Below are 143,716 nucleotides of genomic sequence, written 5' to 3'. Positions count from 1 at the left end.
GATAAAAGAGCCAAAACCGGTTTGGCTCAGTGGTAGAGCGTTGGTCTGCGGACTGAAGGGTCCCAGGTTCGATTCTGGTCAGGGGCATGTACTTTGGTTGCGGGCACATCCCCGGTGGGGGGTGTGCAGGAGGCAGCTGGTCGATGTTTCTCTCTCATCGACATTTCTAGCTCTCTATCTCTCTCTTTTTCTCTCTGTAAAAAATCAATAAAATATATTTTTAAAAAGAAATGGATAAAAGACTTAAATGTAAGTCACGGAACCAGAAAATCCTAGAAGAAAACAGAGAGTAAAATCTCAGACATCTCGTATATCAATGTTTTTGGTGATATGTCTCCGAGGGCAAGAAAAACACAGAAAAAAAAAAATAAACAAATGGGATGACATCAAAATAAAAAGCTTCTGTACAGCAAAAGAAACCAGCATCAAAATGCAAAGGGAATTACTATATGGGAGAACATTTGACAGTGATGCATGATGGGTTAATTTCCAAAATACAAACAATCCAATTAAAAAAAGGGCAAAGGACTGAAATAGATATTTCTCCAAAGACGTCATACAGATGGCCAATAGACATACGAAGAAATGTTCAACATCTCTAATCATCAGAGAGATGCAAATTAAAGCCATAATGAGATAGCACTTCACACCTGCCAGAATGGCTGCCCTCAGTAAATCAACTAACAGGTGCTGGCGAAGTGCTGGTGGGGGAAAAAGGAACCCTCATACACTGCTGGTGGGGATGCAGACTGGTGCAGCCTCTGTGGGAAACATCGTAGAGTTACTTTAAAAAAAAAAAAAAAAAAGAAAGAAAATGGCACTGTCTTTTGACTCAGCAACCCCACTTCCAGAGATATATCCTAAGAAACCCAAAACACCAATTCAAAAGAACACATGTGCCCCTATGTTCATAGCAGCATTATTGCAATAGCTAAGATCTGGAAATAACCCAAGTGGCCATCAGTAGATGAGTGGATAAAAAAAGCTGTGGTACATTTATACAACGAAATACTATGCAGTGATGAAAATGAAGAATCTCTTACCTTTTGTGATAGCATGGATGGACCTGGAAACTATTAGGCTAAGTAAAATAAGCCAGTCAGAGGGGAAAAAATACCGTATGATTTCACTTATATGTGGAATCTAATGAACAAAAACTGAGGAACAAAATAGAGACAGGTATGGATACATGTTAATAGACTGTCAGCTGTCAGAGAAAAGGGAAAAGAAGGACTAGAGATTGAGGGGGCAGGGGCAGACTAGATGGGATCAATGTGGGGGGAGGGACATCTGTTATACTGTACTTAGAACAATGAATTATTTTTTTTAAAGTGAAGGGATTAATCAAAGGATATATATGCATAACCCATGGACACAGACAACAGTGTGGTGATGACCAGAGGGAATGGAGGGGGTGAGGGCTGGTTGTAGGTGGGTGAAGGGGGATGGGGAATGGGGTCATCTGTGATAATGTCAACAATAAAAATAAAGTGATAAAAAAGTGATGATTCAGTGGTGTTTGGTACATTCATGATGTTGTGTAACCATCACCAAACTTATTATTTCCAGAACTTTTTGTCACCCCATTAATGGTACCTGATACCTATTGGCAGTCACTCCCCAGTCACCCTCCTGATCCCAGGGTTCCTTCAAACCTGTTTTCTGTCCCGATAGAGTTGCCTATTCTGAACATCCTAGAAACAGAATAATACATGTCTGTATTATTGGTGTCTTCTGTGATGGGCTTCTTCCCCTTAAAATGTCTTCAAGGTTCATCCATGGTACAGTATGTCGGACCTTCCTTTTCATGGCTGAGTGATATTCCCTTGTATAAATGGACCCCATGTTCATCCCTCATTGGTTGATGGACCCGGGGTTCTTTTCGCCTCTGGGCCTCTGTGATACTCCCACTATGAGAATTCATGCAGTAGGTAGAGCTTTTTTGTTTTGTTTTGTTTTATTTTGTTTGTTTTTTTAATCCTCACTTGAGGATCTTTTTCCATTGATTTTTAGAGAGAGTGGGAGAGGGAGTATCAGAGAGTGAGAGAAACATGAATGTGAGAGAGACACATCGATTGGTTATCTCCCCCATGCAACCTGACCATGGCCGGAAGATACATGCCCTTGACTGGAATTGAACCCAGAACCCTTCAGTCCACAGTCTGACGATCTATCCATTGAGCCAAACTGGGCAAGGTGAGCATTTGTGTTCAGAAACTCTTCAGGCAGCCCCATCCTCCTGGTGGGGAGGTGACACGAATGGCCCACAGGTATGCAGCTGTCAGTGCTGGAATAAGAATCCCACTCCAGAGCCTGTGCCTTGAGCCACCACCCTACCATCCTCTGGACTTGCCACATGCCACCAAAAAGGAGAGTTGCTCAGCCCCCTGACACACTGTGGAAGCTTTAATCCTTAGTGCTCCCTGGAGGCCAGGACTTCGCCTGAATTCTGACCACTGCAATCCAATTGCCCCCACCTCAGCTTTTCTAACCCTAGAGAGAGACCTGCCAGCTGAAGGGAAGTCACACAGCCGCTGGGCCTTCCTGTGGACTCAGGGGGGGCCCTCGGTCTCCAGGAAGGCTTGACCAGAAAGTTATGACCTCCACCTGCTCAGAATAAAAAAGGCAAGTTTTAGAAGAACCTAGGGTAAAACTCAAGAATGTACAATTAGAATGACCCAAGTTTGGGGCCCGGCACAGAGAAATGTGCTTGCTGTCGGAAAGGTGACCATTTTAGCGGGGCCTGTCCAAGATGCCCGGCTAGCCCTGCCCCTCTGGGCCCCTGGCAGGCAGCCAACCCGCCAATGGATGGAAAAGCGATAGCCAGGCCGTAGGGTGTGAAGATGTCTCTCTGCATTTACCTCCTGATCCCAGCGTCTTCCTGTGGCTGAATTTCCTGAGACCGTACCTCAGTAGCAAAGGGCAGTTGTGCTAGCCAGCTCGGGGTCCTTGCTTCTTTGAGGAGGGGGTATTGAGGTGTAACTATACAGAAGCTTCCAGAAACACAGCTATTTTTAAGACTGGCTGTTGTGAGCCTTCCTAAGAAGCTCGAGATTGCTTTTAATAGCTCAGAAAGGAATTAACAGTCTTGAAGAGGAAGGAAAACACTCAGAACAGGCCTTGCAGGTGTGAACCCCGTGGGCACGGTCTCCTTGGGTGATGTGCAAACAAACCACCACCGCAAGGAAGTTCCTCCTAGGCCAGACACCTTGAGTGGGGACACCTGTGACTACTGCTCCTTTTCCTCCCTGAGCCCCTTCTCAGGCCGAACCCTGTGCTGAGCATTTCTCACCCCTTAGTATCTGCCTTCAGAATGGCCAAGGCCCTAACGAAACCATGGCCAATGGGACAGCCCACACGGAGCCCTTTTCCGAGCCTGACAGCACCAATTATCTGTGCCACACGATTTACTGCAAAATTGCTGTGCCACTTGGGCACCTAATTGTTCTGTGTGGCTCCCCTCCCCCACCCAACCTAGACTAAGGGTACCCACTCTCCCAGAGGTAAGAACTGTATCCACCATGCCGCACCCGTTCCCGTTCTCCAGGCCCGCACCACGGAGCCGCCGCAGGTGAGGAAGCTTTTCATGAAGTCAGGGGGAACAAACTTGGGGTTTGCAAACCAGCGCGGGAAGTCAGGGGCAGCAGGTAGAGGGCTGTTTCCTTGTTCAGTGAAGGGCAGCGGAAGGGCAGAGAGAAAAAACCCGCATATGACCAGACAGGCGACCTCAGAAAGGACAGGGCTCCCCTTTCCTCTCTCCCCCTCCCCCCAGCTCCAGCCAGGTGATCCAGGCTGTCCCTCCCACTCTGGGGTCATGTAAAAAGATGTAACTGCATAAAAACTGGAAGCTGGGTCAATTTTTAGAAAGAACAGCGAAATCGGTTCACGCTCTGGCTCTGGCTCTAAGATCATGAAGACGTGAGCCTCTATGTCTTCACGCCCTTGGAGGGCCTCTGTCTGAGCACAAAGCCTCCAGCTCGCGCATCTGGGCTTCATGTGACTGGACCATGACCAGGGTAAAGGAAGAAAGCAGAGAATGAGATGCTGTTCAGAAGCCCTGGAGGGGAGGACTGAGCAGCACTGCTGGCCTGGAGCGGAGCGAAGGGGAATCCTGACAGGAAGCCCAGAGACCCCAGGGCAGCTGCCCTTACTCAGCTGTGTGTTGTCCTTCCCAGGCCGGCACGGACTCGGTCCTGGGACAGCACGGCCCTGCAAGACAGGCCTTCGTGCCTGTGGCCTCTGCTGCTTCCACACACCTTCCACTTCAAGCCCCAGATTTCTTCATTCCCCTTCCTGCCCAGCGCAGGCCCCTACCGCTTTCCCCAATTCCCATAGGCAGCTCCTTGCCTTGATGCCCCAAGATGCTCCCTCAGTAACCCTAACATGTCCAGGGAGCACTGATCTCGGGTACTTGGCTATCCATGTGGCAGGTTCCGTGCGCTCCCCAGAATTTGGCTAGCTTCGTGTTTTGGCACAATTTTACAAGTTAAATGTGTATTTTGGCATATTTGGAAGGTTTGGGGTGTGTGGTTTGTGTTTTGTTGTGATCATTGCCTCAAAGCAGCTTGACCTGTTAGGGGCAGGGAAGCGGTTCTGGTTCTGTTGAGTCTTCCCTGGGACAGGGTGCTGTATCAGTAACAGTGCAATTCATTGATCATTCAGCATCTACCTGCACACGATGCTTGTGCTGCACACAAGAAACGCAAATAAAGACTTATGGAGGCATTTATTTCTAAATGCCGGTCACTTTTCCATGTGTGACCCTGGTGTATGGCTTCCGCATGTCCCCACGAATGCAATTGCATCAGCCAGGTTAGACCGCTGTTGGCCCCTGTAATCTCACCGTGGTTGCTTGTCTCTGACGACAAACACCTGTGGGCAGCTACCTTGTGACAAAGACACACTTTAGGCGGCGGGCCAGTCTCCTCGCCGCAGTGGAAGAACGAACGCAGAATCAGGGTCCCGCTACCACGGTGGCCGGCGTGCGTGAATCACGTCTTGTTCCTTAAGCCACTGAGAATCATCTCTGCCAGAAAGAGACCCTGATTGGTGGGGACTGACGAGCAGATGTGCCACCAAGAAGAATAGAGGGAAAACAATTCGTTGGCTTCACTGAAAACTCGTCAAACACAAATAAAAAGCAGGGAGGCACACAGACGCCTGGAGACTGCGGAGGAAGGGGAGGCTAATTACGGCTTCTGAGTGAAGCGTGGCCCAGCGTGGGAACAGGAGACTCAGGCTTGTCATTCCCGTTGTCACAGAGAACACTGTGATCTTCAGCAAGGACGCTCTGGGTCCTGTGTTTCCGCTTTCCTTAGAAGGCAGCATGTATCGTTGGCAGGCAAAAATATTTTGTAAAGGAATTTGATAACATTAGGAGAGGCAGAGTCTACTGGTATGAACACGTGCAAAAAACGGACTAGCATCATATTAGCAAAAATAACAGACACGCTGTTTGCTGTAAAACTGCCTTCAGAACAGACTGACGTGAAGATGCCGCCAATGAAACCGTTCTTGTCTCTTCCTGACACATGAAGCCCACCTCTCAGGTGGATGGATGGATGAATTTGGGTAGTTGCACGTTCCTTTTCCAGGGCCGTGTGTTTTTAACTTGCACCAACACATCCCTGAATATCAAGTGCATGTGCAGGGATATTCTCTCACCGGGCATCGCAGGGATCTCCGTCTGCTCTGAGTGCCGCCTGTGGGCTTCTGAACAGCATCTCGTTCTCTGCTTTCTTCTTTTAGCCTGGTCGTGGTCCAGTCACATGAAGCCGAGATGTGCTAGCTGGAGGCTTCAGGCTCAGAGCTCCTCCCAGTGCGTGAAAATATAGAGCAGTGTTTCCCAAACTTCTCTCATGATGAGAATCACCTGGTGGAGTTGTTAAACTACAGATTCCTGAATCCCACCTAAGAAGTGCTAAACTAGAATTTTGGGGAACTTATAGGTAAAATTGTCTTAGAGCACTAGTTAAGTATACAGTTTTACCTGTATGTTCCCAAAAATTCTAGTTTAGCACTTCTTAGGTGGGATTCAGGAATCTGTGGTTTAACAACTCCACCAGGTGATTCTCATCATGAGAGAAGTTTGGGAAACACTGATATAGACGCTCGAGTCTTCATGATCTTAGGCTCATGAAATGATCTCAGGCAAAGCAAGTTCCTCCCTAAATCCTTGGAGTCACCATGACTGGCAATGTTCTCAACAGCATCCACTGTTCTGGGGATAAAGTGATGTCCTCCCAGTGGCAGAAAAGCATCCAAGGACCCTTAGGGTGTCCCTGCAGACAGCTCAGCATGTGCTCTGATTGGCCACAGGCTGAATTCAGAGAGGATGGAGACCCTCTGAACACTGCCCACCGCCACAACCTATGAGCATACCGGCTTCCTGGGGATGGTCATAGGCCCTGTCATCAAGCTGCCCTCATGCCCTTGGTCAGCCCCCGGTCCCAGCTGGAACCCCCAACTCAGAAACGTATGGAGTTAAAACAGATGAAGGAGGTGAGTGCGAGCCATCAACGCCCACACCTGTGCTGACCACCTGTGTTTCCAACAGGTCCCTGTGAACCAGGTGTCAGCTCCGATTTCCGGGGCTGCTTCACTGCTGACTTCTGCACTGAGGGGCCTGGTTGGGAGGAACCACGGGAATCCTGTTCTCTGAGCCCACTCCCTGGTCCCAGAAGCACAGAGGGCCAGGTGAGGGGGCTCCAGGCAGCTCAGGTTTGGATGGGTGAGGAAGCACAAGTCCACCTTCCACAGTGGGGCCTCTCTGCAGACCCCAGACTGATAGCACCAACTGTTCAGGGACAGGGAGGGAGCTCAGCAAGACCTGCAGGTACTCTCAGCCTGGGCCCAGGGGCACCTGATTAAATGCAAGCAGGGCAAACATGCCCCCTGGCCTTCCCCAGGTGTCTAACAGGATATGCATTGGGGGTTGTTAGATAAGACAGCAGACTTGACAGATGTACAGGGTCCTTTAGGGTAAGTGCAAATGAAGGACCCAGGCTAGTTGCTAGTGTGACAGTCCAAAGCCAGGTTGCTGCCCCATTGCCCCCTCCACGTGGTCACCAGGACAGAACAACATGTGCCCTACCACCTTCTGTGGAAGGCGAGTCCTGCGTGGGGGTCGCCAGGAGAGCTGTGTGTTCTCCACATGTGACAGAAGGTGACTGAAGGTCCAGCTGAGTACTCAATCGGACTGCACTGAAGTCATCTCCTCCAGCACAGCTATTGAGTTTGGCAACAAGAAAGTCAGTTATTTGATCTTGTGTTTGCCAAAAAATGTTTCAACTTGTGAGACCTGCTCTGCAGTCCACATTTATTTATTTATTTCTGTCCTGTGTTTAACCAGAGGTGGGCAATGTCCCTCCCAAGGGCCGTATCACTTGGTCTGGCCCTGCCAAGGCAACCATAGGCAGGACTCACAATTCAATAAATCTAGGAGCCTTTTTCATAGCTAAAATAAGTTGATAATTTCGTATGGCCCGAGAATGACATTATAAATATCCAAATGGCCTTGGCAGAAAAAAGGTTCCCCACCCCTGGTTTAAACCCTTCCTTCCAGAGGACCAGGCGACATAGGATGTGAAGAAGAGCCAAGTGGTGGAATCGGTAAAAGAAGAGCAGATAGCCCTGTCCAATTTTGGCTCAATGAATAGAGTGTCTGCCTGTGGACTGAAAGGTCCCAGGTTCAATTCCAGTCAAGGCATGTATCTTGGTTGGGGGCACATCCCCAGTAGGGGGTATGCAGGAGGCAACTGATTGATGTTTCTATATCATTGATGTTTCTAACTCTCTATCCTTCTTCTCTGTAAAAACCAATAAAATATATGGGGGGAAAAAGAAGAGCAGACACTCACAGGCAGGGGAGCAGAAAAGCAGTCCATGGAAAGCTGGGAGGCGGGGCACACCAACAATCCAATTCCTAAAGCATATCAGTTGGGCATGAAGTTTCTGGAAAGGAAATCCCAGCCCTAAATCTAATAGCCTTAGATCCAGCCCTTCCCCTTCTCACCTCTTTAAAATAAAAACAAACAAACAAATAAACAAACAACGCTGGCACTGATACAGACAGAAACCAACTCATGCTGGTTATTTATGGCTTTTAAACCCAGGAAGCAAAATACAGGACTATTTCGAGCCTCTGTTTGGTGTACCTGTGAAAGCAATCCTGGGGTGAACAGCCATTCTGGTAGCTGAGATTCATTTATCAACGTCACAAACACAAAACCAAAGAGGGAATCTTGAATTCATTAATACACCCCCCCCCCCTTCCCCACAATCCTATAAATAATGCGGTAGTTTCACATCGCTTCTGCTGAAACACACGCTCCTGGAAGCTTCCGGAATTTCACCCTGGCACTGCACCTCGTGTCCCTGGAGCACTTTCAAGTCCATCAAACCCCCGTTACCTGTTTGCATAATGCCTTCCCTGAGCTGTCCCGCAGCAACACACACACACACACACACACACACACACACACACACACACACCCCACACACACAGCTTTCACTCCGAGTAACGGGACTACAGGAGTGTTTGCACCGCCCTTGAGTGCCTCTGAGGGCTGGTCCCCTCGGCGGACCTCTCCCAATCCTTCTCAAAACCTTAAGTTTTTTTTGGTAGAACCCTCTTTTTTCTCCTCAGAAACTATTTTTCAGGTTTTTTAAACTTATGCACTGTTTGGAACAAGAGGCAATCTTATGTTGACACATCTCCCATTTCTTTGATGGAACAACTGAGGGGATATCAGAATCTAAGCTGGGATTAAAATTTCAAAACGTGAGTCATCAATACTTGGCCCTTCCAGTGCCTAGATTTCCCTGTGGAAACTGCAAACCCGAGGCCGTTGTCTCTGATCCTCAGCTGAAGGAACTGTCGACCCCCCATCCTCGGTGCCAGGAAAAGTTTGGCCTATCTAGACAACAACGACTACGACAGGACAAGAGAACTGAAGCATCCGTGGTGCGTCCCACATTCTTACCTAAATGTCACAGCAGCTGCTGTCTCAACTGGAGATCAATGTCATCTGAGGACACCTGTTCCCAGGAAAAGGCAGGAAGGATTTAAACCAGGGGTGGGGAGCCATTTAAAAAAGAATGAAATTTCCTAGTAGATAGTAAAATAAATAAATAAAAAAATAAAAAAAAATAAAAAAAATAAAAAAATAGGGTTAGATGATTTTTCCCCCCTGAAAACAAGTGAAACCAGATTATGTGACTAAAATTATTTTAATGTATCTTGGGCAAAATGTAATCTATCATTACAGCAAACTAGACTAGCATAAGTGCTTTTCTGGAACACTTTCTGGAACAAAAGGGTATGATGGCAGGATCAGACACCTTTTGACTTCAGTGCTATCCCACAAAAGTCATTTTTGCAAAACTGTGGAGGGCTGCTTTCTTTTCCCGAGAGGCCCCTTGAATTGCGGGGTGTGCAAATTCAGGTCTTTTGATGCTATCGGGGCATGATCCTCAGGGAGGGCCACTCCGCAATTTCTGGTTGTGACCAGAGGTGTGGCCGTGGGAGTGTCCACAGCAGCTCCCTGAGAGGTTCTCCCCAAAAGCAAGGCTTCCCGACTCCCTCCCAGCGCACAGAGCTCAATCCAGTTTTGGTGGGCCCAGCCTGAGACAAGTGAGGAGGGGAGTGCATTTACCGTATTTTCCGGCGTATAAGACGACTTTTGAAACAAACAAACAAAAAAAGCCTGCTCAGATTGGCCAGAGTCAGAGAGGCGGTCTATAAAAAAAAGAACTGGTGTTGCCTCAGAAGTGGGGGGTAGTCTTATACAGCGAATATAGGCCTAAACCTATGTTTTAACTGTAAAATTAGGGGGGTCGTCTTATACGCCGGAAAATACGGTATCTCAAACAACAGTATATATCTGCTTATTTCCCCTTATTTGACCTCCACAGCCTTTCTATGTTGCAGGCAAAGGTATCAGGGATTCCTTTTATGTTAAGACACAGGGTGCTGAGCCCAAAGTGGCAGTGCACCCTGTGCTGGCTGGTAGGCACACTGCCCATCCTGCAGCCGACTCATACTCAGGTCCGGTGACTCTGGCTCTGCACTGTGTCCCCCCAAATTCATATACTGAACCCTAGCCCCAGTGAGACAGAATTGGGAGGTGACCGGGTCCTGAGGGTGGGGCCTATATGCTGGGACTAGTGTCCTTGGGAGGAGAGGGGGAGTCAGAGCTGCCTTTCTCTCCAGCAGATGAAGACAGAAGGCGGCCATCTGTGAACCAGAAAATGGGCTCTCGGCAGACCCCAAATCCACCAGCACCCTGAGCATGGACTTCCAGCCTCTAGCACGCTGCCCAGTCTGTGGTGTCCTAGAGTGGCAGCTGGGGTGACTGAGACAACCCCCTTCTAATGCACTGAGCCAGAGATGAGGATTGGAAACAGAGCAGAGCCCTCCATGTGGGCAGGGAAGTTTTCACTGCAGCACCACAGAAACGTGTATGATCGGCCTCAAGATCCACTGGCCTTGCCCCTCTTTCCACAGATCAAGGCTCTAGAAACAGGAAACGAATTACCAGTGCCTTACAGAAGGTTCCTTCATGCTAATTCTGTCAGGAGCCGCCTTCACACCATCCCCTGCCTCCTCTGTGACCTGGTTTACCCTGGAGGCCGAGGTAGGCGGAGGCCTCTGTCCAGCCCACAGCTTTGCCCTCAATGGGAAATGGGCCCGGGGCCAAGTGGACCTACCAGGAACAAGCTGGAAGGTCTGTCACCACAAGCCCCTCTTTTTTTTCTTTTCTTTTTTTCTCATGATCTCATTAATCTAAAATATGTATTACAAAATGTTTATAATCTATTTTCCCAATATATCCTAAAGCCAAAACATAACATCAACAAACAAAAACTTTAGTGCTGTGTAGACCTTAAATCTGTCTTCAATTTTCCCCTCTACTGACCTGCCACCAGAACAAAAATGCTGTGTTGTTTCTGAACACCAGCAGGATCCTGGATTGCCTTCCGGAGGATAGGCTGCGACAAGCCCCAGGTGCAGAGGCAGCGCAGGAATACACAGGCAAGCCCGCAGCCACGCCTGCCCTGCACACGTCCCAGGGCGTGGGCAGCCCGATGCTCCCCAGCTGAGGAAGTGCCACCTCTGAAGGGAACAGTCTGGAAGGTGGTTTATTAGGATTCAGATGTCTCTATCTCATGCCTGCTACCTCTTTTCCCAGTTGCTGCAAAGGACAGGGGTGTGCAGGCCAGTATCACCCAACTCCCTCGGGTCTCTCCATCCCAGAAAGAAGAATGCCTCATGTATGTGTCAATTCTACACTTACATATTTTATACCCACACTTGTTTTTTTTATCTACATTATACTCTAATTTATACTATGCTTGCATAAGAGTATATAGTTTCTACTAGTATACTTTCAATATTCCAAATTCCACTGCAATGCTTGGAGCCCAGATGCTGCTGGGACCTGACCGCATTCAGAAACCTCATCTTGGCCTCTTGTTCCTGCCACGTGGCTCTTATCCTGCTGTTCAGCCCACAAGCCCTCCAGCAGCTGCACTCAGTGGACCTGGTGAGGCTCTTAGAAGTCTGTGCCCTTTTTAAAGCTCCTCTTCCACTGAGACCCCAAACACAGGGAAGGTGTGTGCCTTGGACCCATCTGCAGGGCTCGGTTACCATCCTCCTCAAAAAATGTCATTAAAGCCCTTCTACAGTAGTTCCGGGAGAAAGTGAAGGCCATATTCCATGTAATCACATATATGCTCACGCAGAGTTGCCTCTCCCCATGGATCACGCGTCAGAACAGGGGAATCAGCCATTGTGCATTCCCTTCTGCTCATGACCCAAGTGACGAATTCCCCATGTTACAGGGCCCTACCGGTGGCCCAGTCACAGAGCTCTGACCCCAGTGGTTATTCCGGGTTCAATTGTGTCCCCAGAGTCCTTACCCCCAGGACCTGTGAATGGACTACATTTGGAAATGTGATTTTACAGGGAGTAGGTAAAGATGAAGTCTTCAGGTGGACCCTAAACCAATATGACTGGGTCCTTATAAAAAGGGAAAATTTTGACAGAGAGAGAGAGAGAGAGAGAGAGAGAGAGAGAGAGAGAGAGAGAGAGAGAAGAGAGCTTTGGGATATGGAGGCAGGGATCAGGGTGATGCATCTACAAGCCCAGGAATACCACACACTGCCAGCAACCACCAGCACCCAGGAGCCAGCCTGGAGCAGTCTCCTCGCAGCCTCAGAAGGAATCAGCCCTGCTCACACCTGACCTCTGGCTTCCAGCCTCCAGAGCCAGGAGAGAATAGATTGCAGTCGTTTAAGCCACCTGGCCTGGGTGCTTTGTCACAGCAGCCAGAGACAGATACAGAAGTAGAAATCAGCGTTTCAGCTCTCTCTGCCCTCGGGGTGCCTAGGGATTGCCGGGCCTAAGGAGGGACTATGTTGGCCACCTCCAGGTCGCGCTACCAGGACCACATCCAGGGACAGCCGCAGGAGACATGACTAATAAATAGCACAGGCAGGGACCGGAAAATGAGAGAGAAAAGTCCCCTCCTGGAGCCGGTGGAGGGGGAGGAGTCAGAGAAGGACGCAGGTCCCTTCAACCCCAGATACAGTCTCCCTCTCCAAGTGATTTGCTGGCCCCTTTCCCTGCTGTGAACTTGGCCTCAGAGCAAGCTGGCCCCCTTGACTCTCATGGAGGTGAGTTTGAGCCACACTCACTTGACCTGCACACATAATTCCCAGCCAACTGCTGACTGGCAGGCCTCCCCTGAACAGTCCCTGACCAGAGTCCCCTCAGCTCCTCCGGAGGGCCTGAGAAGAGTGTCCTCCCGCCTTCCTCTGTCATTTAGAAACTGTCCATGGCACACACAAACCCCTTCCTGTCCTCTCTAAGAAGCAAGGCCAAGGAATGTGAGTGCATATAGGTCTTTAGCCTGTTCAGAAATCCATTCACACCCAGAGCTGAACAACAGATTTTTCTTCCTGGCATTTTCATATAGAGGTACATTCCTGCAGGCAGAGAAATGAGTGCAGGCAGCCCTCTGGACAGCTTCCAGCTGCCTGCCGGGGTGGCTCTGGCACAAATTAGAACTATATCCCAGCGCTTTCTTCTAGTTTTTATGAACACAGCTTCGTTTATATAAACATCAACATGCCATTTAAAAAGTCTCCATCTCACAGGTATAAATCCCTCTGAGTTCTGCAGGGCCCAAGCCCAGGCACACATGTGCACAGTGTTCCTGTGTAAAACACGAGTCCCTCACTCAGCTGAGCATTTTCAGGGGTCTGGAGCAAATTTTAAAGTAGGAACCATTTGAAACCATAAGCCTGCCTGCGCCAAGCCAGCCAACATCTGGAACAGTGGAAGATGATCCGGCAGCATTGCGAAACCTAAAATATGAGACTTGTTAACTTTTTCCTGTGTTAGAACTATTTTTAAATCATGGAACCTATCTGATAACACATTGAGAAAAACTTTAGTAGCCAGAAGAGCTGGAAAGAAAAATACTTCAATCATGTTAAGGTTTCTTTTTGCCCGAGTTGCACTGTTTCCAATTTTAAAGCATCATTACTTTTGCACAAATGGATTTTGCTTTGGAAGCATTCTCACACACGTTTGCCTTTTTGTAGGTACTAATATCAGGTTGAGCCAAAGAAAAACAACAAGCCATAAGTCAGTGTATTAATGAGCAAAGTACTAGTAATCTAATCGCACAGCATTCATTGTCATTGCTCATCTCCCTCAGGTGTCGTCCCACAATGGGATGGGCAAGATTTCACAGCATTCTGGCAGCTCTACCCATCTGAGCACCACATGGCACACATGAAATAGCCATCGCCAAGATTGTTCTAATAGCTACACAAGAAAGCAAACCTCAACCAAAGCTGTGACATCCTCTCCCTTCTCCTCCCCAAAGATGCATTTCACCAGCCAAGGCACTGCTGGAAAGTGGGTGGGGATATGCAAATATACGAGCAAACTCACCTCCCGATTGGCTGAACCACCTCCAGTAGCTGAAACCTGAGTTGCCAGGCCATAAATATCCTCAAGTCAAATTCAAGCAGAAAAACATCTCAGAAATGTTGTCTGCACACAGCAATTTTCCTCAAGAACAGGAATCCCCTAGAAACCATGGGAAGACAGAGGGGCAGACCAAAGCGACTGTGAACACACTTTAATTAAACGAGTAAATAAGTCTTTATCACAAAAATATTAAATGTTTGTATTCTGCAAACACATGAATCAGCAAATTGTTTTTCAAGCCTTCAAGGTTAGAGAAATTGACCTATGGTTCTAGCTAAAACATCTCTTTTGTTTCCTAATGTTGCAAATGCTTTGGAAAATTTAGAAGGCAGCATTCCAGCCCTGCAAGACCAATGCCTTCCTGACACCCAACACCCAGGGAGGCAGGAGAAGTCCAGGGGAGGCTGCAGCTCTGAGCAGTGGAAGAACTAAGATCACAGACCCAGTACTTGCTGGGCACCAGAAAAGTGATCTCTTCCATTCCCCACAGAAGCCTGCCAAATAGGTTCAAGGGGGTCCATTTTACAGATGCAGAAATGGACCCAGGGGCTGAGTACTTTGCCCAAGATAAGAGCTAGGAAATGTGGCACCGGTATTCTAACGCACAATCTCTAGCTTCAACAACTATGACAACAGTTTCCTTTAAAATACTAAGTTACTAGTACATAGCAATGACAAGTGGCTTTTTCATTATTTGTGGGGGGAAAAAAACAACTGTCATCATTTTCACCATTGAGAAAGATAAAGGACAATAGACACAAGTACTCATTTTACCCCTCACCCCATGGTGAAGGTCCAGCCTTGAGAGTTGATCCTCACCTGCAGCACCCATACCTGCCGCCCTTCAGTCAGTGCTCATCGTCCCAGGAATCTTGTGTCCCCAGGTGGGGGTCACTTTTTCATTGTGCAGAAGAGGAGACTTAGGTGTAGACAAGTTAAAGGACTCAAGCCAGGCAGGAGGAACCTGAACCCAGGTCACCACACCTGAAATCCCTCAAGCTTTATTTTATTTTTTATGTTTTGTTAATCCTCACACAAGGATCTTTTTTTCCATTGATTTTTAGAGAGAGTGGAAGGTGGAGGGAGGGGAGAGAGTGAAATATCAATGAGAGAGACACACATCTATTGTATGCCTCCAGCATCACCCCAACCGGGGCAAGGGATCAAACCTGCAACCCAGGTACATGCCCTTGCCTGGGAATTGAACCCATGAACCTTTGGTCTGTGGGCAGATACTAACCATTGAGCACACCAGCCAGGACACCCCAGAAGCTTTAGAGAAAATTAAACCACCACGAGGTAACACCCTGTTTTCTCAGTTACATCCATTCTAAATGTCTAACTATAAATTCACATTTTGTAAGGATTTTAAGGAACTATTTCTGGACACAATTCTCTCCTGATGCTTTAGCCCCACAAAAGAATTTTTAGATAATCATTTAATCATGTAAAATGAAAACATTGCCCACCCAGTGTGTCTCAATGGTTGAGCGTTGACCTATGAACAAGGAGGTGGCGGTTCGAATTCTGCTCAGGGCATATGCTCAGGTTTTGGGCTCCCTGAGTGTGTGATGTGCAGGAAGAGGACATCATCGTTGACATCTCTCTCTCTCCCTCTCCCTCTCTGAAATCAATAAAAATATATTAAAATGAAAACATTCATACTATGGTGGGCATACAGTGTGGAGACCTGACCACAAAGTTATAACTCAGGACGAAGGCTGCTCATAGTGGCGCATGTTGCCTGAGGGGTCCTATCATTTCTGTTGTCTACGGGCTCCTCACTTCCACACAACTAACCTTTTCCTACAAAGTACATTGGCTCAGATTAAGATGACTCAGCTGTGTGGCTGACACCAGTGGGTTCAATGTAAGTCAATAAGCATCTGTGTGTCTTCCTGTGCACAGGGCAGCACGAGGCATCCTTGCTCCCAGCTGCACCTACCATGTCCAGGAGCCTTCGGGACTCCGCAGCACCCCTGTCCTGTCTCAGAACAGCACCACCCACATGTCCCCATGGACAGCACCTGAAGCAGACACCTCACGGAACCTAGCTCAGGCGGTGGCAAAAGGCATGCCCAGATGGCAGGTGAAACCTGGAGTTACGACAGGACAAGGGGTACATAGTGTCCAACAGGAGAACCAGCACTCTGGGTGTGGGCAGAACAGGATCCCAGGGCTCAGGGAACGAGGCTGCCAGGCTGCTCTGACTGCCATGACAAATGCCATGGACAGCAGACATTTACTCCTCCCCTTCCAGAGGCGGGAAGTCCAAGATCAAGGTGCCAGCCGACTGGGTTCCCAGTGAAGTGTCATCTGCTACAGACACTGCCTTCCCACTGTGTCCTTACATGGCCTTTTGAGAGGGCTCTAGTATCTTCTCCTCTTATAAGGACACCACCTGACCAGAGCAGCCCCACCCCCAAGTTAGCCATATATGATGGGGACTCAACATAGGAATTTGGGGGACACCACCATTCAGTCCATAGCGAGTGGGAAATGAGCCCCAGACATGGGCTGGCTCCCAGGAACTTGGGCCCAGGAAGGGACTGGAAGGGAAGACAGAGCCTAGAAACAGCCTTTCCCAGAAACATGCCAACCCAGTGGAGAACTGGCCCCAAGTTGGCTGAGACACAGGCCAGCCCCGTAGTCTGCTGGGTACGACACTGTGGCCCATGCTTGGTTCTTCCAGGAACTGGACTCTGGCCAAGCTTACCCCAGACCAACCACACGTGGAACTCACTGATGCCAACCAGGGTTAAAGTCAGCACATGTTTGAGGAACGGAACACTCCCACATGCCAAGCATTGCTCTAGATTCTAGAGTCTAGAAAAAGAGAAGTGAACTACCCAGCCAGCATGGCTCAATGATTGGGCATTGGCCTATGAACCAAGAGGTCACGGTTCAATTCCCGGGCAGGTCACATGCCTGGGTTGCGGGCTCTATTCCCAGTAGGAGGCATACAATAGGCAGTGATCAATGATTTTCTTTCATCATTGATGTTTCTCTCTCTCCTTTTCTCTCTGAAATCAATAAAAAATGTATATTTTAAAAATTTTTAAAGAAGAAAAAAGTGAACTGAAGGAAGAAATCTCTATGGTTTGGAGCTCTCTCTATCCAGATGGAGATGTGCTCATTTCCTACAGGCTGCCTAGAAAGGTGACAAGTCAACTTGCCTCGTCACACAAATGCAGAGACAAGAGCAGACTTCCAGGAAGAATCAGGAGGAGCCCACCTCTTCAGTTTGCTTCAGAAATGCTCCCACATCCCCACAAGGGAGCAGCCTGGGGGCGTTCATTGTGCACAAGGATATGAACCTGGGTGCCATTTTAGCAGCAGAAGGTTGAACCCAATCTGGGTGGCCACTGGAAGAATGGGGAGATAGTTCTGGAGATACCTGGTGCCATGGGATACTTCCAGCAGCTGGGAGCCTCAGATGACCTGTGGACGTTATCAGGGTGGGCAAATATCAAAGGCACAGTCCCGAGTGAGCAAAATGGCAAGCAGAACAAAAGGGGCTGGACCACCACCATTCACCTGTATTCAGAGCACTTGCACACAACATGGTAGTTTAAGATGATGCAGACAAACAGTAACACATTAAACACATTCACGTGGTTGGTAACAGTGGGGTGGGGAGCGGGGATGGGATGAGGATGAATGGGAATAAGGAGACACGGCCCCTCAGTGACAAAGGAGGAGGCAGCGCAGACAACCCAAGGGGGACGCTGTGCCACTAACTGAGGAGGAAAATATGAGCTCAACCCTGCGCATCTGAGGTCAAACACTGTGTGTCTCTCCACTTCAAGGGCTCCTCGTCAATCCACGTGAAGACACTTTCTCGTACAGTTCCCTCACTGTAGACATGCTGAGTGACAAACGAAGAATGGATGTGCCTGCTAAGACACGCTGGGGAGGGCCTGGGTGTAAAACAAGTGATGAGTTTATGACTTGAGACCCTGCATTGTTCTAAGGGGCTTGGACACACGAGGAACAGGATTTGGTTTGCTCTCAGACATCACCCTCGCAGATGTAAGGATTATCTGCCCATTAAAGTAAAAGTTTTGAAAAACATGCTATTTATTGCCAAAACCGGTTTGGCTCAGTGGATAGAGCGTCGGCCTGCGGACTGAAGAGTCCCAGCTTTGATTTCTGTCAAGGGCATGTACCTTGGTTTTGAGCACATCCATGGTAGGGTGTGTGCAGGAGGCAGCTGGTCGATGTTTCTCTCTCATCAGTGTTTCTAGCTCTCTATCCCTCTCCCTTCCTCTCTGTAAAAAAATCAATAAATTATATATTAAAAAAAAAAAGATGCTATTTATCATCTCAGAAGCACTCACCCTGTGATTGTGACGCCTTTGGACAAAGCTTTGGGTTTTTGTCCCCACGGCCTCCGCCACCCTGGGGAGGCTGGGTGCCATGCTGAACTCGCCAGCTGGCTCCATGACACAAGCTGATATACTTTTTTTAAAAATATATATATATTTTATTGATTTTTCTTACAGAGAGGAAGGGAGAGGGATAGAGAGCTAGAAACGTCGATGAGAGAGAAACATCGACCAGCTGCCTCTTGCACACCCCCCACCGGGGATGTGCCCACGACCAATGTACATGCCCTTGACCGGAATCGAACCTGGGACCTTTCAGTCCACAGACCGATGCTCTACTGCTGAGCCAAACCAGTTTTGGCATAAGCTAATATTTTTACCCTTTGTGTACACGTGCTAGGTCATCTCTTCCATAGACGTCGCTTTCCATAAATTGACAATGAATCTGCGGTCTCTCCCTGCCTGATTACCGCCTATTAGTGACGTTTTGGCTCACCAGCTATTGAAATCTCAAGTGTATAATTAATAGGGGGTGTAAAGGTTTAAATCAATTTCTCCCAGCATCTATTAAAAGATGAGATTCATGAGACAACGCATCGCCGGTGTCCCCGGCCAATGAGGGGACTTTGCTCTTGAAAAGTGTCATTGCAGAGAGAGGCCAGAACAGAGAAGCGTCAACAGCATACGGGATTTCTAGAAAGCTGCAGGAAGGCATGTCCTAGCAGCGAAGTGTTGCGTGAATTTCTGGAGGAGGCTGTGGGAGCCGTCCTTGGAAGAGCCTTGCAGACAGGCTGCTGGAGGAAACCATGGAACAAGCCTGAGCAGACGCTGTTTTCTAAGCTCTTCTCTCCCCCGGGGCTGTAGGGCAAGGAGGCTCCGTACATGCACATTGGATGCATGAAAGCGGTGAAAACACACCACGGCGACTCGGTCATTTACATTCCCTCCCTCCGTGTGTGTTTTATAATAACATCAGGCAGGATTCCGGGGAGGTGTGTCTTCCTACGGCTTAGAATTCTGGCCAGTCTCTACAGGGCAAGATTAATTGCGTAGTTATACCAGGCATACTTGAGACTCAAGTGCAGAGAGGATAAAATAGAACTCTGTGTGCCCGATCTCCCGATTTCTGTGGCAGCCTCATAATTATTGCGAGTAAACCTCTTCCTTCCCAGCCTTCCTCCCCGGTCCATTGTTAGGAGAGCAGGCTTTGCTGTTAATGACAGTGTGAAAGCCCCTGGAAAACAAGGCTTCTCTGGAAAAAGGGGGTGAGGGGGCGATAATCAGATTCACACACAAGCCTTAAAAAATAAAGCAGAGCGACTCGACAGACAGCACAACCATCCCTGCCTTCCTCCGAGCTGGCCACCTCTCTACGTCTTTGAATCTTCCTGTGTCTGTCCAATTAATCTCAACAATTAAGGGACCAAACTCAGAGGAGCGCACTTGCTCGTTTATTTTCGTCGAGGAAGAAAGAGCACAGGCGTCAGCTGAGTAAGGGCGGCAGCCCAATCTTTTCCATCCGGGAGGCGCTCCTGAGGCAGGGCTCAGAGTCCCTGCCAGGCCATGTCTGTTCCTTTGGAAGTCTCTATTGTCGAGGCTGTGATAACTAAAGAAAACAGAGGGCACCCCGTGTGAAATGTGCTCTTTTTACCCAGCAGTTAATTTGAGGCAAACCTGACCTTTGGGGTGTATGACTAGGATAAATGGGATGGGAGCCCTTCTTTCCTGCCATAATGGGACAAGCTATTGTGGTCTGGGACAGCAGGCTGGTCACTCATTCAGGGCAGCACCTGGACCCCTGGGGACACGGAGAAAAGGTGCCATACCATTCCAATGGAGTCCCGTGGTCTGCAGGTCCCTCCTTTGACATGGGACTAGATTACAAAGCAAACAGGCCCCAGCATTGCCACACGACCCCATGTACCCAGCTCTCTTCTCCGTGTGTCACAAAAGATGGGGCTCATTAGACAAAGCCAAGGGATGCCAGGTTGTAGAAGGGAAACGGAGCCTGCGGTGGGCGCCTTCCACCCAAATCCTGTAGAAAATGGAGGAAGGACCTCAACTCTGGGGTGTGGCCTTTTATAGAGACACGTGCAGAGCAGACCGTGGAGAGAGTAGACCTGTGATGGATCTCACTTGTGGAGTGAGGCCTTCCCCGGGAACAGTCCCTGGCTTGTTCCACAGTCAGGGGTCCAAAGCTGCCAGCGAAGCATGCTGTGTTGCAGGCTGATGAGCAGTGGGACTCAAGGGGGACGGGTTAAGCCATTGGACAGCAAACTGTCCCCGGTACGGTTCAGATGGCCCAGGCATTCGCAAGGCAGGGAACAGAAAAGCACAGCCCATGCTCTGGGGTGGGTCTCCCAAGTGTATTAGGATTGCTCCCCGAGTCTGATAATTAACGTGGTTTCTTCCAGAGGAAAATGGGCACATTACCCCTTTGTTTCCCATTCAGGTTTCTTTAACTCGGGGATTGTCAAAGCACCGTTAATTTCTCCCTTAAATGATTTTTTATGACTCACATTTAACTATTCAAAAACATCTCCTCAATACTTAAATAGCACGATTCACAGTAACTCCCTACACAGGCAGTTGCGTGTAGACACTTTCTCATATATGAAGTGTGCACACCCCCTCCCCACTAGGTCTTGGGAGATGCAGCACTAAGTTGTTTAGAGTTGGAGTCACTTCAGATAGATCTTGGAAGTCGGGGGAACCTGTGAGGTGGGCCTGATTGTCACCGTCTGACCCAGAGGAAACAGAGAACCCAGGAGAGGAGGTTCGTGACCTAACATACACCGTGGGCTGGCGAGGGAGCCGGTATTTGCAACACCAAGCGGCTCACATGTGGCTGCTTTTCACCATTTACTGAGTGTTCTGCACACCAGGCTGAGAGGTGGTTTGGGGGTGACCTCTTTAAAGAGAATAAGTGAAATAGCAGATGCTCACACATGTGAACTCCCTTGGTCTTTGAGGGGTAGTCAAGGTCCATCCTCCTTGGAGACTCAGGGCGGGTTTCCTGAAAGAATTGGGGAGTTTGTGGGAAATGCACCCCTCTAACTTTCTTACTTCTCTCCTAAAGTTCCTAACCTTACATTCATTTCAGCCCAAAAAAACCGCTCCTGTCCCCTCCCCTGGAGCCCAGACCCACTGGCTGCTGGAATCACTTCAAAGGCTGGCCCACCCACTTCACCACGCAAGGCGCTGCATCTCAAAAGCACATGCCAGTTAGAAGCCTTTCATCCAACTAACTGAGTGCTTACTAATGCACTTTCACAAATTGCTGACAGATGATGCCACTCAATCTATTTGCATAGGTGCCTCTGCATCTCCATGAAATGTCGGCCTAGTTAGAACCCACGCAGACTCACTCATTCGTTCACTCAACAAACATTCGCACAAGTGTCTCTGGGCAGCAGTCCAGGGAGGCAAAGATAAACAATAGGTGCCACGCCCACTCAGAAGACCCGCCCAGTCAAAGAGATGATATCCACTAATAAAATACGTCTGCTCTGATGAATGGAAACACAGAGCAGTCGGCATCTTGAGGAGCTAGCGATAACTCGGGCTTTTCCCTGCCGTGTCACAGGCACTTACACCCATCTGCCTTCTGGAATTCTGCACACAATGAAGCCACACCTCTGAGCCTGACGCTGTGATTTTTGTGAATTTTGGGGGGCCGATTGCCCATCCTTTTGACTTGCTTTGGGGGATTCCTCCAACTCTGGGTGACCGTGGGCCAACAAGGCATCAGGCTGTGTCACTGCACAAAGTTCTGCTGGAGCCCATCTTACTGAGGCCTTCGTGTGCACATCTCACAGGGAGGACATTTGTTCCCCTTCAGCCAAGGGGACAGAGAGCCCAGCAGGTTGGTCATTGCCTGGAGGTGGGGGTGCTTACAACTTGGGACATCCCCCCCAACAAATGCAGGACCAAGATTGTCATGCTCAGACTTCAATTCAAACAAGAGAACATTTCCAAAACAGGGAGGTCACAGTCTGCCCCACAGTCCCACTCCCCTTTCTAGCATCTTCAGGTGCTCCTTCCAGAGATAGAGATCGGAGTTATGCAAAGAGCCCAGGTCAATCTTTTCTGCCACATTTTAGCATGGGGAAGGTGGGGCCAGGTTGATTTGGGCCTGGAAGGCAGGCAGCCCACCCCTCAGAGACCAGACGGAAACGAGCCCTCCTTGTCAACCCTAGGTGAGTAGATTCGTCCTAAAGTGTAAGAGCAACACCATCAGTACAAGTCCGATATTTTCACAGCTGATATTTTCATTTAGGACTTATTTTATGCTCCAGCACAACTCTGGTTTCTTATCTTTTCACATGCACATCCGACTGAGCGCTGGTCTGCTCATTCAGGCTGCATAGTCTATGCGAAGGCAAAGGACTGAATTGGAAATCAGGAAATTGGAGTTCCGGTCCTGGGTGTGTGATTAACCTCTTGGAGGCTCAATTTCCATATCTTAAAAATGATGTTAGATTAATGATCTCTGGGTACTTTTTAGTCCTAAAATGTGATGACATGGAGCATAATTTCTCTATTTAAAATTAGTGCAGACATCAATAATTACCAAGGCTTTGCTCATATGACATCGTGTTAATCACCCACTTATTTCTTTGATGCCATTTTTTTTTTTTTAAAGGAATACAACCACCAACTGACACATTATTTGAGAAAACAAGGAGAGGGCATTTGGACCAGACTTGAATGATGGGCCAGACTTGGACATAGGTAGATAAGGGCAGAGTGGCAGAAGATCCCGATTGTCCAAGGCATGGCCAGTCTTGCCACCAACACTTGGGTCAGCCAAGAGCTGGGCATAGCTGGCAATGAGTCACCTCAAGGAGAAAGGACTCTGGAGAGTGAGATGCTTGCCTCGCTGTCCAAGTGAGCTGTCCCTCTCCAATCCTGAAGCAGAGAGACTCAAGGTGACTCTGGGGCTCAGTGAGCCAGGACCCTGCTCTGGGCACCTGGAAAACATACACATCTTGGGGTGGGATCTCACCTACTTTCAGCAACAGAAGTAACAGGTCTGTGTCCACTTTGTCACTGAGAAAATGGAAGAGGAGGCAGACACAGAAGAGCCCTTCCCTCCCCTGGGTGTCCCTCAGGCTGCCCCTGGCCAGGCCCTGATGACACTGGAGACCCCGACTCCTTCCACTAGGGGGGCAGGCACACCATTATGGCGGACACTGTCACCAGGGCCTTTCCTGACTCATCCTACTGACTGGACCCGGGATCAGCTGAGCATGGTTCCCATCATGACCAGCCATCTTTCACGTCTCCCAGCAAAAGGGCTGCCATATATATTTAAATTAGAAACACTGAGAAAAGTAATGAAATAGTGGAAAGGCAAAATATAAAACTTCATGTTCTACAAAAACCGAAAGGAAATATAGAAAAACAAAACATTAAGGTGTTGGTATGATTGGATGGTCAACAAATTTTATTTATTGAATGATAACAAACTTTATGGAATTAAATATATAACTCATAAAATTAAATACATATATTTATTTGTATATCCACACATATATATGTACATACATGTGCATATATTACACACATAGACATGTACCAAGTTACCCAGCCAAAGATCATGTCACTCATGCAGGTCAGTTATGAGGAACACTAACAGACAGAAGCTACTGAAATCACCAAATGGGAGCCATGGACACAGGGGACAGCTTGACTGGCAATTGTGGAGGGTGCCCTGGTGCAGAGGAAGTGAGTGTGGGCCCCAAACGGATCCACTGCCACTTTAAGGCAGAGAGGGCCATGAGGTGTGGGTTTTATGAGCATGGGACACTTAACTCGGGTGATAGGGTTTTCTGGCACCTGTGTTTTCAAAAAAGTGGGGCATAGACCAAGAATGTTTGCCAGACATCTTGGTGGGTCAGTCTAGAGACCATGGGACTCTCATCTGGGGAGATTCCTGCTCCCCGTGGTGCCCCCAGAGCCTCCAGGGGCTCTAAGTACTCTCTGAAGAGGTCCCAGTCTGCCTGCACCCCTCCCCTTCCTTCACCATGTGCCCTGTCTTGAGTCCCGCCCCCCTCTTTTGACACTTCTTAATAAATGTCCCTTGCCAACAGCATATCTCATGGGAGGTTCCCTGCCTGTTCCAGATACCAGCACCTGGCTGAGCCATGGCCCAGTTCACATGGACTGAGTCTCCCCACGCTCCACCACAACTCCCTGCGTCTCAAGCTTCTGTGCATTCCTTATTCATGCCACACCTTCTTTCCTCTCCAACCACAGACCAAGAGGATGGAATCCTAGGTGTAATGAGGCATTAGACACACAGCCAGAAGATGGACACACCAGTGTCTCTCCACCACTGGATGGACCGATGAATGTGGGACAACCCAACAATGGAACGCTATTGGCAACTAATGGGAATGAAGCCATCTCATGCATGATTCCACTTACTGACGTGTCTAGAACAGCAAATCCATAGAGACAGGAAGTGGATCAGTGGTTGCCAGGGGCTGAGAGGTTGGGAGAATAGGAAGGGATTGCTAATGGATCCCAAGGCAGTTTGGGGGGGTTGGGATATGAAAATGTTTAGGCGGTAGATGGAGGTGGCACCATATTATGAAGACACTAAATGTCACTGCATTGTTCACTTTAAAACAGTTAATTTTACATTATGTGAATTTTACTTTAGTTAAAAAACTAACCTAAGTTGTAGGGCTCAGAGAGATTTAGGAGTTGGAGGATAGGGCTTAAGATTCAAAGGAGATTGTGATTGACTAAGGGATTTAGAACTCAAAATATATTTCCTGTGTCATCAGGTCACCAGTGAGTCCCTCTGGCTTACTTGGAACCCAACCACATCACTCTGAGTTTCAAAGACCTGATTTACAAACAAACTTTGGGATATAATTTTTTCCTTTTAGATCATTGAGGACAGTCTGTAGCTCAGTCAATCCTGGGCTCTTGTTCTGAATCCATCAATAAAAAGACATCATCACAAGAATCTTTGGGGAGTAAAAGTCAATCCAATCCATTATTTTCTCTGTTAGCTCCTCTGGTGATTGATTTGATGGGGGAAAAGTTTGAAGATACAGGTTAAATAGAGGTTTTGGGATTATCTATGCATTTCAATTATCCATGCTTCACCTGGCCCCAATTAGCACTAATAATTGTGTTCACTGAATAGGAGTCATTTCCCATCATATCACTCTTCCTAGAGGCTCATTTATTGTGTCTCTAGTGGAGCCCCCCGAAGACAAAGCTACTCTCTCTAAACAGAGCTCAGAACACCACCTCACAATGTGTCAAATTAATGCTGCCCACTGGGCACGAAGTTAACTGTATTATTAATAGTATGAAATCAATGCTCTTCATAACCAAACATTATGTAGCTAAAAAATGTAACCAGATGTTTCCGAGGTGCACATGACAACCTGAGCATTTATGGCCATAAGGTATTGCAAAGCATTTCTAATCAATGTTGTCAATTGATTTGTTTTTCTCAGTTTCAGTGGTGAGTGTTGCCGTCTTGATTTATCCCTATTCAAGTTAACAGGGCTTTTGAAAGTGCCAGTTAATTGTAGCAGCCTGCCAGTTTCCCTGATGTGTTTATATTTACTAACCTCCATCTACATGCCTTTTAAGGTTTTGGTTTCTTTTTTTAGACACGTTTGTATTTATACGAAGCATGATAAATATCTCCCATGCCAACAGCCCGTCAGACCTCATTTGATCTCTGAGTCCCCACATCCTTTAACCCACACAGAAAGCAGCCCTCTTCCTGCAAGGCTGCTCTGAGCCTGGGTTCCGCCCCTTTCTGCCTCTTGTTTTCCCATCGCCATGGCGATGCAGCCTGTGACAGCACAGCCGCCCAGCCAGGAGAAAGTCCCTGCCAGGTAGAATTACTAACTAAACAAATTGGTCTGGTGACAGGGTGCCAGGAAGTGGTTCCCAAAGTTCTGCAGTTCTCCTTTCCACGCAGTCAGCTTACAGGTAGCAGGGCCAAGAGCACAGGGTCGCTGACAGGGTGGTTCTTTTAAAGACACAACGGATATGTGACTCTTCAGGGACACAGCCTGTGGCTCAGATCAATACCCACCCCTCCATTGCGCTAGGCTGGGGTTGGGGACCTGCGGAGCATTAGTGCTCCTTCTGCAGACACCCTGTCCTGGGACTCCATCAGCTTGGTCTTGGTGAATACTGAACAGCAGAGGGCAGAGTCCCCAGTGAGGACTGGGCGGTGGGGAGAGCCAGGAGCCTGAGGTGGGGGGTTAGAGGAAAGGGGGAAGATGCTCCATGTTTTCCTATGTGGGCTGAAGAGTAATCAGCTTTCAGGAACTCTGAGGCAGCCACTCTCAGGCCAATTTCTTTCAAAAAATAATAAGTTAATTGGTGTACGGTTCTTTCTGTGGTTTCTAAAATCATGAAATGGCCAATGCGACCATCTGAGAAGAGGCTCCTAAGTTTTGCTTTTCTCAATATCACTGTGTCTTTTGTTTGTATTTGTTTCTCGTGATGTATTTGATTTTGGCTAAAGGAACGCTGATTAGTCTCTAAGGGGACATAAAAAAAAATGGAACACATTAATATTTGATAAGGAAATAAATGGACATTTTCATTTAAAGACATCAGTGATTGTTTTTAGATGGGTAATCTACAAAGATTTTCTAAATGCAAAAATTATATAGTGGCATCTCACTATTAATCACTTATTTTGTTACCTGGGTAAAGATAAACTGAGCATAATTGATGAACGATACGGTTAGTTGGGGAATTATAGCTATCTTCCTTGTCCAATTTTTGTGACATGTCTTAGTCACTTTTCCTGCAAAAAGCAATTGAACCCTATGTGAACTGTCACTTCATGTCACATGTGTGCATATTTCTGTGTTCTTATCAACTTTCTAATCCTATTTGATTTAAGGTTGTAAACCCCAGCCCCAAGCTATCACATCAACAAAACCCTGGCTGAAGAGTATCAGGCACCTTTCAATGATGTTTTAAAATAATATTAATTGGCCACTTCCTCTTGACAATTGGTGAGTAGTTTTTGGAATGTATTCTGTGGAATTATAGGTACTAGAGATTTTTTTTTTAACAGCAATTCTTCTCATGCCTGAAAATTGTTTTTGATGCCGTTTCCCATTTATGTTAAAGAACCCAAGTGACTTTAACTTCCCTTAGAAGTTGTTTCTAGGTTACAGCAATCACAGTAAAAAAACAAACAAACAAAAAACACTAATGTCAACTTCATTTTCCTTTTCTGAATGGAACACAGTGAGTTCACTCTTTCCAGCGAGTCTTTCCCTCTCTGTGGGGAGCCTGTGGGTTTGCCCTAATCAAGATGCTGGGCCTAGATGTCAAACCTGGTTATTGTCTGGGGGAAATGGCCTTTTAAAATATTGACTTCCCCCAAACCATGCCAGGGCTTTCAACGGTGCAAAACTGACATGCCTATAAAGAAAGGAGCCCTCAACAGAAATGTCTCTGCAAGGTCTTGATGACCTGTCCTGTCAGTGCAGGTGAGAGACGCAGAAAGGGCCGTTGAACATACTGATAGTTGACAAATCCTCATGGATACAACTTACACACCTGTTTCCTAGCAACTAGGAAAACCCCCGTCTCTATTCTGCTTTCCTGTATAAGATATGTACACAGAAAATGAGAACATAGGATGAAATAGAAAATGGATAGGCCATAAGCGTTACCCATCACAGCCCTTATGAAGGAATTGCTCTTGATGACAGGAATTGCTCTTGATGACAGGAATGAGGATTTCTGGCTTTCAGAGGTGGCCTCTCAGATCAGCATTCACAGAGTGTGCTAGGAATGGTATGCCCTGCTCGCTTTCAAACAAATGACAGACTGAGCGCTCTGACCTCCTGGACAAGCCAGGTCCCCACCTGGGCTGTGCCTGAGGCAGGTGCCACCTGGGCAGGAGCAGGCCTGGGAGTGAAAAGGTGTCCTCCTTCGGTAGGGAAGGCCAAGGCTCTGAACTCTGAGGAAAAAAAGGGGGCCTTCCAAAGGCCACAGGACTTGTACAAACCTCTACTCACTTCCCTCTTCCCCCCACTCCCCAACTCTCGAGTCCGCACACAGACAACTCTGGCTGAACGTTTAAGCAACACAGAGCTGGCTCTGCTCAAACCCTCCCCCACATTTTACTGCTGAAAGTCAATGGTGTACTAAGAAGGTTCACATGTCTGTCTCGGTGTTAATCATTGCATCTCACTCTTGGGGAATGCCACGTTCATGTAAAAACACACTTCCATAAAACCTCCGTCTCCCATGGCCTATGTCTAAGCACCCAGAAAAGAGGATCCCCGAGGCTGATTTATCTGTGGCTTAGATTTTCCGAATGCTATTAACAATATGTTGCTTGGGATTCTTCGAAATCTGTGGTATCTGCTTGAATGGGCATTGTGGTGCAAATGAGAAAAGAAATCCCACAGGAGCCATTTAGTAGCAGCTTGTTCTGACCAAAGTGCCCAGTGTTTTAGCTGTCCTTGTCCTGTTGACTGTATTCTGGGTGCAAGTTCACCGTGTGCTGCTGACACGGGATGCACTGTAGGGGGGCTGGTCCCTTGCAAGCATGACAGGTGTGTGTACACAACGGCATGCCCTTCACAAGGCCTCCGTGGGTGCTCTCGTTTCTGCTTCTGCGACAGAGGTGGCCAGGAACCCCCAGGTATGAAGACCTTGAGAAGCAATCCTGTACATTAAACAAAGAAATGGCTCTAACTAGTTGGCTCAGTGGATAGAGCATTGGCCTGCAGACTGAAGGGCCCCAGGTTTGATTCCGGTCAAGAGCATGTACCTTGATTGCAGGCACATCCCCAGTAGAGGATATGAAGGAGGCAGCTGATCGATGTTTCTCTCTCATCGATGTTTCTAACTCTCTACCCCTCTTCCTTCCCTCTGTAAAAAATCAATAAAATATATTAAAAACAAACAAACAACAAAATGAGTTAAAGAAGCCCAAACCCTGCCAAATGGCAGGAAGGAGGTTGTTTGAAAATGGCAAATAATCTTTTCTCAAGAAAGAAAGGGACGTGAGCAGGAGAAATGTCAGCCATGATACTTGTCATCACAATGAAGATACCTTTTGTAAAACAAATGTCCCCTCCTGTGGCAGAGACAACAGACACACAGCTCTTCCCAGCATCATCGTTTACAATGCCTTTTCCAGCTTCCAGAGTCTGTGCTGGCCTTTTACTGTATAAATTGGAGTACATAAATGGCCTCTCGGTAGGTTGCCCTAAGTGGAACTATTATATAATTGTGACGATCTGCACACAGTTATTAAGTGCTTAAAGAAGGCAGGTAACTCTGATGAGGTTTTCAGGGAAGAGCCTCTGCTCCAGTCTTGCTCAGAACGATCTGAGGATGACCTTTCCCTTCAGGACACGGAAGCCGTGTTCTGCTGCGGGAGGCTGGGCCCTGCCTGGCTGGGTGTCAGATTCTGTACTTTCCAGGCTGAGACATGGGCCTTGCAGCTTTCAAAGTTAATCATTTACTGGCTCTGAAGTCTTGAGGGCATTTCAGTGGAGCTACAAATATGCCATTGCTCTAAGTTATCTTCCTTGTAATTCCCTGTTTTATCCCCCAAAATCTAGTGAGAAATGTCATTCTAATGGGACAGGAGTCTGGTGAGGTGCAGACAGCCTGCACCTCTTATTTGGGGTAAAATCAAAGAGAATGTGTGTTAAATAAGCTGGGTAAAGGGGAAGTTGACTACACTCCTGCTAAATACTTAATTTGTACATTTAAAAGCTGATCATTAATCCTATATTTTAACTCTATAAATGCCAGGAGCTGTTATTTCCTGGAATCTGACAGATCTAGGGATAAACTAGACCAGTGATCGGCAAACTCATTAGTCAACAGATCCAAATGTCAACAGTACAATGATTGAAATTTCTTTTGAGAGCCAAATTTTTTAAACTTAAACTTCTTCTAACGCCACTTCTTCAAAATAGACTTGCCCAGGCCATGGTATTTTGTGGAAGAGCCACACTCAAGGGGCCAAAGAGCCGCATGTGGCTCGCAAGCCATGATTTGCCGACCACTGAACTAGACTGTTTTGCGGCAAAGTTCAGGAATGACCAGGCAGATAATTCCTGTATCTAAACGAGAGATTACTACATCAGGCTTCAAGAACCAAATTGTTACCAGATTAAGCTAAGGGGAAGAATCCTAGAATAGAATACAACTAAGATAGAGTTCTAACCAGGAGAATTAAAATCTAATTGTGAGCATATATATATGAAGACACACACATTTTAAGTGTTGCAATGTGCCTGTAGTTTCGTTGCAACAAAATCAAGACAAGGCTTCAAGTGGCCAAAGGAGCACTGATTTTTCCTCTTCAATGTTTGAGAAAACCCCGGGAACAGAGATCCAGCTAAGACACCTCACACAGAGCTTGCCCAAGGATGTTCAATGACTCTAGCATCAGTCAGTAGGACCAGCACCAGTTTACCTAATTTGGAAAACCAACAAATCAGATAAATTAAAAAGATGCATTTAGGACCAAGGTGCAGTTTCTATCAAGGTGCTTCCTGAGCTCTACGGGCCTGGCCGTGAAGCCCTGAGAGCTGGGGTTTGATAATAAAACCTGAAAGGGTGGGCAGCTTGCCACTCCGGTGCCAACAATGTCCTCCTTATGCTGATTCACTTCAAGTTTCATACAAAAAGCTATTTGAAATGGTTTGCTCATAAATGTGCACACAGCTTTCAGAACAGCCATCTCCTAACACAGGGACAAAAATGTGAAGGAAAAACCAAGGCGAACCAGTGACAAGAAATTAGGTTGTTGATTTTGTGTTCCAGTAGTACATTGGCATCTCTTCCTCAACTCTTAAACCGACGTTTTAAAATGGAGTAGTCTTTGCCCTAGCTGGTTTGGCTCAGCGGATAGAGTGTAGGCCTGTAGACTGAAGGGCCCCGTGTTCGATTCCTGTCAAGGGCACATGCCCTGGTTGCCGGCTTGATCCTCAGTGGGGGGCTTGCAGGAGGCAGCCGATCAGTGATTCTCTTCATTGATGCCTCTATCTTTCTCTCCCTCTCCCTTCCTCTCTGAAACCAATAAAAGTATTTTAAAAAAATAAAGAATAACATGTAGTAGTCTTCAGTAAAGCTGTTTATGCACTGATGATGTGCTAAGTGCACGCTGTCCTCCTGAGAACATGAGAGCAAAATGTAGCCAACCCCCCTCCCACACACATACACACATTTGGTTTTATATTCTCCTAAATTTCATCAGAATTTGGGGATCTTCCCAGGAGAAACTTGAAAGAAAATGTGTCCGTTTGCTGGTGCTTCAGTCACCCCCGTGTGTGGAAGTCGGGGGCATGGCTGTCCATCACACTGGGCCTCAGAGATAGAGCCTGGTGTCCATGGGGCTGTGCTGTTTCCTGGCAGAAGTGGAGCCCATGTCCTTGGCCCGTGGGGGAGGGGCAGCAGGCCTGCGGGTGCTCATTCTTCACTCCCACTCCCAGCAGCTCAGAAACTCCTGGAAACTCCTCTCCACTTCCTGTTCTGCAGCTCAAGGGCTCACGTGGGACCAGCCAAAGAGGAGCTTTGCGATCCATGGGGGAGACCTGGAGTTCTAGTTTAATTCTGTGTCAACATACCATCTTCGGTCTGTTTCTCCTGATCCAGGCACAAGCGTGGGGAAGCAAAGTTCTGGGGTGTTTCTATCTTGCAAGGGATTCCTTTACACTCCTCAATTAGGAAAATGTGTCCATTTCTAAAATCTGAAGTCCAAACCACAATCAAGGACATGTAAATGGAAAAAAAGAGACTCTGAACCGGCTCTCCTGGCTCTGACTTAAAAAAGAGGAAGGCGTTTTCTCAGCCAGGCTGAGCGAGGGCGCCCAGCAGAGGCGGCCAGCACTCCTGCCCGGCCTTTGGAAGGAGAGCCAGCCGGTGGGTGGGATCCTGTAAGAGGATCCTCCTCTCCCTGCCTTGAGCCCAGACTCCCAAAGGCCTGGAAACCCAGCAGAGCTGCCCAGACAATGCAAAGTATCCCCATTCTCTCTCTTTCTTCTCTCTCTCTCCTCCTCCTCTCTCTCTCTCTCTCTCTCTCTCTCTCTCTCTCTCTCTCTCTCTCTCTCTCTCTCTCTCTCTCTCTCTCTGTTAAGACAAGATTTCAGTTTTGAAAGAAACACAAATAGAGCACCGGCTCAATATTTAAAGTCTGCTGTTGCAGGCCAGAGTGCGAAGATTAACAGAAAAGAGTTAGGCAGCATTGTCCAAGCTCCCATGGAAATAGTGAGTGTTGTTTCCAGAGAAAAGGCTGTTACTTTTTAGCGTTTTCAGAAAACCGAATGCGTATCCATCGCCCGAATGCTAGGCACATCTGCTTATCTGGACCTCTTGGGGGCTGCTGTTGTGAGGTTTGTACAACTCACTTCCTGTCCTCCCACTTACACAACAGGATATTTAAATAACAAAGGCAACTCCGGAGAAGCCAGCCAAAAGGGGCTGCTCCTCACTTCACATGTGCCATTCTTCATTCCTTCATCCCCTCTTGATGGGTTCTGAGGCGCGGAAATAATTGGTAGACACAAGGACATTTTAGAGCACGGACAGAAACAGGGACCTGTGTTTATCCTGGGCTGCTGTGTGTTGCAGGGGCTGCTTGTCTCCCAGAGGGAAAGCCACTTAGACCCCACTGCTTGCGGTGTTCGGAGGTCCACTATGAGCTCTGGATCAGCGTCCCAGTCGTTGATCAGCAAACACATGGAGGCACATTTGGGCGGATGGTCGATGCCAGCCCCAGTTCACCATGACACTTACCATATTTAACAACTTTCAGGCCTTCTCATTCACTTCTTAAAATACACAGCGTGGATTTTTAAGCTCGTAGTGATATAATGTAATTCCAAATGTACACCAAATACTTGAGTTAAAGAAAATCTTTTCTAGTAAGTAAACATGCTTTCTGTCTCATGTGGATCATAGTTTCCTGGTTTGGAAATCTGAACTAAAAGGAGATCTTCACTGTGTTACTGCTTCCTTCATAGTAACATTACTGCAGGTGTATTATAAATGATTTCACCACTGCTATTGTCATGCCATAGGTATCCAGGTGGTGCCTATGAAACAAAAGGATTAAGTATTTTTCTGACGATGCCCGAGGTGTCCGTGTGAATGATGTTAGCCCATGCACATACATTATGAGAATCAAAGCGGTGTGCCAAGGCCTATATTCAACTTGAAAACCAAGAACACGTTTACATAAAGAGAACTTAATTCTATAAAGAAGAATTCCAACTTTGAAAACACCAAGGAGTTTCAAGTATCTGCACTCATCACTGGAAAATTCCAAATGTCTTACATCTGTATTTATAGATTTAACAGAATCATTTCAAACAAATTATCACATCTTAACCCATGCAATACAACCCTTCGTTAACTGATGGTTTTTTTTTTTTTAATGTGTGAAATTAAATATGCTTTTGTGATGGAAGAAGTGAGAACTATATGGGGGTAAAAATAAAACACTGATCCCCCATCACACAAGACAACCACGATATACATTTTGTTCCATTTTTAAAAAAAATAAATGCAATATTTTTGTTTTCATAATTATTTTTATACTTAGATATGGTATTTTAAATCTGAATCATAGAATTCTAGAGTGGGAGCTTTTATTTAGTTCTGGCCTCTCATTTCTCAGATGCACTATCTAATGCTCAGAGAAGTTAAGTTACTTGCCAAAGGTCACAGAGCCACTCATGGCAAAGTCAGGGTGAGAAGCTTTTCTTCCCATTTTTCCCCTCCAGATGCCATGCTGTCCCTCTTCACAACTGTGACATTGGCCCTTTCCAAGTGAACAGACACTTTAGGGAGTTGGGCAGACTTGAGAAAAAAATAACTTGTAATATAATTGAATAACTAGGAACAAGCATTGTCTTTCAGGCCATTACATTCCCTTTTGTGCCAACAGACAAAGACCATTGTTCAAGACTGACATTTTTAAAAATAACAGTTTTCCTGAGATATAATTTACATACCATACAACTCCCCTAACGGAACTGTACAATTTAATGGTGCTGAGCATATACACAGTATTGTGCAACCATCACCTCTGCCTTGCACCAAAACATTTTTATCACCCATATCCACAAGCAGTCACTCCCCTTTTCCCCTGTTTTCCTGCCCCTGGCCACCACTCATCTGCTTTGTGTCTCTATAGGTTTTCTGTTCTGGACATGTCATATAAACACAACCGTACAACAGGTGCCCTTTCCATAGCATATTGCTCTCAGAGGCTCATCCATGCTGTCATGTGTACCAGTATTTCACCCCTCTTTAGGGCTGAATGGTTCTCCATTGTGCGCATAGACCATTCATCAGTGGGTGGATGTCTGGGTGTTTCTACTTGGAGGCTCTTATGAATAATGTTGCTATGAATATCCAAGTATAAGTGTGTATGTGGGTGTACGTTTTTACTTCTCCTGGGTGTTTACCTAGGACTGGAGTTTCTTGGTTACATGGTAACTCTGTGTTTAAACCTTTGAGGAGCTGCCTGTTTTCCAAAGTGGCTGCATCATGTGCCATTCCCACCAACAATGTATAAGGATTTCACCACCTCCTTGCCAACACGTGTTATTTTCTGTCTTTTGATTCTAACCATCCTAGTGGCTATGACGTGGCATCTTACTGTGGTTTTGGTTTGCAGTTCCCTAATGGTTAATGATGTTGAATGTCTTTTCATGTATTTATTGGACATTTGCATACCTTCTGTGGATCCTTAATCTTCTAGTTATATCCTTTGCCCATTTTTAAAAGAGGGTTATTTGTTTTTAAATTATTTGTAAGAATTGTAAAAGTTCCTTTGATATACCAGATAGAAGTCCCTTATCAGAGATGACATATGATTTGCAAATACTTTCCCCCATTCTGTGAGTTCTTGTCACTTTCTTGAAAGTGTCCTTTGAAGCACAGAACTTTTTCATTTAGATTGGATCAAATTAATCTGCTTCTTTTGTGCTTTTGGTGTAATGGCCAAGAAGTCTCTGCCTAACCCAAGTTTGTGATGATTTGCTAATTATTTTCTTCTAAGAATTTAATATTTTTGCCCTCACACTTAGGTCTGTAGTGTATATTTGAGTGGATTTTGGGGTATGTTGTGAGTTGATTTGGGGGTATGTTTTGAGGAAGGGGTCCAACTGCATTCTTTGGAATGTGCAGATCCACTTGCCCTACCATCATTTGTTGAAAAGACCCTGTCATTTATAACGTGGCTTTTAGATGATTTTAACAAAGGGTAAAAGGAAGAGAATGTGGGTCAGAAGTAGGAATGGTACCACAGCTGTCACACACTATTACTGTATGAATATAGCTCAGTTTTAAACCCCGGCTTAGAGCCCACTTCTCATTTATTTTTATTCCTAAATGTCTTAACTCCTTTTGCAGAGTGTTATTTTCCATTTACTGCTTTTTAAACACATTTTGTTAGTTTTTGACAAATTTTTCCTTTTGTGATTTCTTTCCTAGTTTTTACTCATGCATTTCAAACACATATATTCCTTCTGCCAATACTCAGTGTAATAAATTCCTCTCCCTCCCACCAAGCACAGCAAGAATCTGACCAGGCTTTTTCTGTCTCCTTTAGTCTTGACATTTAGGGGGGATACCATTCCCAATAGCTATTGTTAAACTTTTATGCCAGCCAGCGTGGCTCAGTGGATGAGCATCAACTTATGAAACAGGAGGTCACGGTTAGATTCCGGTCAGGGCACATGCCCGGGCTGGGGGCTTGACCTCTATTGGGGTTGGGGGTGCAGGAGGCAGCCGATCAATGATTCTCTCTCCTCCATGATGTTTTTATCTCTCTCTCCCTGTCTCTTCCTCTCTGAAATCAATAAAAAACAAAATAAAACAAAATCCAAAAAAAACTTTTACAACCAACACTTATTAAAATGTAACAATATGTTTTCCTGGTTTCTTTCATCACCCATTTCTTCTGTCCCTTTTCTTTTAAAATTTATTCTTCAGTTCCAGTTTCCTTTAGTCTGAGGCACAGAAGAATACCAGGCCCTGAGATTGGTGAAAACATAAGGTTCCAACTCTACATTCTGAGGGGTCTTTCATAAGTGAGGCAGCAGACCTAAAGCAAGATCTATCACCTAGAATTAGGATCAGAGGACAGGAGGGCAGCTGCTGGGACAGGTCCCCATAACTTATGACTGACTCCCAGAGCACTCAGAATGGGCCTTGCAACCCCTGGTCCAGTCCTGCTCCACTCACATGGGCTGGTGCTTCCCACATGTCCACGAATGAGCACCCTGAGCATGAATGGATTTGTATGCTGAGCACCAAGGGCTGAGGGTGGTGTCCCAGAGGACTGGCTGTCATTCCAGCATTGTCTGTCTTTTCCATTTCGTCTGAATCTTTGCATTGGTAAACGTGCCCACAACTCTCTTGCCTTCAAACAAACAGCAAGGGCAGGAAGGCCTCTGCCTTCACCTGAGACCCTCCCAAGTAGGGACTGAAGCTCAGGCTGGTGTCACTGTTTCTCTCAGCTCATCCCCTTTTTCTTTGATGCTTCTCTCCTGAGGTTCCACAGCAGCCTGTTACTGAGTCTGATGGATGTGCAGCGGTACCTGACACCCTTGGCCACTCTGTCTTCTTCAGGTGAACGGTCCCACCTGAAGGGGCAGAGCCCCGTTGGCTTACCTTGGCTGTCTCAGTCTCCATCGGTGCTGCCCTCCCTTTGGCCAAGCCAGTGACATGCAGGACTGTGGTCTGCAGGCTCAGGGTACCTCACCTCCCAGCTGATTTCTCCACCACCATGCCCTTCTCCCACTGAACCAGAGGACTCTTCAAAAACCTCTCTGAGCATGTCCTTTTCTCGCTGAAAACACTACAGTAGCTGCCAGTTGCCTTAACATTTGATGACAGGTAGTGGGAACATCACACTGCCAGAGGCAACTTCTTTTAGTACAAGGGGCTGATGGATCTCAGGAGCTACACCCTTAGATGCACAATTCTTAAAAACACTCTGAATTCAGCCTAAGCCGGTTTGGCTCAGTGGATAGAGCGTCGGCCTGCGGACTGAAGGGTCCCAGGTTCAATTCCGGTCAAGGGCACGTACCTTGGTTGCAGGCACATCCCCAGTGGGGGGTGTGCAGGAGGCAGCTGGTCGATGTATCTCTCTCATCGACGTTTCTAACTCTCTGTCCCTCTCAATTCCTCTCTGTGTAAAATCAATAAAATATATTAAAAAAACAAAAACAAAAAAACACTCTGAATTCAAAATGGCTCCACTTCTCACTGACCACACCAGCCAGGAAACAACTTTGCTCTGGTTTAACATTTTTATTTATTTATTTTCTATTTTATTTTTTTAAATATATATTTTTATTTTATTTTTTTATAGAGAGGAAGACAGAGGGATAGAAAACTAGAAACATCGATGAGAGAGAATCATCGATCAGCTGCCTCTTGCACACCCCCTACTGGGGATGTGCCTGCAACCAAGGTACATGCCCTTGACTGGAATCGAACCTGGGACCTTTCAGTTCGCAGGCCGAAGCTCTATCTACTGAGCCAAACAAAACCGGTTTCAGCTGGTTTAACATTTTTAAATGGAGTTAGTAATTCGGAGCCATTTCACTTTGTGTTGTGAGCAGAACTAAAATACAATAAATGAGACAGTACTTTGAGATGTAGTGTGTGTGATTATTACAATTCCATAGGACAATCCCTCTACTCCTATTTCAGAAAGGATACAATGGTCCTCTGTTCCCATCCCAGCTGGTGTGGGGACACACAGACACAAACAACTGTGCCTTGGTCACTGGGAGAGTTGACATTTCACCACTAATGCACTCATTTTAGTGTGTGTGAGTGTGTGTGTGTGTGTGTGTGTGTGTGTGTGTGTGTGACATGTAACTGATCACCTATCATTGTTCTTGCCTTCACATCCATGGAATTCTTGACGTTATCTTTGACTTAGACAATAGATTCTGCACACACAAAAGAGGGGAGCAGTTTTATGAGTGTACCCTGATCAGCCGAAACTCCCATCCCAGTTTGGAGAGAATTACTTGTTTTTTACATGGTTTCTGTGTTTTCTCAGGGCATTGGATAACCCATTTCCCCAGCCCCCTTACACAGCTGTCCCGTGTTTACTCTGTTTAGTTCATCAAACCCCAGTGGCCTGGATGAGTGGGATGTTTGCACCATTAACTTCCCTGTAATTCTGCAGGGCCAGGGGGAGAAGCGATTCTGCACAAAAAAAAATGAGGAATTGGGGCGGGGGGAACACTCCTCCATGGAAATGATGCTGCCCCAGCCCTTCCAGAGCAGAGCTCACCCTGAAATCCTTCCTGCGCTCTCACTGACCCCGAGAACTGCCCCTCTAACATGTGGGTACATGTGAGCACGCCGTTGCCTTTGGAAATAAGATGATTTTTCTGGGCTTTGAAAACGAAACAGTCCTCCACGTAACGCTTCCCAAGCAGGGCTTTTTAAAATGGGGCTTTTGTATTGTTCCAGGGAAGTGTTTCCTAATATTACAAATATCAGTGGAATATTTCCTGAAGAACATAAGGCCTAGGATGGAAACTTCTTATCAGTTTGCCTAAAAGTCACTTCTCCGCTCCGTGTAGGTTAAGTTCCAAAATAAACAACTGGATAAACAGCAACTGAAATTAAAGAAAAATAACAGAGGTGTGGGGGAGGGGCCGGAAAGTGGGGCATTGTTTGGAGTGTTTCTGCTGAGGGGAAAGGGGCGTGCAGGAAACGGCTTCATTTTAAGGATTCCTTTATGTTGACCAATACCTTTCTTTCCCTAGGAAGCAAGTTATATGAAAAACCACGATACTACAGCTCTTCCCGTGGGCCCTGCTTCCACAGGGAGGCCTGAGTGGCGGCTCTCTGCTCCAAATCTCCTTGCTCTCATTCATCCATGCACTTTGTTTAAACAGAGTTTGGTGCTTAATGGACGATGGTGTTGCATTGCAACTTACAGTGTAGCACATTCTTTCTGTATTTATTTCACAGAACGACTTTCTAACAGCGAAAGGGTTTGAACCATAGGGAATAAAGAAGTAGAAGTGGCCATCCCGAACCTCCCAGGCTGGTGTCTCTAGGTCACCTCAACATCCACACCCCAGAAGTTTCTGCAGACCCGGGCTGTCGGAGGTCCCACCCGTGGCAGGAGGCCACTTAGCTTTGCAGTTTCTCAGGGCAAAACAGGTGCTGACCCAACCCGGACTGCGAGGGTCAGTGACCATAAGAATGGAGCTGAATCACAGTCACCGTTCACATGGGCACTGGGAATGCAGATGGGGTCTTGAATGCAGCTCTGACACCTGTGACTTTGGGGTGTGACCACGAGATGTGATAAGGCTGGACCATACCAATGGCACCCCATGTAAACAAACACATTTCTGCGAATCAATGACAAAAATATGAATGGTTCTAGAAATGCCCTCATTTCAAGAATACCAATACAGATTGGAATAACATTTCTAATGCCTTCAGTTATTTTTAAACAATGTATTAAATTAACACGTCATTTTGTAATTTGATTACATCAGCAATTATACGGTGAGGAAGAACTTGTATATTAGGAAAAGAACTTGCAAGGCCCTGGCTGGGTAGCTCAGTCAGAGTGTCATCCCAGTATGCCAAGGTTGTGGGTTCGATACTGTATTCAGGGCACACACAGAATCTATCAGTGAATGCATAAATAAATGGAACAACAAATTGATGTGTTGTTGTTTTTTTTCACCCTCGCTCAAGTCAATCAATAAAAAATTACTTTGTTTGCCCATACAAAAAATACTATTAAAACGATTTTAAGTAATTTCACCTTTTTATTTTTCTTGTTCATAATAACTGTGATTCCTACTTTGTAGATATGGTAATTGATGTAAATGCTTACTAAATTCTAGGCTGATAGTTTGCATCCAAATCACAGTGAGGAACACTGAATATGTTTGTTTGGTAAAAATATTGTTGGGAGCCGAAACCGGTTTGGCTTAGTGAATAGAGCGTTGGTCTGCGGACTGAAGGGTCCCGGGTTCGATTCCGGTCAAGGGCATGTGCATTAGCTGTGGGCACATCCCCAGTGGGGGGTGTTCAGGAGGTAGCTGATCGATGTCTCTCTCTCATCAATGTTTCTGGCTCTCTATCCCTCTCCCTTCCTCTCTGTAAAAAAAAATCAATAAAATATATTAAAAAAATATTGTTGGGAATATAGTGCATTACATTCCACAGTCTTTACCTCGACCCCCCTCCCTCTTTTTTTTTAATTTATTTTTTTTATTTTAGAAATTTTTTATTTTAGAAATTTCACTTAGATAGCATTATTGGGACATCATGCTTTTATGATGCTTTTATGAAATCTGGTAAAGAATAGTGTTTCCCTCTTTGCTTTGGATGCTAGGGAGCTCAGAGGAAATCCCAGCACCTCTGACAACACAGCACCCCTGGCTGTGCATCAGTGTGCACTTGTCTCAAACTTCTTCCTGACCCCGACTTCTTTTTTTTTTAATTTTTAATTTTATTGATTTTTTTTTACAGAGAGGAAGAGAGAGGGATAGAGAGTTAGAAACATCGATGAAAGAGAAACATCGATCAGCTGCCTCCTGCATACTCCCTATTGGGTATGTGCCCACAACCAAGGTACATGCCCTTGACCAGAATCGAACATGGGATGCTTGAGTCCACAGGCCGATGCTCTATCCACTGAGCCAAACCAGTTAGGGCGCCCCCGACTTCTTTACTTTTTTCTCTTGCTTTTTCTGACTGATTTCTCTCCCTGCTGTGCGGTCCTTTTGTATTTTATATGTTTTTAAAAACCAGTACAAATCCTTTGAGAAAGTAAAAAAGATATTCATAAAGATTCTCTATCCACTGGTTAGCAGGGTTTCCGGCACAAATACGTACCACACACCATGGGGACAGAAAACTGATAGTGCTTTGTGGTAAGTGAGGAATGTGAAAGTCGGAGGATGTGACTTGCCCCGGGAAGACCGACACCACACAGATGATAACTGCGTACAGGAGTTCATGTTCCTGGTCCTGTTATGAGAAATATGCGGACTAGGCTTTTTGTCTTTCTATAAAAGCATCTTCATTCAACTGAGGCCATGGTGTTCAGGGCTGTTGATGTGGTCCAGGGGGTTGCATCTCCAGGGCTGCTGGCTTCACATCCTGCCCCTGGCACATGCCCGCCTTACTTTTATAATTAGCCTTAACGTAGGGCCTCATGTGAAGCAGAATATGTGGAATGAATTAACGAATGAGGCAAATGTATGAAATATTAGAATTTTAAAATTCAGTTAACTTTAAATGGTGACTGCCTATGTGAAATATTTAATTTTTTTTCGTTCTATTGAATGTTTTTGCAATCTAATATTGTTTTCCCACATTTCCTATGTATTGTCACAATTACATACCCCACCCCCACCCCCCAAAAAAAAAGAAAAGAAAAGAAAAAGAAAAAAGGAAACTCATGGACATGGACAAGTTTGTGATTGCAGGTGTGTGTGTGTGTGTGTGTGTGTGTGTGTGTGTGTGTGGAGGGGGATAGTGGTTGGAAGGAGGCATAGAGGGGATATATGGTGATGGAAAAAATCAGATCAAATAAAATCATTTTTTCTAAATAAAAAATTAGCAACAAAAATGGCATTTTTTTCTATTTGCAAAACTCCACATCTGGCTTTAAAAATAAAAAGCAAAACAAAAGCACACACAAGCGCACCTTTTAGGGGTTCGGCAGCTCAAACTGTTTGTCTTTCTCAAAAATCCCATCATGGCCCACCGGAAATGGAATTTTTGAAAGAGACAACTAGTTTGACATCTCTTTATAAACCCCTTTATCCGTTCTACAACTGAAGGCCTGCCCATAGCACAGCAGCGGGGTCCCAGGGACGCACACCTGTGCTGGTTCTGTCCCCAGGAAGATAAATTCTCGAAACCACAGCTTTTTTTCCAGAGCCAGAAGTGTGGGGTCACCTGAGCGCCCAGCCACACGAATTAACTCATCTTATGAGGTTCATACATCCAATTCTCCATGCCTTTTTATTTATTCCAATTTTAATTTTTCTGATTTTAATATGTTTTTTCCAATGTTGGGGGAAACAGTTTGGTTAAAAGTCATAAATAAGCTATAAAAATACTGGCCAGAGAGTACTTAATTAAAACCCAGCTGCTGGTCTGCTCCCTGCCAATCTGCTGCCCTGGTCTCCTTTTGGGAAGATGGGCCTTCTTCATTTTCTTCTGAAACTTATTTATATGGAGGCAGGGACAAGCAAAGACAGCTGGGTAATAAGATCATCCTAGGTAACAGAAGAAAAATTTTTGAGGTTGTTTTTGTTGAGATTACAGTCACTTCCTTAATTTATTTGGCAAAGCTATTGCCTCCATTATCTATCACCTCGAGGCCAAATCGAACCTCACTAGCGCTACAGCAGGGATGAACTTAGAAAACATGCTGAGGGAAATGAGCCGACACAACAGGACAAATACTGTCTGATCCCATTTATACATGGTCCCTGGAGCAAATTCATAACGACAGAGGTAGAGGGTGGTGGCTGGGGCTGGGAGAAAGGGCATGCCTTCAGTTCTACAAGATGGAAAGACTTTGGAGATGGTGGTGATGATGGTTGCACAACACTGAATATACTTAACATTATGGAACTATATGCTTAAAATTATAAAAATAGCCAATTTTATGTGATGAATATTTTACCACAATAAAAATGTCACCAAAAAAGTTCCTACTCTCTCTTATCAAGAAAACATCCTGATTCCTTAATTATGACAAGCACTTCCTCATATCCTGACCATGTCTTTCCCTGCTGTTCTGATTCTAACACCATAGAAACTTCTAAACGCCAAATTCTACTTCCAATGGTACTAAGTGATATTCAAGTAGAACCCCACCAAAAGGTCTTTGAGTGTCCCCCCCTGCCCCTGCCCTCAGTTTCATTACTAGTGTGTCCTGCCCACCCACAGGGAAGGAGGTATTGCTGGTTCCCTAATTTTAATTTCTGTTCTCTTAGAGAAGTTAGCATCATCTGCACAGGTCACCAATTGGTTATGCATGGTGAAACAGAATGAGATTTGGGGGCAGAAAAAGTCAATGGTTTTGCTTTTGTGAGAACATGGGATGTTAATAGGTCACAACTCAATGATTAAGTAATTAGCTACTGTAGGATTATAGGAAAAGGTAGTAAACAGACCCCCCCTTCCCTCCTGGGGAAAGCTTTCAAATGCAGTTCCTTGTTGAATGTGTTTCTCCTTAAATGAATTCTGCTCTATAGCCTCGTTCCTTTATTCTTCTGACCAGAATGAACACATCTGTGGAATTCGCTGTGAGCTACTCTGCAGCCAGCTGTTGCTAAGTCTTTTATTCCGGTTGAAATTAAGAACAGATTCAAGGACCCTCTTCTACCTACTGTGCAGGCCTGATGGAGTTACCTAAAACTGCAAAGGTTGAGACGACGTGGACTGCTCATATAGTTTCTACAACACTTTTGCCTCACTTGGGAATCTGCACTTACTCTGTGTTATCTTTGCTATTCACCAAAAATAGATGCAGAGCCATCAGTGAAAGAAAATTTGTGTTGCCATAATGATAGTACTGCGGGTCACTGTGGAGGTGTCCTCTGAGCAGAAAGCAAGGACAATTGTTAACAATGCTGGTTTCTGGGCAAGTTGTTCAGTTTTCGTCCACGAGGAAAAATGAGTAAGGCATTCTGTGTCACTCTCGTGGGTACATTCGCACACAATCTCGAAGAGATGCTTTGCTGATTATTAAACTGTTCAAAAATTCAGGTACAGCTGCCTATTAAAGCATCTTCAGACTCGGACACCGTGGAGAGAAGAAATCTTCATGAAAGTGTTTCAAGCAACATGGAGGTCCTCACCATGACCAAACAAGCCTAAAGTTCAGCCAATATAACCTTAAATTATCCTACGTGAGAGTTGACACGTCAGACATGGGAGAACCTGGGTGCAGATCCCATTGGACTCAAGTGACTAGAGCTAAGTGTGTGCGCGTGTTTATAAGAAAACGACTAGAGTACTCACCACACTCAACAGAATGAAAATTTAGGAAACAGAGCTGAGAGAGTTTCCTGAACTGAGATTAAGAACATCCTATTGGTGAAATTCAGATTCAAGCAGTTTTGAAACCGTTTTGTGGAGGACTAATTGAAATATAACCAGGACTTTGTCTCCTGTCTTCTCAGGGGATTTTTGTATGTTGCACTGTGTACTGTGTCCCTTCTTCTCCATCATCTCAATACAGCGCATTCTCTGAGTGTCCAAATTGTGTGAAAAGGAAGGATTTTAGGGAAGGGCACTGGGGTAATATTTTTAAAACCATTCGTGATGAAATAGCCAGTGTCCATGTCATAGTGACATGGTTACTCACGGCAAACAATGGCAAGGCAGTCAGCAGCTCCTACAAAACTCTTTACCTAGAAAAACTGGTTGACCATATAAACCAAATTTGTCCCTAACCCACTCTGAAATCTATAAATTTAAGTTAGTTCAGGGAGCTAAAGATTATTCCTAGACTTATCATACTATCATTCTCTTTTCTCAGATATAATTTAGAAAATCCTCATATTTATATAGAGATAGAATTAACATTAAATATTTACTAATAAGTAGTGCACTTGCATTTTTGAGCATGCATATTTAATAAATATGTTTTACTTTGTCTTGGAGTTCATACTATAGTTCAGAAAGTTTCACTTCCAGCTTTCAGAAAGAACAGGCCTTTATTTTTTTGTGGGGAGGATTCTTCTTGTTTGCTTTTTACTGTAGCTATTCTTGAAATGAACCTCTTAAAAATCTTTCTTATCTAAATGGCCAGGCATCACACTACTGCCTAAGTTATACAGACAGGCCACTGAACACTGTTTCACTAAAAGGCCATTTTCCTTAGCTCGAACAAGCAAAGTCCCAAATGCTGAACAAAGAATTCATTAGACAATAACAAGGGAATATGTGTTTTCTTCTACATCTGTTTCATGAACCAGAATTATTATAAAATTATAAATTTATACTAGTAAACAGGCAAATATTTATTCAACCATTAATCCATTAATATTGCTGACTTTTCTCCACCCAAATATTGTGATTTACCTAAAGATTTCAAAATAGGAGAACCTCTGGGAGATTTAAGGAATTTGTCATTTGTCTAGAAAGTGTCCTTAATCCTGAGTGGCCACTTTAAACATCTGAAGATATTAAACAGTTGAAATTTTGGCAAGGTTAAACATGCTACAGGAATATTTTGGGAACCCTTTTACCTATTTTGTTTTTGTATCAATTTTCCCCTGGAACATGCTCCGAATGGTGCATTGACAAGTGAACAATGACCAGTGACTTTGTGTACAAATAACGTTCAGCACATTTTGCTTGTCATGAAAGGTGCTCTCTCCTCAATAACAAAACCGGGCTGGCCCTGCAGCTGCCATTTTCCAGAATGTAACTCTTGCCCATCTCTCATATTACCGTCTCAGATTCTGTATGCATCTTAGAGAACTGTGGAAGGAAAGAAATTTTTTAAAAGCACAATATTACTGTAGAAGAGTCATAGCCCTGAGAGAAATCACATGTGGGTGATTCAAAGCCTGGAGAAAAGAGGCAAGTCACAGAAATCTCCATTTTATATGGAGGAGTTTGGAAGTTGCTCACACTTTTGTTGATCTAACTTATCCATGTTCAACACATGAAAGTTACTCATGCAATTCTATAGTTTTCAATAGACCCAAGTATGCAGATGAATGTAGATTTTTACCATAAACTCAAATCCACTTGAAAATACTAAAAAAGCTATTAATATGTCAAGTATTCCAATTTTAATTTCTGTGGTTGATAGTATAAGATAATATATCTATGTGTATATATGCCATTGATATCCTTGTCATTAGTTAAATTAGAGGATACTTTTGTATATTTGTGCTGTGGATTGTGGTGAATTGTGGGCACTTGAATACATTACTGTGAATCAGACTTAAATCTGATTGTTCAAGAATACATCCACTGGAGGGAAGGGCGGTGAAAGGAATGCATCTACAGAGGTGGTCACGCTGGAATCAGCAACAATTGTCCAAGGCCCTCACTTACCAAGCCAGCTCTCCAGCGCAGTGCAGATCACGGATCACCAAGAGAGCTTACGAATTAGGCTTCTGGATCCTTCTCTTGAAGGTTCTCCTCCCTCTCGTCCCCTCCTTCCATTGAAACACACACATCCCAAGCATGCACGCGCGCTCACACAGTACACACGCAGAATGGCCCCTGTGTCTGAGCCTGGCGCTGCAGGAACAAGCTCCTCCCTGTGAGCTGTCTGTAGTAGTTTCTGTTGTAAATGCCCTAAGTTGGAGAGGCCCTGAGCTGCAGCTGCAGTGAGTGTTAGCGCACTTTAGGCACCTAGAAATGTCACCGCGGAAGGCAACACATGGGCTGCAGCGCGGCTGGTGGAGCAGGGCGAAGTCAGTGTCTTGGACGCAATCCATCTCCACTGCGGAGTTATCACGAGGGGAGAACAATATGGCCAGGAGCGGTGGGAGAGGACGGTTCCCCCTTCCCAGGCTATAGCTCCAGGCTGCACCACCACGGAGGCGGGGGGAACTCCCCTCACTCCCTCCCCAACCCCCCCCCCCCCAACCAATAATGCTTTTTTGGGGAGTCAAATTGGGATTTTTGTTCCCAGACTCAACTTATTGCAATTAAGTACCGGCCCAGGGAGAGTAGTTGGTGTGAAGAGACGAAGTTTGAAAACCAGAAAAATTAGAGAACTTTTCAAGGATAAACAAACAAACAAAACACACAGTCGTTTGAAAATTGCCTTACAGCAGAATCCGCGTTCTGAAGTCTTTCCAGAGTGACCTTTGATCTTGGTTCAGGACTTAATGCATTGATACTCCACGTCTGAATGCCCCCAAAAGCATTTGCCAGGAAGTTGAGTAAACGTTACCCACCCCACCCCCGCCCCCCCGCCCCAGGCTGTTTGTAATGCACGTGCACCGAGATCTCCGGAAGGAGCCCCACGGATCGCTCTGGCCTCGCGGCTCAGTGTTCAGGTACCCACGCCCGCTGAGATGCATCCCGGACACGTCTGCACGTATGGATGCGTGCGTGTGTGCGGGTCTGTGTGTGCGCGCAAACAGCTTCTCCTAACTGGAGCTGCGGCAGCGGAGTCCTTGGAAGGAGGGGGCGACGACAAGCCGCTGGAATCGTGATTCAGGACTATTAGGGAAAGAATGAGCCGCTTCTGAGTCATCGCGAGCCTCCAGACTTTCCCCGCAGTGTGGCAGAACTTTGTGCTGATGAGACAATAGTGAAGCGTGTGCGTTTCCTACAGGGCAGACCATTCCGGGGCTGGGGGAAGCCTGGGGCCTGCGCCCGGCCGCGGTGGCCCGGCCTCCTCCCCGCGCCGCGCAGCTCCCCGAACCCCGCCGAGTTCGGAGTCCCCGCCGGGCGGGCGCGCCCGGGGCGCGAACGGGCGGCGCGGGGAGGGGGACGGGCGCGTGGCGGGCTCCGCGCGCCCTCGCGTGTCCCCCGCGCCCGGGCGCAGCTGGCGCGGTCGGTCTAGTGCAGCGCTCGGCTCCGCGCCTCGGGCGCTCGGCTTCACCTTCAGAGGCGCGGGGCGTGCGCGTCCTCCTCCCCGGGCCGCCGCCTCCCCGCCAAGGTAGGGACCGCGGTGGGGGCGCCGCGGGCCCACGGGGGCGGAAGGCGCTGGGCCCGGGGCCTGGACGCTCCGGGGACCTCTGGGTGCGCCGCTGGTGGGGGGCGCCGGGGAGGGGCTCCCGGGAGCTGGGAGGGCGGCTAGGCTTTTTCTGCCGGTAGTTGCTGGGCTCCGCAATTCCAGGAGAGGGAAGATGCAACTTCGGGCGGCGAGGCGAGCGCCGGGAGGTGGCTTTTACCGCAGTGGAGGGGCGGGGTGGGGGCCGGGGTGGGAGCGCGGAAGAGGCTCTGGCTTTGTACACTTCGTCAAAGGCGACGCGGGAGGAGGGGAGCTCGGATGCGCCCTCCATCCATTAGGAGACAAAGAGCAAATTGCCTTACTTTAAAGTAAAAACGCTCTGGTTAATGAAGGTGAGTGATGGGGTTGCGGGGCCCCGAGGAGCCGCTTCAATTATTAAGGGTTTGGCTGATGGGATCGATGCGGTGGGTACCGAGCGCTGCTGCCTCAGGGAAGTGTTAGCGCGAGGGCGGGGGGGGGGGGTTGTTTGCCCTCTCCCCTGCCCTGTTTGCCTGCCCATTAGCAGGGAGCGTAGAAGTGACCCTAACATTAAAGAAGTGAGAGCCTGAAAGGGAAGTTAGGGCAGGGGCAGGGGTGGGGGCGGGGGCGAGGGTTCCCGCAATGCCTTGGACAGGGGTGGGAAGAGGGGTCCGGATGGCTATGACTTCTCCGAGAGGCACCCAGCCAGGCTGGAGTAGGGGCTGTGATGGTGGTGGTGATGGTGGTGGTGGTGGTGAGAGGGGGGTGAAGGGGGGGAGTTACTGATATATACACCCGAGTATATCCAAGAAAAGAAGAATGCTGTGGATGTGTGTGTGTTGGGAGGGGAGGGTGGGGGGGGGGAGAGGGAGGGAGAGGGTTGGAAAAGCGCTTAGTCTGCCATTTCCAGAGAGAACTAGCATGCTGAATAGCTACGATCAGTGTGTTTTTAGATTAAACTGTCTCGTTAAGTTTTAAAGAAACTTCGTATGGGTAAGTTCGCCAACAGCCAGAGCATTGGTTATTTAAAACAGGAGGTAGGTTGGTGCGGTGACAGTCTGCCCCAGTAGGCTGGGAAGGCAGTGGACCCGGCGGTTAGGAACCAGAGAGACCCAGCCTTTTAACCAGCAAATGTGGGTCTGTAAGTCAGCCCCATTTATTATCAGCCTTAATAAGCTCCCTGCAGCAGGCGGGGAGCTTCTGGGCTGTGTTTGTGTGTTCCTCATTCCGCTGGGCTTGTTGGTAAAGAATTACTCGGTCTCCGGGTGTGCAAAGATTAACTTGCTGAGGCCCCTTTTAAAATATATTCATTCTGCGCCTTATTTAATCCAGATGCACAAAAAGCCATTTGCTGCTTCATTGTTGGTTTACATTTTTTTGAAAAGGCGACTGGTATAACCTGTGGAATTTGAAATGCAAATAAAAGCCTGTGGGAGTTGAGGCAGAACAAATCGGCGTTTATAAAGTGAAAAAGATTTAATGTCTTTGAAATCATTGCGGGGCGGGGGCGGGGGGGGGGAGCAACCGGGAGAGGGGGAGTCATTTTTCAGGGAGTGAATTGTGACGTCAGGTCTTTTTGGAAAAGATATTTTTAAGGTCTGAAACCCGGGTATGTAAAGTGCTTACAGGAAAAACAGATTACAAGATTAACATCTGTTAACATGATCATTTATCTCCAGCCAAAAATAGGTCAGTTCTTAAGGAAACGCGATTGCTGGCGCATGCTTAAATAAAATTAAAAGAATAAATTCTTGATTTAGGACCGGTGTTTTTTATAATCTGACCTATGAAAAAAAAATTTTTTTTATTTCGAGATCAGTGAAAGGTCAAAGTTCCTTTTGAATGTTGAGTACAGCTCTTCACTCTGCGTCCACCCCTCCCAGCGCCCCCCCCCTTCTCCTTACCCTGAGCTCTCTCTTCGCCCCCCCACCCGAGATTGCTAATTCCCTTTTCACCCATTGTGGAAGTACAAAATATACTTAAGTGGATATTGTCTGATGCCCCCCTCGTTAAAGAAGGAAAACTCTCCCCACAGATAGCTAACTTTCAGAGCTCTGCTGTTCTTTTACCATTAAATGAAATGGTGAGGAGGGGGGGGGGGGGGAACAGTGGGAGGAAACAGCCTTGCAAAGTTTCCCTGCCCCCTGACTGAGAATGACGGCTCTGTTGGCCAATCCGTAGCAGCTTTCTCCATCCCGGAGGTAATTTGGGGTGTGAGTGTGTGTGTGTGTGTGTGTGTGTGTGTGTGCGCGCGCGCGCACGCGCCCATGTGTTAAGTCCCACTAGACCCGCGCACCCGCAGGCTCCCGATTTGCACAGCTGTGTGCTGTAGACGTGGGCACACTTTGATTCTAGTCTGTGCAGCCTGATGGGCACACTGCAGTTCAAATGAAGACCCTGCCTCCTCTGGGTGTCCTTCTCTAAAGAATGGACCTAAGAGGCGCTTTCGGATTCCAGTCCAAACCTGGAGAAGGGGGAAGAAAAGAGGAGTGATGTGATTATGCTTCTCAACAACTGGGGGATCGGCTCCTTTCGTCTCGTTCCCACGCGGCAGGCGCGCCCCAGCGCTCTTGGGGTTCGGGTGAGGGAGCCCACTCTCCGGGCTCAAAGTGCCCAGAGAACGAAAATGGTTCAAACTGCTGCTAACTCCGCACTAAAATGAAGGCAGCATGTACCTTTCGACTTCAATTTATTTTTTTTTAAGGAAAGTGGATACTTAATCCTTGCCACAGAAGGTGACCTGCTCCTGGTCAGTGGAAGTTCTGTGGCTCGCCGAGTTGAGTGCGGAGCCCGGGCGGAGAGCGTCACGGGCCGCCCGGCCCCCCACCCCCCCCGCCTCCGTGCGGGCATGATCTGGCACCAGCTTCCCTGGGAACGTGGGGAGTGGTGTGTGTGGAAGCGAGTGGACCAGAGCTGGCCTTGCAGCATCTGTCCCTGTTGGAGTTGCCAGGCTGCCTCCCGCATGGTGATGATGCGGTGCAGGGGTTAAGAACCCACGTGTGCCCCCTCCCTGCCCAGAGATCCCCTGCTGGGAGACACCTGGGAGACGCCCGTGCCCCAGCGGCCCGGCCGGACCGAGGTCACCCCGAGGGCCTTCGGGCGACCCCAGACGACCTTTGTCCTCCCCCCTGCAAGAACCTAACTCGGCGAAGAGGCCGTGTCCTGCCCAGCGCCTCCAACTCGGGCCATTTCCTCCCCCCAAGGCGGAGCTGGATCCATTCTGCCTCCCGCCCTCCCAGGGAGATCGCCGGTTGAGGAATGGGCAGCGGGGGGGAGGTGTCGTTGGATTAAATCATTCCTATTTCTGAATCTCGAGCATTTTGGCGCTGGGTCTGGGGCGCCGCTGGGGGGGCTGGGGGCGGGGCGGGGGCGGCGGGGGGGGGATCTACCTGCCCGCCCCGGGGGCGGGGGCGGCGGCGGCTTGTTGCCGGGCTTCCTGGGGGCGGGCCGTGGGCGGGGCGGCGGGGATGGAGGTGGGGGAGGGCCCGGCCCGCGCCCCCGCCCCCCGGCGCCCGCCCCCCGCCCCCCGCCCCCGTCATGCGGAGCGGACGTCACACGCCTGCACTGTAACCCAAGAAGTGAAAGAGACGGGGACCCACGGCCCAACTTCGCACCGTAACAAAGGCGGGGGTCCGTGCGGGTCGGAGGGGGACCAGCTGGGGAGGGAGAGGGCCGGGGGGCGGGGGGAGGGGCCGGGGTAAGGGAGTGGGACGGCTGGGGAGTGGGGGCCTGTAGGGACGGGGTGGAGGGGTCTTCGCGGGTCTGGGGAGTCGAGGCCAGACCTGGATCGGGATTCGTTGCGGGAGTGGAGGGGTGTGGGGGGGACGGGGCGGGGGTCTGCGCCCAGCCCGGGGGTCTGCGCGCTGCAGGGACCGCGCTCCGGGGCCCAGGCGCCAGGGAGACCAGGTAATTGGTTTCTATTTTAAACTTCACTTTGTTCTGGCGGAGGTGGGGCGGTGGGAAAGGCGTGGCCCTCAGGACGATTACATAAGTGTTCACACACCTGATGTGGTCCGGGGCCGGGGACCCCGCGCAGGTTTGGGTGGGAGGTGCTGGGGGCGCACCGGCCCGGGCACCCGGCGGGCGCGGGGCCGTGGCGCGTGGGTGTGTGTCCTGCGGGGCGCCCTGACCCAGCCGGGCGCGGGGAGCGGGGTGCACGGGGCCGCCTGGGGAGCCCAGATGTGCCGGTGGGCGTGGGCCGAGCCTGCCAGCGGGGTCCCCCGCGTAACAAAGGGCAGGGCTTCGGAACCTCGGGCCGCGCAACTGTGCTGACCTCACAGCAAGTCACAAAAGGAACTTTAGACAGTGATCTGAATTAAACATTAGTTTCCCACCCCCGTGAACCTGCCATGAAGTCTCCGTCCTGATTAAAGATGATTTAAAAATGGATGTATCTCCACGCCGTGGCTGCGGAATAAATACCCTTAAAGAACTGACCCACGTCGTCGGCGCAGGGCTGGCTTTTTTTTTTTTCCCCCCTCCAAGCCGCCCCACGAATACGATGGGGGTATTTTGGTTGAGGAATGTAAGTGCTACTTTCAGGAAGGAGGCATGTAGGCTATTCAATAGGCTACTTTCTCCTGCCACGTAAAAAGCAGCTCCTTGTATCATTTGTCTGTTCCTCCTTCCTTTTCTCTGGCATTCTTTGTGGCATCGCAATCACTTGTTATTTATATTTACATAGACCAGCCAGAATTAAACATGCCACATGCCACATGCTACTGCTGCGTGTGTGAATGGAGAGTCCCCCCCCCCCCCCTCTTGGTAAAATTGGAGAGAGTTGAGCGGAGGAGCTGGGGGTGGTGCCTGGGTCTGAGAGTTGGATTACAGGGAGGACATCTTTGGTTTCACAAGAGAGACGGCCATGCCATCTTGAATGGGCCCTGGGAGAAACTGAGCTCCGAGCAAGGCTCAAGTCTTTTGGTAATGGAATTAGAATGTGGATGTGCTGAGATACACGCAGCACGCCTCCTATTTTTTCTTAAGTTCGTTTCTAGGACTTTGTTTTCTTAAACTTGCTCATTTGCATATGCTGAAACATTCAGGGCACTTTAACATTCTAAACAAATAATCCCCTGGGTGTGTGATAGCGTTGAGCAGGAGGGGCCTGGGAATGCCTTCCCGAAGTGAAACCAAACAGCTAAATGCATATTTGGTAGGAACAGGATTCAGCAGTCCAGAGGCAGGCGTTTTGCTTATTTTTGTTTCTGAGTCATCTTCCCAAAAGACTTACTGTACTGAAACGTACTGGCTCAAGAACTTTAACTCTGGAATGTGTCACTGATGATCTGGGAATACTTTTTGCGACAGGAGTTAATCCCTCCTATTTGTAAACAACTTTTAAAGTTGCCTGACTAATTCAGAGATTAATCAGTCTGAAGGCCCGCGTTTCTAACTTTACAAGATGTTATCCCAGAAACCAGCCTGCAGTGAATAGAATAAGAGATGGTGGTGGAAAGAGGTCACTGTTGAAAGCATGTTGTCTCCACTTCTACAAATTCAATTTCTCCTCTATTTACCTTAAGTCTTGATATTAAGATGAACCGAACAAGGAAAGGAGGCTTCTTAAAAAAGAGTGCCTCCAAATGAGGTCCACTTTAACAGATGGTTTTCGGCCTTACCAAATAGGGGAAAATGATAATGTGACCTGCAAATTTAAGTAGGGCTTAGTCATGGATTGTTCTTGAAAAACCAGTACTCCGTTTACTGGGTTGCTGTGGATTTTTATTTATTTGATTTCAGGATATATATATATATATATATATATATATATATATATTGCTCTTATTTATGTTTTATCAGAAGGAGTCTTTTTAAAATTGGGAGGGAGGGGCTGTAAGTCTGACTGGAGGTTGTGTTTAGAGTTTCAGCGGCATTATACCTTAATGCCATGGAAATAGGAAACTGAAATATAAGCTGATTACGTTCAGCAGGAAGGAGCTTGTCCAAACCAGTGCGCTTTCCTGATATAATATGCTTGTTTCAAATGCTCGGGACAGTACTCTGTTTTGGTTTTTATTCTATTTTCATTGGAGAAAAGGGCGTGTGTTAATTATATAATTAAAATGGCATTTTGCTTATAGTGCAATTAGATTTCTGGGTGAATAAGGCCTCTCTATTGCCTTATGGGAAGGAAACAAACAACTTTTTCATTGGCATCTGAGGGCCAGTTCAGCTGGAGACATCTACACTAGGTGATAGGCATAGATTTAAGCAGAAGTCATAGAACTAATGGGAAAAAGCAGAAGAATGTTACATTTGATGAGATATTTGCATTATAAATACTTAAATGTAGAAGTAGCATTCCTTCTTCAAAGGCAGACATCTTTACTGCTGTAAATGTGTAGACATTTACAGCAGTAAATGTGGATAGAGCCAATCTGACACAATCAGTTAGTCCTTTCCAAAATGCATCTCTTGGCTGTCCTGACCCCTCCTCCTCAAAAGTCCTGGAGAACGTGGGAGAGTCCGATGAGCCCCCCTCTTAGTGAATGCAGTCCAGACAATACCTTTGGGCCCTTAGGCACCCTATGAGGCTTGGTGTGTGCTGGCCTGACCCCAAAGCGTGTTCCTCTTTCAGTGTGGGCTCATACTGCCCAGCTAGCACCCAGCACTGAGAGTTGCCTGGCCTGGCTTACCACGTGGCACCTTTGATGGCTTCCAGAATTATTAATATCTAAATGCGGATAATTAATTGCACGACTAATTGTCTTTAGCTCCCAGACCCTTACTCTGGTGGAAACTGCATGTCATGTGGGTTTGCATTTTTCAAGTGAATTGCATTGTTGGGATGTGGGTGTGTTCTGAAGCCTGACCAGGAGCTGGTTGGAAGATGTGCCCATGTGTCATGGAGACAGATGACAGGATGCAGCTTCTAGGAGGCAGATGTAAGTGTGGACGACTGATTTGAACCCAAAAGCTTTGTGCACTTCACCAAACAGTTTGGGGAGCAGCAGTTATTTGACTTCTTTCTGTGTTGGGCTTGGTGCTAACTGGGGAGCATGAACTAACCCAAATGACTGTGGTCCTCTTCTTCCTCCTCCCTCCTCCCCTCCCTGGTGCTTTCACCCCCCACAACCTTTCTATCCAATGGCTAGCAGCGAGTGTGTTGGCAGCAGCCTGTTAAGGACTGAATGTGTCTTGGGAGTGACAGCATTTTCCAGAAACAGGCCTTGACCTCGGTCTTTTTTGGCCTCAGGAACAAGTGAGTTTGGGGTACAGGAGGTAGACAGTTCTCTTTGATGGAGTGGTGACCTCTGCCCTGAGTAAGGTGAGATCACACCCCCTCCCCACTCACCAGAAATGGGGGTAGTGACTTATAAGGGGGAGTATTCTTTATCACTGACTCTAGCTATGAATTATCTTACAGTTTTCAGGAATATTGACAAATTGTCACAAACCATTTTAAGGAAGGAGTCACATCAAATGTTTATGAAAAACTTATTAAAATTAACCTCATGGGAAGACTGAAGAAAAACCTTATGAATTTGAAATCTCATCTACTTCTTTAAAAAGCATCTTTACTTAGAATTAATTTTCTTCAGCAGAGGACCGTTTTAGGGGCATGACTTGGCTGTAGGAAGGGTACATATAAGGGCGCTGCGAATGCACGGCTTGTGTTTGAGATCCAAGAGCGGCTCAGGTCTGTCAAGTGTGTCTGAGTGGGGAAAGGAGCAGTTGTAACTGTCCGTTTGTGTAGTCTTTGTCCCTTGAATCTGGCTACACGTGATTTGAGCAGCTGAAGCTTTTCTTTCCGAAGCTCGACTGGCTGTCATATTTATGTGCAGAATGAGATGTTTTCTAGTGGCCTGCATTCGAGTGGTAAGGAAGTGTGATTCTATGGCTCTGGACTTTCCTTAAAAGTCTTTTTTTTTTTTTTTCTTTTTTAAATCCGGCATTTAGGCTTCACTTCCAATGGCAGTGAAAATGACAAAGCAGTAATAATTAGAAATGCAGCTGTTTTCAGCATGCAAACATATGAATATCTGTAATGAGCAGAACATTACACAGAAGAATAGAAAAATAGTTTAAAAAGCAGCTATGTCAGATATAGATACATTTTGCTGGTTACTTAAATATGTGTTCATTCTAGTTGATTTTTCCCCCTGAAGTGTGTGTGTGTGTGTGTGTGTGTGTGTGTGTATGGTCATTGTGTGTGTGTATGGTCAGCAATGTAATCGCTAAGTTCTCAAAACCACTTTAAGAAAAAGATATTATACAGAGTAGGGCAAAGGTAGGCTTACAGTTGTGAGTACACAAAGCACAGTTTATTCTTGGATTATTATGTGTTATTGTTTTCCCTACAAACAATTGTAAACCTACTTTTGCCCCACCCTGTACATGACGGTGAAGCTTAGATAGTTCCTTGCCGGAGTGGTGAGAATAGGGTGAGATATTAGTAGTATGTTTTCAAGGCAGAATGAATCTGGTGTTTTATTCCTTCAGAAGCAGGTAGACTTGTCTCTCACCGTGTGGCACCCCAGGGAATTGCTGATGTCAGCTCAGCCCTGGGATACAGCTGTCCTCCTATTTTCTTGCTCATTTAGGGGATAGTGAGTGCAGGCGACATGTGGTATTGGCTTTCAGCGCCCCGTGAAAGGGAGACTTAGAAATGTAGGTTCTATGTTAAAACACTGTAGTTTTTCCTTAATGGCTAAGAATTAGTAAAAAAAAAAAAATTTGCATTATTTGGTAACCCCTCGACAAACCCTTTCCTCTTCACTCTTCCCTGTCAAAGGAAAGGGTGTTTGTTCAGGAATTTTTTTCCTTTGTTTCAGAAAAGGGCAACATGTGTCTGTCTCTGCCATATGGCACTATTTAACCTACGTGGCTCGGGCTGACTCGGCACTGCGCTTGCCTTGATTTATTTCAGCGTTCGAGAATGTTCTTTGAAATGTACAGCGCCGGGTGCACCGAAAGTTGTGCGAGAGGCTGTCCCTGGCTGTAGCAGTTTGTTTAGCTGATATTCAAAGGTAGTGAGCTGGTGTTACTGTTATTGTTCCTGAATTGATTTTCGTAGGAAGTAGTTGAACATGAAATGATGACTGAGTTAATTCAGGAAAGCACGGAGCCCACTGTGAGTTAAAATTTCTGCTGATTGCAGGTAGGCTGAGACTGGGTTGGTAAGAAGGGACCTTCACTAACTACTTCCTTCCTGAGTACTCCAATGATTTTAACCTAGAGCTAGAAAATATGTGTTTTTGTTTTTCCCCCCCTTAAAGACTTGGCTATTTTTGAATGGATGGATGAATCGGTGAGCAGATTCCATTTCATAGTTTTTAATCTTTTGTTTTTCAATTATAGGTAAGGTGATCAGACGCCCCACTTTTGGCAGGTCAGTCCCGATTTTTAACAATTTGTCCCACGTTAAAAATCGGGACTGTCCCGCCATAAGCGGGACATCTGGTCACCATAATTATAGGTGACATACGATATTATATTAATTTCAGGTGTACAACCCAGCGATCGGACATTACATAACTTACTTTAGTGATCATCCTGATATGTCTCGTGCCCATCTGACACCACATCATTTGTTTCCATATCACCGACTCTATTCCCTGTGCGGTACTCTCCATCCCGTGACTATTCCGTAACTGCGATCCTGTTTCATAGTTGGAACTTTTGTGGTGCTCTTCTGGAACTGTCTAGAGCAGCAGTCACCAGCCGGTGGTCCTTGGACCACTGGTGGTCCGTGAGGTCTGAAAAGGTGGCGACCGCTGATCTAGATGAGGCGGATCTATAATGTGTCCAAGTAGGGATTTGTTTTGTTCACACGTGCCATATTCATTTGCATTTTTGGATCGTATTTAATTCACCAGGGGGGCTTCTTCAGCCCTGTCCTGGGAACCAGTGACTACAGAGCGTTGTAGAACATTCCGCCTTCGTTTTTAACATCCTGCAGGGCTGTGGCCTTGCTACCCATGCCAACCCATACTAAGCTATAGGAACCCATGATAACGCATGTCAACACATGCTGACAATGCTAACACATGCTTACGTGTCTCCAGGCATCTCTCTTGTTCGCTTGGATGGTGCCATTTGAAGGAAAAAAAGTAAACATATTTGCACTCCTCCCTGTGTGTGCCCACAGCGGGGCCTCCGTGCACAGGAAGGTGGGCTTGGGTGGCACAGAGAACTGCTGCCTCGGGCAGAAGCACTGCTGCACTGCTTTTGTTGATGCATAATTTATATTGACATTATCCGTGACACGGAGGGAACACTTTTGTGCCATTTGAGAAAATATCACCATTGACATTGGTAATTATATCCCCGCAGATTTAGATTCATCGCACCAAAGCTTTCTGTGTCCTTAGTGTGACCATTAGCATAATGGTGATAATTTGTCCCTTTGTATCGCCAAGCAGCTTTAGATTCCCATGATTGTGGTTAAGTACAGCGTGGCCCAGGTGCTCACATGGCTTTCTTGTTCCAAAAACGGCTTTTTACTTTTCAAAGTAAGGGGCGAGGAAGATGATCTCATTCGTGAAGCCAGCTTAGAGACTATGACCCTTAGTAAGCGAATCTCAAATGTGAAAATACTTGCCGTAGCCGAGTAAACTTGGGGACAATTCTGTGGAGTCCTGGGATTTGTGGTAGGATTGAAATTGTCCCCAGTAAATTACCCTGGTGACAGAAAAGCAGAATCTATTGATGGCTTTATGGGAAGATTGGCTTATCAGTGATTTTCTAGGTTGATGAAAGATTATGACTTGCTTAGAATTTGAACTTTAGAAGGGAAGGTTAATTTTCCTAGCTACCCATTTTTTTCAATATCTGTAGGAATTGGTTAAAAAGGGAATTTATTGCGGTAAGAATTTGAAATTTTATGTGCCTGTGGGAGATGGTTTACAGCCCGTGAAGGCACAGGTGCCAGCATGCATTTCAGGCTGTCCCTATGGCACGTCTACCAACTGTCCCGGGAAGTTGTCAAACATTTAGGAAAACGCATTAGATCCTTTGGGCCCCACAGGCACCCTTTGGATGGTTCCAGGGTGGTGGCTTACACTTCCACTTGTACAAACCAGAGTACATGTGGCCCAGAGTATGGATTTCATATTGGTTAGGTAGGAGTATTAAATAGATTCTGTGGAACCAACAACTATGGATTTCATATTAGCAGTATTATATCGATTCTATGGAGCGACTGGGAAGGAAAACATCGATTTTCATGATTATTTACTTTTCTTTATGAATTTAAGTTATTTCGATTTGGGTTTATTTTATTTTATTTTTTAAATAGGTTTTTATTGATTTCAGAGATGAAGGGAGAGGGAGAGAGAGATAGAAACATCAATGATGAGAGAGAATCATTGATCTGCTGCCTCCTGCACGCCCCCTACTGGGGATCCAGCCTGGAACCCTAGTGTGTGCCCTTGAGGAATGGAACCTGGGACCCTTCAGTCTACAGGTTGATGCTCTGTCCACTAAGTTAGGGCGATTTGGGTTTGTTTTAGAAGGTTGATATTGAGTTCTATATAGCCTATATAATAAAAGCCTAGGTGGCGTCATGCCCTTGGGCAACCCCCTCGTGCAATGTTGCCACAATGTGGCCGCCACAAAATGCCTGCCCTCACGCCACAAGATGGCCACCACAATATATCCGGAAGGGGAGGGCAGTTGTGGGTGATCAGGCATGAAAGGGGAGGGCAGATGGGGGGGACCAGGCTGGCAGGGAAGGGCAATTGGGGGCGAGATCAGGTTGGCAGGGGAGGGCAGTTGGGGGGTGATCAGGCCGGCAGGGGGGTGACCAGGCTGGCAGGGGTGACCAGGCTGGCAGGCAGAAGGGGTTAGGGGCAGGCAGGCAGGTGAGCAGTTAGGAGTCAGCAGTCCCAGATTGTGGGAGGGATGTCTGTCTGCTTGTTTAGGCTGGATCCCTGTGGGACATTCCCCAGGGGTCCCCGATTGGAGAGGGTGCAGGCCAGGCTGAGGGACACCCTCCCACCCCGTGCATGAGTTTCGGTACCAGATCTCTAGTATGTTATAATGGGCAGGAAACTGAGAGTTTGTTTTTGGGTGAATCCTGATATTTTACAAATACTGAAATAAAGGATTTAGTGACTCAGTGATGGACAGGGCTCCAAGCCAACTTACTTGATTCCCCCAAAGTTTATACCTGCCTGATTGCACAAAGTCTGGTGGGGTAACACTCCACATTCAAGACCAGGTTGTTGCCCTGGCTGGGTAATTCCATTGGTTAGAACATCGTCCTGATACGCCAAGATTGTGTGTTCAGTCCCCAGTTAGGGCACATATAAGAATCAACCAATTAATGCATAAATAAGCAAAACAACAAATTGATGTCTCTCTCTCTCTCTCTCTCTCTCTCTCTCTCTCTCTCTCTCTCTCTCTCTTTCCTTCCCTCCCTCTAAAATCAACAAATTAAAAAAAACAATGAGCTTGTTAAGAGCTGGTCATTTTGTAGTATGCAGTGATCAGGCATTTAGAAAGGAGACTTTGTACTGTCCCCATATCTATTTCACTTCTAATGCTTAGCTAGAGCTCCAGAGAGAAGAAATGTTGACTAAAAACATAAAGTTTTGCATCTCTCAATGAGGATATCATGTCCATATGAAAACTGGACGTATGGTCCCATCCAAAGGAGACTGCAAGGACAGACCAGGTCACCAAAGACCCCAAAGTTGTTTGCGCGGCTCTCTAGCTCAGGAGGGGGCCAGGACACAAGTTTTCTTGGGAAACGCTGCACTGGCTGATCGGCATCTGGCCTGCTCCTGGTTGCTGGATGGACTCTGGCAGACCAACCAGCCTGTAGATGGGTCCCTGTCCCCTCAGCTGGCTCCTGGGACATGGAGCGGGGGCAGTGAGGTTTTCTTCATCCAGTCAGAGGCCCATAGAAAACCCGTTTCCTTTTGCATTCTCCGTGTGAGCAAACATGGCTGACAATCTAGGTTTTCTCCAAAGAGGAAAAACTAGTAAGCTGAGACCCAAATTTTGAATGCTTTCCCCTTTTGAAGAAGCTAATACTGAGAATGTTTTCATTATTTATCTGAAATTACATCTAAGGTAGTTTGCTACCTTTCCAGAAATTTCTCAAAATCTTGGGTGACCAAGTGTAAGCTAAGAATTGCCCAGATTGGTGATCAGCGTAAGACCAGCCTTCATCCTGTGTGAGAATGATGTGTGTGAGGGATTTTGCAGGCTCACTTGAGTTCTGGGAATTGAAATCTTGCTATTTGCATGTGGGTTGCAGCAGTTGGCGTCTGTGTACCCATCTCATTCCATAAAGGATGAGGTGCACTAGAGGTTACACGTTAAATCAATAGTGAAACAAAAATGAAAACCAAGAAGAAAATGGACTAAGAGGTCACAACGAGAGGAAAATAGGACGTATCCAGATCATAATGTCCCCATTCAGGGGGTGTACTTGAACCAAAAGTTGGAATCTGAATTTCTGGCAATTAAAGCAAGAGTGAAACATGACCATTTATATGCTGCACCGATGAGAAGGGTAAAACTCACCAATGATCCCAAGGAAAAAAAAGCCTTTAAAAGCTTGTAACCATAAGGAAACTTTTTTACGTTGATTTTAAACTGGATGATTCTATACATATTTTTACATAGACAATGCCTTCAACAGTATTCTCCAGTCCCATGACACAGCGGCCTCCCTTGGATACAAAAAACCAATGGCAAACGAGCAAAATGCGAGATGTGGAGAGCTAGTTTTTGACTCTCCATGACAGTATGACCGGATTTATTGAGCATGACAGTTTCCCGTTATGTTACAGGTTTAACTTTTATTACTGATGACTTCCTATAGGACTCAACCTTGGCGAATGCCTCAATAGTCAGTCCCACATAACTCTGTCCACAAACACTGGTCAGATGCCTGCCTGTCTTTATGTTCCCTGATCTTGGGCATCATTCCAATTAAGAGGGCAGGGAGTCACATTAGTCCCTCTCCCCCATGGGGACACTGGGAGCCCACACAGTTCAGCAACCTGGTCACAGTGCCAGCGCTGGGTTGCCTGAGTGGACCGTTCTTGGGGCAATCGCCTTGAATTTGTGGTCTTCCTCACGCTTGTTCAAATGTGTCGAGTTATTTGTGTCTCGGTCTGAGCCACCCGGCGTTGTATCACATGATGGAAGACCAGCGTCCCTCTCTCGCCCCTTCCTCGCTAGGAGGCTGGGATCACTGCTAAATCACCCTGGAGGAGCTGGGAGTTGGTGTGTAGTGTCCTCTGAGCTGGGACCCAATCAGTATATGGCCATGTCTGCTCTGAAGACAAGCCAAAGTTTTGAGTAATACACCAAGAAAGAGAGATGTTGCCGAAACCGGTTTGGTTCACTCGGCCTGCGGGCTGAGGGGTTCCAGGTTCAATTCTGGTCAAGGGCATGTACCTTGGTTGCTGGTGCATCCCCAGTGGGGGGTGTGCAAGAGGCAGCTGATAGATATTTCTCTCTCATCGATGTTTCTAACTCTCTATTCCTCTCTCTTCCTCTCTGTAAAAAAAAAAAAAAATCAATAAAATATATTAAAAAAAGAAAAAAAGAGAGATGTTGGACTGGGGGGGGGGGGGAGGGGAGGAGGCGGAGGTGCATGGAGGGGAAGTCAGAGTTTGAAGCAGGGAACCATTTAGCCTTCCAGCCCATTAGAGGGACTTGGCCCTACCCCTGTTCCCTGACCCCTCTGCCTCTCTCTCCTGTTCTCCTGGTCGCTAGGATCCTGAATCTGGGGTCTGTATTTCTAAAACTCCTGGGCTGGGGTCGCAGACTTTTCCTGTAAGGGGCCTGAGAGTATTTTGGGCCTTGTGTGCCCTCGTCTCTGTGGGCACCACCTAGCTGAGGCTTATAGCTCAGGAGGAGCAGCCAGACCCAATGGCAGCAACTAGATGCACTGCATTTATGGACTCAAACTTGAATTTCCTATTATTTCACGTGCCCCAAAATATTGTTCTTTCGATTTGTTCCAACCACTTAAGAATGTGAAAACCATTTGTAGCTGACAAGCTTTACAAGGACAGGTGTCGGGCAGGGTTTGGCCCACAGCTGCAGTTTGCTGACCCGCTGGGACCGTGCTGCCCCATGGAAATGCGACGCACCTGTCATGGGAGATCTTCTTTGGTGACCACGTGAAAAAAGTTGAAGAAATGGGTAGAAGGGATGCTAATATGTTTTATTTAACCCAATAGATCCCAAACTTTACTTGCACACGTAGATGACATGCCAGTTATTACCAATATGTTTTTTTGTTATTTTCCGTACTAAGTCTGTGAAATCTGGTGTGTATTTCACGGCCCGCCCCCATTTGGACTTGGCGCCGTTGGCCCCACAGAGGTTGGTGCAGCTGTGTGTGTGTGTGTGTGTGTGGGGGGGGGGGGGGGGGGTTGGGATGACGGGCCCAGTTTGGGAAGCCCCCTCCATAGCTCGCTGCCAGGTGCCAGTGTGGAGGGAGAAATCTCCATTCCACAAGTTCAGCTTTTTAAAAACAAGGACATTGAGGGAAGAAATGTTACCTTGGAGGTATCTCAGTGGAATTCTAGCAGTTAGAGGGAAAAAGGTTCCTTTTACCACTCTGGCGTCTGTGCCAGGAGCCCGTGGTGGCAGTGTGGGCGGTGGGCAGGAGGCTGGGGCCCACTCTCAGCGCATCTGCCGCTGGGAGTCCCGAGTAGGTTGACTGGGTAGGTTGACCAGGTAGGCTGACGAGGGTGCTCTTGGATAAAAGACCCATCCTGTCTAGGATTTTCTCCTACTTCCCTGAGGCCAGACCCACCTTCAAAATGGCACCCGTTCACTGAGCTTAACTCTGGCCCTGGGGGAGGTAGAGAGGAACTGAGTGAGATGGAGCCCAGCCTGCAGTCATGGTGCTTCTGGGCATGACCTGGAGCCCGTGCCCTGCACCCCTTCCTGTGGAAATGGGCCTGGCCTTCCCTGAGGGCCAGTGATGGGGGCAAGAGGTGCTCTGGGGGAAAGGAAAACGAGCCCTTCGCAACTAAATAGATACAGACAGAGGCCCTTACCCTGAGAGTTCCAGAAAACAGAAAGTTGGATGGTTTGAGTTTATTCTGTCTCATTCAGCGATCATTTTACATCCAGAATCAAAACTGTGTAGCAATTTGGTTATTTTTAATTTTTGCAAGATAAAAAAAAACATTATGTTTGTTTTAGAAGAGATGAGGATTGGGATCTAATTGAATGAGGTAGATGCTATTTATAGTTTGGTTCACCTCACGGTGTCAGAAGCAAAGTGATAGAACGTAGGCGCTGTGCAGTGGGCTTGGGTGTGAGGTACCCGCGCCGGGAGAGCCAGGCAGACCTGACTTCTTGTTTTGTACTTGGTGGTTGTGGTGGCGGAATAGCCACCAAGTACTCTTCCTGCTACGTAACTGAGGACTTAAGTGAGGTGATGGAGGCTGGGGCCCACCCTCCCACAGTCATGGAGGAATATGCCGCTCGGTTTCTCCATTCAGGTCCCGGAGGTCTGAGATGTGGGGGTCGGAGTTCGCTTCCAACTCTGAGTGACAGCCCAGGAAGGGCTGTGGTTGGGGTTTTTACTTAGGAGGGCAGCGTGGAAGGCAAAACTGCCCCTCCTCAGAAAGGATCTGGGACAGATGTGTTTCATCAGGCCTTTCTAAGTAGGTCGTTTAAATATAATAACAGGAATAATAACAAAAATGAAGATCCTCTCCTCCACCAATGGGTAACAATAATGGCTCAGAAAAGCTGTTTCTCAGGAGGGAGGGAAGTTAGTAACTTTGTCAAAGCAAACATACCTCCTTTAAGAGGATGCTGCTGCTGCTTCCTTTTTTAAAAAAAATATATATTTTATTGATTTTTCACAGAGAGGAAGGGAGAAGGATAGAGAGAAACATCAATGAGGGAGATACATTGACCAGCTGCCTCCTGCACACTCCCCACCAGGGATGTGCCCACAACCAATGTACATGCCCTTGACCAGAATCGAACCTGGGACCCCTCAGTCTGCAGGCCGACCGAGCCAAACCGGTTCCAGCAAGGATGCTTCTTTTTAAAAAAGTATTTTTTTTATTGATTTCACAGATGAAGGGAGAGGGAGAGAGATAGAAGCATCAATGATGAGAGAAAATCATTGATTGGCTGCCTCCTGCATGCCCCCCTCCTGGGGATTGAGTCCGCAACCTGGGCATGTGCCCTGCAGGGAATTGAAGGGTGATCTCACGGTTCTTAGGTCTGCTCAACTACTGAGCCACATCAGGTGGGCAAGAGAATGCTTATTTTAAGGAGATGAGGGCTGGTGCATTGTAATGAGTTTTCATTCACATCCACAGTATTTTTGTGTGTATGATTTCTGTACTGTTCCTGGGCTGCTAGGTATTAATAGCGAGATACACAGAGGAACGTAATGGGTTCTGCGTAACAATGGACTATTTTGTGGGTGCAGGGAGTGTGTTTAGGGTGGTCTGGAAGCCAGGTGGAAGGGAAAAGATCCATGAGTGTAAAATTGTAAGAGAATCACATTGTGTTGGTATATTTAATATGTGCCTCCAGGTAGGCTCAAAACGGTGCCCTGGTTTTTAGGAGACAGAGCTAAGCTAGTCTTTGTCCTCATGTGGCTCAAGGCTGCTGGTGTGTTTGGTGGTTCGGTTTTGTCCCATTTTCAAGGTGAGACACAGTTAAGCTGCTTCCTCATCCGGGGGCTGATCCCGTTCTTTGTGGCAACGCCGTGGCTCACCTATGCTTCCTGCCTGTAAATCTAGACGTTCAGCCCAACATGTTTATTATTGCGATTGAGGGTCAAGTTCAAGTTCCATTTCTTACCCTGAAATGCCCCTTCTGATAGTGGGACTGGTGTTGGAACAGACCAGAATTCTTGTTTACTGTCTTGCCCGTGGAATGGCCGTATCAATGTTCACAGGAAACTTAAAATAAAAGATTTTTATTTTTTAATAAGATCGACCAGCGTTCAGGTGTAATAGCAAAGTCCAAATCGACATTGTTCAGCGCTGATAAAGAGTGCTGCTTATCCTTGAATGTTTCAGAGGCTCAGCAAACAGTGCTTTGGACGTGTGCTACCCAGGCAAATGGATTTTTATGTTTGAAGGAGAAATGCGAACCTTTGGTGTAGGGATCGCAGTTAGTGTGTGACCTAAAATTCTTGGGAGAGTTTTGCAAATCCTACTTGCCTCACCCAGTTAGATTTCATAAGTGGGCCTTTATCTTGAACATGATTTAAGCCTTCATAGCCAGTCACCCCCTATTGGCCATCCATGGGAGTGGGGGAGGGGAACGTAGGTGGTTTCCACCCTGTCATGTGAAATTTATAGGTGTTCAGTTGCCTGAGGTTCTTGCTTGTCAGATGGCACTTGGGTATCAAAGTAAATTAAAGTGTCCTGGTGAGAACAACATTTTTTTTTTTTTTTTTTTTTTTTTTACACAGACCTGGACTGGTTTTGGAGGTTCCTGGAAAAGACACACGAAACTGCAGGCTTACATTGAGTCACCCCTGGTCAGAATTTATTTCTTTCATATTCGTTGGAAAGTCACTTTGCTTACTTTATTTTAAGATGTCCAAAGTCCATGCTAATGATGTGGACAGTGTCCTGGTTTTAAATGAAAAGGAAACTTAGAGCTGAAACAAGCCAACTCCTTCCCCCACCCCTGCGATGACTACTTTGGTTTTTTTCTGTGGAACTCTTTTGGCTGGCAGGGAGTTGAGCCAGATGTCATTATTCCAGGGAATTACGGGAAGCTGTATAATGAAATTATTGAATCAGAATTAAACGTTGGCAACAGGTATCCAATGTCTCCCATTGTCTGTTTCTCTTTGGCAGGGGGTGAAGACAGGTACGAGTATTACCTTGTAAGGCATATACACAGGTTCTCAAAAGTAAGTTCTGTGGAAGTGCACAAACGGTCTAAGATACCACACTTCCCCTTTAGGATCACAAAGGGGACTCGGGGAGGGTGGGCGGCACAGTAAGTGACACATCGCTTCATTCCCACCCACGTTTGTCTGAGTAATGTAGTGATAGCCAGATACTTCAGGGAGTTCTGCCTGAATTGAACGCTTTCTTTTCATATAATTATACAGAAGGCATAGTTCATGGACTACAGAGTCTTCATCATCTTTGCCATAAAGTTATTTACAGTCTAAAGAGGAAATTGCATTTTGAAATCAAAGAACTTGTTCGACATTTCACAACATGGATGTAGTTTTGTTTTATGCAAGCTGCTATGTATTGAGTGCCTGCTATATGCTAATCGCCATATTAGGCATTTAAATACATTAACTTAATGACTACTAAGATTTTCAATATATATAAAATTTAAAAAATAAAAATGTATATGCACTTTAAAAAATGAAAGGCTCATGTGTCGTGCCATTACAAATTACTCTCTTTTTTAAAAAGACGATTTTATTGTTTTGAGAGAGAAACATCAGTGGTGAGAGGGAATCATCAATTGGCATGTCATCTACTCGGGATTGAGCGCACAACCCAGGTATGTGTCCTGATGGGGAATAGAACGGGTGACCTCTTGGTTCATGGGTTGATGCTCAGCCACTGAGCCATACTGACCAACCACAACTTATTCTCTTTAAGGGATGTGTAGAGGGCACTTGCTTGCACACAGCCTCGATGCAGCCCAGTTCTAATGCATCAGGAAAATTTTGGCTGTGAGCAGCCAGTAGGGGAGTGGGCCAGCACCCTGGAGCTGACATCTACCGGAGGAAGCTGCCCTGTATTTATTCTGCGCCATTGGGGGTTGGGGGACATTTGTCTTGTTTGCAGTTGTGCTTGTGTGCAGAAGACGTAGTTCATGGACTATTATAAAATATTGTGCTCTCGTGGGAATATCTCTTCAGGAGAAGTTGAATTTTTGGAATTGAGGGGCACTTTAATTGGTAATTCTTGCCAAATTTCCCAACTAAGATAACAAAATGACATTTTACAAACCAGCAACAAACAGTCCATGTGAGTGATGGCCTTTTTTTGTGTGTGTGTCACCACTTGGTGTTATTAGTCTCTTATGACTTAGCCAGCGTGAGAGGAAACTCTCTCACTGTATTTAAAAATCTTTTAAATGGTGTCCATCATTTCTTACGTTTCCTGACCATTTTATTTTTCTTGTGAGTCACCTGCTCATTTATTTGCTCAACTTTTCCACTCAGTTTTTCTTAATTTGTTGCTTTTTAAAAACATTTGGTTTATTAGGATAATTGCCTTGTGCAATTATGTTTGTTGCCTTTTGTTTATCATTTTGTATCTTATGTCACGTGTAAATTCATTGTGCTCCAGAAATATTCAGACTGCCTATATCTGACCTGTTTCTCACAAAGTGTCTAAATTTCAGTGATCTTTGTGCATTTGAGTGGGTGGATGCATGTATAATAGTTCTCTCCATTTTTCATGTGGTTTTTGGTCTGCTTTTTCTGTCAGTTCCTGAGTAAATTTGGGACATTTATATTTTATCAGAAAATCAGTCATTTCTTTCATCCATATTATCCAATTTCTTAACCTAAAGTTTTGAAAAACATTCTTTTAATTTTCCTTCTGTAGATGGTCAGTAAATCTAATTTCCCCCATCTATGCCTTTTTTCATTAGGTCAGCTATTTATCTCATTGAGTTATCAAAGAACCAGTTACTGATTTTATTAATATGTTTTATTTTTTTTTTTTTCTGATGACCTTTTCAAGAGGCTATCATTGTGGTGGTTGCCCAGTTTGGGGGTTTGATACTTACCTGTGACATAAACCTTCCTTTAAAAAAAAAAAAAAAATATATATATATATATATATATATATATATATATATAGTTTATTGATTTTTTATAGAGAGGAAGGGAGAGGGATAGAGAGTTAGAAACATTGATAAGAGAGAAACATTGATCAGCTGCCTCCTGCAGGTCCACTACTGGGGATGTGCCCACAACCAAGGTAACATGCCTTCAACCCTTTAGTCTGCAGGCCGATGCTCTATGAGCCAAACTGGTTAGGGCTTATCCTTCCTTTTTAATTTGAGTCTTCTCCTATACTTTTGCCTTTTTAGTTTCTCAGGTTTGAGGGAGGTGTTTCGCTTCTCCCAAACCATTTATTTTCTGCTGATCTTTCTATGTGGTTATTGGCTTGCTTGTTTTATGGATTTTATTCTGTATTATTGGACATAAAGGTTTAAAATAATTAACCTTATTAGTGATTTCTCCTTTTTACCCTTAATAATTACATTATGTGATTTTAGTACCTTTTAAAAACAATGCATTAAACTTCTAATGGTATTTTTACATTCACTATTGCTTTTATTTATATTTTCCTGCTTTATTTTGTCTGCAGGTCCAGCTTTTCTGAGTTTCTTAGTTTTAGGTATCTTTTGTAGAAAACAGATAGTTGGATTTAGTTTTTACCCTATCATAGAATGTCTTTTAATAAATAAATATCTTATCTTATAAAAGAGTGATATGCAAATTAATCATCAGCTATACCTACAAGCCATGCCCACCAGCCACACCCACCAGCCAATCAGAGCAAGTATGCAAGATGGCTATGGCCACAGAGAACAGGAGGGAGGCTTGGGTTTCCCTGGCAATGGAGGAAGCCAAGCTTTCTACACACCCTGGCGGGCCCAGGCCTCCACTCAAGGGTACAAAATTTTAATTATAGAAGATACATAAATTCCAACAGAAATGGCTGCCACCTTGGAGCCAGCAGGAGGGTTGGCTCTGCTCCAGGCTACAAAGTTTCAATTGTAGAAGATAAATAAATCCCAGATACCAGGGCCTCTGCTTGGGTTGCTGGAGGGCATGGCTGGCTTGCAAACAACCACTGGCCCCTAGCCCAGGCGGCCCCCATGCCCTAAAGGAACCCCTCCTCTCCTTATCTGGGACGCACTTCAGGGCAAACTAGCTGGCCCCCACCCATGCACCAGGCCTCTATCTTATCTAATAAAAGAGTAATATGCAGATTGATCATCACTCCAAAACACAAGATGGCTGCCCCCATGTGGTCAAAGATCCTGCCCCCATGTGGACACAAGATGACTGCCACAAGATGACCAGCAGCGGAGGGCAGTTGGGAGGGACCAGGCTTGCAAGGGAGGTCAGATGGGGGTGATCAACCCTGCGGGGGAGGGAAATTAGGGATAACCAGGCCAGCAGAGGAGAGAAGTTGGGGGCAAACAGGCTGGCAGGGGAGAAATTGGACATCAATCAGACTGGCATGGAAGTGGTTAGGGGGTGATCAGGCTGACAGGCAGAAGCAGTTAGGGGCAATCAGGAAGGCAGGCAGGCAAGCAGTTGGGAGCCAGCAGTCCTGGATTGTGAGAGGGGTCCCAGATTGAAGAGGGTGCAGGCTGGGCTGAGGGACATCCCCCCCTCTAGTAGTCTATATTTTTGCTAAAAAAATTATTTTGTCTTCTTTTTTTTAAAGAACACACCTTTTATCTTATTTTACTCTTTCTCCCCCCCGCCCCACTTATCAATATTAGTATCTGAATTGCCTCCTTTTAATTTTTGAAATTAGAAGATCCACAGTCTAATGTTTATAGTTCCTCTAGTGATTATATTTATAACTTTTGCTTAAACTGTGTTTCACAATTTATCAACTTCAGTAACTCTAAGCCAGCTTCCTCTTTAAGGAAGATGAAGAAATTTGTGCCCTTTGTTACCATCTTCTCCTGTCTTCATCTGTCTCCTCTCCCCGAATTGAACTGTAATACCTTTTTTGAAGGTTGTTTAGTCTCCTATTGTTAATTTTATTATTTAACATTATAGATATTTAATTATAAGAACTGTGATAATGTGTTTATTTTACATGTAGGTCATGGGTATGTGGATTTTACTCAGTTTATGCTCACTCTGTTTACTGGGTTTAATGATTATTGCCAGATACTTACATTTTTATTTTTTTGCTGTGCGTTCTTTGAGTCCTCTTGTGGTGACCTGATGACCTGATGACCAGATTGGGAGGACGAGCTGGTGAGGACACTAATCATGTGGAGAATCAGCCTCCTGAGCCGGGAGGTGCTGGGCAAGCATCCGAGTGATGGAAATAGTCCCAGCCCAAGAGCAGAAGTTTGGGGTGTGTGTGTGTGTGTGTGTGTGTGTGTGTGGTGGCAGGCAGGTGAGGGCTGATGTCTGTGAGGTCACCAGGACAGGTCATCAGGACTGTGGATGCAGTAAGGACTCCGGGTGGGATATTCTCTCAGCAGAGTTGAGGGCCACGTTCTGGGGACCCTTCAAGGTAGTGGGGGCTCCCAGTGAGTGACTGAGAAGGGGCTGTTCGGATTGCCACTGGATGCGTGGCCATGAGACAGGAGAAGAGAGACTGGGGGCTGGGTCACATAGAAAAGGTGATGTGCTAGACACGGTGAGAGATAGAGGGGTCTGGTGTGGGGTCAGGTCCCTGGGAGGGGCTGCATGTTGTGGGATGTAGGCCAAGGACTGAGGGCAGGCGCATGTGGACATGGTGAGTGTGGGGGCACCGGACAAAAGTGCCACCAAGACTGGGATGTGCTTCCAGAGCAGCAGTGTCACCCGGCCAGCTGTCACCAGAGCTGAACTAGGATTTCAGAGTGTCTGTGAGGCGTGGGATCTCCTGTTAAAGACATAACACAATCCAGTGGGCCACCACCTCGCTGTGCAAAGAGGCCTGACCACCTGGCATGGCATGTTCCTCCTGGCCCCGGAAACACTTGGTGTGGCTCCCATGGAACTGGCTGTGGAAAGGGACAGGTCCTGTCTGTCTGCTCAGAGTAGGCACTTGGGTCTCACCTGGAAAAGTCAGGGGCAAAGAATTCAGCCTGCAGGGTTGAGGCCCCTCCTGTAGTTCAGGGAACAGGGCTAGGCAGAGAAGCGCCCTGTGTGAGGGGGTCAGGGGCATGTGGAAGCAGCTCAGCCTTGTCACCTTTTGTGGGGCTGGGACACTCCTGAGTGTCCTGGCAGCACACTCCTGAGTTCAGAAGGTTGAGGGTTTATTGAATGTCATAACTCATGAACTGATGATACATCCTGCATATTGATAAAATTGTTCTTTAAATGTTTTTAATAGTAATAGTAATAGTAATAGTAATAGTAATAGTAATAGTAATAGTAATAGTACCGTATTTTCCGGCGTGTAAGACGACCCCTTAATTTTTACAGTTAAAACAGGTTTAGGCCTGTATTCGCTGTATAAGACTACCCCCCACTTCCGAGGCAACACCAGTTCTTTTTTTTTTTAATAGACCGCCTCTCTGACTCTGGCCAATCTGAGCAGGCTTTTTACTAGAACACAGTGTAGCTTCATGTACAGTGTACAGTGTAGTTTCATGTACACTGTGTTCTAGTAAAAAGCCTGCTCAGATTGGCCAGAGTCAGAGAGGCGGTTTATTAAAAAAAGAACTGGTGTTGCCTCGGAAGTGGGGGGTAGTCTTATACAGCGAATACAGGCCTAAACCTGTTTTAACTGTAAAAAAAAAAAAGGGGTCATCTTATACGCCGGAAAATATGGTAATAGTAATAGTAATAGTAAAATAGTAACAGTAATAGTATTTCTAACTGTGTTTCCTATTTCTTCTGGCCAATGGATTTGGTGAGGAATAATGTAAATCAGTATCTTTGAGGTGAGTAGAATAAAACATCTGAAAGATATCTTTTAATTAAGCAGCTTACTTTTAAGGAGAATAAAGGACTATGGGAGGAATTTAAAAAAACAGTTTTCTTGAACTTGATGGAAACATTTTCAAGGGCAGGGTAATTACGCCTTACAGAAGGAGGGGTTTATAGAAAAAATATAGATCAGACAACCTGAATGTGAATTTAAGTCAGAATTCCCTGCTTTTGGCCCGAGGGTGGTTGTAAAATGTTTGTAACAAAAAATGAAATGGATTAAAATTCTCAGGGTACACCGAAGAGCACAGAGTGGGGTTGGTGTGGGACTCCCAGCCGGGAAGAAGTGGGCGTTCCAGAGCTGGGTCATAGAAGAAAGGGCTCCTTGGAGCCCACACCACAGTGTCTGCATCCAAAATAACTTGACCTTGGAATTTGTGGAGCAGCTAGTGAAAAGGAGGGACCCAGTGAAGCAGGTTTGTGCTGGATAGAAGTATACCCTTTCTGGACCTCTCCCTTACAGCTACGGGTTAGAATTATATTCTCCAAACTTTCGATTTAGATCAAGGGCTAAGTTAAAGGTTGGGGGGTGGTGTGGTGTGGAAAGGGACGTTTTCTGTAAGTTTGTTGGCCCAGAGAACTCATAGCAAAGAACATGAAGTGGAAAAGGGTAATCCACCAGCAGGCTGCTCTGAATTTGGCACAAGAAAATTGGCTGCCTCATCTAGAAAAAAATATATTTTTTGTCTAACAGTCCCGGATTCCAGTGATGGCCTTGGACACATAGAAGTCTAACAACCTCATTTGGGATTATGCTGTTTCATGAGTAACATATTTCACCTGGCTGGTGTGGTTCAGTGGTTGAGCGTTGACCCATGAACCAAGAGGTTACCAGTTCGATTCATGGTCAGAGCATGTGCCCAGGTTTTGGGCTCAATGTTTTTCTCTCTCTAACTCTACCTCCCCCCCCCCAAAAAAAAAAAAAATAGTGATGTATTTCATGTATTTTTCATAATTTACCTAATGAAGCCTTTAAATAGTATTCATTTATACTTTGTGTGATGATTTTTTTAAGGTGGTACAGTGTCAAAGTATTTGAAATGATTGCAAACATTAAAAACCTACTATATAAATTTATTTTGAATTTTTATTGAGGTAAAAATATATACAAAAAGAATTTGCCATGGTGGCGATTTTTAAGTGTATAAGTGAATGCCTATATTGGTTTTTATAATGAATGAACATTCGTTGAGAGAAACATTGGGCAACTGTCTGAGGTTCTGAGTGCAGTGTGGCTTCACCTTTCAGAGTTCCGGGCTTCGGAATTACACAAGATAAACATATCAAGTGAAGGCTCTGCTTAATGCCAACATGAAATTTTATTTTAAAAAATATTAAAGTTTCTGTCTGGGCAGGAGACTAAAGTTACCATAATCCCTTTTATCCACAATGTGGATCCCTGGGCCCCGCCCAGCAATTCCACTGAATTTCTTCTCATACTGAAAGAAGGCACTCTCCCCTGGATGCAGTCAGTCATGGAAACTCTGACTGGAGTTTTGGTTATTTCAATGCAGAGGGGAAAATATGTGATCTAACATCATGAGTACTTTCTTTGAACTGTCCACTCTGCATAACACACACATTCATAGACCTTTACTACAACTTATTTTTAAAAAGCCCACTAAATATAAAGACATAGCGAGTTTTCTCAGTTATATATATATATATATATATATATATATATATATATATATATATATAAAAAACAGGACAGCAGGTCCTTAATAATAATAAGTTTGGGTATAATTTGGGGCTGGTGACTTCAGCCCTGCACCACGGTTGCTAATTTTATGTTTTGCTGCGAGAAGGGCAGAGCTGTCTTCCAGCCAGGGCAGCGTTAGCACCCCTCATTTGACATTAGTTATTTATATTCAGGCGTACAGGACTACACATGTGGAAACACTGATAGCTTCCCTTAAAAGAACACACAAAACCATTCGAGAATGGCCTTTGAATGCCTTTACAGTCAGCTTAGGAAGTCGGTGATGTGACTGTGCTTCCCGACCTCCAGTTCCTCCCAGTGCATGTTCTTTATCAGTGCTGCACGTCCGTGGTTCAGGGTCTCTGATTCAGAGACATGCGGATATGTGTGTGCAGTGGTGAGAAGACGGGTGCTGTTCCCAGGGCTGTCCTTGGCTTTGAGGACTCACCCATAGCATTCATGGGAACTCTGCCCAACCTGCTGTGTGTGCCCCTGTGAGAGTTTTTGCTGCAAAAAACAGCTCCTTGTGATGGATGGTTTTCCTGGTACGTGGGCCCGGGTCTGCCCGGATCACCAGCGTGGAAGGACATTGCCAGTCCTCATGTTGGCATCTCTAGTTTCAGAAAAACACATTTCTGTGAAAGTGGGAAGCGGGTTCCGTGTGTCTGTCGACCTTTTGGTCCATCAGAGCCAGCTCCAGCTTTCCTGTTGTCACGTGCAGACCAGGTACTGCCCCCTTCACAGGGACACTTGGTGTCTGCGGACACTGCAGGGTTGGTTGGCAGGTGCGTGTGGACTGGGGTTCATTGTCACTGCAGGAGGTCTCATCCCCACTTAGGGCTGTGGGCTGTGCTGCAGTCACCCCGAGGGCGGGCTGAGGACTCGGAGGGAGAGACCAGCATGAAGAAGCAGGTCACGCTCTCCAGTGGTGACTTAGTACTTAGGTCGCTGCCTCGAGAGTCTGTGCTGCTGCTGGCTGTCACTCACAGATAGGACGAGAAATCCCCTGTCTACAGGCACTAACTTTATAGGTTTTTGATCCTAGCTGTCCTCTGTGTGCTTTTATTTATTCTGAGGACGTCTGGACTTTGGTGGGCACACAGTACGATAGACGGATCGTGTACCAGAGAAATGCACACTTGAAACCTAGATGATCTTATTAACCAACGAGACCCCCAATCCATTTAATTAAAAAACTAACCAACCAAATAAACACAAAACAGAACATAAAACAGCTATAGCCCAGAGCGGCCTGGTGCATTTGCATCCATTTGCTTTTTTCTTAAAGAAAAAAAAATTGGCAAACTTTTCTTGAGAAAGTGACTACTTAAATATGAACTTTGCACATTTCAGACTCGGTGGGGTGGGGCGGATGGCGTTCTCCCTGGTCCCCAGCGTGGCAGCTTTGAGGGGAACACGCCTGGAGGGTCTCGTTACTCATTTACATGTCCACCCGAAGGTCAGGCCAGGTTCCCGGAGCACGCCTTCCTGTTGGTGTTGCAGACCTGGGGGAAGCATCGGAGCTAAAACAGTTCTCCCTTGACCTTGGGGCAGGGTGGCTTTTCCCGGCGTAGCTGGAGAAGGGTTTTGTGGAGATGGATGATGAAGAGAAAAAAACAAAAACAAACAAACAAACAAACAAACAAACAAAAAAACCAGAACAAGAACATTCGTTGTGAGGCCTCCTGCTCCCTCTTTTCATGAGTGTCCAGGGTCACAGAGTGAATTAGAGCCAGCTCCTCGGAACTTTCCCCCGAGAGACCAGACGACTGTGTCAGCAGATCTGAGCTTGGTGCCCGGTGGAGGCTGCACTTTCATTTTTGTTATCTGGGAAGGAGCGGGTGGAAGGGTATGAGTTTGCATATAAGTAAAACTAATGCTACTCCCCCCATCACCAACACACACACACACACACACACACACACACACACACAAACACTCACACCCGCCCGCCTCTGGTGATTTTGGGCAGAGGGCTGCAGAGATGCAGAGAGCACCCTGTCCCTTCTGGGGGTGCCGCCTGGGGACGGGGCCCCTGGATCACAAACCCCTGAGTGTTCCCTCCTTCCTGTGTGTGTGGGTCTCTCTGGGAAAGGGGAGAGGCGAGAGGGAAAGGTTTCAGTGTTTGTTGGGCAGGACTTCCTTGAGCGAGGTCACTAGCCTGTCTGCACACCGTGTATGCCAGTTGTGTGTGTGTGGACTCGTGTGTGGCTTCGGAGTGTCTACCTCAGTGGACATTCTGGGAGCTGAAGCGTGTTGGGCTCGCAGCTCCTTATAAGGAGAGGAACGGTGGTGCCGTCTTCCCTTCCTGCAGTTGTGTGGATTGTCATTTGATTACAGTGGTGAGATGGCTTGACTTGCATGAGTCGGAAGGAGTCTCTGAGGTAGAGAAACTGCCGGCGGCCTTGCTGTCTGGGTGGGCCCCTCTCAGCCCCCGGCCTGGGCAGGTCATTGTGGTCACGCCGTGTGGAAAACTGTCCCTCTGTGACAAACACATGTTCAAGATGAATATAGAAGCCAAAGGGAAAGCATTAACTTTGATATTAATGTGAAAGACATTTGGACGCTAACTAGGGTCAGAAAAGAAAGCTTATACATTTTATCTCCAAATTTGGTGACAATCATTTGACTTTACTGTCAGAGCAGTAGGGACAGAGAATCGCCTGCAGGGATGAGGTGGGCACCTGTCTTTGCGGGTGCAGATGCCCAGGTGAGCCCCCCAGGATCTGCCACATTAAATGGGGTGATCTGGGGCTTCTCCAGGGAGGTGTGGCCCCGGCGTGGGAGGCACTGGCCCCTCGGTCCTCTTCGCGGTGAGAAGGCTTTAGACGCCTTGCCCACACGTCCATGCGTGCCACACCGATGGCCCCTTTTTCAGTGGACAGAGAGGTGGGAAAGCAGGTCATGTTCCCTGGAGGATGCTGTCCCGTTGATGCTGGGGGCTGGGTCCCCCTTAGAAACGCAGCCTGTGCCTGGTACTGTGGTCTTCGGGAACCATCACTGGCGCATCAAGGTCAGCAGGTTGTAAAATCAGTTCTTGCCTCTCTGTTACTTTCGGAAAAACACAGGAATACACATCACTGGCAAACAAGGAGACACACGGGGGCCCTGTTTGGGGATGTGTGTCCCTTTCTTTCCCCGTAGCTTTTTTTTTAGTGATGTCTTTCCTGGGCTGTGCTCAGACACAGTAGGCTGGTTATGCAAATCTGGGGAAACTCGCCCCGAGTAATAACAGAGTGACCGACCCTCCGCGGTGTTTCACGAGCTCTGCGAGGCTTATTCAAAGGAGAGAAAAGCAGTCCATCCGATGGGGCCCCGGTTTTTGTTACTGGCTGGCGGCCGACCGACCTGTCAGCTGCCAGAAACCTTGCCTCCCATCCCAGGGAGGTGGATTTGGGCTCCGGAGGGTCATGGTCCTCCCTGCTTGGCTGATGGCGATTATTCTGATCACTCTCGTGGCCCCGATGTGGGTTTTGTACTTGGGATGCAGCCCTTTAAGGGGAGGTCGTAGTGTAGTTGGTAACTTCTAAATGGAAGTTCAGCGTCATTCAACATTTGGGCGCAGTTCGCCACCTGCTTTCTAGGAGGGTCACGTTCACGGCCCGTGTGACCCGGGTGGCGTTATCTGGGTATTAGCGCCTCCCAGTTGTTAGTGGACTCATTCCTTGCCTCACACTGATGGCCGTGAGCAGAAGAAGCTCCAGTGATTTGGATGTGATTTCATTTTTGGGGACTGGTGACAGGGTTCCCTTCCCTGTGTCTTTGTTCATTCGAATGTGGCCATCTGCTGGGGTCTCGGCACTTGATCCCACCATCCTCATCAACACAGGACTGCGGTCACCGGGATCTCCCTGTTGGAGACAGCCTCTGCCCTCCGAGACAACTGCTGATGTCCCGCACAGCGGCCAGCCCTGGTTGGCCTTCTGCAGACAGAAGCCAGCTTGTTGCCCAATGACATCCTCCCGGCCTTAGGCCAGAAGGCATAGAGGGCAGAGGCAGGTTGTGTGTGGAGCATCCTGACGGTGTTATTTCAGACCTGAGGGAAGTCAGTGCCAGAACATCTGAGGGAGAGTGGGAGGTGGCTTTGCCCGTTAGGTCCCCAAGACTGTGCAGACAAAAGGGAGGGTCCTGAGTGGGGCATATGGGCTGCTATTTCCAGGGGTCACCAGCTTGACCTACAAGCCCTTCCTGAGTTGGTTCATGGGGTGCGTGTGTGTGCATTGGTGGTGGCGAGTGACGCTGTGTCTGGAAGGAAGGCCAGATGTCCTTAGACGATGTGGTGGACACTGTCCGTGTAGGCTGGGTTCAGCAAGGAGCTCTGAGTCCCAAATGCCAGTGGGGTAGAGGTGACCTCCGGTGGGTCATGGGCAGGGATGTGTATGCAGAGCCCAGAGGGCCAGTGACCCAGGTACTGGAACCTTTAGGAAGGCGATGTTTCTGGGATGGGGGTGTGTTCCATCAGGGGTGGTGTTGGAACTGGACACAGTGCTCCCTCCATGTGTGGTGGGTTTCTGAGCAGGTGGGTTTTTGGGTTATGCACATGCCTGTACATGCACACGTGTGCACAAGCACCGCCGTCCTTTGCCTGCCTGCAGTGCCCGGCAATCTGCTCCCTGCATTTGCCCCGTACAGACCCGGGACAGGGGACCTGGATTTGGATGTGTGTTGTGTGCTTGGGGTGGGGGGTGGGGGGTGGGATGAGAAGAGCGTGAGGGAGGAAAGGGAGAACAGTGACAGAATGAACCCCTTAGAGTGCACATGCACCACCATTCCGACTCTCATCGTTAGGATGGACGTAGCTGGAACCGAATGGATCTGGGCCGTGGTCTCTGGGTTCTTTGGAAAATGCTTGCAGCACCTGGCGTGGCTGTTGCTCTCGCTCTGATGGCCACCGGATGTTCCTAGCTCGTTAAGCTATGCCCCCAGACTGTCCAGCCTGGGCTGGCTGGCAGATCCGAAACTTCAGGGTCCTTATTTGTCCTCTCCGAGGACCGGGCGTGGGGTGGAAGCCTTGAAATTCAACAACGTGCCTTGTAGCATTTTACGTTTACTTTTTACCAGAAGCTGTTGCTGGGTACGATGCTTTCGCTTAGGAAAAAGTCCTTTCTCATTTCTGCAATGTCACTTCCGGTGCAGTAGCGCTTTCTTAGCGTGGATGGCCGAGTAACACAAAAACATCACTATAGGGAATGAGTGTGGACTCTTGCTTGTGGATTCTGTTTTGTTCCTTTCGAGAAAAGTATAGGTGGTCTTTCATCTTCAGAAGGCAGGAGACCTTACAGTGATGCATCATTTGATGATGCATGAAAAATACATTGTTGGACAGGCAGGCCGCATAAATCCTGGGGCAACGTGACATCATGTTCTGTGGGGAACCGCTCTTCGTAAACAGGCTCTGATAGATCGCTCTCCCTAAGAGGCAGACAGTCCAGCTGCTTTCAAAGGTGCTGCGTGCATTAGCGATAAAGTGGGTCACGTTGCAGTGGTTACCGGCGCTAGTGGGTCTGGAAAATTTAAACTGGTTAACGTGTACGCATGCTGTCCACTGTGCGTACAGCAAGGCCTTTGTGGAAGGTTTGTGACCTTGTATGCTTTTGCTCACCTTAATGTATTGCTTGGTGTTTGTACAGTGGCCAACAACATCTTCAATAATTTCTTGCATGGTATGCCTTTCAGTGAAAACAGACTCAACTCAGGGTATCGTTACAGAAAATGTGTATGAGCCATGGGTTAGAATTCAGCAAGATCGATTATCAGTGTGCTTGCTTTTCCCCTGCGTGCTCCTAATGGAGGGGTTTTTGGGGGCCGAGTTCTGCGCCAAACAGCACACCTGGGGAGGTAATGTTTAACAGCGGTTTATGGCTTCCTGCACGTAATGGTCTCCCTCTGTATTCCCAGGCACAATTCTTTCTTTCATTTGATGGTGGGGACTTCTAGGCCGTTTCACAAAACGCACAGAAGAAAGAGATAATGGGAGATAGGTATTAATTGCAGCCTGTTTTCTTATACTGAGAGAGACGTTGGTTTTGGGCAAGAGGCTGGAAAATAGGTCAGTGTGCTTGAGTTGGGGGCAAATACAGCCTTTTGTTTTTTTTACATGGAGTAAAATACGGTTTACTTATAAAAACAAATTTCAGTTATAATATGTTTTGCAGCCAGCTAATGGGAATTTAAAAAAAAATTGTCCAGTTGACCAGGAGGTGTTGCATAGTGAGGAAATATAGTGTCTCCATACATGATTGATTGTTTTCACTGCTGGTAATTTAAATTTTTTTTTTTAAAAATTAGATACTGAATAGGTAGTTTTAGCACTTTTGGGTTTAGGGTCAGGAAAAAAAGCTATCAGCTACTTTTCAATGGGATGTTCGCCCTCCTTCCATGCTTGTTTTAAAAATAGAAATTTACGCACCTTCGCTTTCACTGGAGTTCGCCAAGTTTTCAGTGTTTCTGAGTTACTCTGAATGTGGCTGGTGGCTGCAATCATCTGGGTACAGGGTGCAAAAAGAGTCAAAACTAGAAACTTGTTGCTTCTGTGGTTCGTGGAGGGAGCAGCCAGTGATTTGTTCTCTGTTGGTGTGAAAAGCCGAGCAGCCAGCCCTCCGTGACGGCAGTCTTTGCTGGAGCTGCCCTGTTTGGGGGAGATGCAGTTGTTCGCTTCTGGGAAATGGGGCTTTTCACGGAACCATTGCCACGATCATGGCACTAGCTTGCCTTCCCTCCAGGGAGCAGGGTACTGCTAGGTTTCAGCTCTTCTGGACAACCAGGGTGCCCTAACAGGACAGTTGCCTGCAGAACGTTAGGGAGTAAGTTCTGGGTCCTTTCCTTTTGTGATGCAGTCACTACTTAAGAGGATGGGAAACAGTGACAAGTAGGTGACACGAACGCATTGATTTTGGAGAGCAAAAGAAAAGCAAGTGAAAGGACACTTCTTTCGATATAAAAATTCCCTCCTTCATTTTCACACCGACAGCTTTTTATTAAAGTCTCCATAATTCCGTAACGTGGGGTTTTTCAGGATGTTATTAACATCTGGGGAAAGCGGACTCCCACATGCTCCTTGGTTGGTTCTTGGACTTTCTGAAAGTGACTAGTAACTATATTGCTCACTCATCTGCCCGTTTTATTCCCCTCCCTTAAGGTCAGACTGGACTGCCAGTCTTTGTATTTAATAGAAGGACATCAGGACAGCTGCTAATGTTAATGCTCATATACATTTGCCTTTGGAAATATATTGGTCCTTCTGTTTGTATCTTCTACCTGGAGGTGAAGATGGAGCTTTTCTCTTCCAAGCCAGGAATTCCTTTGGGTTCTTGAGAGACGGTGGCGAGCAGCTTCATAAAGGGTAGCCCACTTGCAGGCCACCCAGGCGTGTTTGCTGTAAATGGGCGCTGATTCCAAAGCTGTGGCCTGTGGCTCACAGCACCGAGGCTAGGCTTGCTTAGGAGGCCAGGGAACTTGGGTAATGTAATCTGATAGTGGACAGGAGTCACCCTGTTATATTTGGGGACGAACTTGGGGTCTGCTTTGATGTATTTGGCGGCGTTTAATGATGTAAAGGAGACCTTTCGATTGAGAAAAATGGAACTTTGTCGCCGTCCTGTCCATGGCTCCTTCCCAGCACCTCTTGCCCCGAACAGAAAGTGCGCGCCTCATCTTGGCGGTGTTTTTGGCGGAAATGTGGAGCCCATTGCTGTCTGGAGGCTGGGAGGGGAGGCTGTTATGGGCAGTGTGTGTCCTTGGACCCTGGGATGGTGGGTTTGTGTCCTTTACTTTCCTAGGGGAGGTGAAGGTGGGGGATCCTGGTAGCCTTTTTATTCATTGCTTCTTATGAGAGTGGAAATGCAGCTTGCTCATAATGGATTATTGATTGGTCTAAGCGAGGCAGCTTCGAGACCCTGCCATCAGGGTCCTTACTCTCCGGGCAGTGAAAGCCTCGCTTCATGGAGCCACAGGGACCCTGGTCTGGGGACTATAGGCCTGGGATTGTTAATCTTGGGCAGATTGGTGTGTGGGGAGAGGAACTCCTCATTGTTGTTCTGGAATTTCTCCCCATTTGTCCAGAGAATGGGCTTTTTGTCTCCGCAGTTGATAAGCGGGTGCAGGATGTTAATGATGTATTTTAATTCATGGCTCATAATACTACAGTGTAACCAGTAAAGCTCCCTTCATTGTCTGCAGAGGAACAAACGCCCAGTATACTGAGCACACTGGGCCCCCAGCACTGGGCCTGCCCTGTGGCCAGAGTCCCCTTCAGAGACACACCAGGCCTCGCTGGAGACTTCTCTTTTTATTCTGCGGTGTGCCTTTGCAGCCATAACACACCCTGTCTATGTCCAGAGCCGTCTGTCTATCTGTCTGCTGAGAGCAGTTTTCTCTGTAAGGGCATCACTGTCCCTACCTCCCCCATTCCCTGCATTTCACAGCTGCTCCTAGTAACAGTGCTCTGGAGAGGACAGGTCCCCAGGCCCCTGCCTCTGGCTCTGACTTTACCAGCTCTGCCCATGGTCCCCCGGCAGCTGACCAGAGGGGGAGAGAAGGGAAGTGACCACACAGCTTTGAGAAACCAAAACGACTTTTTTTTTTTACTATCATGCTGTGGTGAATTAATGAACTGGAACTAAAAAATACCCACCTGGAGAGCTCTTGGAAAAACCACAGGAGCTTCGGGTTTGCTCCCTAACCTGAACAGCGGGGACCCTGGTGCACCCTGTTCCTGTGGACCCTTCCAGCCGCCTCCGTGTCCACTAGTTCCGCGCAGGCTGCTTTCAGAACACTGGCAGAGCGGCTTTGCTATGGAAATTACTCTGGATGCTAGAGGCCATTTGGAAATCAGCCTTCTGGTTCCTTTTTCAGGAGAACACTTGGATAGCATTGGCTTCGACAATTCCAGGGGAATCAGTACAAAACCCGTCGGCTTTGACTTAGTGTTGGTTTCGTTTACAGAGCAGAAGGTGGCAAGATTGTGTGTAGATTCAAAAATGTGCTTATTGTTTAACAATAGAGGATAGTCACCTTTCCTTCTGATAATACCGTGTTTGACTGGCTGGGAAAGGGTGCTTTAAAACCTGGAAGGAAACCCTCACCAACATTGCTGGTTTCTGTTGGGGGAGGGGTCCCGGGGACCCCCCAGGGAGCAGGGCTGGCCCAGTTTGGCTGGTGGTGGTCACCCTGCGCAGTCTGCAGCCATGGGGCTCCGGGTGTGTCTCTGGGCGAGCCTGAAACATCAGCGGGCGATCCCTTAAAATGAAATCCTGCTTTGGTTTTAAACGGTTACATATTACTCAGATGCTTTTACTTTCTTTGAATTTCACACACTCCAGTGAACAGAAGGTACTTTCCTAACTGCATGACTTAGAGCCCTCTGAGCTTCCTGGGGGCCTCTGCAGGGAGAGGGGGAAGTGGGTGGGGGAGGGTGGGGAGTGGTGGAACAAGTTAGGGAGGGATGAGAGGGGTGGGAGAGGGGAAGGGGTAGGAGGTGTAGGTTAAGTTGGGGAGCGGAGGGGTTAGGGGTGCTGTAGAGGTGGTGGTGGTGGGGAGATGTGGGACAAAGGGCCCACAGGAGTTGTGCTCTCAATTGTGTTACTGGGTTTCCAAATGTGAATCATTTTTTCTTTTTGTGAAAAATATTAACAAATCTGCAAAAATAGGAAGAGTAATACTAAACCTGCACGGCCCTGACCCAGAGAGGCAACAATGTGCTTTCTCTCTTTGGGTAAACGGCCTGTAGAGTAATGGATCACAGGCCTCCAGAAATGAGCCCATTTTCCCACTTTAGCCCCCGACACGAGTGACCCCGCAGAAGTCATGGTAGCTCTCAGTATTGTCTGCTGCCCCGTCCAGCCCACAGGGAGGTTAGTTTTCCTGCAGGTCCTGGAACTGGGCCTGCTGGGCGTCTGCTGTGGTGGCCGCAACTGCTGGCGGGAGACCTGGTGGTTGTGTTGAAACCTTTTGTGAAGCTGTGGGCCCAGGTGTTACTGGGGAGTGGTTCTGGGCTTGCTTCCTAAGCTCTTGTTTGCCCTTCTGAATTGATCAAACCAGGTATTGTCATTGCCAGTGACAAGGTATATTTGGGCACTACACTGACATTTCATTCATTTATTCCACAATTACTAATTAATTATAATACTTGACTTATCTGGAGCATTTAATGTGTGTTAAACATTCTACCTTGCTTGCATTAATTTAAACCTCACAAAATACTATACTGTGGATACCAGGACCACCATTTCCATTTTGAAGATGAAGAAATGGGCTGGGGAGCAGAGAGGTTGAGACACTTGTTCAGGGTCGCACAGCTGATCCAAGTGAGTGGCAGAACAGGATTCCACTCCCGTTTGTCTGACCTTTAAGCTCAAGGTTGAGACCTTTCCCAGCGCCCTGAGCCGCACTGTGTGATTGGTTCTGTGCTCGTGTGTGGGATTTAGTGGGGAGAAAGCTCGATATTTTGCGGGCCTGCCCTCACAAAATATATTGTCTAACATACGATTGTGTGATGGTATAAAGAAGAGGGAACAGTAATGTGTCCAGATGTGTGTTGAGATGGGGCTGGACCCTGCAGAGTGCCGGGTGGGGCCACTCCAGGGGCCCAACTTGAGTCCCATGATACAGGAGCTCAAGTGAGGCCCCGGGAAGATCAGTGACTGATGTGTGGCAGGGCCCACAGCGACTGTGAGTGTGTGTTCTGCTGGGGTGCGGCAGGACATGAGGTTATGAACTGGGGTTTGGGGGGCATGTGTTCTCGGTGCAGGATAATAGCTCTTTAAACCCGGGGGGGGGGGGTTTGGCCTCATCTGTCAGGTGTGAACACTTGTGCAGGTGGCCGTCTAGGGCTGCCCAGACATGCATTCTGCAACTGCAATTTTGGCTGAGATGGGAGGGGGTGTGGATTCAAGACCGAATTAGAGATACAGAGAACAGGATGAGCATGCTTACAGGATGCTGGGAGACAGAGGTTAGGGCTGGGGAAGACCTCTGGTGCTGGGGTTGGGTCCTTGGGACGGGGGAGTCCCTCTCACCCCTAAAGTTTAGCTCAGACCATCTATTCCCAGACTCCCCTGGACTCCTTTGCAGCCATAACACCCCAATGCAGGTCATCACTTCCCTCCCTACCCTTCGGAAATTTCCACTTGCCCTGCAGGGGCACCGCCGGCATCCTTTTCCCTCACCGTGTGTACTTTCGGGTTCCTAGAAGCTAAGCCTGTTTCTTAGTCACAGTCGATGGTTAAATTCCCAGGGCAGCTGTCTCACAGTAGGCCCTCAGGGATTGTGATGGACCCGTTGTTTAGTGGGAGCCTGCAGGCAGCACTGGGCCGTGGGTCCTGTGGGATTGGACCTTGGTGAGGCTGCACAGGGTTCCTGACAGGCCCTCTGGCTGCGTTCGAGTGCTTTTCCCTGTGGCGCGTGTCTCAGGTGCTAGGTGTGCGGGACCGGCTCTCACAGGAGTGCCCTAGGACAGGTGGTGGGAACCAGTCCCCTGGTCGGTGGGTCACCGGCTGCGGGAAGTGACCTCTCTGTGCTGAGGCCGAAGATGCAGGTCCCAGGGTCCTCACTTACAGAAGGGTGTGTGTTTTTTTAGCTGAAACAGCTACCCACAGATTAAATTTACCTGCAGTCAGTGTTAGCGGTCCCGGGAAAGGCTCTTACGTCTCCAGGGTAGGGCGGCAGCCTGACATATGTATGCAGCCCTGCCGCTGCCTTTCTCTGTGCGCTCACAGGCTGATTTCTTAAATACGTTATTTCCATGAATTTTATGTTCTGTCCCCTAAGCCCCTCCCCATGCCCATTAGAATGCATTCTTAGGTTATGAACACACATTCTTAGTTTCTTCAGTAAACATGTTATTTTTTTTTCTATTTTTATAAATATTAAATTAACTTTTTTTTTTCAAAATAAATTTCATTTTGAAAATTACATAAAGGCGTTTTCAAAAAGTAGCTTCCAACTCTTTATTCATCTCTAGAGAAACACACACATACACACACACACACACACACACACACGGAAACATCCATTGGAAATCTATTTTAAAACCCTAATCAGCAAGCCATTTTTATGCCTAAACAATGAAATTACAGTCTTGTCTGGCAAGTTCCCAGTGATGGCCTTGGGAAGAGCGTGTAAGGCAGTAACAACAAAACTCTGATTCATTCTGGGCAAAATATGTGGTCAGCGGGGCTGAGCTTTGTGCTTTACGCATGTCTGTGGTGACTTGTCTCATGTCAGCTGAGACACATGGACATGTGTTGGCTCTCTACCCCCACCCCTCCTCGTAGCATCTGTGTTACCCGGAGGTTTGGGAGTGTGAACCACTCCCCACAGGGCCACAGTAAATGGGGAGAAAGCATTTGAGGACACCCCTCTCCCCCACTCCCTGGCTCCCAGAGGCTGAGGGGCTTTTAAAAAATAGGACAGCAAAGCCCTTAGTGCCAGGAGGGCTGATAACATCCCCATAACCCTGTCTCTGGGATGGCGGGATGGCTGCCCCGGGCCCATTTTTAAGTGCTAAGTTCTGATGACAGTGTTCTTGTTCTTTTTCTATTTTTTTTTTTTTTTTTTGAAAATAAAGGATGACTGTGTCTTAAATGGCATTTTTTGCTGACAACTAAAAGAACAGTCACAGAGGTCTGTTGATTTGGCCACTCAGGGGAGCCAGTGGCAGGGAATTACGTTTTCACTGGTGGCTGAAAGGTTTGCAGAAAACCCCATCCGTGGACTGTGGGCACTGGGAGGGGCTGCCGAGTGGGCTTCCTTCAGGGCAGGAGGAGAACCAGCCCTGCCCCCAAGAAGCCAGGTGGGCCCTCCGTCCCTAGCTAGCCTGTCAGAACTCTGTCCTGAAAGATGCAGTGTCTCCCACGTACATGCTCACGGTGCACGGTCTGCCTGTACTCTGCTTATCACACGTCAGATGGAAATGCTTGTTTTTTTGGCACATGGTTGCTTTTCAGTGTGGACTGTCGCAGTGGGCCCATTTGGTGGCGTACAGGTGTTTGGTTAGGTTTCCCACAGGGTAGAGGCTTGCCCACTCTGTGCCTTGGATCGTGCACAGGTGCCTGGAGGAGCGGCTCAGACCGGGGCCTGTCCCTCATTCTCTGGAGGGCAGATGGGCATGAAGGTGACAGTGATGACACATCTGCTGTCACCAGGGAGAGGCGGACCTGGCCTCCCCGGGAGGGCACTGTGGGGTCTGACTTGTGGAGAAGCGGGGAGGCCGCCCAACCTCCTGGAGTGTACAGGGTTTTCTGCACCCAGGACTCAGCCTGCGGCCAGAGGTTCGGGTGGTTTTGGGGATACAGCGGGGGTAGGAGTGCTGGCGACTAAAGGACAGGAGCAGGATGGCAGGAACTTTATAAGGTGGGCCGAAGAGCTTGGGCCTTATCTAAGAGGCGACAAGGCCCGCATGGTGCTCTGGAACTGGTCTTGTGGTCACACACACCTGGGAGTGGTGCCCGTGGGGTAGCCAGCGTCGGTCACCTACGCCTGGGGTTGTTGGTTCAGGGCACAGACTTTGAAGCAGCTGAGGGTTTCCCTTTTTGCACTTCATTGCTTCTCTTTTACTGCATCATCCACGTTCTTCACGGAAGACTCCTTTCCGTACGGTCTGCACACTGCTGTAAGCGCTGCTCACAGCTGTGCAGCCCAGCAGGCGCGCTGCTTCCGGTCTTTGCGTTCCCCCCTTCATTCCACTTTGCTCCTTGTTCCCACGCTCCCCTCTTTTAGAGCTGTGTCCCACGCCCACAAATCCCCACCGGTCTTTTCTTAAAGATTTTGTATCTTCTTGATAAAAATTATTTGAGTGTGCATAATCATTTACATGGGTTTGTTTTAATTATTTAACACAGTCATTATCAATAATTAATTGCTTGATTGCTGATCTCTGAAAGGAAAGGAGCTGCTTATACATCTGTTTGAATTCTTCTTGGCGCCTCATTTCTTTAATTTGGATTGGATTGATGTTTCTAAGGAGGACCACGCGGCTCCATGGGTGGATGTGACCGGGTCTCTGTTCCCCTGCACACCTCCTTCCTAATAAACTCTTCTCTGTGTCGTTTCTGTTCCAGGTGCTCACTGCCCGCCACCATGGGCTCCAGGTAGGACATGCCCGTTGTGGCGGCAGGTGCGTCTGCAGCTGGGAAGCGGGAGGCTCCCGTGAACATGGAAAGATAAGACCTTGTCCTGCAGGCCTGCCGGACAGAGAGCCCTGCCACCCTGGCTGAGCTAGCCCGCGTCCCTGAGATGGATCGTCACCAGGAGGCTGAGCTGGAGCTGCGCAGGGGCCCCGAGATGGCTGAGGATAAGGCCCTGAGCCACAGCTGCTGCATCTGCGGCAAAAGCTTCCCCTTCCAGAGCTCCCTCTCGCAGCACATGCGCAAGCACACGGGCGAGAAGCCCTACAAGTGCCCCTACTGTGACCACAGGGCTTCCCAGAAGGGCAACCTCAAGATCCACATCCGCAGCCACCGCACGGGGACGCTCATCCAGGGCCACGAGCCCGAGGCCGGCGAGACGCGTGTGTCCGAGGGCCTGGACGGCTGCACCAGCCCCACGAAAAGCACGTCGGCCTGCAACCGGATCCTGAATGGCGCCACGCAGCTGGACAGCAGCAAGATCCTGCTGAGGAGCAGCAGGAAGGAGGCCGAGGGGGCCCCGTGCTCCGCGGAGGACTGTGGGGCCGTGGTGGTGCAGTGCTCCTTCTGCAAGAGCAAGTTCGAGCGCAAGAAGGACCTGGAGCGCCATGTGCACCGGGCGCACAAGCCCTTCAAGTGCCGGCTGTGCAGCTACGTGACGCTGCGGGAGGAGTCCCTGCTGAGCCACATCGAGAAGGACCACATCACCGCACAGGGGCCCCGCGGCGAGGCCTGCGTGGCCAACGGCAAGCCGGAGCTGCCGCCGGGGGAGTTCCCGTGCGAGGTGTGCGGCCAGGCCTTCAGCCAGACCTGGTTCCTGAAGGCGCACATGAAGAAGCACCGGGGCTCCTTCGACCACGGCTGCCACATCTGTGGCCGGCGGTTCAAAGAGCCGTGGTTCCTGAAGAACCACATGAAGGCGCACGGCCCCAAGGCGGCGAGCAAGAACAGGCCCAGGAGCGAGCTGGACCCCATCGCCACCATCAACAACGTGGTGCAGGAGGAGGCGATCGTGGCCGGCCTAGCCCTCTACGAAGTCTGCACCAAGTGCGGGAACCTGTTTACAAACCTGGACAGCTTGAACGCCCACAACGCGGTCCACCGCAGGGTGGAGGCGGGCAGAACTCGGGCCCTGAGCGGGGAGGGCGAGCCCGGCCCTGCGGACTCCCAGCAGCTCTTCCTCCAGTGCCTGAACCTGTGCCCCGTGGGGACGACGGGGGCACCAGCCCACGGACAGACCGGGCAGCGGGTGGCCGAGCTGGACCCGGTCAACAGCTACCAGGCCTGGCAGCTGGCCACCAGGGGCAGGGTGGTCGAGCTGGCCGAGTACCTCAAGTACGCATCGTGGGACGAGGCGCTGGCTGGAGACGTGGCCTTTGACAGGGAGCGGCGCGAGTACATCCTGGTGAGCCAGGAGAAGCGCAAGCGTGAGCTGGAGCCCGGGGCGCAGGGCCCCCCACGGAAGAGGGCAGGCGTGCCGGGGGACTTTGCACCCGGGTCCCTGGACCCTAGGCCCACCTCACGCCCCAGCCGCCGGGCTACCACCCCAGCAGGCCAAGGCAAGTCCTCCGAGTGCTTCGAGTGCGGCAAGATCTTCCGCACCTACCACCAGATGGTGCTGCACTCTCGGGTGCACCGCCGTGCCCGCAGGGACCAGGAGGGCGCGGGGGACCGCGTGTCCCGTGCTCGCTGCGGCTCACTCAGCGAGGGCGATTCGGCCTCACAGCCCAGCAGCCCTGGATCGGCCTGTGCAGCCACTGACTCCCCAGGCTCCGGCCTGGCAGAGGAGGGTGCTGATGAGAGCGGAGAGGAGGGAGCCGCAGACCCTGCACCAGGTGAGTGGATGCGCCTATGCTGCCAGGTTTTCCCATACCCGGTAGTCTCGGCTCAGGTAGTCCTGCACCCCGGTGGCCCAGTATTCCTAGCTCTGGTAACCCCATACCCATTTGGATCTGCACCCAGGTGGTCCCATCCCAGGTATCTCTGAGCCCAGTGTTTTGTACCAGGTAGCCCTGTGCCCCAATAGTTCTTCCCAAGGTATTTCTGAACCCAGGAGGTTCGGGCTTAGTAGCCATGTTAGCCAGGTGGCTCAGACTCGGGTAGTTCAGGAGCCCAGACAGACCTGATGCCCAGGTACCAGTGCCAATGTGTTTGGTGTTTAGATAGCTCTGTACCCAGGTGTCCCAGGCCCAGCAGCCCCAGAGCCAGGTAGTTCAATGTTCTGCACCAAAAAAAAAAAACAACACCCCAAAAAACCCTGTGCCCAGGTAGCCCTTTACCAGGTACCCCATGCCCAGGTAGTCTGGGCTCAGGTAGGCCAGCAGGGTGTCCTGGCTGATGTCCGGCTGATCATGTAGATGCAGGTGCCTAGTGCTCCCTTTCTGACTCCTTTTTGCTCATTGCCCATACGTGTTTGCCTAAATGAACACCTTTGGCCCGCTGAGTTGCAGTCTCTCTGGGGCATCAGTCATTTGACAGACCACAAGTTGCAGGCTCCTCAGGGGGCGTGCTCTCTTCCTGTGCAGTCTGTTCTCTCACCACAGTGTGCATATGTGTGCGAGCACACAGGAGGCCCACTCCTGGGTGCACACACATGCATGCGCACACACGTTCCGCTGTGCCTCTTCTCCCCTGTACCAGGCAGCCAAGTAAAAGAGTAACTTCAAATCAGTTTACAGTTATAATTAATCTCCCCGGATTCAGGTAACCCTATGGGTTCAGAGGCAGCTAATTGGCAAGGGTTACTTTCCAAATAGCAGCTATGTAAACATTTAAAGATGCTTGGCTAACTTTGTTTTCATAATTTTCCTACTTTTTATAAATCTTGAAAGTTTTGATACTTTCTTCATTTTTTTTTTTTTTTTTTTTTTTTTTTTGTGGTTTGGGTAATTCTTACAAGTTCCAGAACTTGCCAGGAATGTTTTTATTTTTTTATTTTTATTTTTTATTTTTTTTAAATTTTTTTTGTTTTTGTTTTCCTTCTCCCTCAAAACTGGTTAATGGATGTTGCTTTTACCTGAACGGTCAGGGATGATGGAAACCCAGTTGCTTCAGCAGGGCTATTTATGTTTTGTAGGGAGGAAAACACCATTTATAAGTGTACATACAGGTAAGTGAATAATAATACATTATGCATTGACCACATTTCCCATTCCCTGCTTAGTCATTAGCCCTTGGAAGGAGCAGGAGAATACATTGTTCTCTGAAAATGCATTGATTGTTTCCTGAGCCTTTTTTTTTTTTTTTTTTTTTTTAATTCTTTTATCAGTTTCTCACACACAAAAAAACTCAATTGTGACCCCTGGGTGGCATTTTAATTTTTGGTGTTCCCCTTTTAATATTTTTACAACTAGAAATTTTACTTGGTCAAATTCTAGTAATAATACTATGTTTACTTTTTGGAACACGGGTAAAATATTAGGCTAGACCTAAATCTTATTTATTTTTTACTTTGAAGACCGATGTTTTGAATACTTGGAAAGCTTTTAGGCCTTATCCTCACCTGTTATGATAGCAGTCAAATAATTAATCCTACGCTAATTCAGTAGTGCTTCAGTAACAGCAAGATGTTGGAAAGGTCAGATTGTTTTCACTATTAATTAGAAATGATTCTTTTTCTCTAGTTCACTAAATTCTAAAGATTATCATTTGCCTCTTAATAAGCTGACATATATTTTCTCTGTATGTAATCTATTTTTTGAGACATTTGACTCTATAATGAGGTTATAGATGGTAGTTGAATTGAACATGTTGACAGTAGAATGAACAAAATATTGTAGCTTATTGAGAGCTTGAAAAAATAAATTTATGGTGTGACAAAGGCATAAAACGTTGAAGAACAGTGTGGGTCTGCATGTAACTCCAGAGGACAGTATCTTTCCTCCTAAAACAACCAACTTTTCACTCTTGGTGTCCTTTGATGGTTGAGCGTAGCATTAAATTGCTGATTTGTGGATGCCCCTTAAGGAGAGAGATGTGTGCTATGTGGACTTAATACTCACCAAACCCTCTCACTTGCAGGGTTTGGCTCATGCCTCTAAAGGAGCTATTTTGGAAAAGGAGATGGGTATTTTGGATTCTCTCTTATAAAAGCTGTAGTTTGTGTTATTGCTTTTCTAAAAAAAAAAAAAAATGCAAATAACTTTGGGAAATACTCTTCTTTCCTGTTACTAAAAGTTCTCTTAGATTTTAAAACAACTCAGTGACTTTAAATTCTCATAGAACTTTGATGGGACGACTGGTTAAAATTGTTAGAGCAAACACAGAGAAATGGAGATCCAAGATCACAGTGGTCTTCATAGGAGTAAGCCTGGTCATTGGGGGCAACTGAGTTGACACTGACATTCTGATCTTTGCGTCCCTTTCAGTAATCCCCATGGTGCATTGTGCCATGATTTTACCCAGATACTTTTATTTGTTTGTTTGTTTATTTATTTATTTTACATCCAGGAATGGATCAGAATATTGCCTCTGCATCTGGGACTAATTTTCACTATTAGAGTGATTAAAAGAAATAAACTTTTCCATGAGATATTCCCCATCTGTTGAGGGTTGCTGCCTAGTCCTTCTGAGATCGCCCATTGTCACATTGCATTTGTGGTCAGTTAAGACTGGCCCTAGCAGCTCTCATCACTAAGTTCTAATAGGAAGAGCTAAGTTGGGAATGAAGTTTGATGACATAAAACGTGTTATTGAACTAGATTGAAATATTCTATTGAGAAAGTGGTCAGGCCCAGGTAGAAAGTATACTTTCGGAGTTGATACAAATTAATTCTGTTCATTAGGGAAGAAGAGCATTGAGAGGTCACATAATTGAAGTTTATAAAAATCAACATTTTCAAACAGAGCAGTCAGGCTCTTAGCAGTCATTGCTGGGGACAGTGACTATTCCTTCAAGTCACCAGGCCCAGAAAGCATGGGAATGGATGACTTAAGGACGATGGAAGGCCACCTAGCACCATGGTCGGCAAACTGTGGCTCACGAGTCACATGCGGCTCTTTGGCCCCTTAAGTGTGCAGCTCTTCCACAAAATACCACGGCCTGGGCGAGTCTATTTTGAAGAAGTGGCATTAGAAGAAGTTTAAGTTTAAAAAATGTGGCTCTCAAAAGAAATTTCAATTGTTGTACTGTTGATATTTGGCTCTGTTGACTAATGAGTTTGCTGACCACTGACCTAGCATATTTAGAAGGCTCTACTTCATGCAGAACCCTGGTGTCCTTTGATGGTTGAGTGTAGCATTAAATCGCTGATTTGTGGATGTGAAAGTGCCCTTAGAGATGGTGCCACGGTGAGGAGCACCTTCCGAAGGCCCTGCCTGGTGCTGGGGCCATCCTAGGTGTTGCACCTGTATCAATGCAAAACTCCCAGCAGCCTGTCTCTACGATTTAGTTGCCTATCATTTCTGCTAGAATTTATGTAAATTCCCCAGGTTTTCACCATTTCTTATTATTCTAACCTCTCCTATCCCATCAAATCCATACTCTATGGAGCTCGCCTGTGTATATATCTTTGTATAAAGACTGTTACTTAATGGATAGTAAACCTCCAAGTTTTAGATGACATCGTGGGACTGTTTTTGACTAAACAAGATGCCAAGCTAGATGGCTCAATGGAACTAGGGCCGCAGTATCAAATGCAGCTGGAGCAATGAAGGAGATAGTTTCAGAAATAGACAGTATGTCAAGGGAAGGAAAGATAATTAAAGGGAGAAATGAGGTTACTGCATTTTCCTATTTCTCTGCCAGCTGCCTCCCTCCAGGCTACACTCCTGCACCATCTTAATTGAAAGAAGATCCAGCCTTTGGTTATAAAATGTTAGCTGAGTACATGCTCTGCGACTGGCCACTTGTCCCCAATTGTGCGCTGGCCGGGGAGGACCGGGGTGGGTCATGCAGCCAGCGCAGAGGGTGAACAGCGACTGTTGTTTCTCTCTGTGCAGCGTGGGCAGTCACGAGAACAGCTTAGGGGACATGTTTGTATATGTCCACCCATTGTAAGAGGATTTAGAGTGAATCTAGCTAAAAGAAGCAACTGGTGACGACAGTGTTCATGGTTTCACCCTTCCCTGAAAACTGAGGAATCGATTTAGTTGGGAAGAGATTAAGGAAGAGTAGAAAACCTTCATATTTAATTCTTATCTATGATCAAATGCAGAGAAGTTTCTTAAGAAAAACACTCAAATGCACTTGACTGTGGAGTGCAGAATGCCTGGTGGTGTAGTTGGCATCTTAGCAACCAGAGATGGCTCTCCGTCAGCCTTGTAAGCACACAGGCCTGCTGACGACTGTTTATGTGGTGCTGCCGTAGCCTGATGCTCTGAGTTACCGGGGAAAATTGAGTTATGATGGGAACAGCGTGCTTCACTGTATTCCGATTCTCCAATGCTGATCATCTATGCATGGCATGCATGCTAGTATTTGCTTGAACAGAACACCGTGTTCCCTGCCATTCCAGAATGGATTTATTATTCTGTGAAAGACATCGGCCTCCAGAGATTACGCTTTGGGATTTTTCTCCTTGTCACCAGGAGGCACATATGGGATGTGCGCACTCAGAACTGTTAAACAAACACCATGCAAACATTTTGGTGTGTGAGCAAAATTCAAACACTTCATTTATTTTTTTCCCCCTCTCTCTTATAATTTTGGTGGTTGTTAATCCTCACCAGAGAATATTTTTTTCCATCGAGTTTTAGAGAGAAGTGGGAAGGAGAGGGAGAGACACACACAGAGAGAAATATTGATGTGAGAGAGACACATCTATTTTTTTGCCTTCCATATGTGCCCTACTGGGGCTGGGGATTGAGCCTGTAGCCAAGTATATAACCTTGGTTGGAATCAAACCTACGACCCTCCAGCTCACTGAGCTGACCACTGAGCTCTAACCACTGAGCAATTGGCTAGGGCTCTCGTAATTTTTTTGACACAATATAGTAGAATCATAGAATTTTTAAGATGGGAGATGCAAACTCCAAGATATTTGTTATGCCCCTCCTGTTATACCAGTGAGGAAACTGAGGCACAGGGAAACCTTATAATTTGCCCAAAGGCGAGTGGTGTATTTATTCCCAAAGGATAGTGTGGTTGGTGGAAGGCACGTAAGCTTGGATGCCTACATTGTAATTCTTTTTTTGTTTTTTGTTTTTTGCAGTGAGTCTTCAGTAAGTTCAGCCCTGTGAGTGTCCCGTTGCCATGGTGACAGTGTGGGGGCCATGCCGCTCATTGAAGGGGTTGTTGCTAATGTGTTCCTGTGTGTGCCTGGCACCGTGGGCGTCCTGTAGGCACTCTTTATGACACTAGAGTTAGAACCAGACCAGGTCCACAGTGTCCAATTCCCAGCCTGGGGAAGAGCTCCTGTCCCCTTTTGCCACTGGAGGGTAGAGGCACACGGTCACTGGCTGGCTCAGCTCTGTCCAGGGTCCAGGTCCCCATGTGCTCTCACGCCATCCATGGGCAGGATGGGATGGAGGCAGCTCAGCTTGCTCCGCAGAAGCTGGTCTTCCGCGTGGTGGGTACTGGTGTCATCCTGTCCCAGGAAGCTGCTTGTGGGAAACACCGAGCGGCCATTCTCTATGAAATTAATGGTTTTCCTGGATTCCAATACAAATGCGTGTGCTGTGTTTGCAGAGCCTTATTTGATGTGACAATGTCCCCGCCTTCGCTCACATCCCAGACTCCTTTGTGTCTGTCTCCATGTCCTGCTAGTCTTCATCTTCCTCAGTGTGCAGTATGGGTGAGGGGCTATGATTTTAGCTCCTTCCCTGGGGTTTAGGGGTCACCTTGGCTATTATGTCATGGAGAAGAGCACTAGACTTTCTCCAGTTCCGACTGGGACTTGTTCCTCCTGACAGGAAATGTCAGGACTCCTCTTTGTAGATTTGATCCATCGATAGCAAATAGAAAGAGCTGCGTGTGGGTCTTTCACCCCAGTCCCATCAGGAGTGACCTTATCTGTGAAGGGGCGGATTCCGCCAGGTCGAGGGGTGTCTACAGAGCGAGTTGCTCTGATCTCGCTTCTGAACCATGGGCTGTGTACCATCGGGATGTGAGGGGGGTTGAGGGTCAGCCCTGGAGGAAGAAGAGCCCCTGCAGTGGACATGGGCTCACATCTGGTCAGTGCAGCTGGGCCCCTCCTGGTGCATTCACCCTGAGATGGTGCCTTGTCTCAGAGCTGTTCTGGACGGGCACATGTCACTCTCACCCATATTCCCACCACTTTCCTGTCTCACCTGTATTCCCACCACTGCCCTGTCTGTGATTCTGTCTGTTCCTCTGTACCTGGGATGTGGCACATCTGGCTGCATCTGCTTCAGGCCATTGTTGAAGCTCAGACACTGTTAGGTTGCAAGAGGGAGAGTTTGGGCTCCATACGGGAGGGCCTTCTAGGACCACAGCCGGGGCCCTGATACCCCACCCATCTCTCCTGCTGCACCTTCACTGTCCCTCAATATCCTCCCTGGAATGCTCCACTCCCCCTCCATGTGAGCGTCCTGTCTCCAAGGCACACCTACTGGACACCTCTCCCACCGCCTTGGCTGATCCCTTCCTCTGCCTTGTCACCCTAGAGTAGGGGTGTCGAACTCAATCAGAGAAGGGGCCAAAATCTAAAATCCAGCCTAAATCGCGGGCCGAATGGTTTACTGAACAGTCATAAACTGACAATGTCATAAACTGACAGCGGAGTGCAGTGATGACAGCGCGGTGCGGGCCACATTGCAAGGCCTGGAGGGCTGGATTTGGCCCGTGGGCCTTGTGTTTGACACATGTGCCCTAGAGCCTACACTGGTGGCTTCCAGGCAGGGGCCTTCTCTGTTCCTACAACATGTATGTCTGCTGCAGGTTTTGGGCATTTGTCTTGTGCCACGTCACCAGGGGGCCCGCAGGCTGTCCTCTCCAGAGGGAGACCTCCTGTGCAGTGGGGAGAAACTGCAGAGCCCCTTCCAGCCCCTGGCCCATGTGACCTGTGGCCCGGTGCTGAATTCTCAGGCTGCTGGGAGAACAGGCCCCCTGTCCCTGCCAGGGCTGAGCCCACTGCGAGGGGGAGTGCAGCGTCCAGGCCCAGGAACTCAGAAGGAAACCCGTCCCCCTCTCTGGAGTTGGGATGCCCTCCCAGCAGGCATGGTGTTCTGGGGTCAGAGGCTCTCTGCTCAGCGGGCTGCTGTTTCATTTGCATCCACCTTGGCCAGCTTGCTCCTAGGGGTGCACTGAATTATTTAGTAAGTTTAGACTCTTCAAGCACTTAGGTTTTATTAGCTGAGTGTTTTTGTTGTGTATGCATCTCTGGCACATGTTTTAAATTTTTCATTTGTAAGTTTAGGGTTATTTTCCCTTTTTGGTTCTTAATGTCCTGTGTGCTGGACAGAATCTGAGGCCAGTTTTTCACGAAACCTCTGTAGGCTATCCCTGGAGCCAGTATTTGCATACAATTTGCATAAGCTCTGCATAGTAAAAGCGATTGTGGTTTTAGATTCAGATTTTACTAGCAGTAAAAAGGCAAGAGGAGGTGTATTCTTCTCGGGTTAAAAATTAACTGCATCCTTCCACTGCTGCCACATTCTGTGTGCATGTTCAACACCGTGGTGTTCAGTATCCTGGTGTATTCACACAGGCAGCCATTGATTTGAGGGAAGAATTCTCACAGATTAGTAAGACATTTGGGCTAACTGCTAGCTGCCAAATATGTTCCCGTAAAAATGTGCAGATCAGAGTATTACTCATGTTCTTTCTTCTGACTGCAGAATAATGACTTTCAGCACAGTGAACAAACTGCATTCCAAATGTACTAGGAGTTCTGTTTTCATCTAAAAATGCAGTTGGCTATTGGGATGTATCATTTGAAACAGTAATTCAGTGGGACCCTCCGATGCCTTGACCATCCTCCAGAACAGTGGTCAGCAAACTCATTAGTCAACAGAGCCAAATAGCAACAGTACAATGATTTAAATTTCTTTGGAGAGCCAATTTTTTTAAACTTCTAGCTCCACTTCTTCAAAACAGACTCTCCCAGGCTGTGGTATTTTGTGGAAGAGCCACACTCAAGGGGCCAAAGAGCCGCATGTGGCTCATGAGCCGCAGTTTGCCGACCACTGCTCCAGAGAATGCCCTGCGTGCCTGACTCTCATATCCAAAACCTGCTGGAGAGTGGTGCCTCCATAATCATTACCCAGTCCAGCGACCGAACCCAATGTTAGCGTTATTGGAGCAATTGGTTCACTGGACTGACTGTTAGAGAACATCATGTTTGATTCCTAAATGAGGGTCAGGTTTCCAGAGTGACGTCTAGTTACCGTGGTTCCCTAGATTTAAAACTCGCCTGTATTATTATTATTGGTTAAGAAATGATTACTGCATGATTCATGAGATAGGATTTATACAGACTATTTTGGGATTAGACTAGGGGTGGGGTAGATTGAAAATTTCTAAGAAATGTTCCTGGGCACTGTGCTTTTTGTTTTGTTTTGTGTGGTTGGTTTTTGCTTTATGAGAAATGATGATGTTTGGTAGGGCAGAGCAGAGCTATGGAGACTAGAAACAAGGCACAAACCCCTAAAACCTTGACTGACAGAGAAGGATCTGCAATATCCCCAAAATGCAGTTAAATATGTCACCTGAAGATGACTTGCAAAGTTCTTGAATGCCGGGCTGAGGGACTCAGTCACAGACGTCTGACTTGGGAATTTTGGAGGCTGAACCGGAAGCTTCTGCACAGGTTGTGCTGCTCCAGGAGGAAGAGTCTGCAGTTTCCATGGTGATAGCCCACACACCAGTGAGAATCAGATTCCTGAGATTGTTTAGGAGCCCCAGTGACAAAGGGCATGTGCTTGAAAGTTAGGAAAAGATAAAATCGCCCAGGCTGCACTGCCTTTTCCACTCTGGGTCAGAATTTCATTTTTCCCCCTTAAGTTAAAGATCTTTCTCTTAGAACTTAAAGATCTGCTACTTGGTGGGAAGGGCGTATTGCTGTAGATGTTTGTAGTTTTCAGAGCTGTGCCACACCTGTGAGCTGGCTGTGCACGGCTACAGTGCCACACCTGTGAGCTAGCTGTGCCACACGTGTGAGCAGGCTGTGCACGGCTATAGTGGAGATGAGGGCCTGGTCTTTTCTTTCCTGCCGTCTGTCCCAAGGCCAGAGACAGAATCTCAGACCGAGGCCCCTGGACCAGGAGCACCAGGAAGGGTCACCTGGAGTTGCCATCCGCATCGCCCTGTGCCCTGTCACTTCTCAGCTCCTTTGTTTGACATAATTCACCCAAATAATGCATTTATTTTAGTTGAGAACAAGTTATGGAGTTGCCAGATTTAGTAAATAGCAGTACATAATTCCTGAAAAATATGGTTGTCAGGTAAACAACGAGTCCCGCTTCTTTTTAATTAATTAATTAATTATTTACATTTTCTTTTTTAATCTTATTGGGGTGACATTACTCAGCATGAACATATAGGTTTCATGTGTGGATTCTAATGTACAAAATTTGTATATAGGACCATGTGCCCACCACCCATCAAATCTCCTGTCACCTCATATGAGGACTCCTTTCTTCCCTCACCCGCCTCCCCCTGGCAACCACCACACTGCTGTTTGAGTTCCAAGTTCCAGTTTTCTATTCCACATATGAGTTAAATCACATAGTTCTTAGCTTTCTCTGTCTGACTTATTTCACTTCGCATAATGTTCTTAAGGTCCATCCATGTTTCATCTTTTCTTATGGTGTGTAGTACTCCATTGTGTATATACCACATCTTCTTTATCCAGTACTCTATCATAGGGCACTTTGGCTGTTATTCAAACTACTCTTGGCCACCGTGAATAAGGCTGCAATGAACATAGGGGTGTGTATATCTTTGCATGCAAATAATATAAGTATGTCTCACGTAATATTTGAGATATACTTATGCCCCCAAAATTATTTGTCGTGCTTCTGGAATTCAGATCACCTGGCTGTCCTGTGTTTTCTCTGGAAAGTGTCTCGCCGTTAGGCCCCTTTGGGAAGCTTATGTTACTTCACGCACGTGGAAGTGTCTGGTCTTGTTGCCTGTCTGTCTATGGTTGGCTGATAATAGCCTGTTGAGCAATCCTTGGTGTGTTTACTGCCGACGGGAGATTCTGGTTCTCTCACACTGCCAGTGTTAGAAGAACAATTAGCTGAGGTAGAAAAGGGGAAATGAAACTTTAAGTCCAGATATAGGCTCTGTTGAGGTTCAGTACTATGGAAAAAGATATTCAGAAGAATAAAGAACTACCTTGAGGTTGGTTGCTCTTTTAAAAAATAACTTGGTGTTTTCTAACAGTTGTACACAGTACATCCGGGTGGTGTGAGATCTTGAGTGCTCTGTACAGCACTGAGGACCTTGACCTTGAAGTTTCCTTTCAGTCTCTGAAGCGGGTCCTGGAGGGAGGATGATGCTGTAAGGGTGACCTCCCAGACACAGATGACAGAGACCGGAAAGGAAAGGCCTGTCTTTTGCAAAATGTTTTAGGAAGTGTTAATGAGTAACTTAAACTTGGTAAATGAACACAATTATTGTGTTAGCTTATTGTTTGAAATAACTGCATGCCATAATTTCAGCTGATACAGATTTTATTTTTTAAAATTTTACTTTCCAACTACGGTTGATGTTATTTTATACTAGAGGCCCGGTGCAGGAAAATTCTCAGTCCAGGACCCCTGAGGGGATGTCCACCTGCCGGCTTAGGCCCACTCCCTCTGGCAGCCTGGAAGCCCTCAGGGGATGTCCAACTAACATCATAGTTAGACATTCTTAGTGCAGCTGTGGAGGCAGGAGAGGCTCCCGCCACCACCACTGCACTGGCCAGCCATGGGCCGGCTTCTGGCTGAGTGGTGCTCCCCTTGTGGAAGCACATTGACCACAGGAAGCAGCTCCTGCATTGAACACCTGCCCCCTGATGGACAGTGAATGTCATAGCGACCGTTTGTTCCACTGTTAGGGTCAATTTGCATATTATCCTTTTATTATATAGGATTGGCTTCAGAATAGTCACAGGGATGTGAAGTTCAGCATAGGGAATATAATCAATAATCCCATATAATAAAAGCCTAATGCTAAGTGTCTGACTGTTCGACTATTGGTGCACTAACCACCAGGGGGCATACACTCTGGTGGTTAGCTTGCTGCTGGGGGCCGGCAGATTGGGACTGGACAAGATAGGCCGGACACTGCCTGGACACCTCCCTCGGTCCCTCCCTGGCCCAGATCATGCACTGGTGGGGAGCTTTGGTCTGGCCTGTACCTTCTCGCAATCTAGGACCTTTGGGGGATATTGGAGAGCTGGTTTTGGCCCGTTCCCTCAGGCCAGGCCGAGGGACCCCACTGGTCCATGGGTGCACTGGGCCTCTAGTATCATAATAACTATGCAGGGTGCTAGGAGATCACTTTGGAAAGTTCTGTCTTGTTTGGAGTTCTGTGGGTGGCATTTCTGAGTGGAGGCTGTTGGCCTCCCTTATATTGGCATTGTTCTGCCGTGGATGCCAGTGTCCCTGGTGTGTCGGAGGGGCCCCAGTTTCTCCCTGTATTTGGGACATTGGCAAATGCCCCCCAGAGTCTATTAAGACTTAAAGGGTGAATGAAAGACTCAGTCTTAACCACTGAAACTGTGTCACATGCATACATCTCTCTCCTTAATCCAAATACAAAGAAGTCCCAGAAATTATACTTGACACATAGGCTGCCCAGACACAGAGACATGTTTTGGGAATCTCAGTGGTACATCCTCCGTCTATGGCTGAGGTTTTCTAGGACTTGTTCTGCACCCCCCTCCCCACCCCCCAAGCAGTCTGAGGAAATCAGTGGCCCCGTTTCTTCTGGTTCTAAATTGGTTTTGCCTATGGATGGCCTATCCTTATGTAGTTTTGGTTTAAAAAGCCGCTAAGCAAATACGTGTGAAAAAAATCCATGGCAAATCACTGTTCTCTTGGGAATCTTTGTCCCGTGCTTGAACTGTTGAAGAATCACTGACGTATTAGTCGTGGATTCCACCACGCAGACAAAAAAGTCATAAAAACAGTGGCTCCTCCCACTCCCCCAACCTAAAAACATGCAGGGAGATCTCAAGTTCTCGGGAATGGATCGGTCTGTGGTGGAAATAAGCTCTGCATCCTGGGATTACTTGGAGATGTGATCCTGGTGAGTCAGTTGACCGTCCCAGCTTCACCTGAAAGTGGTTTGGAGGCAAGCGCCACCTCTGCCAAGGTACTTCAAAATATATATATATATATTTTATATTTAAAATATAAAATGTTTTATATTTTATATTTAAAATATAAAATATTTAAAATATAAAATATAATATACATTTTATTATATATATTATATTATATACTTAAAGCCAAGAAGTAATAAAACTAGAAAGGGTCTGTGGTTTTTTTTTCCTTCCTTTTTGGATGTAATTAATTATATAAACGTGGGAGCTTTCAATTAGAGAAAATACTGCATCAACGATTTTATTATTCCTGGGTCGGCAACTAAGTAATTGCGGATTTTAAAAAAATCAAAGACAATTTTTTCATGGAACTAAATAACTTTATTCTGTAATGTATTGCCCATTTTGATCAATGACCTTTTGCCATCTTTCAGGCAGCATCATAATCCCACGTTCAAAAAACTTCTGGTTTTTATTAGCAAAAAACTGAATCAGGTACGATTTGACATCATCATCATTATTGAAATTTTTACCATTCAAGGAGTTTTGTAAAGATCGAAACAAAAAATAATCAGATGGTGCAAGGTCAGAACTATATGGTGGATGTGGCAAAACATCCCAACCAAGCTCCATTAATTTTTGCCGAGTGACCAAAGATGTGTGTGGCCTTGCATTGTCATGATGGAATACAACACCCTTTCGATTTGTCAATTCGGGCCGCTTTTCTTCAACTGCATTGTTTAATTTCGTTAGTTGTTCAATGTAGACATCAGAATTGATCGTTCGGTTGGGTGGTAAGAGTTCAAAGTAGACAATTCCTTTGTAATCCCACCAAACTGATAACAAAACCTTCTTTTGATGAATATCAGCTTTTGATGTTGTTTGAGTTGGTTCACCTGGCCTGCTTCACGATCTTTTCTGCTTGATATTGTTGTAAACAACCCATTTTTCATCGCCAGTTATCAGTCGTTTTAAAAATGGATCATTTTCATTACGTTTCTTTAGCAAATCGCAGCTGCTAATGCGTTGCGTTAACTGTGATTCTTTCAGTTCGTGAGGAACCCATGTATCGAGTTTTTGAACATAGCCAAGTTGTTTTAAGTGATTTTCAAAGCATGTATGTGATACATGAAGCTTCTCTGCAATCTCACGTGTTGTACTGTGACAGTCCGAATTGATTATTGCTTTGATTAGGGCGTCATCAACTTCAACTGGACGACCAGAGCGTTTTTCATCTTTGAGTGAAAAATCACCAGAATGAAATTTGGCAAACCAATTTTGACACTGCAGTTCTTTTAAGGCTTCGTCACCATAAACAGCACATAACTTTTTATGAGCTTGTGATGCGTTTTTCCCTTTGCGGAAATAAAAAAGCAAAATATGACGAAAATGTTCCTTTTGATTTTCTATTTTTCAACGAACGCCAAACGGAAACTACAAAACAGATCAAAAAACTTTTTTTACTGATTAACAGCTGAATAGCCAACTATCAAATAACAAAATGTGTTTTACATTTGTACTACGTCTGCAAACCTAAAAATTCAACTGAAGCCATATATGTGTGAAACCCGCAATTACATATATAATTGATTTTTCACAGAGAGGAAGAGAGAGGGATAGAGAGTTAGAAACATTGATGAGAGAGAAACAACAATCAGCTGCCTCTTGCACACCCCCTACTGGAATAATTTAAACATTTACCAAGTTTAAGTTATCAAGGTACATGCCCTTGCCTGGAATCAAACCTGGGACCTTTCAGTCCGCAGGCCAATGCTCTATCCACTGAGCCAAACCGGTTTTGGCCCAAGGTACTTTTTGACAAGTCTTGTTGCTCCCCTGGCGTTTGGGGCCAATTCCTGTCGGTCAAGGCTAGGAAGCATCCGTGGAAATGTGCTTTTACAAATGTGTTTTACAGGTGGTAGTTCTTTTTCTTGTAGCTTAGCGCTCACTGCATTATAGGCTCCCAAAGGGGAGAGGGAGGTTAATTATATTAAATGAAGTTATTGCTAGAAGATTTGGTGTCTACCCTTCTTTTGTCACATGTAAGGATAATCCAAGAAACTGTCTTTTTTATCCTGTTTTTAAACAATGCCTTAGGCCAGTGACTTTTGGGTAGTGATCAGAGTGACTTCTAGTGAAAGACGTTGTCCCCAGCAGTGATAAGGTATATGGGGGACTCCTACAGCACTGGGAAAGAGCGATCTAAAAATACTGTTATCTTGCCGAAACTGGTTTGGCTCAGTGGTAGAGTGTTGGTCTGCGGACTGAAAGGTCCCAGGTTCGATTCCGGTCAGGGGCATGTACGTTGGTTGCGGGCACAGGGCACATCCCCGGTAGGGGGTGTGCAAGAGGCAGCTGGTCGATGTTTCTCTCTCATCGACGTTTCTAGCTCTCTATCTCTCTCCCTTCCTCTCTGTAAAAAAAATCAATAAAATATATTTAAAAACAAAACTAAAAATACTGTTATCTTACTGACACATTTATTTCACCCACAAACTGCTTATCGTTTGATTCTAAGAGGTCGCAGTTGTATTTGACCACTAGGCTGTATTTGCAACTTGGTAACTAGCAAAACTACAGGAGTTCCCATTTTAACAGGTAAGCCCTCCTTTGTCTATTTCAGTATCACTCGCTTCAGAGGTTGAGATGATGAAAATAAAGCTAGAAATGTGCAAAACTTATGCAGAACCTCACCCGGCCGTAATTCCATAAAAGGAACTATGTATTTCTGGTTTTAGGAATAATAAAATCGTTGATGCAGTATTTTCTCTAATTGAAAGCTCCCACGTTTATATAATTAATTACATCCAAAAAGGAAGGAAAAAAAAACCACAGACCCTTTCTAGTTTTATTACTTTTTGGCTTTAAGTAGCAAAGCTTTAGCAGATGTAAATTCTAAGGTGGGTTTTTATGGAGGATTCCTTAGTGTGATAGGGTAAGGCAGTAAAAAATTGTCCTTGGATCTGGCATCCATTTGCATATTTTAACAAAGCACCAGAAATGGATGCTCTGCTTGCAAATACCCTGATCAGAACCGCATGCCGTACAAGTTTTCAAATCCCGTCAAGGCAGCAGTGATTTCCGATTTTGAAAGTTTCTCCAGGTTCCTGGAGTCGTCCTCAGGGCCTTGGTCTCCGCGTTTTCCTGGGTTAATGACATGCCGAAAGTGCCTGGAGGCACAGAGAGGGAGCCGGTGAGGCTGGGCTGGGCCGGCCCTGCCTGGCTGGGCCGAGAGCCTGCCCTTTGAAGTCAGGGACCAGGGACCGGATGAGCCATCAGTAGTCGTTAGGAGTGGAAGCCTGCGAGTTCAAAGCAGCTCCCAGAACGCGCTGCCAAGTTTCACCCCGGACTCCGCGGCAGCCTTCAAATGGCCGCACGCTGACGGGATCCCGGAGTCCGCTCATTTCTCAGTATCCCCGACCCGCCTGGCCCGCACTCTCTGGTACCTATGGAGGTCTTTCGGGCTACGTCTGCCAAGCATGAGAATGGCTCCATATTCCTGCCTTTCTTTCCTCCTGGTTCGATGGTTAACAACAGCTGTAATTTGGGATGAAAGCTGCTCTCCCCCTTTAATTTGGAGACAGAGAGTGGAAAAATGAGGGAGTGTGCGTTCTTTTATCTAGAATCAACCCAGGAAGGAGGCATATAAAATATATATATGTTAAAAATATATGTTTTTCGCCAAACTCAAGACTCAGAGTTGTACTTCAGATGAGACTTTAAACCTTGGTCTTGGTGACTGTGGAGGTTCAGGGATATGTGTGTGTACTTACGAAAGGTGACCTTCCATTCACTACTCCGATGCTGCAGGTGAAGTCCGAGTGGTGAGTATTGTAAGAACGGCTGGTGTCTGTTTCTTGAACCTACCATGGCCTTTGGGCTTGGATCAAGGTTTAGGGTTTGAAACTGGATCAACTATCTGATTATAAGCCCAAAAGCCCAAAGCAGTAAGTGTGGGTAACTTGCGGATCTCCTATTGGGGTTATTAATGGGAGAATTCATGGCTTTTGACATCGGGTAAAGCACGTCCAACATTCCCCCGTTGGCTTTGCCCGAGGACACGCTGTGACATGGAGATGGATTTGTGGAGGTCACAGCTTTTGTCAGAGAGAGCGAGTGGCCCGTGTGTGATCGATCTTCCTGTGAGACATGCTTCCCCAGGAGTGCCCTGTACCGCCTTCAAAGCTATTTTTTTAAAAATATGTTTCATTGACTTTTTACAGAGTTGAAGAGAGAGGGATGGAGAGTTAGAAACATTGATGAGAGAGAATAATCGATCAGCTGCCTCCTGCACACCCCCTACTGGGGAATCAAGGTACATGCCCTTGACTGGAATCGGACCTGGGACCTTTCAGTCCCCAGGCCTACTCTCTATCCACTGAGCCAAACCAGTTTCGGCCTCCGAAGCTATTCTTACTTTATAAAAATCCTGCTGCTCAGAGGCTTCATTCCTAAGTGAACGTGGCTCTTTCCTGAGTCTCCCCCCTCCAGTGAGATTCAGTGGTTCCATGTGCCTGCTGGACTCTGACCTCGTATTCAGAGCAGCGTGCCTTCTGTGGGGACGGACGAGCTGAGAGGCCGCTCCTGTGAGTGAGCCGGCTTCCTTCCCAGTGACTGAGGACAGTTGCTGCCAGGATCTGGACTCATTTGCAAACAGAGCTAATTGGATGTTGGAACCGAAGTGGCTGCTTGAAGCTGCTCCTCGTTGGTGGGGTGGGTGCGAGCTTTCGAGGAAGCGCCTCGGGAGGAAGGGTCGGCCTTCCTTCCTGGCTGCCTGGGCACGGAGTGTGAGGACTGAGTGGAGGCAGGCGCTCTGAACTGAACTTCCCTCGGGACGCGTCACTCACACCCCTGATGCCGTCCCCCTGGTTCCCTGTGCTGGTGAAATGACAGGTGACAGTTCCTGTGGGCTCTGTGGGAACACACTTCCCGAGGCAATGGAGGGCCCGGCCCACTGTTCCCTCCTCAGCGGCTGGTTCCTGAGAGCCTGGGTCAGGGACTCAGCTTCAGAGACCACGGGCCTGGAATGGGAGCCTGCCTCATGACCAGACACACACTTCCCCCGACTGTGGCCATCTCAGGCGGTAGTCCCTCAGTGACGAAGCCTACTGACTGCTGTCTAGGGCAGTGATCGCCAGCTGGTGGTCAGTGAGGCTTGAAAGGTTGGTGACCGCTGGCCTAGGACAGTGGTTGGCAAACTCATTAGTCAATGGAGCCAAATATCAACGGTTCAGCGATTGGAATTTCTTTGAAGAGCCACATTTTTTTAAACTTAAACTTCTTCTAATGCCACTTCTTCAAAATAGACTCGCCCAGGCCGTGGTATTTTGTGGAAGAGCCACTCTCAAGGGGCCAAAGAGCCGCATGTGGCTCTCGAGCCACAGTTTGCCGACCACGGGTCTAGGGTGATGGTGCAGAAAAGGGCTCTGGGTGGTGGGTGTGGCTAGAGCCCACACCGGAGTGGGGGCTGCTGTGGCTGCATCCGAGTTGAGTGGCAGCATGTGGATACCTGGGCTCATGTAACTGTACTGCATCACCATGTTTGGCCTGTTAGAGCATCAGTCCTCGCCCTGGTGATCTGATCCTCTGCCAAGCGGACCTGAGTGATGCCTGCCCAGGGCTGGGCTCTGTGTGGGGTCTGGGATGCCGCAGGAGCACGCAGGGTGTGGCGTGCCAGACGTGGCCGAGCAGGAGCTGTCAGCGCTTGCCGGGAGCTGCTCGTCCTCCGTCTGCGTCCTCACAGCGGAGCTGCGGTGTGGAAGACACTGTGACTATTGCGTGTGACTAATACAGTTTTTCCCAGCTTCTAAAAATAATACCCGCTTCATTTCTGCAGCTACATGTAGATTTGGGGTGTGTGTGTGTTATATAATCATACAGTCCACAGAGGTCTGAGTACAGGAAAAGATGGAACACGTGTGTGTGCGCTGCTCAGCGCATGCTGGCCTGTAAGATTTGTCACTTCTAAAGTTATGGACGGATGCCCTCAGCTTTTAAAAACAGCCTTCACACACACACACACACCCACACGCACACGTTTTCTCCTAAAGGACGGTGTATTCCTTTGGTTGACTTTGCCATTGGCTGTGGGAGAGGGAGCGAGTTCTCAGGACTTAGGTCATGTATATAATTATCTGGCTGGACAGTGCTGACCCCACGGTCTTCCCTGCCTAAACCCTATGGCTCTCTTGTGGGAAATTGTGTGCATGACTGTGTGTGCAAAACGGGTGTGTACCCATGCGGCTTCCTGTGTGTGACTGCGTTGAGATAGTACATGTGGGATTGTGTGTGCACACGTGTGCACACGTGCCTGTGTGTGAGGAGAGAAGCATCAGGACAGAGAGGCAGACTGGGACAGAGAATGGGATGGGATGCCACGGGTTGGCGTGGCCGGTGAGTGTGGCCGTGATGTCCAGGTGGTGGCAGGGTGACTCAGCAGCGGGGAGTGCCAACGTTGTGAGCACAGTCTGTTTTCAGATGTGGCTTAGGACTCTCCGCACTGTGCTGTCACTCGGCCACCGCAGCCAGCAGACCGGCTTCAGTCCTGTGTGCAGGCGCCAGCTGCCAGCATGTGTGGGAGGCGGAGGGGGACAGGGACGCAGCAGCCTGACGCAGGTGTTTTTCTTGGTTGGAGAGAAGACAGCGTAAGATGCCAGAGTCGCTAAGTGGATGCTGTTCTTAAAATTGAATTTCGGGAACAGCAGCTGCAGCTTTTCCAGGCACCTCCGGCTCTGCAGTCGTGCCTCTTGCTTGTTGCCTTAGCGACCTCAGTGTGCTCGGGAGGAGCTGGGGCCCTGTCCCTGAAGACACTGTCCCCTCACCTGGGTGCACAGGCAGGGCTCAGATCACACGGGTCATGGGGAGGTATCCTGGACGTGGACGGTGGAGCAGGCAGAGCGAGCCAAGGTGGCGGAACCCTGGGCCTGCGGCCTCCATCTCTGGGCGGTCACATTTGCTCTTGGTTATTTGATTAGCACCCGTCTCCCTCTGCGAGAACAGTGGTGTGTGCTTTGCTCACTGAAGTCAGCAGGAGGCGTTGCCCTGGCATTTGAAAGGCTTTACTTAGAGAGCGAATACATAATTAGTATCGAACATGATGGCACCCTTAGTAAGTAGAAGATGGGGCTGAGATGGCCTATGCCCTCAAAATATGTCCTCAGAGAGCCGCCCCACCCCCTGGGGGGCTGCCGTCCTCTCCCACGCAGGGACATAGACACACGTGCACCCCGGTGCACACATAGGCCCCGCGATATCCTCACTGTCCAGGAGCCGTCTCGCGGTCAGCCTCAGAAAGGCTGGTTTTCTTTGTCAGTCTTCGGACGAGGCCAGGCTCCTGGACAGGGAGGAAGGCGGTGGGGAGCTTTGTGGCCGAGCCCGTAGCCGGTGACCCGTTGTTTCCTGGCCCCGTGGTCCTCACCTTTGCCCCAGATAGCTCCCGTGCTGAGTTATTCCGGGCTGGCCGGCCAGCCGCAGGGCCTTCTTAGACAGCCCTGGAAGGGACGCCAGGCCGGAGGGGGGCAGCGGGACCCGGCCGAGGGCACTTCCTTTCCAGTCCAGCTAACAGGATTTGTTGGAAAACCCTTCACATAGCTTTACAAACCTCTAATTCATAGACGCAGGGCTCCTGCTTCGCCAAGGCCTCCTGGAAAACAATCACAGAAACAAGATTTTGCAACGCTTTCTCAAAATAGAACGATGACTCAGTGATTGAGAAAACCCACGTCAGTAGCTGGGGCTTTCCAGAGATGCTGGAGCCTCTGAACGGCATGGTGGCCTCGGGGCTGGTGATTTTTCTATCCTGACTTTCAAAACTGCATACATTGGAGGTGAGCTATAAATTAGGGGCACAACTGAAGATACCCAACAGAGGGGATATGTGTATTGTCCCTTTAGGTAAAAAGGAGAGGAAATAAAACTAAGGGATGAAGACATTCAGAAACGAGAATGTATATATGCTTGTTTTGTTCATATTTAAAGAAGAATACCGTAATTATAGTCCTATTTCAGCATAGTATGTGGCTTAGGCAGCCTGCCTGAGATTACAGAAACATTCAGTGATGGCGTTTGAGAAGACTTGCTTAAATTATTAAGTAAAATAGATAAAGCAGTTCTTTCCACTAAGTGTCTCTGATGAAGTGGAACTTTTGAGATTTAATATTTCTGTAATAGTTTGAACTTGTCATGTCGGAGAGACAGAAAATGCACACATTTTATTCTCATTTATATGTTTACACTCATGAAGGGCTGTAACATGCCCATGCCCCGCCTCTGCTGTGGGAGAGGTTACTGGCCAGGTAGGTTGTGGCCCACCTGGCCTCCAGGCCCCACAGCCACTGCTCTGCCGACGGCTCTGTCACCCACAGGTGCTGGGCTGGGCCCGGCCATGCTTTCCCACCCGGAGTCCTGGCTGTTGGATGAGGCGAGGTGGGATGCTCCTTTGATTGAATTTAGCTCTGTTAAATAATAGTTTTCTCTTTGTGGGCACGGGGTTAGCAAGTTCCGGCAGATGCTCAGAAGGGCTGTAGCTAGCACATTCAGTCCGCTTGATGGAAGACACACGTGAGAATACTCAAGGAATGAAAATAATTTCAGTTTTGACAAGGTTCTGCTTGGGAAGGGATGTAGCCACCACGCCTTGCACGCACTGTCTCGTGCACCCTGTGAGGTGCCCCGCCTGTGTCATCTGTCTCCGAACAGACTGGAGGGAAGAGCTAGCTGTGGAAAGGGTTTCCCTTTTCCTCCCTACTACTCCTTACACACAGTCTTAAGTAATTACTCCTGGTTTTCTGACTCGAAGCCGAGGGAGGGCTAATAATGTGCATTGCCGGAGCAGGGCAGAGTGTTGGGCACACGGGGCAGCCCTCACTGGATGCTCCCCCACTGGCATAACTGGAGGAGGTGATTTCCCATATTAGACTTGGGATCAGACGTGGCCCTGCAACAAGGACTGAGACCTACAGACTTGAGTCTCCCCATGACCGCGTTATACATTAAATGACCCTGCCTTCTTAGACTGGATACAGTGTCCGCACCCCTGGAACATTCCTCTTTTAACTTTGAGAGGAACTGCTTTGAGCCAATGCAAAAATACCTATTGGAAAACGTTTTAAAGTTGTTATTATTAAGTCACTAAAATGTTTTCAGGCAGTGACTAGATCACTAAATTGAATAAATTTTTGCAGCTTTGGACTTTTGGAGGTATTATAATGCTGGTCCCCAAAGTCTAATGCATATGGATGTGTTATTTTATTTTAATGGATTTTTGCCAAATAATTCCAGTATATCATTAATTTAAAGCTCTCCCATTTTTAAAAATAAAAATATGTTTTATTGATTTTTTTACAGAGAGGAAGGGAGCGGGAGAGAGAGTTAGAAACATTGATGAGAAAGAAACATCAATCAGCTGCTTCCTGCACACCCCCTACTGGGGATGTGTCTGAAACCAAGGTACATGCCCTTGACTGTCCATATAATGTAGGATGACTCAGTTTTCACAGTGTGCTGATCCCATCATTTTTCTTATGACTTAGACTTTACTATTGTTGTTACTGTAGTTCACGTTGCTTGTGTCATGCGTGGAATTGTATACATCTTTACCTAAGCCAGGGAGCTTTCTTGAGTCTGCAGGCCGATGCTCTGTCCACTGAGCCAAACCAGTTAGGGCAAAGCTCTCCATGTTTTAATCCTCTTAAAATATTGATGAAGGAACAGAAACCAAAGCCGGAGATGCTTTAAGACCCTCTGATGAACCGCCATTCTGATGATGCATGGCCTGAAGCTGTGCTTCAAAAGAAATACACAAGATTGTATTAATGGGTCGTAAAGCAAGTTCTTGGTGCCTGTCTTTCGCTAATAAATACCTGTTGTTTAAAAGTAGATGCCTCTTCCATCCCCTTTCTGGAATCCGGGGACCACCCACATAGCTCCAGGCGGGAGAGGGTTATATATTGTGTGCAGGCGCCACCTAGCGGCAGAGGCCAAGCATGGCGCCGGCATCAGCACCACCGCTGGGCTGGCGGCCTGCTGCCCTCACTCTGAGCACACACCCCTCCTTATGAAATGGCCTTTGTTCTGCAAGTCAGACACGTGCCTGACTTTAAATCTGAAGACTCTGCTAGTAAATCAGCTGTTTTTTTTTTTGTTTTTTTTAAAGGATCATTATAGTTTCCATGTAAATGTACAAAATTTGGGTTTTGCATTTTCGGATAATTAAGCAAGCAGAAAAACTTTGAAACCACAAACGGCTATGTTGTATGTGAGTGCTCATCGTTGTCACACTGGAGCTGGAGACTTACAGTGAGACTTCTCTTCCAAAGTCTTTCTGGGCCCCTGATCCCTTAAAACACTTCTGGTGAAGGAGAAAGCACAGGCGGTTTACGTTAAGTGCATTCTTGGTAATGCTTGGTGAGTGATTAGGACTCCCGGTCCACAGGAGCGGTGTGATTGGAGGAGGGTGTGAAACCGCTCTGGGTGCCCCTCCTTCCCGCCCTTCTCCTCACTGTTCACTTCCTTGTTGACATTTAAAACCTCTGAGGGCTGGGAGTGCCTTCTTCTCAGCAGTTACTTGGATGGTTCCTTGTTAAGGTTCGACTGCTCTCTTTACCCATGTAATCTGGAACCGCTCCTTATTTCCAAGCATGGTTTGTAAAGTTTTGCTGGATGATTTCCTTTCCTTTTCACATGTCTTTGCATTCTTCCTTCCCTCCCCCCTCCAAACAGCCAAGTTACAGTTTGCTATTTGATTTTGGGGGTGAAGGAGAGTGTATAAAACGTTACAGTCACATTCGAAGTAGACTTGAGTTCCTTCACTTCAGCCGGGTTAGAGTGAGCAAACAACTCAGCAGCAGCCCCAGTGATGTGGTTTTATGGTCCAGTCAATGAGGAAGCAATTAGTAAGATCTGGGCTCCCAGAATGTGACCGTGTTTTATGGCGGGCAAACTACTGTTCAGTAACCGAGAGCTGTGAGTAGAACTGGGTATTTGATTAACCTTTAAAAATGTTGGTTTTGTAGTCACCGGATAGGAAAGCTTCTGAAAAACGTCTTTCCCGGATTTTAAAGTTTAGATTTTCTTGTGTAACAAGGTTACTTCAGTTAGAAATTCAGTATTTAATTTGTAACTTTTTTCTTGAGAAATCAAAATAGGACTTTCCAAAGGGATGAAATATTCATGAAGGTTTCTATTAAGGTCTATATGGCACAGTTTTGCAAGTGATGTTAATACGGTAATTACTTAAAATGGAAACTTGTATGCTGTATTCTATTATATAATACAGAAGAAATAGCCGAAACCACTGAGGGAACAAAATATTCATCCATGTATAAGCATTTTAAGGTGGGATGACTCAGTTTTCACAGTGTGCTGGTCCCATAATTTTTCTTATGACTTAGTCTTCCTCTTGTCATTACTGTAGTTCATGTGCGTGCAATTGCATATATCATTCCCTAACTCAGGGAGCTTTGTTTCCTCACCGCTCAGACTTCATCCGCATTATTTTTGTAGTTTCCACTGCATGCATAAGTGAGGGAACTTTAACACACTCCTTTAAGAGGAATTTTTCTGACCTATGATACTGGATTGTGAGAAGCAATTTTTTTTTTCCCCCATCCTCCCTGGAGACCAAAGCTGTCCTTTGCTGACCCTGCTGCTAGTTTCATTTTGGTGTGGCAATGGTGCCTGGTCTGGGAGCCTCAGACTTCCTTGTCTGCTGGAACCCCGGGGACCAGGAGCCCCTGAACTAGGTCCCTGGGGAACACGCTTCCCGGGCAGCCCTCTGTGTAAATAGGGCAGACACCACGTTTGGCTGGTTCCTTTTATTTCCAGGAGGGGAACGTCCAGATGCAGCCAGCCGGGGGCGGTGTGGTTCACCGTGGACTGCATTTCTCCTGCACAGGAAACTTGCATCACATTAATTAATGGAAAAGTCACCCGGATATTGAAGCCAAAACTTTTTGCTGCACTAGATCTTGATGCCTATTGTTCTCATCTCTCTCGAAACATCAGGCCTGCATTCTGGCCTGTATCTCTCTGGCTACTAGTCACCCCCTTTTAAGACAGCTGAAAAATTATAAAGGAAGGCTTTAGAGAAACATTAGTTAAAGCTGTAATGTTCTTGCTGTCACTTCAAGCTTTGATAACAGGACATATTTGATATGAGCGGCTAGAAATTCACAAATGCCAAACTTAACTGCTGAAATCTCAGATTTCTCTTCAATCCTGTAGCTTCTGGTTATGAGAGTATTTCAGGTACAGAACTCCTTTGGTGGCCCTTTCTCGGAGAGTAGGAGTGGCATGATGATGTCCAATAGTTACAGCTCCCCTGGCTGGAGAACCGAGTACCTGAACGCGGGTTTGCTGGGAGGCCTGAGCCAGCTGTCATTCGGGTCCGCAGTGTAAAGGGAACCTGGGGACTTGGATGAAGAGAATAGGCTGCTGATGGAAGCTGCCCTGTGTCAGGAGGGCTTGGGGGAAGCATCCCTTCTGACTTCACCTGCAGCCCAGCTGGGTCCGTGGCAGTGGCAGGAGGAAGGGGAAGCAGCGAGGGCCCGTCTCTGAAACGTGGGCCCCAGAAGGTGACTGGCAGGTGGCCCTCCCCATCTGCTGCAGCGTGACCAGAAGAACCAGTCCTTTGCCAGTGTCCACTGAATTCCCCCCAAATTTCCTGCTGTTCAGTCTGCAGGAAGCCTGGTGCTGGCGATGCCGTGTGGGGTCAGCACTCCCCTAACTCCTCCTCCTCAACGTTCTCGCCTCTCCCTCTAGCACTTCCTCTGTGCTCTGAACCTGCGTTTCCTGGTGTTACCTGGAGTATCCTTTCAGCCCACGAGTGCCACTTCCTGGGTGAAGAGTCATCCCAGCCAACCCTTGGGCCTTGTGGGCTGAGGTTTGACATCTACCATCATTATGGTGACACACCCACTTTGCCACGCTGTTTTCATCTCATCTGGAAACCAGTTCTCTGTCCTTGTGTGCTTCTCTCTTGCCCCTTCTGACCTGTCTCCTCATTCCCCTGGGGACTGAGAACAGAGGGTGAACCTCACCTTTGGTGCACTGCAGGTCTCTGTGCAGAGGTGTCATATCTTGTCTTGCTGTTCAATGTGACACAGTGCGGTGGTGACACGTGCAGTGAGGAGGTAGCCCGGCCACGTGGGCGTTCCAGCCTGCCCTTCGGCGGGGCGCACGGCCGGCCACATGGCTACATGTCCTGTTACACGATGAAGGGCCTGGAGGAAAAACACACGTGCACACGTGTCTGACCTGCGCTCATTGGGTGGTGGTAAAGGGGGTGTGGGCGGGTAACGCCGTGTCCCCACGTCCCTCTGTGTCCTCGGAGCAGGATCCCAGCTGTTCCCTGGGGGGCTGTCTGAGGGCTCTGTCCTCACCGGTAGCCTGGGAGGTGAGTCCCTGGAGAATCCAGCTCCTCCTACCCCTCTTTATGCTCCATCACAATAAAAACGTTTTTTAAAAAAAGTAAAAGGGGAGTGATTTTTTCCCCCTGCCAGGTAGCGGGATCACCGTGTCAGTATCTCAGGGGTAGCGCTGTGCTTGTGTATTGGAGATACCGCCTCAGGGTTCCAAACATTGAAAGCCCCTAACTCACCCCCAAACCTCTATGGCTGATGGGGGTTCCATCATGAGATGCGTGTGCAAGGTGAGCCTGGCACCCCCAGCCTTGGGGTGTGGGTCTGGTCAGTGCTAAAACCACATTCAGGAAGGTCCTATTTAGAAAGAAATGGAGTAATTTAAGGCATGTGTGTGTCATAGAAATGATGGGCTGAGGAGAGAGCAGCTATGGAAAAAACGACTGTGTGTGTGAGTGTGCATGTGCATGTTCATGCAGGTGGTGCGTGTGTGTGTGCATGCAGGTGGTGCGTGTGTGTGTGTGCATGCAGGTGGTGCGTATGTGTGCGCGTGCATGCAGGAGGTGCGTGTGTGTGTGCATGCAGGCGGTGCATGCGTGTGTGTGTGTGTGTGTGTGTGTGTGTGTGTGCATGCACGTGGTGCGTGTGTGTGCATGCAGGTGGTGCGTGTTTGTGGGGTCACGCACACGCTGCATGCTCCCTGCGGGCTCGGCACGTGCTGCGGCGCCCAGACAGCAGTGCAGGTCCTCTAAGGCGCTTGCACCCACAGGGACATGCGGCCTTCCTGAGCCTCTGTTCTCAGTGTCACTCCGCCTCCCGGTGAAGATCAAGCGCATTGTCTGCCGTAAGCATGTGATGCTGTGCTCAAACTCCTGGCCGTCCTCCTTGTGATCTAATAAAGTGTTGGCTGTGTGTCGCCTCTAAGGCAGCTGTGTGTTCACGGAGCTTGGTGACCAGCAGGAACAGCTGGGCGGCAGCAGGGGCTGGGGATCCTGCAGGGAGGGGACCCTTCCGTGCTGGTGGGTGGGGGCCTGGCCTGCTCTTTTGGTGGTGGGGGCAGTGGCACGGAGTTCTTTGGGAAGCCCGCCTTGCGGGTGAAATGACGGTGAATTAAGTTGGAAATGGCACCGAAAAACCCCTGTGCCCTGGGGTCAGCAGGGCAGCACTCCTCTCGGCCTGCCCGGCCCTGACCGTGCTGAGGGCAGCACTTTGTAGCCCTTCGCAGCCCCTCACTTGCAGGTTTATTCCAAGAGTATACTCAGACACTTAAAAGAGCATTCTGTGTAGACAGACCCCTACATTCCAAGAGAGTGTTAAAATCTCCAAAACAATCTTGTGTAACAACCGACAGTCCTGGGCTTCTCACAAGAGAACGCCTGCTCTTACCCCATCCCCCCTCCACTGGCAGCAGCGAGATCACATTCTTCCCGGGGAGGAAGAATGGAGGCTTAAGGGACCCAGAAACATTTCTTACACCTCCTAAACGTGGACTCCTAGAGTTAAATAAGCCCGGGGCACCAGTGCAAACTGAAGACGGAATGTTTCTTAAGTCCTGTCGAATCCGCTTGGTCATCGTCAAGTCCGATGTTGCAGAAATTGTAAAACTTCAGTTCTGAGGCCAGACCGGCCACGCCTGGCCGTGATCTCACAGTACGTAGCATCCACCTGGGAGAGCCGAGGTTGGTCACACCAGGTCCCCCCGCGGAGGCAGGCGGTCCACGTTGCCCAGGCAGGACCCTCCAGGTGCCGAGAGCTGGGGGTGTGTCCAGGTGTCTCCCCAGAAGGGTGGGGATGAGTGGCTTGACTCGTCCCTTTCCTTCATGCCTGTGCAGGAGAGTTTTTGGTGTCAAGGTTTTGGACGTCGGACCATACAGGAGAGAGTTCTAGGGGCCCTTTTGGGATCGGGCCAGTTGGCCTGTAGCAGTTGCTGAGGCAGCCAGGGCCCCTTGGGCAGAGTAAGCTGTTTTCCGGCCGAGCGACGTGGCTACGGATTGCATATTGGCCTCTGAGTTTTCTTACCCTAACACGGCTGGCTGGGGGTGATCCTGCAGCCCCCTGGTAGCCTCAGTGTGCCTGAGTTAGGGCCTTGGAGAGCCTGGGAAGACTGTGTGTAAGGAAATGCATTTCCTGGTGTTTGATGAACTAGTCTCCCTGTTCACTAGTGACTCTGTTGTCACAGGAACTAAATACCCAGCTATTTCATGTTCCTCTACAGTCGCCCAAATCATTTAAATCAATTTTTTAAAAAAAAGACGCCCCTCCCCGTCACGTTGCCCTTGGTGGTGGCCGGCTCCTTGGCTCCTTGCAGAGCGCAGTGGGGAGCCGGCCGGACCCTGGAGCGCTTTGATTCCAGCCGGGCACCCTCTCCGCGCCCAGCGCCCGGTTGTGCTTCTGTGCCTTGTTCTGTTCTGATGAGAAATGGTAACTTCACGTTTCACATTTGATCCTCAGGGGCAAAGCCACACAGCCGCCGCTTTTCCGAAGACGTGGCTCCGCTCCTGCTCTCCAACGGAGGCCAGAGTCACAGCCTCAGACACGGCCTGCCAGGCCAGGACCCCGGCGGGCCCCGCGTGGACACGTCCGCCCGCGAGGACCGCGGCAGGGAGACCTCCCGGAGGCCGGAGCCGCCTCGGTTTTCCGTGGACCTGAAGATGCCTGCGTGCCACCCCAAGCAGGAGGCCCGCGGCTTTAGGGACGCCGCCGTGGACTTCCCTTCAAGCGTGGGCCAGGCTTTTCCGGAAGGAGCGGCCCTGCAGCTGTCCTCGGAAAGCCCCCCGGCTGGCCACCCCAAAGAGAAGCCCTGCGATCTGCACCACAAGGAGCCTTCTGGGGGCAGGAGGGCGCCCGCCCCGGACCTGGTCCCGCTGGACCTGAGCGAGAGGTCGACCCGGGACAACGCCAGCCACAAGGAGCTGGCCTCCTCGCTGCAGGCGGCGCTGGCCGTGTACCCGTGCCCCTACTGCAGCCACAAGACCTACTACCCCGAGGTGCTGTGGATGCACAAGCGCATCTGGCACCGCGTCAGCTGCAGCGCCATGGCCCCCCAGTGGACGCAGCCCAACGGCTACAAGAGCATCAGAAACAACCTGGTTTTCCTCGTCCGGAGCGGACGCACAGGCCCCCCGCCCGCCCTGGGGGGCAAGGACTGCCAGCCTCTGCCCATTGCGAGGTTCACGCGCACTCAGGTGCCAGGCGGGGCGCCAGGGCCCAAAGGCAGCTCCTTGCCTCTGGGTGGAACCACCAAGGCCGCCGGCATGCCGAAGAGCCGGGAGGGCCCCTGTGCGCTCTGGGCAGCCGGCTCCGAGGGGCCTCGGCAGAGCAAACCGGGCCCCGGCCCAGAGCCGCACGGTGGCCCGGCCCAGCCGCCTCCGCCCAGGCCGAAGCAGGAGGCCGGCCCCAGACCCGGGCCCGTAGCGGGCGGTGGCTTCAGCAGAAGTGCCACCCCCACCCCCACTGTCATTGCCCGGGTGGGCTCCCAGCCTCCGGCCACCAGCAGGCCGGGGGACAAGTATGTCATCGCCCCCGTGGGGGCCGGCCTGGGCCCCCCCAATAAGCACAGTGCCCCGGATCCACTGAAAGCCAAATTGAGCCCTCAACCTCAGGGTCAGCCGCAGGTGAAAGAGGAGGGGGGGCCCACTCTACCTCCCCGAGAGCCCCCCTCCAAGGCTGGCCAGGGCTCCAGGGGGAGCACAGCCCCGCAGGCCCAGCCCGCCCCACAGGCCGTCAAGCAGGAGCCAGCGCCTGAGGGCCACGAGAAGCGCCTGGACATCCTCAATATCTTTAAGACCTACATTCCAAAGGACCTGGCCACGCTCTGCCAGAGCTGGGGTGCCAGCGGCCCCGCACCCGAGCACAGAGGTAAGCTGTGCCGTCCGTCCCTGCATCCCAGGCAGCTGTGGCCCCAGCTGGCCCCCTCCCGCCCTCCGGCTGGGAGGGCCGCCTGCTGGCCGAGTCTCACCTGTGGCCCGGGGCTGCCTCCTGGGACGCTCCTTTGGAAACAGTGCCACCTCCTCCGCGCTGACACTGACAGGAGCAGGCCGCCTCCACAGGGCACGTCACCTCTTTGATACTCTAAGCAAAGTTTCGGCAGATGTTCCTTGTCCCTTGTTAAGCTTTATTTTTATATGTATGCAGTGGAACCTCGGTTCTCAAACTTCATTCGTTCTGGAAGGCTGTTCAAGAAGCGATTTGTTCGAAAAACCAAATCATTTTTTATTCCTTCCCATTGGAAATAATGTAAATTCAACGAATCTGTTCCAGGCCCCTAACTGATTCCCTGTTTTAACCTTTCTTATTCCGATTACTCTGGAAAATGAGCTTCTGTCATGCTTTGCCATTATTTCCATTTGAAGCTCTTATTACTGTTCTCGCAACCTTCCTTTTTTCCTTTGCTGCTATCGCTAACCTTCTTAGGACCCACGGTGACTTACTGTGCATATTTAATAATAATAACGAGCAGCAACAGAAGCAACAGTACCCTGAAAATATCTCACAGCAGAATTTCCCGAGATGCTAATAATATAAGGTTTAGTGGTAAATTGACTCAACTTGTGCATTCTCTCCTTTGTTTGTAGCTTGAGAGACACGTGACTGGTCATACAGGTATTAGCATGAAAGGGTTGTTGGGTCGAGAACCGAAGTTTTGTTCAGCAGCCAAGACATTTTCCCCGTGAACAACTTGGTCGAGAACCCAATTGTTCAAGATGGGAGACATTCGAGAACCGAGGTTTGACTGTATATAATTAAAAAAAATATATATGTATATCCATATACATCCGTGTGACAGCATTAATGAGCAAAGCCTCTGTAGACTAGAAATGTACCATCTAAACTTTGGGGAATGGACTTTTGCTAGTTCTGGAAAAAAATATTCCTTAAATGCTTATTTCCTTTTCCGCCACTCCCTCAGTGTTGACACCTAACAGCAATTACAAGGAATTGCCAGCAGGTTTTCCCTTGATCGTGAGTTGAAGGCCACGCTCACTGCACACCCAGCACCCTGGGAAATCTGAAAATCCGAGGGTTTCCCACGAAAAACCACCCAGACAAACCCACACCTGTGGAGTCTGTCCCTGAGTTCTCTCACCTTGGGCGGTCCTCACTGGCTTTGGACAGAAGTGTCCACCTGGCACCTGCACTTTCTCTTTTTACACCTGCCCTTTCTTAAAGCAGATTCCCATTTACTGTGACCTTTGAGGACTGGCCCCTCCACATCCATTAAGCTGGAAGCACTTTGGGGGGCGGGGGGTTCAGGGTAGGTGAGCTCATGTCAGCAGAGAGGCACCCCGAATCTGCCAGATTCGGGGTGCCTCTCTGCTGACATAACCTCAAAGGATGCTGGGCAGACACGTGTCCAAATGGCGCTGGGCAGACACGTGCATGTCTACATTAGGTTCTGCTCTTCTCCTGTGACGTTGGGACTTTCCCGGGTCTGGCCAGGGATGCCTTTGCTTCACATTTACTCTTAGAGAAAAAATGGGGTGTTTCTTGACTAGGAGACAACTAGGGCTTTGCAGAGTCTCGGAGACTGTCCGGTGGAGCCCGCACTGCAGGCCGGCCTCGGCTCCCATTCTGAAAAGTACTGAGCCCTGTGGGTCCCGCCCACATCACAGTCAGCACTTTCTGTGAACTTACCGGAGTGGAACCCACAGCCTGGGCGGCCGGAGATGTCGTGAGGCTTTATGCTGAGTGCTCGTAAGATGCAGTGGGTCCTGGTTCAGGTCCTCACCCAGTACATTGGCAGTATTTGCACTTTTTCTGGTCTCATTTCCACTGAGCACGCTCAACACAGTCGGCCGTAGTTTTCAGGCGTGCAGGTTATTTGCTGTGTAATGGGGTGGAAGTACATAGGCCAGACTTTGGGATCTGATGCTCACCTCCGTTCTTTAGATACAGATTTTTTTGGACTGGAAAGTGAGACTTTCTAGACCCAGGTGGCAGGTGAGTGCCGGTGCTCCTTGTCCCCTCCCGTCCCGTCCTTCCCATACTGCATCCTCACGGCGAGTGAGCAACATGTTCGCCCTGTACCCGGACCTGCTGCTGAGTTAGTTCAGCCCTGTGGCTGCATGGGTGACACAGACCCACGCCCACATCTACACATCACACCCACCCTCGGGTCTCCCATGCCTCTCAGCGGCCTGCTCGTGGCTTTTATTGTTTTCCCCCTCCAAAAATGAATTGAGTTTGAAGTCAAGGTTTTAAAAATTTCAGGTGACAGAGATAGAAATATAAAAGAGCTTGACATGTTTCTTTTTCCTTAAAATTTAAAAATATAATTGGTCCTAAGGCTTATAAAAAAAAAAGAAAGAAATTAAGTGTTTATTTTTTAAATGGGAAAAGTGCTCAACCTTCAGTGACGCACATATGCTCCCTGGATTACCCTTCACACACACACACACACACACACACACACACACTGACATAGTCAGGACTGAGAGTTTCCCTTCGCTCTTATGGGGGTCGCTCAGTGCTTCTCCACCAACAAGTGCAGTTGTAGGATCAGGACCTCCTGAGCATGGGGAGGGACCGAGAGCCGCTTCTGCAGGCCGCTACGTGAGTAGCCTCCGGCTAGGAGGGACCCGCCACCCCAGGTGACCTTTTCCTCTGCTGGGTCCTGGTCTCAACTCAGGGACGGGCGAGAACCCGCCGGAACCCTTCCCATGACAGTGCGCTGCCTCCTGCCCCTGCCATCGTACTCTCCTGGGGCCCCGCTCCCACCCAAGCACCCCAAGCTGGACAGGCTCCCACAGTCTGACCCGTGTACTTCGCTGGTTCCTTTTCCTCCTTTGCAAGTTTGTTTGTTCAGGAAGCCCTCGAGGTGTTTGTTGTGGCAGAAGGCGGTCCAGCGACTGGGAGGAGAGAGGTCCCTGGGGTGACGGAGAGTAAATGTCCTTGTTACGGAGACTGCAGGGCCGTCATCACAGACACGTCTCTCAACGGGCCAGTAACCGCCCTTCTGAGGTTTGCTGTCGACTGTGGCTGTGCCCGCTCCTCCTCGATCCTGTGGGCAGCGGACCCTTGCATCCTGAGTCTAGGTTCTCTCCTGATTCATCTCGAGTCCAAAGCACCTTTATTCTCTGAGTCTGTGGGCACTCTGGCTCTGTGTCACCTGGTGCATTCGCTTTATGTCTCCTCCTGGGGTGTTTCCTGCGAGCGAAGGTCGCCCCGTGGCATTCTGGCCATCGAGTACACCCATAGCGTCGCCTTGCAGCCTCAGAAAAGAAATTCTCGGGAGAGAATCTTCCAGAGGAGGAGGGGGAGTGCATTGTTGTGTCTTTGGTGCTGTTGGCGCGGCAAGTGAGATCCTGTGATGTTTCCAGTGATGTTTCCATTCACACAGCGCGTTGCTCTCAGGCGGGGTCTCGAAGGCTTCAGGTGTTTTCAGAAGGGAAGACAGTTCTCAGAGATCTTTCCCCACACCTTCCAGGTGGACGCTGTTTGTGAAGACAGGATAGTCTGGAAGCGCTGCCAAGAGAGGAAGGCATTAGCAGGAAGTGACGCTGTCGCTTCCCTCGCTCGCCGACTCACCCGTGACGAATGGAAAAAACGTGTTCCATAGTGTGGCGGCCAAGTGTGGAAACGTGCCTCTAACACGAATGGCTTGTTGATAGGATAAGTAATAAAATAACAAATCATCTGTGTTTCCAGACTTGTGGCTAGCCAATGGTATAGATAGAATATAATAGTATGGGTTTTATTATAAAAAATACAAAACCTAAAGGCAACGGGAATGGGATAGTACTGAGTAGAATACTACAATATGTAAGGTCTTTTTTATGGGCACTTAAAAATGATCCCTTCTACCGGGGACGCAGTCATACGATGATGTGAAAGACTGTGCTTCCTTGGCCTGAGTCTGTCAGACAAGGGTGAGCATCTGACAAAGGTTAGCGTCCCTGGAAGGCTGGCCCAGCCGCGTCCGTCCCTCTGACTCCACTCTGCACACCTCGGGTTCCTGGGTTCGAGTGTGAGCGCTGTGGCTCACCAGGTGGGCTCAAATTCTAATGAAGTTCACAACCTTTGGATTAACTCAGAATTTTGCAGTAGCTTCGGCATAATATTATTGGCCACTGAGGGCAAGAGTTCTCTCTTTAGGAAGTAAAGATAAAAAGCTCTGGCAGAATGCGCAGGGAAGTGTGTGTGTATGTGTGTTCATGTGTGCAGGCATGCTGATGCATCCTTAATGAAGGAAGTAAGGATGGTGAGTAGGAGTTTGGATAGGAAGTAGCCAGCTAAGAGGTTTTCTCAGGGAAAAGGTGTTATAATGACTTGTGCTTGAATGTGACTTCAGACACAAGTGCTGCGCTGTCACCATCTTTAGCAGGTGTCTCGTGGAGGCAGGGCCTGTGCATTGGAAGCAGTCTGATTGATTGTACCTGGGAAAACGGGACAGCCACAGGGATTGTCAGAGGAGGTTTCCACGGGGGCGCCTCGGGGTGGTGGAAGGGCGCGGGGAACAAAGTGCTTTTGGAGTGAGCGTTTCCTGGACCCAAGTGAGGCAGGAAAGGCGTTCCTGGACACAAAGCCAGCGGTGCAGCCATGTTCACACGGGATGTGTGTACAGACTCAGTGGAGATGTGGGGGCGGGTGTGCCAGCCCCTGCAGGAGGGACTCGCTCAGAAGGGACAGCCCCCCTGAGCTTTCCCTCCAACGATGCCCTTGGTGAAAACTCTTGGGGAAGAGGAGCCGGTGGGTGATAGCGGAAGTTGCTGAGTCGTGCTTTTCTTGCTGTGCGTTGCATGGGCACCTTGCCAACATTAGTGAGTGGTTTTCCATTAATGACAGCAGGATGGGTGTTGGTTACAATGGGTCTTATGCTTTTTTGCCCGCCTGCACTGAGAACTGGGTGGGCCAGTTCTTCAGTTTCTGTAAGGCTCGCGTTAATGACTTGTTAACGCGAGAAATCGGACAGGTCTGCCTGCCGGTTCGTGCCTCTCTTTGCTCCTTCTCTCCATCAACGCCACCTGTAACGGATCAACCATGGTGTGTTGTTTTACCTGCGGAGGCATCTGACTTGGGGATCGTGACTTGGGTTCTGCTGACTTGACTGAGAGCCTTTCACCCGAAAATGTCACACCTTCAGCCCATAAACAGCTCCCTGAGCTTCATTTAAAAAATGTGTTGCTTCAGAGGTGACTCTTTCTAGTGAGCGGTTTCGGGTCCTCTTCCTCCATTGAGTTGAGTTACCATTGAGCTCAGGGAGGTCTCTCTGGAGCCACCATTCTGTGAACATTAGCCTTTTCTTCAAGACACCACAACAGGAGCGGTATTCAGATGAGTGAGCGTATCGGCCTCCCTCTTCCGAGCAAAGCCGACTGCGGTTAGGATCAGAAGGGAACTCGAGGCCAGTGCTTCGGCCAAGGGCCTCATTCCCAGGTGTGCCCTGTGGGCTCCGTGGGGACAGCGTGGGGCGCACAGGTACGGGCCCATGGGTGAGGGGTTGATGGCTGGGCTCCTGGCCCGGGGCCTAGCATATCGCCCGGGGACGGCCCCCGCCCTGCTGCTTCCGAATCCGGGCGTCCCGTCTGGCCACCCGGTGTCACTCCGATTTGCTTGGTGTGCTGCTGACAGAACCTGAGAGGGCTGGGCGAGCATCCAGCTGCTCCGAGCCGCACACCTGACAGCCGCCGTTTGGGGCTCATCTCGGGAGTGAGTTTCTTTCGCTGTAATTCATGCTCGCCCGGGGCCCCGCCTGTGCCTGCTCTGTCAGAGGAGCCTCAAGGAAGATAGCTCCCCCCAAGTCACATCAGACAGACTAATGATGGTTTCCTCTCCCCTCCCCTCCCCCATCTGCACCCCCCTGGCCACTGCCACCCAGGGACGCCCCGGACGCAGGCCCGCCAAGGAGACTTCGTCTGCGTGGAGTGCGGGAAGTGCTTCCACCAGCCCAGCCACCTGCGGGCACACATGCGGGCTCACTCGGGTAAGGCTTGCCCTGTCCCTCGCCCCTCTGTCCCTCCATCCCTCCTTGTCCTGGGCCCCGCAGGGTGTGGTGTCCTCTGCAGGGGTTCATCCTCCACCGTCATGGACACCGAGGCCCCCTGCTGGGGGGAGGGTGACGCGCCCCCTTCTGTGACTGCGCCAGACTCCCCTGAAACAGTTTTTTTTCCCCTCAATTTGCATCAAGTGCCATGTGGTTTCATTTGAGATAAGCCTGTTTGCAAATGTTGTGTTTTAATTAGAGAGTAGACTCCTCAGAAATGAATATGCGAACGAGCTGTGCTGCCACCAGCACTCACAGAGACCAAAGCTGCTTTCAGGGTGACAGGTGCCGGGCCTCCCCGCTCCCCCCCACTGGCCCTGCGGTGTGGCCGGGCCCCTCCGGAGCCGCCTGTGAGGGACGTGGACCCCGGGCTCCTAGGAACGCGCGGCCCCGGGACCATGTCAGGCTGAGAAGCCGCGTGTCACCACCACCGGGAGCGGGAGGCTGGCGGGCCCGTTCCCAGACGTGTGAAGGATCACACGTGAGCCGGTCTGATGTGAAATGACAGGGGCCAAATGGTAAGTGCGGCAGGAGGAGGGTCCCTTCCCACAGGCCGGTAATTAATGTTGTCAGTGACGGCTTTCTTCAGCCGCTGCTGCGTCTGAATTAAAAAGGGCAGTGGCCCCGGGCAGCGGCATCCCAGCCTCGGCAGGAAGTGTGATGGTAAATTGGTATTTTCCAGCCGTGGGCTAGGCACCCATGTCTTTTTGTGTGAGAGTGCTTGATCCGCAGTGGCCCTGATTGCTGCTAACACTCCCCTTGTTCCCACAGTGGTGTTTGAGTCCAACGGCCTCCGAGGTGCTGACGTCCATGCCACCTCCGCGGATGCCCCCAAACAAGTAGGTCTCCGGGCGGGCGTGGCAAGGGGGTTTGGGTTGCAGTGAGGTAGTGGGAGCAGGAGCCGAGGTGCTTCTTGGGACAGACGCGTGGACACCTTCTGGGCTTGGAGGTGGAGCCCAGGCCTGCAGGACAGCTCAGTGCAGGGGCCTGGAAACTGGGAGGGTCATTCAGCTGCTCGAGGTCTTGTTGGGGCTGTGGGAACTGGGAGAGACTGGTGGGGCCCGAAACCCTTGACGTGCACATGCTCTCATCCCGGGTGCTTTTATATGTTTTCTTGAGAAGAAATGATGCTTAGTCTCCTCTCTTAAGACCCATATTTTTGTATTTCTTTGTGTCCTCCACATCATGCACTCTACCGCAGTTGTAGAGTGTGTATAAACATACCCGTGTCTGTGCATATGGACTATGCGCCTGTGGCTTTTGTATGTGAACTACTCAGCGTCCGCACAGCATGGTGGAACTCTTGGAACCAGCAGTGATGGGACCGGGTGCCCTGCTCTGCCGTGGGGACACACACATCGTCACCGGTGGTCCCCTGTGCCACCCTAGGCTGAGAGCACGTGGTTTTAGAGCTCTCCTTCCTTGTTGTCACAGCTGCCATCTTGTTCTCCCACATCGTTTTCTGTGTAACATTCTTGCCTTAGGACAGTGGTTCTCAACCTTTCTAATGTCACGACCCACAGGTTGAGAACCGCTAGCAGGGTCACCTAAGACCATCGGAAAACACAGATATTTACATTACGATTCATAACAGTAGCAAAATTATAGTTATGAAGTAGCAACAAAAATAATTTTATGGTTGAGAACCACTGCCTTAGGACGTTCTGAAACTGCAGATGCTACCATTGTGAATGCACAGGGGTGTGTTTGCCCTCAGATAAGCATCAAGCCCCATCAGGTGGTAAGAGGGAGGAAGGGCGCCCTGCCCCTCCCCCGGGCAAACCCAGCCATTGGAGGCATCCTGCTTGTTGACGATGAGGGGGATTGGAATGTCAGAGGGACCACAGGCATCTTCTAGTCTTCTCACTGGAAGAGAATGGTAACAGGTGACAGGGCCTCCCCAGGACCTCCTGTGAATGAGGGACTGACCTGCCCAGGGACTTCCTTTTTTAAATTTATTTCTGAGTTTTTAGAATCCCCATTGTTGTTCAAAGCCTGTCTTCCCATGTCATTGACAAAATGCCTCCCCGTTTGTTACCATGTTTTACTAAGTGACTTCTCGCTCTTTAATAAAACTATAGTTTTAGAATGTCAAGCAGTTATTTCATGATGCTGTGACAACTTATGAAATAAATAACAGCTTGCAGAATGCTGAATTAGAAGATTTCCGAGCACATGTGACCTCGGCTCGAAGCACTGTCCTTTTTAACAGAAATCAGCCCCAGTGACAAGAGGCACTGATGCGTCTGTGGGCTGCGTCTCAGCGAGGTCGTGCCATAATTGGAGAATTACATATTGAGATGACACCCTGAGTCAGTCCAGAGGGTTCCTGCGTGCACAGACGACCCATTAAATCCACCCGAGACATGGCTTTTCGACGCGTGTTTGACAGGGGTGGGAGCCCAGGCAGATAGGAATAACGCAGCGAGTCTCCGGGAAACACACGTCCATTTATTTGCTGCCTATTAATTCTGCGGGAGCCTCTTTAAAATGCTTCTGTCACGGGGAGCAGAAGCTCAGTAAAGCCAGCCACCCGGCCTGTGTTTCAAATCATTTCTGTGCTGCTTATAGTTACGCTGAGAATTCTTAGCCACGTGAGTCACCCTGGACTTTGGTGGAGAAGGGATGCGTCTACATTGTCTCTCTAAGCTCCGTTCTGCTATTTTATACTTACTACCCACTAACCTCCCCGTACCCACTCACACTGATGCAGTTTGGCTCTCCGTGGTCCGCTGTCCTCCTCGGGCTCAGGACAGCGGTCGGTCGCTCAGGCAGGGTTCACATGCCCCTCCTGTGCCGGCAGCTTCCTAGCTTGGTGCCCCATTGGAGATCCCGGCTCTGAGAGCACTTGGGGTCCTTGCGCTGGAAGTAGCTTTTGTTGGTCCATCACTGCACGGTCTGGTTCTTGAGGGAAATCCCATTTTTCCTTAACCTATTTTGGAATGGAAGTGTCTGCCAGGGTTGACGTGTCACCCGAGAGGTGGGGTGATGGCATGGTTGGCTCTAACTCCGACCTTCTGCCTGTTAACTTCGCCCGAGCCCGCCGTCTATAAAATAAGGACCACAGTGACGCTTCCTGTATTCTTACCGTGGAAACCAAAATAGGAATGGGGCTGTGCCTGGCACACTTCAGCCATAGCTCTTGTCAGTTATTCTAAAAATGGCTGTACTTACTAACAGAGGAGACTCGTGTGCAGGGTGAGGCCTCGGGTGCTGCACATGTGGGTGAATGGGGACGCACGCCTTTCCCCGTGCACACGTGCCCTCGCTGCTGCCAGACCAGCTGGTACAACGCTCTGTGTCCCTGTGCTTTACTTCGTGCCCCTGTCCTTGGTCTGGTCTGTCTGAACCTGGAAGTGTGCTTGATCTTGTTTTGTTTGGCAGGCTGTTTGCTACTTGCCCCTGACAAGGAGGAGACAGTGAAAGATTAGCGTGGGGCCGAAACCGGTTTGGCTCAGTGGATAGAGCGTTGGCTTGGGGACTGAAGGGTCCCGGGTTTGATTCCGGTCAAGGGCATGTACCTTGGTTGCAGGCACATTCCCAGTAGGGGGTGTGCAAGAGGCAGCTGATCGATGACTCTCTCTCATCGATGTTTCTAACTCCCTATCTCTCTGTACAAAATCAATAAAATATATATTTAAAAAAAAAGAAAGAAAGATTAGTGTGGGAACATTGTCAGCTTAGACGTCGTTTCCTCGCGCGGCTCTCTGTTCAGAAGACCGCATGTCGGTGGAGATGTCATCGTTACCTGTCCACCCAGAGGACAGCTGCCCTTGCCCTGCCAACACCTGAGTCTCCTGTGTTGGGTAATTCTAACTCGTCCTCACACACCTGCAGCCCAGTGACACGATTCCCAGCAGACGGTCCGGGCACATGGGCAGAAACGGGCTGAAGTCAGTCAGGTCAGAATGAACACGAGCTCCGAGGAGAGGTGCAGTGGCCTCCTTTGGATGTGGTCTTGGCTGTGATTTCTGTTCTGTACGTCCTCCGGGTAAGCCTCTGCTGTGTTACAAACACGCACGTGGTGTGGGGCTCCCGGAAGTGTGGGCATTGCTTCACAACATACCCCTCTGATGGGCAGCGTGGGCGGGTCACTGAGATGGACGTTCAGGTTGTGCATTCAGTAGCGGGGCTGCCGGTGGGTGGTGAGTGGGCACACTGTCCGTCCTCTGGGCGTCTTGTCCTTTTGCTTTATCGTGAGAGGGCTTGGGCACTGGAGGTGAGGGACTGTCTTTATGGCGAAGCATCCATAGCTGTGGGGATGATTCTTCCAGCTCTTGGGCTTGAAGCCACTCACTGTTGGTGCTTGTGTTTTGATGATAATTCTGTTCACAAAGGTAGCTACGAGGCCAAGCACAGTTCTAAATGGGGAGCAGTTTATGCCTGTTGTCACTTTGAAGATGCTTTGGCATATGTTAGGCATGATTAATTTCTAGTAATCACCAATAGTCACCATTAGAAAGAACCTTTTGGAAAATAATATGCTGTAAAATGGGTATCATTGTCCTATGATGTTAGTAAAAAAAGACCCAACTATAGAAGCATTTCTTAGTGTTGTGGAGAAATGTTTTTTCCCCCTCTCCATTATAACTGGTTGTGAAACATTAGAAATTGAAATAAAGTTTAAAACCAAGAAAAAAATGAACTCTCTCTCCCCAGGCTCCTGGGTTGGGGGTTTAAAAGAGCAGACTGGTTTTTGCAAAAATGTGAAAACTGGAGTTTTGATTGGTTTAGATTCTTTGCTAAAGTTTAAAGACTATGATTCATATATGATTTCTTATTAGTCTAAGTGTTATTTTTAAACAGTCTAGCTAGGGGAATAATTCCATTAATCAAAATAACAGGAAATAAGAAAACAATGGCCACCTAATTTGTGTTGTGTTCAGCTGTGGGTTATAATGTGGATGATGGGGCTCTCGTATGTTGGAGTATTTGGACATAGGCACAGTCTCTTTTCAGTGTCACTATTGGGTTCTCAGATCCAATTCCAGAATTCAGTTCATTCGTCTTGGCAGTTTTCTTCATCATAAAACCAAACAAACATCTTGAAACACATGGTCCACTTTTCTCTAAGAATGACATACTACAACACGACTGTCACTGGTGAGCCATCCAAGGTGACCCACAGTGACAGGAGAGCCCTGCCTGTGTCTGGCTGGCTGGGTCGGGGTGGTGATCAGTAAGGTGCAGAGCCGTTAGGCAGCCTGACACCCACCACATGTGCCGATGGGAGCCTCTTCTGAAGGCCGTCCACCCTCTGAGGCTGAGGGGTGGGGGACAGGCTTTCTTGTGTGCACGCTTACAAAGACAGAAGGGGAGGAGCAGACCTCATAGAGTTCCCGAAGTCAGCATCCATTCCCAGAACATTAAAATGCCTCTGAGAAAGGTCGTATTTCTTTCAACCAGCACTGCAAAGCCCACACACTGCAAGAAAGAAACACCTACTTTTCTGAAAGCACTCTTCTCGCTTCCTGATGACTCTTTATAGGAGGGAAAAAACTCCCAAAATAATGTGTGTGCGCTCAAAATACCCTGTGTCCTCTTCGTGCCTGTATTTCTGAAGCCTCTGTTCCACAGCTGTGCTTTCCCCTTTGCCTGATTTCGCAGGTGAATTCCATCTATGCCTTAAAATATGTAGGACTTAAATCCTATAGGACTGCTACGTTTGCTAGTAAAGTGTCAGTTTTAGTGAATCAATGTATGAAAACGACTTTCTCAAACAATGAGATGCTATTTGAACACCTCCCTTCAATTATAGAGAGAAAGGGGCACCTGTGCATCTAGATTTGGGGGCTAAATTTAACTACCTCATTACTCAGCTTACCTAGGTTCTGCAGTCTTCCTAAACCAAATGTGGGGAGCCCTGGCTGGTATGGCTCAGTTGGTTGAGCATTGTCCTGTGCACTGAAAGGTTGCCGGTTCCATTCTTGATCAGGGCACATACCTGGGTTTTGGGTTCAATTTGGGGTCTGGGCACATGCCAGAGTTGCAAGCTCTGTCCCCAGTAGGGGGTGTGCAGGAGGCAGCCTATCAATGTTTCTAATCAGTGTCTCTTTCGCTCTCACTTCCTCTCTCTCTCTCTAAAGAGCAATTAAATTTTTTTAAAAAATGCAACCTGCTTGTGTGCAGGGAGCTACAGCCAAAGTCAGGGTCTTTGCCAACCCAGCAGAGCTGCTCCGAGGTCATTGTGTATGTTCTTGGGTGTGGATAAGAAAATCCATAGGAAATACGCACTTAGAAACCCAGAGGCAGAAATGAGCTTTCTCTTGTCTCCTTTTCTCATCCAGGGGAGAGACCTTTCTAACCCAGACACCGTCCAGACAGTGCCTCTCAGAAAGGGCACCTAAAGACTCCTCTCCAGCGAACCCCGGTGCCCCGTGACCGCCGTCAGCAGCCCCCGCCCGGATGTCCCAGCTGCCTCCCAGCAGAGACCCTGACCACCCGCGCGAGGAAGAGTGGCCGCCCTCCCCACCTGCCACCCCCATCTCAGACCGCTGTGCTGGCCCCGAGGCTGCAGAGCGAGGCCTCTCCTGGTCGGACGCTGAGGAATAAATAGAGACGCTGAACTCTAGGACTCCATGCAGAGGTTCCGAATGAGCAAACGTGCTCGTCGACCATGGTCCCACATTTTCCTGTGATGGACGGTGGCGTTGGCAGGCACAGCGGGAGCGCACGTCGGTGCTGCTGGCGACGAGTGGAGACACTGGAAAAGAGCTGCTCACGCGTGTGGGACCGAGGGAAGCCGTGTGTGCGGGACTGTGGGGAGATGGCGGGGCTGGGGTTGAGCTGACACAGCATTCCTACTATGGCCTCTCCCATCTGAGTGGGTATTTATGTGGTGAACGAGGCGGGAAGGAGGGGGCGTGCAGATGCTGTGCGAACCAGGCTGGGTGGGAAGAGGCGGTGGCCAAATCTCCCTGTTCCACCGTCAGGTTCGGTCGCCTCCCCGGGGCCCTTTGCATCCCCCATTGCTCCTTTCTTCGCCCCACGCCTGTGCTCAGTGTGTGGTGGGAACATGGCCACGGGGGTGTTTCTGTTCTGCTTCCGGAGCAGAGCTGGTTGAACACTAAGAAAAGCAGGCTTCTTTGTTTATTCTCAGGACCTCTTGTAAACAGGGCTACATTCTGCAAACTGCTCACGAGGGAAGGCTGCCCGTCATAACACCAACCAGGTCTGGACCACTTTGGTCCTGCAGGAGAGCCCTGGGAGACTTGGGGGCCCATCACCCTGAGCTGGTGCTCTGGAACCTTCTGCTCTCTCTTCCTGCCCCGCCCCAGCAAGTAGGCCTGTTTCTCCCCGGGGCCTGGTGCCCTCCCGGTGCCCTCCACAGGACGAGAGCATCCTCGTTCCCAGAGCATGGAGGTCCCCAGGCCCCCGGGTGGGGTGGGCGGCTCTATATACCTCTTCCTCAGTCATGCAAATGCAAGTTTTTGTGGTGGGGTTCAGGCCCCCAACAAAGGATCTGAAATCCTGCAGTGTACGCAGTGAAAATCCTATTCCACAGAAAATACACCTATTTTCTTTTTCTCGGTACCGTGACGCTGGGGTGATGACGGTAACCTTTCTGAGAGTTTCAGACGTTTGCACATAGGATTTTATGCATTATCAAACGTTACTGCTGCCTTGAATGAAAATGTTCTGTGAAATTTTTTGCAAAAGCTTTACTAGGTTTTTTTTAATTGTGAGATTTTTGTAAAGGCAGGAAGTGGATTAAAAATGAGCATGCGAAATATATTTTTCAAAAAAAGCAATAATTTTACATGTACAGAAATTATCCTTAACCTTTAATACCGGTGAGAGCGACAGTTTACTTCATACTGTAATGGGGTAGCGCAGTTTTTGTAGAAAATGGGCTTCTGATACAAAGACTTGTTTAAACACACATACACACACACACACATACACACACACACCCTAAAGTGTGCGTTTTTTTTTTGTTCTAATGATTTGTTGAATTATTATATTATTATTATTGTTATTATTGTTATTAGATAGTGTTTGGTTCTGGATTCTACTTGTTACTGAAATTTAAATTACTTGACGGTTCAGGTTACTTTGCAACACTTGGAAACAATGCAATGTAACTGGCTAGTTTATATATATATATATATATATATATGTATGTGTATATATGTATATATACACATATATACAGCACATATACATATGTATATGTGTGTATGTATATCTAATTTTTTTACTTGTTTTTCCTGATATTCTTACACCAGATATGTACCAGAATGACCTGTCTTGTCGGTGTAATTGGGAATGTCTTTGCAAATACGGTTACGCGACTGTGACTGGCGGTTCTGTAAAGTTATTTCGAGCATATGCATTATGTTGCAGATACATTCCTCTGTTCACCTTAGAAACCACAATGCCTTTCTGTTGACTTAGGTTTGATCATTTCGATAGTTTTCCCAAAGTGATCATTTCTGCATTTCCTGGCTTTTCATTTCTTGGCTGAAAGTGAAAGTTGACAGTTTAGGAACACACAGGGGCTGGTGATGTAGTCCTGGCCTACGTTTTTCGTCATTAAAGAAAGTCTATACCCAAAGGGACACGGAGGCATCATGTCCCTTCTCGCTGTTGGAAAGCAGCACCCAGAAGCCCCACTGGCCCCCCGAGCTGGGCGTGCCTACCCGGAGACCCCTCCCTGGGGAGCCTGGCGGGCTGGGCTGAGGGGTGGTTCCTGGGCGTCGGCAGAGGGTGAATCGTATCCAGTGCAAATAACTGTGAGCTGCAAGGAGGCCAGAATCAGGTTTCTACTTAATGACACGGAGGGGAGAGGACCCCCGAGAGCGCCCCCCTCTGAGACACCCCATCTCCGGGCCTGACTGTGGTTCCTGCTTCCACCAATCATCAGTATTGTATTGGTTTGTGAATGCCTTCCTGTCAGCCCTGCCATAGTATTTAATATGATATGTGTTTTCTTATTTATTTAGCCAATGTGTTTTAATTTGCTTTCCTTCGAACGATGATTTCCGTGTGATCTCTCTCCTGTAAGTCACCTCTGACTGTTCCAGACTTTTTCTACTACCTCTACCGATCTGCTGTTTCCTCGATTCTTCACAGGATTTTACAGTGTTGGCATCTAATGTGACTTGGACAATAAAGGGTTTGGTTGTCTACTCGCAGCTTCTCCGTGTGTGTCCCCGGCGCGGCCAGCGGCTCCTGGCGTGGCTGCCGCTCGCTCTGCTTCTCCTGTTCATGCCTCCTGCTCGTTGTCGCCTTCAGATAACACACCGACGACGGGCCGACAGAGATCTTTCAGGTCACTCACTCGTACTCCTTAACGTGAAGAATGAACATTTCAGTTGTCTGAAGAACCGGCTTTCGGGCAGGTCCACTGCTTGGCCACTTTTCCGCCTGCTTCCCCGGGTGTGCGTAGAGCAATCTTAGGTGGACAGCTTCCACCTCGGTCAAAACACAACACGCATTTTCAGGCCGGCCCACTGGGTTCTGCCACTTTGGTTTTGGAAAAGCATTAAGTGCTTTAAGGGGTCCCCCCAATAGTTATTTATTTTTTTGAACCAAGAGAGACACTGGTTTCTTGAGAAGAAGGTTTTCCCAGAGATTGCCCTGGGCATCCCCCTGTGGCCACCTGGTGAGAGAAGGACGGTGGATCTTGCCCAGTCCGGCCACTCTGCCACAGGGCGTCCGGCGTCCCACAAACAGCTATGCAAAGGCAGGTGGGCCTGGTGACTCAGCACCCATGAGGGTGGACTGTTGGGTGCTGCAGGGAGCAGGTTGCACCTCCCTAAGATGCCTCCCTTCTCCCAACTGAGAGAGTGTGGCTCCAAGGATGAGTGTGAGCTGCATCACACAGAGGGGACAGCAGCCTGTCCGAGCACTTCCCGCACTTTCACAGACAACATTCCTTCTTGAAAACAAAGCACCTCCCCTTCCCCCTGCTCCCACCGCAGAGGTTTCAGAGGTTTCAGGAGTGTGCCCAGGAGAGAGGGACCTTGTCTTTGTACCAGCGTACCTTTCCCTCTGGAGGTGTCTACCTGTAGGGGGCGCACGTGCCGCTTTGCTGATTTTGCCTTTGCTGAGTTCTAATGGCAGAGCATGTAACTCACTGAGCAAAGAAAGGAAACAGCGGCAGACAGGCCAGGGCTTCACGGGAGGGCTCCCGCACACCCAGAGCCCCGAGTGCCCCTGGGCAGTGACGGAGAGGATGTTCATTCTTCATCAATCTTGCTAATGATACTTTGAGGCAGTAAAATGCAAAAGACCATAGAATTTGTATTTCTTTTTTTAAAATACAGTTTATAACATTATATTTTGTACTCTTTATATTAGAATTTGTAACTAGATGGATGTATTTAACTATTTCTGAAAAAAAAAGTTCAATGTTTCAGTTGTGTGATAAAATATTTAGATAAAACATATTCTATTGGAATTTGAAATCAATAAAAACATCTTGGAGTTCTTGAGACTTGTTAGACCTTTTTCCCCTGATTTAGGAGGTGGCTTACATCCTCTGTGCTTTTGTTGTTGTTGGCTGAACACGAACTGAAGGGATAGTGGGCTTTTCTTTAGGCAGATGCCTTTTCAGGAGATTCACAGACTAGTTCATCGAGAAGGATGCCAGGGTGACTGGAGCACTTTCTTCACGTCTTCTGTGGACTCCGGGATAGACACACTTAAACACATTTTTTGGAGGGTGACTCTGTGTTTCTCATCTCTCCCAGGCCATCTCCTATTCCCCACAGGAAGCCCACACCCTGCTCTTACACTGACTCCGAGGAAAAAGTACCCAAACCTTGGGGCGGGGCAGGGCAGGGGCTGAGGTTGCCAGGGTTCTCTGAGTAGAGAGCAGTAACAGGACTGGAGGCCTCAGGTGAACTAACAATTTTAATTTAAATAAGATGCATTTAGGAGGTATTAACTCTGTCTCAACTGGCAGAGCAGAGAAGGGCGAAGGTAAGTCCTGGGCCGTGGCTTTCACCGTGTCCCGGGAAGGAAGCGGAGGGCTTGGCGTGCAGGAGCAGCCAGGCCTGTGCCCACGTCTGCTCCTGTACTGGCCGGCTCACTGAGCTCACCCTCCACGCTCCGAAGGCCTGCCACATGGGAACCGCGGAACCGGCTGCCCTCCTCGGGAGTGAGGCTACTGCTCCTGGGACGGAGAGCCTCTCCCCCAAGGAGGAAGTGGAAACACCACACCCTTTATCTGAAACCCTGATGGCATGTGGGTGAGAAAACAGAATCCCTGTCTAAATCGCTGTGTGTCACCTGACGTGCATAATTGCTCTCCAGTGACGTGGGCCGGTGATGATCGTGTGTTCAAGCCCCAGCAGACATTTCCCCCAGTCCCTGGGGTCCTACAAGCACCATGTAGCAGCTTTCCTTCCTCTCTGTGCCCCCTGGCCCCAGGGTGAGCACCGATGCCGGGCCAGGCGCCGAGGGCCCCTGGCTGCTGGGAATTAAGAGGAGGTGGCGCTGAGAGCTCCCTGTGTCTGTGAGGTCAGGGGCGGTGCTGGATGCAAGCACGGGGTGTGGCCGTGGCCTGGTGCACACAAACCTCAGACCTGCACGTGAGCCCGCACGGCCCTGCCTTTCCCCTCTGCTGTCTTGTGGGACAACAGTGGCATTTCTCATTGGTTCTAATGTGTGCACTCCAGCTTACCTTTCGAAAAGGAAGAGGTGGCTTGTTATTCAAGAGATGAGCACAGTCATTGGAAGAAAAGGTGATGTGCCTGGCCTCTGCCTGTGTGAGGAGTCCCTGTCCCTCCCCGACGTCCAGCGCATCGAGTGGGCTCTTGGGTTGGGGAACCTGGAAGGTTCCACAGTGTCCTTGACCTGAAGAGTTAAGGCGGAGTGAAATGAGGATTTCGGGCAGAGGGCTCTCTGCTGTCCCCCTTTTCTCAAGAGAAGAAGATATTACGGAGAGGCTCCTCCAAGCCATCTCTTCATGGGTGGGGAGGGAGGGGGGTGGTCTGCCGAGAATCAGGCATCAGAACAATCCCCTAGCTTGAGAGCCAACAGTTTCAGCTTTTATTTTAAAAATTATTTATTCGCCAAAACCGGTTTGGCTCAGTGGATAGAGCGTCGGCCTGTGGACTGAAAGGTCCCAGGTTCAATTCTGGTCAAGGGCATGTACCTTGGTTGTGGGCACATCCCCAGTAGGAGGTGTGCAGGAGGCAGCTGGTCAATGTTTCTCTCTCATCGATGTTTCCAGCTCTCTATCCCTCTCTCTTCCTCTCTGTGAAAAATCAATAAAATATATTAAAAAAATAAAAAAATAAAAAATTATTTATTTAAGAGAGAGGAAGGGAGTAGGAGAAAGAGAGAGAGAGAGAGAGAGAGAGAGAGAGAGAGAGAGAGAGAAGAGAAGAAGAGAGAGAAGGAGAGAGAGAAAGAGAAACAATGATTTGCAATGATTTGCTGTTCCACATATTTATGCATTCATTGGTTTTATATATGTGCCCTGACTGGGCAATGAACCCAAAACCTTGGTGTATGGGGATGACATTCTAACCAACTACCTAGCCAGGGAAGGTCCAGCTTTTAAAGGGCCAGAGGACTCTCATGTTTTTTTGTACCCAGGCTCGTTAATATTCAGGTCCCAACAACCACACCCATTTCTCTCTGTGCCTCACCATTTCCTATGTCGCCTTCTGCCTGGTCCTGGAGTTATATTGAAAGAGGGGCCAGAACAAATGAGAATGTTTCTAGGACAGGGATCCAGAGATGGAAAGGGGGTCCTATTAGGGAAGAGAGACTCCACATTGGTCAGGTGAGCAGCTGTGGGTATTTGCAGGTCTACCAGAAGAAACAGCAAGTGGGAACTTGTGGAGGTTTTGTGTCAGAACTGTGGCTGGTGGGTGGAAGGCACAGCTGCCTTGGACTTAACACACAGAATTAGGGAGGACCAGGCCAGGCAACAATGGGAGGAGCTGCCCATGGAACTGACCAGCTGGCTCCTTGCCCTGGGAAGGCCCACAGAAGCTCAAGTTCATTTTAGAGGAAATCGGTATCAGGGTCCTTGCCCATGGGGGCCATTAGGAACCAGAGGAGCATGCAGGTCCCATCTGATCAAAGATTTCAGGCTTCTCTGAATTGTAGAAACCGTACAGAAAGTTTCCTACATTATTAATTCATTCAACAAGCTCTGGGTGTCTGCCATTGCTGAGTATGGTCCTGGGTCCTGGGACAGAAAGGGGACAGACTTCTGGAACCTGTACTTGGTGATCTCACTGTGGAGGAGCAAGGCAGACATCACAGTGAACCCCCGTTCAGATGGTCGCAGGGTGCAGGGATGAGGCTGGAGGAGAGGGTGTGCCCACTGGGGAGAGAGGTGAAGGGTGTAATGATATCACCCAAGTGCCCAGCGTCACCAAGACCAGGTGCCACCTGCCTGAACCCTTAGAAACACTTTTATTTTATAAAATGATTTGGATAAATACTTGCAATTAAAATAAAAGTTATACCTGATAGTAAACCTTGGTTGGCTTAGACATTCTGTAAGATCTTGATTTGGGTGAGAAAACTGACATGTGCATTTCAGTGAGAAAAGCCTGAGGAAATGTATTTTGGGAAGTCTCCGAGGCACATTTAGAACATATTTTGAGTTGTCACATCTGGCAGAAGAAAGGGACCGAGATCATGATCAATTATTCCTTGATGACACTAACTCAAAGTGAGGCTTCAGGCAGAGAGGCCAACAGGGTGTATCAACGGGGAAGATAGCGTGAGAAAGCCCCGCATCCGCCCAGTGGCTACATTGTGGAGAGGTGTGTGCTCCTGCGTGAGCTGTGGTGTGTGCTGTCCTCAGAGAGCCAGAGACAAGCTGGAGGGGAGAGCCCGGGGGGTTCAAGGGGAACCTTTTAGTTAAGGCAGACAGGAAGGGCATGGTCCACAGAGGATTTGTACAGTGCCTTACTCATATTTCTTTTACATTTAAAAAAATTGACTTCTAGAATCGTTAATGATGAGAAAGAATCATAGATCAGCTGCTTCCTGCACGCCCCCTACTCGGGATTGAGCCCACAACCCTGGCATATGCCCTTGACCAGAATCAAACCCAGGACCCTTCAGTCTGCAGGCTGATGCTCTACCCACTGAGCCAAACCCACTAGGGCAAAGTGTCTTACTCTAGATCCAGTCTTGAGAGGTGAATTCAGAGCAACCACAGAAAACTAAGGACTGCCTGGGTTCCAGGAACGGGGGTAGAGGTTCTCAGCTGATTCATCTCTCACGTCTCACAGTACTCTTTAAAGGAGGCTTGTTAACTCATATCACAGGTGAAAAGAATAGCAGGTGAGGGCAGGGCAGGGCAACCCACCCAAAGGGACACAGCCAGTAACTTGCAGACACATCCCTGGAGTTGAGGGTGCTGGGCTCGCCACCCCCCCCCCCAACCCCCCCGCCCGCTCTTGTTCTGCTTTGAGACAAGGCCAGCAAGTCAGGAACAATGGTGGTCTCTGAGTGACACATTACACTTCCAGAATACCTGGATATCCTTTACCCTGTGGTTCACAGCAGAGGCCTGCAGGATGAGGGGTTCAGGAGATGGGCAAGGACCACCACTTTGTCAGGAGACGACTGGGGCTTCTGAGGCCTGTGTCAGAGGGATCAGCGTTTCACCTGGCTGACCTCCTGGAAATTCGGAACTAACATACTCTCTGGGACTCCTGAGGACCTGGGTGTGAGTTCCAGGTGTGTTACAACAAGAATGCATGGGTCCCTGAGCCAGTTTCCCCAGATTTCTTCTCTGTTTGGTCCTTTCTTTCACGCTCGAGATGTCCTCGAACCCAAAACACCACCATGGGCACACCTTCCTTGGTTCCTTTGATGCCTCCCATCAGCGTGTCCCATCCTGTGGTTCAAAGTCAACTTTCCTGAAAAAGTGGTCCACCATTGCTTTCTCCCTCCCCAGTCAGCTTGGCAGACCACCACCTACTTCACAGAAATGTCTCGTGTTAAGATTAGCAAGGACCTATAGTTGAATATCATTATTTTTTCCTCTTATTCTACATTTTACTCTAACTTTTTTCTATGGAAAATCACACACACACACACACACACACACACACACACACACCATCCAGATTCAACAAGTCCAGTTTGCCACATTTGTTGTTACTTTCACTTTGTTGTTTCGATTGTTTTGAGTTGGAATATTTCAAGTAATCCCAGACATGACATTTCAATGTAAATACTTCAATGTGCAATCTCTGCGTGTTATATATATTTAAAAACGTAATAGGCATGTAGCATTCCTTATGTTCCTCGATCCTCCAATGGTAAGCAAGAAAACAAGGAAAAATCTAGAAGTTGCATACCTGCTATGAAATGTACATTGAGGTTTTGTCTAGCAATTTAAGTTCAGTTTAAAGTCAGACAGTTACAAAACTTGAAGGTTGGAAACCCCCTGAGAGACCACGCCCTCCAACATTCTCCTTTATACGGAGGGAAACTATGGTCTAGAGAGGTCCGTGATCCTTCCACAGGTCACAAGTACTTGATGACTTGATGACTGTCTGCAGCTTTCCTGTGTTTTCCTAATATTACCCACTAAGAGTTACATCTGTCTTTCAGGGTTTGTACTTTGGGCATCTTTGCTGTTTATAGTGCATTCTCTTCACCTTTCCCCTCAGTCGCATACTCTTCATTTTTCTCACTTCACTCTAACTTCCTCCAAGTTATCCCTGGGTTTCTTTCCTAAGGAAATATGAAACACGCTGACCCTAGATTCTTGTTAAAGCTTCTGTGTGTGTCTGGCCCCAGACAAAGTCAGAAGCAAAGTCCTAAGATTGTCCCCTGAAGTGCAGACACGACTAGGAGTGCACAGTCCACAGGAGTGTGCAGTCCTTGGCACGTGACAGGGGCTGGCATTCCTCCATCCTGGACGTGAGGCCACAAAGCTCACCCTCATATTTCACACCACGGTTTCTCTTCTGTTCATTCCCTCTTACTCCCCAGTAACGTGCAAGATCTGGCCACACAGCGGTGGCCCCAGAGCTCCCACTGCAGGAAGCAGCCTGGAGGTGAAGGACCCAGCCTACCTCCTGGGATCTGATGAGCTTTGTCCCTGATTTCTCCTCCAGAATCTTCCCATCCTGAACTTGCTCTCTCTCGCCACTAGATGGCAGACAGTGGCCAGCCGTGAATGCAGAGTGACTCCAATTTTGAATTCACTCACCTCATCCATTACTTTTTATCAGTAAACATGTATTGAGCACCTGCTGCATATATATAAACACAAGCCGGGCAGTGCGGGCTTGCTTCCAGCCGGGGGTTACCAAGGTAAAGACATGGAAAGGCGTGCGAGGGGTGTGGACTCCTTGGCACGGGACAGGGGATGGCATTCCTCCCTGCCTGGGCATGAGGCTCCACACAGCGGTGGGGAGCAGGCTTGCTGGGTTCAGGCCAGGGGCCCCATCTTCAAACACAGTTATATTGAGGATTATAGCTTCAAGCTACAGATTTGGGGGGACACAATCCAGTCCATAATGATGAGTATCTCCCTGAGAGGAGGCTAGAGAGCCTGTGGGGAGTAGATACTGGAAGAGGAGAGGGTGGCTCTGCTGAGGCATGGTCCAGGGACAGTGTGAGGGGAAATGGAGGCAGAAGAGGCACTGCCTTCCCATGGCCAGGGGTTTGCTCTCTGAAGGCCAGCTGTGACGAAAGCTGGGCACAGCAGGTCCAGGCCTCCTGGCCTCCCATCCCCAGATTTGAATGACAGCCCACAGGGGGCTGGGTTAGCATCCGATCCACTAGGTGCAGAGTTGGTGTTGGCTTGACAGGGGCCAGGGAGCAGAGGGGGAAACTTGCAGGCTTGTCTCGAGGCTTTGGGGCTCATCCCATCGCAGTCACTCTTCAGACGTTTCATGGGGAATGTGTGAGCTCAGGAATTGCCTTAAAGGAGGGGAGATGAGAATTGGCGGTTTTTGAATCCGATCTCCAGCACTAGGCAGGAGTGTGAGGCCCCAGCTTCTCTGCTCTTCCTGCAGGGCCAAGAGCATGTGGCACATGAACTCAGCCACTTCCTGATGGGCCTGCCACTCAGCTCTGGTCAGCCACCCGGGACCGGGTGGGCAGGCTAGGTGAGAGATTATGTGTCTCTCAGAACTTGGTCAAGGTAAGGGAGGAAGGACAGTTTATAACCCAGGGACACAATCCCAGACATGTGGTGGAAGGTTCAGGGGTTAGGACACGGTCCCCTCTTCTCAACAAGCCCATTCATCTGTTGTGAATGATGCCAGACAACCATAGGTTTTCTCCACTTTATTACATAATAAAATAATGGGAAGATTCTGGAAAACAGCTAGCTCTTGAGAACAAGTCAAATGTAGGTGAGTAAGCTATAAGGGCTTCCTAGATTTCCAAATTTAAGTATTCTTTCTAGATAAAAGCTTGACAGTGACTCCACCTACAGATATGATTAATTCATTTGTTCTAGAAATAGTGCTCATTTTGGGAAAGATAGCTACTATTTTTGGTTATCACTTGAAAATATTGCTGAAGCCCCATTAAATTCTGTATTTTTCTCTATTCTGGTAAAAAAAAGATGCAACTTCATAGATGTCTTGGGAAGCGGGCCATGTGCTGTGATGGATAAAATATTATCCTTGACAAGACATTTGTGCCTCTTGGACCAACTTTTCTTAGATCTTTGCTCAGTTTGTTCTCTCGCTGCATTCAGCTCTCAGCTCAAATGCCTGTCCTCTGAGGGGCCTCCCCACACTGTCTTATCTAAAATGGAGCCATCCCTCATTCTCTAGTATATCCCTAGTCACTCACCTGCTCTGTTTTCCTCGATAGTGCTTACACTATACA

At 48.2% G+C, this 143,716-nt stretch overlaps 1 protein-coding gene across 5 annotated transcripts; it reads left to right on the top strand.

Moving 5' to 3' along the window:
• Positions 1-47,665: 47,665 nt before the first annotated feature.
• Positions 47,666-135,060, top strand: ZNF516 (zinc finger protein 516). 5 transcript variants are annotated; one of them, XM_084887974.1, is made up of 6 exons: positions 47,666-47,992; positions 88,365-90,265; positions 118,399-119,805; positions 125,765-125,869; positions 126,701-126,768; positions 132,217-135,060. In XM_084887974.1, the coding sequence occupies exons 2-6, from the start codon at positions 88,540-88,542 to the stop codon at positions 132,274-132,276; spliced, it is 3,366 nt and encodes a 1,121-aa protein (XP_084744100.1). In that variant the 5' UTR covers positions 47,666-47,992; positions 88,365-88,539; the 3' UTR covers positions 132,277-135,060. The 5 variants fall into 5 exon arrangements, with proteins under 5 accessions (XP_084744100.1, XP_084744101.1, XP_084744099.1 ...); XM_084887975.1 differs by lacking the exon at positions 47,666-47,992 and adding an exon at positions 48,293-48,399; XM_084887973.1 differs by lacking the exon at positions 47,666-47,992 and adding an exon at positions 51,531-51,655.
• Positions 135,061-143,716: the final 8,656 nt, after the last annotated feature.

Source organism: Pipistrellus hanaki, assembly GCF_964339955.1.
Source record: "Pipistrellus hanaki genome assembly, chromosome: 6".
NCBI classification, from domain to species: domain Eukaryota; kingdom Metazoa; phylum Chordata; class Mammalia; order Chiroptera; family Vespertilionidae; genus Pipistrellus; species Pipistrellus hanaki.
This window is presented reverse-complemented; position numbering and strand designations above follow the sequence as displayed.

What these genes read in the sequence shown, in the direction of transcription:
- ZNF516 (XM_084887974.1), top strand. Translation starts at nt 88,540, where the DNA reads ATGGATCGTCACCAGGAGGCTGAGCTGGAGCTGCGCAGGGGCCCCGAG. An exon ending in AGCCGCAGACCCTGCACCAG is followed by an intron (nt 90,266 to 118,398) that starts GTGAGTGGATGC and finishes TTTGATCCTCAG; the next exon opens with GGGCAAAGCCACACAGCCGC. An exon ending in CCGCGGATGCCCCCAAACAA is followed by an intron (nt 126,769 to 132,216) that starts GTAGGTCTCCGG and finishes TTTCTCATCCAG; the next exon opens with GGGAGAGACCTTTCTAACCC.